The sequence below is a fragment of the Bos javanicus genome, chromosome 29, assembly GCF_032452875.1.
Source record: "Bos javanicus breed banteng chromosome 29, ARS-OSU_banteng_1.0, whole genome shotgun sequence".
NCBI classification, from domain to species: Eukaryota; Metazoa; Chordata; class Mammalia; order Artiodactyla; family Bovidae; genus Bos; species Bos javanicus.
The window spans coordinates 47217295-47358678 of NC_083896.1; the positions used below are offsets into that span (position 1 = coordinate 47217295).

General features: G+C 52.3%; 3 protein-coding genes across 5 annotated transcripts; 1 reads left to right on the top strand and 2 right to left on the bottom strand.

The window, feature by feature from the left end:
- Window positions 1-27284: 27284 nt before the first annotated feature.
- LTO1 (LTO1 maturation factor of ABCE1) lies at window positions 27285-94625 on the bottom strand. 3 transcript variants are annotated; one of them, XM_061407290.1, is made up of 5 exons: window positions 94434-94625; window positions 93003-93108; window positions 91878-91948; window positions 31415-31526; window positions 27285-27621 (listed from the first exon to the last, which is right to left on the bottom strand). In XM_061407290.1, the coding sequence occupies exons 1-5, from the start codon at window positions 94481-94483 to the stop codon at window positions 27568-27570; spliced, it is 393 nt and encodes a 130-aa protein (XP_061263274.1). In that variant the 5' UTR covers window positions 94484-94625; the 3' UTR covers window positions 27285-27567. The 3 variants fall into 3 exon arrangements, with proteins under 3 accessions (XP_061263274.1, XP_061263275.1, XP_061263273.1); XM_061407289.1 differs by lacking the exons at window positions 27285-27621; window positions 31415-31526 and adding exons at window positions 87398-88754; window positions 89011-89128 and having other exon boundaries at window positions 94434-94615; XM_061407291.1 differs by lacking the exon at window positions 31415-31526 and having other exon boundaries at window positions 27286-27621; window positions 94434-94624.
- Window positions 66433-78946, top strand: CCND1 (cyclin D1). The gene is made up of 5 exons (XM_061407288.1): window positions 66433-66861; window positions 68438-68653; window positions 69161-69320; window positions 73118-73266; window positions 75661-78946. The coding sequence occupies exons 1-5, from the start codon at window positions 66664-66666 to the stop codon at window positions 75823-75825; spliced, it is 888 nt and encodes a 295-aa protein (XP_061263272.1). The 5' UTR covers window positions 66433-66663; the 3' UTR covers window positions 75826-78946.
- A 20266-nt stretch (window positions 94626-114891) lies between the features above and the next one.
- Window positions 114892-120519, bottom strand: FGF19 (fibroblast growth factor 19). Its single transcript, XM_061407292.1, has 3 exons — window positions 119794-120519; window positions 119292-119395; window positions 114892-116542 (listed from the first exon to the last, which is right to left on the bottom strand). The coding sequence occupies exons 1-3, from the start codon at window positions 120032-120034 to the stop codon at window positions 116231-116233; spliced, it is 657 nt and encodes a 218-aa protein (XP_061263276.1). The 5' UTR covers window positions 120035-120519; the 3' UTR covers window positions 114892-116230.
- Between the last annotated feature and the right edge of the window lie 20865 nt (window positions 120520-141384).

The following is a 141384-nucleotide window of genomic DNA, read 5'->3' on the forward strand; positions in this document are numbered from 1 at the left end:
TGGAGCTTCAGCTTCAGCATCAGTCCTTCCAATGAATATTCAGGACTGATTTCCTTTAGGATTGACTAGCTTGATCTCCTTGCTGTCCAAGGAACTCTCAAGAGTCTTCTCCAACACCACAGTTCAAAAGCATCAATTCTTCGGTGTTCAGCCTTCTTCATGGTCCAAGTCTCACATCCGTACAAGAAGGAGGAAATTTGGACACACACAGAGGGAAGTCAGGGAGGTGAGGACAGAGGTAGAAATCAGAGGAAGGTATCTACAAGCCAAGGATTGTTGGCAACACTGGAGGCCAGAGAAACAAGGAAGGACCCTCTCCTGGGGCCTCAGAGTGGGACGAGACCCTGTGACACCTTGAGCTCAACCTCTGTTCTTCAAAACTGTGAGAGAATCCACTTCTGACGGTTGAAGCCACCTGGTTAGGGGCCAGAGGACTGTACCCCACCTAACTAGCATGCGGTACAGAAACCCACATCTCTAGCAAGCTTTCTGTACAATTTTTTAATAATAAGTTTCATTTTCTCATGTTGCCATGATAAATGGTGATTATGTCCGGAAATGTTGCAAAGTATTTCCAACATTAAGTTAAGATTATAGCTACTCTGATAGTCTGCATAATACAAGGCACTTTGAGAAAGATGCAGTATTTTAAATTTCCCTAGTGAGACCAGTTGGCAGAAAACATACTAAACAAAAGAAAGCAACAAAAAATTAAATAATAACCAATAAAACTGAAAATGATAACCAATAAAACGCCAATAAAACCAAAATGCCCACAGATGTTTTTAAAAAGAGAACAGGTGAGAACACAGAAGAACATAAGCAGCCTGCTTTTGAAAATACCATCCTTTTCTGCATATATGGGACTGTTAAAAATTTTCTGGGGTATAGCTGCTTTACAATGTTCTGTTATCGTCTGCTGTACGATGAGGGTGGGGAGGATGGAAAGGCCAGAGAAACAAGGAAGGACCCTCTCCTGGGGCCTCAGAGTGGGACGAGACCCTGTGACACCTTGAGCTCAACCTCTGTTGAGCTGACATAGCACGCTGGTGCCTGTTCAGTGCGTGATACGTTGCTGGCCAGAGCCCAGCACAGGGCTGCCTCTTTGATGACCTGTCATCCCCCTTAGCCTGTGGGGTCAGGGTGACAGGAACCATGTGTCCTCTGCATTCCTCCTTTCCTTCTGGGTTAGCACTCCTGGCCTGGCTAGAGGCCCCGGGCCCCTGGAGCCCACCCACTCTGGTGTCCAGCAGACAGTTCCTCCAGGGTCTTCTGAAATAGCATCTGTCTGTCCCTGCAAAGCATCTGACTTGTGATACTTTCCATCACACACACCGAGAGAGGGCTTGCAAAATATTTTCCATGGGTGGGTGTTCCTTGGATAACGAACTCACTCTTTCAGTGAACACATGGACGGTGGAGGGTCAGTCCCACACTCAGCCTCCCCAGGTTTATTTTGCAAGATGAGGCCAAAGGTTTGTGCGACCTGGGTATCCCATGGCTGTGGTCAGTGCTGTCAGACTTCAGCGAGCCCCCAGGGAGCTACGGAAATGCAGATTCTGGGGCCAGCTCAGTGGTTCCCATTCACCAGGTCCGGGTCGGGAAGGGGGGAATCTACATTTCTAACAAGCTTTCCATATGATTTTCATACTGGTGGTCTGAGGAACACTGTGCTGGAGAAATAAATACTGAGTGTGATCATCTTTTAAAGAAACAAAAAACAAAAACATGTTCTCACCAGGATCTGTCCTCATGGGTAGAATGTGGTTGTGTCTAAAGTCAGGGCCATGGACCTGAACCAAAGAAACAGCCAGTAATGAGGACCTTTTATTTCGCATATGTAATTTCCCAAACCTCGTAATGCTTTTGCAAACCAGTTATTCATTGCCAGGGATTTTACCTGCTCTTACTGAAGAAAATGAAAATATGGGGACATTGGTGGTCTGGTCCAAAGACTCACATCCAGAAAATCCTACATCCATTGAGAAGGGTGGAAACAACTTTATTGGGGTATATTTTATCTAAAAACAGAAAGTGAGAGTGTTAGTTGCTCAGTTGTGTCCGACTCTTTGTGACCCTATGGACTGTAGCCCACCAGGCTCCCCTGTCCATGGGATTCTAGGCAAGAATACTGGAGTGGGTAGCCATGCCCTCCTCCAGGGGATCTTCCTGACTCAGGGATCAAACCCAGGTCTCCTACACTGCAAGCGGATTCTTTACCGTCTGAGTCACCAGGGAAGCCCACATTTTATCTATGTATTATCCAATTCACTGATTTCAAGTGTACAATTCAAAGATAGTTAATATGAAGTGAACATACCCAGTTGCACAATCATCCCCATAAATCAGCTTCAGGACGTTTCTGTTGCTCCCACCAGATTTCCCATGCCCAGTTATGGTTAATTCCTTTCATTCTCCTCCCCCAGCACCTGCCCAGCTAATCTACTGTCTGTACAGATCTATCTTTTCTGTAGATTTCATATGAATAGAATCACAGGACTATGGTCTCTTGCAACTGGCTTCTCTCACGTACCACCATGTTCATCCATGTGGCCGCACCTTTCCATAGCTACTGGACAGCCCTTCCCTGTGTGGAGCACTACACACCGTCCATCCATTCTTTAGCTGATGGACATGGAGGTTGTGCCCATTTTGAAAACGTTCCTTATTTTAAATGCCGCAGCCTGGGTGCCCTTGGGGCTATCCGGGTGGGAGGTTGGCAGTGAGCTGGTTGAAGTGCCGTGAGGACTCCATCAGCTGAGTCTCCTCCTGGCAGCACAAGGCACACATGGCCCGCGTGAGGCTGGTCCTCTGGACACGGAGCCTGGTGCAGGTGCTTTTTTGAGGGACAAGCCTGAGAGGGAGGGAGAGGGGGAGCTGGGATGAACAGGGAAGGGCTGAGGGAGAAGGTGGTTTCAGCCAGTCTCGCTGTGGCCCAGGGCCTGGGGATGGTCTGCGCCAACCACATCACCAAGGTGTCTTTTTCTGAGGCTGGGGCCTGCCTTTGGAACCCCCGTGCATCAGTCACTGGCATGCACTGCTTCTTGACTGGGGGCCTCCCAGATGGCGCTCATGGTAAAGAATCCGCCTGCCAGTGCAGGAGACATGAGATGTGGGTTGCATCCCTGGGTCGGGAAGATCCCCTGGAGGAGGAAGTGGCAACCCACTCCAGTGTTCTTGCCTGGAGAGTCCCATGGGCAGAGGAGCCTGGTGGGCTACAGTCCATGGGGTCACAAGGAGTCTGACCCGACTGAAGCCACTTAGCACACACACACGCTCTTTGATTGGAGGGGGTCATGTGGGTTCCTGGGCGAGGTGGATTCCAGCAGTACGGATGGCAGGTAGCCACAAACCACTGGCAGGCAAGACTCTCAGCCACTGGGGTGAGTCTCTCCACCCTTAAAGGGCACCCGGGGGGCACCCAGAGTGTCTGCCACAGCCCCACCTCATCCGCACATTCTCCAAGTCTGGGTCCATCGACCAGCTCGTCCCACCTGAGTCCAGCCTGTTCTCCAACTGCCTCCCTGCTGGCCAGGCCCCCCAGGATGCCAAGCCTGGCTCTACCTCAGGGCCCTCATGCCTGCTCTTCTCTGTCCCCCCAGTGCATGGCCTGATAGCCTCTCCTCCTGAAACTGCATAGAGTGCACGTGTGTGTATATGCGTGTGTGCATGTGTGTGTACACGCATGTAGCTCCAGGCACAGGAACAATGGCCAAGTCCATACCAGGAAACCTCAAGGGGCTCTGACGACACGGATCATCTCAAAAAAACTGCTCAGGGACTTCCCTAGTGGCGCACTGGTTAAGAATCTGGTTAAGCACTGGTTAAGACTTGCCTGGTGGAGCAGTGGATAGGAGTCCACCTGCCCATGCAGGAGACCCAAGTTCCATCCCTGGTCCAGGAAGACTCCACATGCTGAGATACAACTAGGCCTGTGCGCCACAACACCCTGGGGCCTGTGCTCCCCAGCGAGAGAAGCCAGAGCACTGCAACTAAAGAGTAGCCCCCGCTCATCAAAACTAGAGAAAGTCTGTGCACAGCAATGAAGACCCAGCATGATCAAATTTAATTAATCAATTTTTTAAAAATAGCTGAGTATAGGTCAGCCATGCCCATGGTGCCCAGTTCTCTGTTCCACTGCAATCAGGTCACGTGGGCAAGGCCGAGGAGGGAAGACGAGCACAGGGCAGTGTGGGAAGTCTAATCAGGGAGATGTTGGAATGCCGCAGCACCAAGAGTGACCCAGACCATGCCCAAGGTGGGTCAGGGTGAGCCTCCTGGAGGAGGCAACAGCTGGGGAGATTCTTTGAAAGTAGGACTCAGTCTAGTCGTAAAGGGAGCAATGGAATTCAAGAGAGGACATGGCGTGAAAGAGACAAGGAAGCAAAGAGGCCTTGCTCCTTCAATTCAGTTCAGTTCAGTCGCTCAGTCATGTCCGACTCTGCGACCCCATGAATTGCAGCATGCCAGGCCTCCCTGTCCATCACCAACCCCCGGCATCTATCCAAACTCATGTCCATTGAGTCGGTGATGCCATCCAACCATCTCATCCTCTGTTGTCCCCTTCTCCTCCTGCCTTCAGTCTTTCCCAGCATCAGGGTCTTTTCCAAGGAGTCAGTTCTTCCCATCAGGTGGCCAAAGTATTGGAGTTTCAGCTTTAGCATCAGTTCTTCCAATGAACATTCAGGACTGATTTCCTTTAGGATTGACTGGTTTGATCTCCTTGCAGTCCAAGGGACTCTCAAGAGTCTTCTCCAACACCACAGTTCAAAAGCACCAATTCTTCGGTGTTCAGCTTTCTTTATACTCCAACTCTCACATCCATACATGACTACTGGAAAAACCATAGCCTTGACTAGACGGACCTTTGTTGGCAAAGTAATGTCTCTGTTTTTTAATATGCTGTCTAGGTTGGTCATAACTTTCCTTCCAAGGAGTAAGCGTCTTTTAATTTCATGGCTAGAATCACCATCTGCAATGATTTTGGAGCCCCCTCCCAAAAATAAAGTCAGCCTCATTGCTCATTCAGGGACTGGAAATTTGCTGGAGCCGGAGTTCAGGGGTGGGAATGGAGCCGGGGGGAGGTTGAAAACCCAGATCACCAAGGGCCTTTGGAGTCTGAGTTTGAGCTCAAAGTCAGTGAAGACCAGGACACAATATGAGCACAATTGATTGTTCCATTTGCACTCCAGCCTCTCTGTCCTAACAGAGTGGACATCTGTCACCCCTGTGGCTCTCAGGGGTGACCGGGAATCGGGGAGACCCCAGCCATCAGCACCCAGCTTCGACTGATTTCTTATTTCTCCCACTTCTCGCCCCAAAGTGTGGCCCACTCTGAGGCTCTTGTGGGCTCCACCCCTTACATGGAAAGATTGCTTACTTCTAAAGAACCCAGACCAGAGGGGCTGTGCTTAAACAGCAGATGGCCCCCAAGCCAAGGGAGGACTTGTCCATGGATACCGCGTTTCTCCTGCTTTGGCCCCAGAGCGGTTCTGGGGAGGCTCTGACTTCACGCAGCGGTCGGAGTTGTGTGTTTCCTCTGTGGATACTCTCGTTCTCACCAGGCCGTAAGCCAGCTCTTTGTCACTAGGGCCAGAGAGCAAAGTTCTGGGTCCCCACCCGTGCTGGCATCTGTGCTGGGAGGAAGGCAGAAGATGATCCGAACATTTCCGGTTGGCTTTGGAATTCAGCGACACCTGCTCGAGCTGTGGTGGGGTCGGGGGGAGCTGAGTTCACGGGATGGGTCCCCAGCAGGCCTGGGTGGGGTGATGGATGAGAAGACCTCTGGGCACCCTGGGGAGATCGTAGGCACTGGGAACAAACTCCCTGGACTTTGTTGCTCTTGGCAAGAGGCAAAGCATCTTGGAAATCCGTAGGCTAGGAAAACTGGTCGGAAAGTCTTAGCTGATTGTGACTTTTGAAATTCCATGGACATGAGTCTGGGGGCTTCCCAGCCTAGCAGAGAGGACTCCCTGAGCCGATCTGGGCCCAGCTCAGTTCCCAGGGAGCCTGAGACCTCCACTTCCTGGGTCTCTGGGGGACTAATTTCCTCCCCATCAGCCCAGACCTCCTCAGGGCTTGGGGGGACCACAGAGGCTGCGATGGGCAAGCGTGTTCAGAGGCCGTGAAGCACACGGCCAAAGGGAAGAATCATCCTGACCTGCGCTTCCACCCACGCCTGCCGTGAGCTCAGGGCCCAGCCATCCCGGCTCTGCCCACAGGCCTCCCTGGCCTGGCCACTGCCTCCCTCTGCCCTGCCGAAGTCTGCCTTCTTCCTCCCACCACTTGGCCCCAACGCTTGCTCATCCCTCAGTGCCCACGTGAGTCAGCCTTACCACCTGCATCCACCCCTACTCCAGGCCAATAGCCCCTCGGATCACCACTGAGGCCACCCAGGGTCAGACCCAGGGTCCCCCATGGAGGGGCAAGGATGGCCTCCTTGCCAGCCAGGGCCCTTCCTCTTCCCGAGCTCCTGGCTGTGCTCGTCTGGGGAGTTTCCTTGAGGGTTTGTATGGAAGGTTCACCGCTCTGTGTGTCTTTACCTGATCTCAGCCGGATGGGTAGCCACGTGAGGTCAGGGACCGCCCTTACACCCCGGGGACTTGGAGATGGGGACGGCAGACGTGCCTGGTGGGGACCGGGTTCATGCTTTGTTCTCTGAAGTCACAAGAGCTCCCTCTTCCTTCACTCTCTGTCTCTGTGTCTCTTCCTCTCTGTCTTTTTCCCCACCCACTGAGCTCCGAGGCTCTCCTCCAGGACACTTTCCTCACTGCCCGAGGCTCTCCGAGGTCCGTGGGATGCACTCCAGCATCACTCCGAGTGTTCTCAGGCCAGAGGTAGTGCGGAGAAGGAAAGAATGTATGAGAATGCCCAGGGCATCCGCGGGCGGAAGATGCTGACTCACAGGGCCACAGGGCGGCTCATCCTGGGTTTCAGGCCTTCAGCAGGTGGAAGAGATCGCTGGCATTTGTACAGAAAACCGCTTCACCTCAGCGGGCCACCCCAGGCCAGCTGTGGGGACTGGGAGCCCAGAGGACACTGGAAGGATGGGCTGATGGCTGGCCAGGCGAGGCGGTCCCGTCTCAGCCTCCGTTTCCTGATCAGGAGAGGAGCAGGTGGGCCGAGAGACTTCAGGAGCCCTCCAGTGACTCACTCTCCGGCCCCTCATCTTGGGCTGGTTTCCTGCAGCCTGGGCATCCCGAGCTTGGCCCTTCCTTTGCTCTGCTGGTCCCCACGCTCCAGAGCAAGGAGGATATCGGCGGGGCGGGGGGGGGGGAAGGTTTCCAGTGCCAGACCGAAAGGGTTTCCAGTGGTGGGTGTTGGGCAGCCCTGTGGCTTCTCAGGGTGCTCTGAGTCTGTCCCCTGCTGGGACCTGCTGCCTACCCTGTCTGGCTCACACTTGGTCTCAAAAGGAACTAATTTGTGGAGAGACCAAACTGGGAGCAGCCTGAATCCAACTCAACTTGCAAAGCAGACCCCCACCCACCCTCCCAGTTCAAGACGGTCTCAGAAGGTAGCAGCCATGGAGCCGCAGGAATGACCCAGTCCTGGGTCACCTTCACCAAAACTCCCCTGCAAAGAGGTCCCTTCGGGGTGTCCCGATGCCAGGGTGTGGGGTGTGCCATGGAAGCATCACCCATTGCCCTTCCTGTCCCTGGATATCAACTCAGGTCACTCATGAGTCTTCCACAGGGTGGCCTCCAGGAGAAGCGGCTGCGTACCAGGCTCAGACAACTCAGAGCCGGCCCTCGGGCAATCAAGCCACATCCTTCACCAGGGATTGTGTTAACCACTGTTATTGTAGTGTGCTCACACAGGGCTCTGCGGGTGGGGAAAGAGAGACGGAGAGAAGAGGAAACACAGAGACAGAGACTGACGGAAGAGCGGGCTCTTACGACTTCAGAGAAGGAAGCATGAACCCAGTCCCCACCAGGCACATCCGCGACCTCACCTCCAGCTCCCCGGGGAGTATAGACAGATATAAGCACTGTCTCTCAGCACTGACCCAAAGCCCAGGACGACCTCTGGACCTCCTGAGGAAGGGGTGTCGGGCCGCCCCTAACCAGGGGAAGACCCAGCCCCATTCAGCCTCCCCTGGTTTCTCCCCCCAGGTAGTGAAGAATGAAGTTCCCATTGTTCCTCTAAATCGCTCTCTCCTGGACCACGACCACTGGACATTCGTCTTCACAGTCACGGGATCTCAGGGCCGCTGAAGACCCTACAAGACCGTTTCTACCATTAAAGCCTCTCCAAAGAAAGGCAGAGTGCTTCCCAGGTGGCGTGAGTGGTAAAGAACCGATGCAGGAGCTGTCAGAGATGCGGGTTCCATCCCTGGGTCAGGAAGATCCCCTGGAGGTGGGCAACTCACTCCAGTATTCTGGCCTGGAGAATCCTATGGACAGAGGAGCCTGGAGGGCTATGGTCCATAGGGTCACAAAGAGTCGGACACAGCTGACCGACTAACACTTTCACACTCCATCATATACACTGCTTTATTGACTTAATGTCTGATTAGTTGTGATTCATTCTGATTAGGCTACAGAAGTGATTAATTGCATATTAGTTTTCAATGTAATAATTTAACATAATTTTAGTTGAGCACCTACTGTATCCCAGATGCTGTTCTGGGCAGGGAGAGCCCACATGGCCATTTTTGTCTGCCCTGCCTTTGTGAGGCTCAGCGTCTGCAGGGGAGGCAACAATAATTGTTACAGATTATGCAAATATATTCTCTTAGACTGCCCATGACATGAAAGCTACCACAGACTAAATTGGGGGAACAGATGGTGAAAGCTGGAGCTGAGACAATGGGAAAATAACAACATATCTCTCTCCCAAGTGCCAGACACCATTTTAAGTGTCTTTATATTGTCCCCTCGTGGCTCAGCTGGTAAAGAATGTGCCTGCAATGCGGGACACCTGGGTTCAATCCCTGGGTCGGGAAGATCCCCTGGAGAAGGGAAAGCCTACCCTCTCTAGTATTCTGGCCTGGAGAATTCCATGGATTGTGTAGTCCATGGGGTCGCAAAGAGTCAGACGCGACTGGGTGATTTTCATTTCCTATTGTCAACTAGGAAAGGTGGTCTTACTCCAAGATGCCCTAATTTATTCACCTAGCATTTTCCTGTACAGTTTTCCTGGGTTTGGTTTTTGTCCTTTTTGCTTTGTCATTCAGTGATTTTCAGTCATCTGGTGTTTATTTGGGTGTAGAGCATAAGTATGGATCTAAGGTTATATTTTTTCCATCCACTCTGTTAATTTAAATAAAAACTATATTCTACAGCCTGATACTGAATTTCCTCTTTCATTCCATTAATGTGTAAGTCTGTTCCTATAGGCATCATATACCATTTCTATATCTGCACTGCACTTTCATGGGTATTTTCTTCACTGTTCTTGAACATTTATTCTTCTAGATTACTTTTAAATTCTCTTTGTCAGCTTCTTCCAAATATTCTGCTGCTGCTGCTGCTGCTAAGTCGCTTCAGTCGTGTCCGACTCTGTGCGACCCCATAGACGGTAGCCCACCAGGCTCCCCCGTCCCTGGGGTTCTCCAGGCAAGAACACTGGAGTGGGTTGCCATTTCCTTCTCCAATGCATGAAAGTAAGAAGTGAAAGCGAAGTCGCTCAGTCGTGTCCGACTCTAGCGACCCATGGACTGCAGCCCACCAGGCTCCTCCATCCATGGGATTTTCCAGGCAAGAGTGCTGGAGTGGGGTGCCATTGCCTTCTCCGAATATTCTAGTGGGATTTTATTTGAATTGTGTTAAATATGTAGATTATTTGGGGGAGAGAATTGATATCTTTAAAGCCACAGGCAACCTATTAATAGAAAAGTAGTCTCTGTTACTCAAATCTTCTTTTTCCTCAGTCAAGTTCTAAATTTTTCCTGTTTTATGGTGTTCTTCCTGCAGGTTCCTTGCTTATTACTCAAGATTTTAAAAATTGGGTTGCCTTTGTGAATAAGTCTTTTATATTTCCTACGTGGCTATTGTCTGTATGCAAGATAGCTATTGGTTTTTTGTGGTTTTTTTTTTGTATAATTAGTTTTTAACCAGCCACCTTCCAAATTCTCGTACATTCACTGATCATGAATATTTTAGGATTTGTAGATAGACAATCAGATTACATAAAATGGGTGTATTTTATCTTATTCTTACCAAAACTACACTTCTGCAAGGACTTTTGGAAAACTATTGAAGAGTAGCAGCGATAATGAAACCTTCTGGCCTGTTTAGGACTTAAGTAGAAATGTGTGTAGTGCTTAGTCATTGAGTGTAAAAGTAGGTGTTGGAAATTATCTGGATGATTATGGTGATTTTTCTTCCTTTTTAATTCAATGTAGGGAAATATGTTAGTAGATTTAAAAATCTAAGCTCGTCTTCCTTTCTTTGAATAAACCTGCCTGGTTAGGCTATATGTTTTTAAAAGTCGGCTGGACTTGGGGACTTGCCTGGTGGTCCTGTGGTTAAGAATCCACCTTCCAATGCAGGGGTTATGGGTTCAATACCCGGTCAGGGAACTAAGATTTCACACACCACAAGTAACACACCGCCTCATGACACAGCCACTGAGCCCACATGTTCTACAGCCCACGCTTGCAACGAGAGAAACCTGCAGGCCACCGGCAGAAAAAGGCTTCATGCCGAAATGAAGACCCAGCGAGGCCCAAATTAGAAAAAGAAAAAAAAGCTCAGTTGGACTCGACTTGCCTTTTTTCTCTTCTGGAATCGTACCTGATGAATTTCTGAAACTATGTTGAGAATTTAGGTATGCATGCAGTTTTGTGTAAATAGACTTTTTATGTTTTTTTTTTTTTTAATTAGTAAAAACAGTCTACATTGGATAGGGGTGACCACTGAGGGTTTAATGGAGTACACCCTTTTGGGGAGATGTTTCTTTGATAACTTCTCAATTTCTCTTACGGGTGTTTGTGTTTTCAGGTTGTCGGCCTTTTCTTAGTTCTGCCATGGAGCCATTTGCACTTCTCTGGACAACAGTGAACTCATCACAAGTTCCCAGTAAACCCGACGGACATGTCAGCAGCAAGGGCCACACACCTTCTCTGGAACTGGGTGAATTATCCCCATCTCTGGAGCCACTCCCCATTCTCATTCTTACTTTTCTCCTTATTACAGCTTATTGATAAAAATGTTTAATCTGTCTCTAAAAGCAATCTTGACCACACCCCATAAATGTCAGCATGGCTGTGATTTCAATTTTTACTTCTGTTTTGTCCTAATTTAGAAGAGTGTTTTTTAAAACCCTGTAGCTGGATTATAATTTTCTAGCTTTCTAGCTTTGTAATCACAGCAAATGATTTATGTAAACATGATGAAAGAGTCAGAAAATATTTCTTTTCTCTATTTGTATTTTATATCTACTTATATATATATATCACACATGTATCTAGAAGATTTCATTATATGTAATTATATCATATGCTCTATTTTTTGCCTATTTCATGGATCTTATTATAGCTTCACAAACATTTATCCAAATTCATTAGAGTGGGCAAAGATTCAGAATTCAGAATTTTTTAGTTTTTAGAAAGATGATTCGTGGTGGGAAAAAAGTGACAGTGTTAGTCACTCAGTCCTGTCCAACTCTTTCTAACCCACCAGGTTTCTCTGTCCATGGAATTTTCCAGGCAAGAATATTGGAGTGAGTGGCCATTTCATCCTCTGGGGGAATTTTCCCAACCCAGGGATCAAACCCAGGCCTCCTGCATTGTAGGCAGATTATTTATCATCTGGGCCACTAGAGAATTTTATGCAAAACCCCAAGAGATTGACTCAATAATATTTCTTTAGTGACATACACACATATTCACAGTGAGTGAGATGAAACTCTGCATGAGTTACGTGAGCTCAGGTCCGGTTTTCCTGTCTCTTTGGCCTCAGGTTTATGAAGCAGTTTTTGCCTTTTAGAGTTTTGGAGGGATTCAAGTACGAAAAAAAAAGATGGTGAACCTTGGTGGATTTCTGTCCATTTCCCCTTATAGTTCTAACAATTTCACATTATATATGTTGGGGCATTTCTCCTTATAGTTCTAGCGATTTCGCATTATATATTTTGGGGAATAGTTATCTACCACCAAAAGGCTGGGGTCAGTTTATCTTTATTGTGAGTTATATCATTTCTCAAAAGGTGATTGCCTTCTTCGATCTGCTTATGCTTCTGTTGTTGGATTTTGCTTGGGCCAGTTTTATCGTTGTGACCCACGCTTTCTCTTTTATTTGCGTTCATTTGGTTCATTTACCTACACACTTACTTTCTGCCTTTTGAAAACTATTTTTAAGTGCATTTCATAGAAATGACATGTTTCAATTATTTTATCCAATTTTACAGTCTTATGAATAAAGAATCTATTACATTTACATTTATTTACTATTATAACTAAGCTATTCAGTCTTATATCTGTTGCTGTAATCTATGATCAAGTGCATGGGTTTCTGGTCATTTATTTTGTTTCTGTCTTGGTATATATAATATATGCTAAGTTTAACGCTGTAATTGCCTATAATCAGACATGGGAATTTTATAGGGTTTTGCAAGGTTCGGTCTGATACACAGCCGTTGTATTTTCTTTTGCCATTTTGTCCATGTTAATCTGTCTCTTGACTTTTTTTTTCTTCTAAATCCTGTAGGTCATTTCCACGACACTGCGTCCTGTGGACACTCTCCCATGTTTCCTGGTTTGTCCCGTATCAGTAAGCTTGTTCTTTTCAGCTTGTTTTCTTGCTTTTAAAAACTCCGAGCAAGGCAAGATCTGTTCAGGTGCTATGTTTGTAAATGAACAGGCACATCAGTCACGTTTGTTGGGTTCCTTTTCTGGGATCCCAACAGGAAATCAGATGTTGCTCAGTTCCCATCCTGACTCCCAGGTTCTTTGGCAGATCCTTGCCCAGGACACCATCTCTCTCTCCCACAGGAGTGGATTTTCATCAGTTTCCCCCCAGTTTTGACATGAGGCTTTCCTCTCTCTGTTTTCTGTGGCATCACACATTTTTATGTTACCAGTGTCTTTGGGCACATTTAACTAGAACTTTGAAAAGAATGATCTCTGGTTTCTATCTGTCTGTACCCACTAGCTAACCCATCTCCCAGCAACTCATGCTACCACATCTCATGTAAAGTTTGGCTCTTCTGAGTCATGCACTGAACATCTTGAAAATTTCAGCACAAACATGTAAACACAAAATGATGATGGTGAACAAGACAGACCAAAGTGTGAGACAGATGCCTTCATCTGCTGCTGCCGCGTCGCTTTGGTCGTGTCTGACTCTGTGCGACCCCATAGACGGCAGCCCACCAGGCTTCCCGTCCCTGGGATTCTAACTTCACCTAGACACATATAACATTGGCTTTCTCAACCTCAAACTGACCAGACTTCCTTTGCAACGATCAGGGTAACAGGCCCAGAAAAAACTCTGACAATCACGACATCAGTTGCTGCTGCTGCTGCTGCTGCTGCTGCTGCTGCTAAGTCGCTTCAGTCGTGTCCAACTCTAGCGACCCCGTGGACTGCAGCCCACCAGGCTCCTCCGTCCATGGGATTTTCCAGGCAAAAGTACTGGAGTGGGGTGCCATTGCCTTCTCCGTGCTTAGCCTTAAAAAATAATGCTCCTGAACTTCCCTGGTGGTCCAGTGAATCCACCTGCCAACACAGAGGAGACAAGTTTGATCCCTGGTCCAGGAAGATTCCACATGCCGTGAGGCGACTAAGCCCTGCAGGCTCCGCACTGAGGCCAGCTTCATCATGCCCAGAGGCCTCCTCCCCGCCCCCTGGACATCATGTGTCCTCTCCGTGGCTCTGCTCCATCCCTCAGCATGGCCCACCCACCAGGAAGAGCCCCCCTCCTTCCACCGACCTCCTCTTTCTGGTAAATCCAGCTCACCCTTCAGGACCCACAGTCTTCCCTGACATGCCACAGCAGGCTCAGTCGTTATCTCTGGGTCCCATCAGAACCAGGCCTCATCCCAGCAGGTGCCCTAAGCCATCACCTCGTGTTCTCATGGCATCACAGTCCTGGGACTTTGAAGGACGTGCCCACGGATGGGCCTGGGAGGTGTGCGGCAGAGAACACGGGTTTGGGCTCAGACCTCCCAGACGCACAGCCCCGGGAGGGTCAGTGGTCCTTTCCACCTCACATTCCTCATCCAAACTGGAGTGACCATCCACAGCATCTGCCTCGTCCTTGGGACAAGGTGAGAGTGTTTGTCACAGGCTTCCCCATATAGCCCACAACAGATAATTAATGCTTGCTTTTTGTTGTCACTGTGATTGTATTTCGGTTATCTTCATCACCTTTGTCTCCTGGAGCCTCAGATGTGCCCCTGCCAGGGTCAATGTCTGGAATATAAAGGAACGCCTGTCTGGGAAGCAAAGTCATGCCCTCCCCACATAGCAGTCGGTACCTGACACTTTCCGCTCACCTTTTGACTCACTGTTACACTCCCTCCCACCCGGACTGAAGTTTAAAGCAAAAGAAGTAACTTCCAAAGAGATGAGTCTGGACCAGTGGTGGTCCGGTGGCTTGCTTTGTCTTAAATGCTGTTTGCAAACCACATCTAACTGTTTACAGCAGCTCCCACATCAGATGGTTCCCTGCTCACCCCACCCCGGGTGGTTATCAGCCAGGACCTGGCACCCCTTACGGTTCCTGGCCACACCCTGGGGAGAAAGCCAACAGGCAACGTCATGAACATTCTTTTGCATCTCAATCATGTGTTTATGTTTTCCTCCAGAAAATCCACAGCGCATCCATCGGTAAACAGAACTCGATAGAAAAACCTGCTGAATTTTGACTTTCAAAATTTGCTTGTAGCTCCTTCCCCTTCTTGGAATAAAGAACCCAGGACAGACCCATGCTTCCTCTGACCGTATTCAGGAAATGAATTTTGATGACCAGGATTACGTGTATCTGTGGCATGTTTCTGATCAATGGGAGTTCTCTAGCGGCTGGTGTTTTTGTGTGTTTTTTTGGATTTTTTTCCAGTTCTGTAAGAGCTTGTTGGAACTGGACACAGAAGAGTTGAGTCAAGTTCCTCAAGTTAGTTCTGGATGTTCAATCAACAAGTTCAAGTTCTCTGCATGACCCAAGGCTGAATCACCCGCAGTCTGGCCTCTGCCCAGGAGAATAAACTTAGATGCTGACGAGTCAACTACATAATTTTTATAACAAAGTCCATTCACCAGGAAGACCGATGGCTGACCTAGGATAACATAAGCCCTGGGAGGGTTAAGGATCTCTCATATATAAAGAGCTCTTAAAAATCAATGAGAAAAAGAAGGAAAATCTATTGGAAAATGTAGGAAACACATGAGCAGGCAATGCACAGAAAAAGCCATCCAGTAATCAAGTACAAATACGAAAAGTGTCCAACCTCACTGCTAGTTAAAACAGTGGAGATTGAAATAAGGGCTTTTGCTTTTGTTTTCTACCAAATTGGCAAGGAAGGGCAAGGCTGGCAGTGCCCAGTATCACTGACTGTTGGTGGGAGCATAAATTGGTCAAGGTGGGGACCACGTGGACCTACTGATCAAACCTTAAACTTAATACATTTTTATGGCAATTACACATCTAGGAATCAGTCTAACCTAAAAATATACTTACGTGCACAAAGATAGATATAAAAGGATATTTGCTGTGGCATACCTCTTAAAAGCAAATTTTATAAATACCCCTCCACCTCGAAAAAGGACCAAGCCTGTATGTTGTTCAGCTGTTAAGTCATGTCCAACTCTTTGTGACCCCCATGGACTGCAGCATGCTAGGCTTCCCTGTCCTCTTTCACAATAAAACAGTCCCGAGCCTTTCCTTCCAATACTGTTGAAAACTCTCTCCAGCAGAGAGTAAGACAGAAAACTTTCCAATTATTCTCATAAAGCAAGCGTAACACTGATTCCAAAACTTGATGAAAGCTTTAGATAAGTATCTCTTATAAATACCACAGGGAAAATCCAAAACAAAATAGAAGCAAACAGAATTTAGAAGCACATTAAAGAATACTACATTAAGACCACACCTAAGACAATACTAGGAAATGTGCTAATATACTTACTTGATCATATTAATTGGACTGCAGAAGAATTAAATGATTGTTTCCATAGTTGGAAAAGCGTTTGACAAACTTCAATAAAATAAGAATAGATGGAAATGTCCCCAATATGACATAATGTATCCATCTCAGCCAGGCTCAGTCTCCATAAGGAAACTCAAAAGGCGTCCTGTCCCCACCAATGTAGGCAATAATCATTATCTCTATTGCTATTGATTTGTTCCAGAATTCCTGGCAAATGCAATTGGAAAAGAAATTAAAAGTATAAAAATTGAAAAGGAAAGAAAGTCTTATTATGTGCAGAAAACTTGCTTTGATTCTGGAAAACTCCACATGATTTGTTAAAAAGTGATTACAAGCCATAAAAGAGCAAGAGAACAGAGTTACATTAAAAAAAAAAAAAAACAGTATCTTTCATACACACACATACTCACACACCCAAAGTTGCATTGGAAGAAAAAAAAATGATTTCAGGTACTTTTTTAAAAAGATAAAATACTAGACATAAGCATTATAAGAATTTTTAAGCTCTACATTAAAAAAAAAAAAACTTGTTAAACTGTTGATGCACACGAAAGAAGACAACTGGAAAAGCAAGCCAAGTTCTAGAGGCCAGTGGTCCCTTTGCTCGTTTAAAAGGCTAACTTGATGCCAATGAAAATGCAGTTTCTCTTCCTTTGACAAGACAAGGCAATACTAAAATTCATGTGAAAAAATTAAAAAGACAGCCAGGAAAACTCGGAAAAAGAAGAGGAACAAAGAGAGAGATTCTCCTGGCAGATATTAAAAATATTATAACACATCGGTTATTAAAACAGTGTGAGAGTAGAAATGAAACAGACTGGACTAAGCCACAGCTGCAGACGGTCCAGATAGACTCAGGTCACGTGTAGGACTGTAGTACAGGAGAGAGAAGGCATCTCAAATCAGCCGGAAATAAATGGCCAGCCTATGGGCCGCTTACCCCATGTGGCAAGATAAACTACAAATGGATTAAAAAGTCAAATGAGAAAAGAAAAAAAATCATCCAATATATACACAACTCGGCATTTAAAAGCACAAACTATCTGATTAAAAAATGAGCAGAAATGAATAGACATTTTTCCAAAGAGGACATGCACGTGAAAAGATGCTCAGCATCGCTAATCACTGGGAAGATGCAAACCAACCACAAGCACAGTGAGAAATCACCCCACACCTGTCAGAATGACCCTCGTCAAAAAGAACATGAGTACCAGGTTGGTAAGGATGTGGCGAAAGGGAACGCTCATGCGCTGTTGGTGGGAATGCAAATGCATGAAGCCAGGATGGAAAACAATATGGAGGATTCTCAGAAAACGGAAAACAGAACTGCCCTATGTCCCAGCAATCCCACACTGGGCGCGTATCGAAAACTAGCAAAACTACTAATTCGAAAAAACACATGCCCTCCAATGTTCATACCGGTGCTGTTTACAATAGACAAGATATGGAAGAAACCTAAATGTCCATCGGCGGATGAATGGACGTTCGCTCGTGTCCATGCATGATGTGGTGGACATACATACACACAACACAATCCTCCTCGGCCAGAAAAAGAGAGCAGAGTGTCGCCCTGTGCGGCAACGCGGATGGAGCTGGAGGGCATTCCGTGAAATAAGTCGGACGGAGAAAGACAAATACTGTATGATCTCACGTGCGTGTGGAATCTAAAAAACAGGACAATCTAAAAAAATAAATAAATATAAGAATCTAGTAAGTAAATCCAAAGAGAAACAACTCACAGACGACAGGGAGCAAGCTGGTGGTTACCGGTGGGGAGAGAGTTGGGGAGAAGGGAAAAAGGGAAAAAAAGGTTATTATGGAATTACATGAAATCATGTGTGTGAAACAAATCATCGAAGGGTCAGAAGAAAACATGGAAGGCTATAATGGGGAAGGTCTTTTCATTGTTTTGATTTCTATCAAAAAGTGGATTTTAAAAATTCAGCTGCATTAAATGTGCTACATAAATACAGACGCTCACAAAACAGTGAGTCGGAAGGCGCTGCCATCCTCGTCTTGTCTTGTTCAGACAGAACTCCTTGCTCTGATAGATGAAAGCAAAGTTCACTTACAGTATCTGCCCACCTCCCTCATACAGTAAAACTAGACTTTCGTTTCCTTGTGAGATACAGCACATGGATGTGTATATGTGCGTTTCCTTATTGAAGTAGACTTGATTGACAGTGTTGTGTTAATTACTGCTGTACAGCCAAGTAATCCGGTTATACACATATATACATTCATCTTTACATTCTTTTCCGTCATGGTTTATCATGGGATATGGATCATAGCTCCCTGTGCTCTACAGTAGGCCCTTGTGGTTTATCCATCCTACATCTGCTAACCCCAGCCTCTCACTCTATCCCTCCCCCAACCCCCGCCCCCTGGAGAATCACGTCTCTTCTCTGTGTCCGTAACTGCTTCTGTTTCGGAGATGGTTCTTTTGTGTCATATTTTAGACTCCAGTATAAGTGTTAGGATAATATGGTACTTGTCTTTCTCATTCTGACGCACTTCACTTCGTATGATAAACTCTGGTTGCAGCCACGTCGCTGCTCATGGCACTGATTCATTCTACGTGGTATTCCGTTGCGTATACGCACCACATCTTCATCCCTTCGTCTGCCGGTGGACATGTAGGTTGTTCCTGTGTCTTGGCTATGGTACATAGTGCTGCTATGAGCATAGGGGTGCGTGCATCTTTGAACTACCATTCTGTCTTGATTTATGTCCAGGAGTGGGATTGCTGGTTCGCGTGGTAGCTCTGGTTTTAGTTTTCTGAAGAACCTGCATCCTGTCTTCCACAGCGGCTGCACCAACTTACTGGGCCAGCAGCAGAGGAGGAGGGTTCCCTCTTCTTTGAGATACATTTTTAATGAAGCAGTTAGTTTTCACACGATTGTGACAGGCTCTGAGAATTTTAGAAAGAGAAGAAACGTGAGCGCTCATCTGAGATGACCCCATCAAATCAGGTGGATGGAAAGTCTCATGGGCTGAACTGCACCCACTGAACAAATTTAATATTTTGAGGTGCTGACCCCCAGCGCCTCAGAATGTAGCTGTATTTGGAGATAGGCTCTTTCGAGAGGCGATTAAAGCGAAATGAGGGGGATTCCTTGGTGGCCCAGTGGTGAAGAATCCGCCTGCCAGTGCGGGGATGGTAGGGGTTTAGTCACTCAGTCGTGTCTGACTCTTTGCGACCCCATGGACTGTAGCCTGCCAGGCTCCTCTGTCCATGGGATTTTCCAGGCAAGAATACTGGCGTGGGTTGCCATTTCCTTCTCCAGTCAGTGCAGGAGATGGAACCAATCCCAGGTACAGGAAGATCGCATGTGCCACAGAGAACTAAGCCCACATACAGACCACAAAAAGTGAGCCCGTGCTCGGCAACAAGAGAAGCCACTGTAATGAGAAGCCCCTGCTCACCACAGCTAGAGAAAAGCCCTCGCAGCAACGAAGACCCACCCCAGTTGAAATAAATTGCTGTTGTTGTTTTGGTCGCTAAGTCTTGTGTGACTCTTTGTAATCCCATGGACTGCAGCACACCAGACTCCCCTGTCCTTCACTATCTCCCTGAGTTTGCTCAAGCTCATGTCCATTGAGTCGGTGACACCATCCACCATCTCATCCTCTGTCGCCCCCTTCTCCTCCTGCCTTCAATCTTTCCCAGCATCAGGGTCTTTTCCAAAGAGTTGGCTCTTCACACCAGGTGACCCAAGTATTGGAGCTTCAGCTTCAGCATCAGTGCTTTCAATGAAAATTCAGGGTTGATTTCCTTTAGGATTGACCAGTTTGCTCTCCTTGCAGTCCAAGGGACTTTCAAGAATCTTCTCCAGCACCACAGTTCGAAAGCATCAGTTCTTCTGCGTTCAGTCTTCTGTAAAGTCCAGCTCTCACATCTGTACATGACTATTGGAAAAATCATAGCTATAAATAAATAAATAAAATTATTTTTAAAATGAAGTAAAGTGGGGTCACCAGGTCAGGCCGTAACCCACTAGAGAAGAACAATGCTCCTTGCAAGCACCATCTTTTTCCCCAGACGTTGGTAAGCAACAAGGACCCATTTCCGGGTGCTATAACCAGCTTCATTTCCACCCTGAAAAATTCTCCAAAAGCAGTCATGTTCCTTGCAGCCTGCTGCTTCTTCTCACCCTTTTAGAAGCTCAAGTATTTTGAGAGAAATTTAATCCTTATGCACCAGATTCATTTATACTGAAATCATCAAAATGCTTTGTGTCTGTCTAAGGGGATTGTGGTGTTCCTTTTATAGACCCATCTAAGCCATTTTTGCTTTGAATCACGTTTCGGCAGCTATAAATGAATTCAGACCCTCTCCTGTCCCCTGCATCCCGTTCTGTTTCATTGTGAGAACACTCAAAGTCAAGAAAAGTGCTAAATTTGGCCAAACGAGTTTTGCCCTCGTCCCCTACTGAGATTGACTTGCTGCTTATGGAAGAGGTTGCAGGAGGTTCCGTGGGCTCCTGGGACCTGGGGGGCTTACCTGTCCTGTGGCCATGGAGTCCCCTGGTCTGGATTACGAACAAGGCAGAGACCCCAGCCTTGGGGGTCTCTGGGGGCAGCGGAACCCTTCATTCGGAGGGCACATTCCCCACTCCTAGCCTGAAAAACTGCCTGGTGTCTGGCCCAGCGCTTCTCAAACGTGGCTACGTCTCAGAATCACCTGGAAGCTTTAAACAAACCCAAGTGGATTCAGCTGGTCGGCCAGTGGGTGGCCTGCCCTCTTCTCTCAAAGCTGCCCCCGATGCCCCTGCAGGTGAGAGCTGCCTGCACAGTGCCATGCACGCAAGGAGTGCCTGACAGAGACACAGGCGGGAAGGTTCCGAGGCATGAGGCTCGGACAGCCCTGGGAAAGAGGCCAAGGGCCTGGACCTCTGGAGCATGGCTCTCCCAGCCTCTGCCCGCGGTCCCCACCCACAGGGAAGGCAATGGGGAGCCTCCTCTGGCCACTGGGGTTGCCTCCTTGGCTCCACACTCCTGTCCAGCCTGCGGGGGCCGGGGTGGCCACGGTACCCCTTTAAGTGTCTTCTTGCCTCCTGGACTTTTAACCTGTGTCTCCTCAGCTGGATGTCGATTCCCAAAGGCAGGAACTGTGTCTCTGAGCCACTCGTCCTCCTAGGGGACAGCGTGGGGAAGTGGTCTCCAGGACAAGAATGAAGATGGAGGACTCGGCTGGTCCCAGAGACCTTGGAGAGTCATTAAAAGGCATAAAACGGAGGCTGACATCATGCAGTGGACTGTCAAGGGGGTGAATGGGAGAATGCGGGAAGCACTTAATGTGGAGCCAGGCAAACCCGCCACAGCCCCCTGCAACCCTCAGACCATCGGCATCCACCTGTCCTGGCCGACGGCCAGACCACCAAGGAGACCAAGATCCATCTGCTACCAGAAGAAGCCAGAGGTTCTTCCCTTAGTGGCAGCAGGCTGGCACCTCCACCCCCGGGGAGCGGTGACCAGTGGAGGGGTAACGGGTACCTGCCAAGTCTGCCTAAAATTCGGGGACCCCGGAGTGGTCCTCACGTCTCCCTCCAGCCCTGAGGCCCGGCTAGCTTACAGCACAGCCTGGCCACCACACGGGTCCTCTCGGGACCACTGACTCAGCCCTCCACCAGCTTTATCACAGACGTTTCCCTTCAATGACAAGTGGGCCCTAATGTGTCCCAGATCCGGCGACCACCAGACCCTAGGGAGGCAGGTGGGGGTGGGGCACAGAGCCAGCCTGCCCAGTGACTCTCCGACTTGGGGCCACCAGGTGAGGGGTGCTGTGACCGGCCTGGCCCTCTCCAGCACCTGGTTTTAACCACCATCCCCAGAGGCAAGGGACAGGCCCTGGCTCCACCTGGGGGTCCAGCTTCTGGGTCCCCTCCTCTGGGGCTGCAGTAGGAAGAGGACCTGTCAGGTTGGGCCTGAAACTGGCCCCCCAGGTGAAGATGGAGGGGATGCTACCTGCGGGGCTGCCCACAGTCACCTCAATTCCTGCTGTGGTCTCAGATTCCGGCTGGGAAAGCCCAGCCCAGCCCCAGGCTCCAGCATGTGACTCTGAGTCTCCTCCAGGACTGGGTTCGGCTTGCACACAAATCCAGGTGCGTGGAGGCCACTCCCGCCTCCCAACCGGAAGCCCTGGTGATGGGAGAAGGGATGGGAGGCCCCCCCAGCATTGTGCCTTCTCTGCCTAGGCAGACTGATCACCTTGTCCTCTGTCCCTGGGACAGCATCTCTCCAAAGGGTGGTTCCAGCCCACAGCCTCTGTGAGCAGGATGAAGGCTGATTCACAAGATACATCAGTCTGCTCGGCTGCAGCAACAGTCCCACACACGGTCCCTAATCAACGGCATTTATTTCTCCCAGTCAGAGGCTGGAATCCCAGACCCAGGTGTGGGCACGGCTGGTCCTCCTGAGGCCTCTCTCCTGGGCGTGCAGACAGCCGCCTCCTCCCCCTGTCCTCACAGGGTCGTGCCTCTCTGTGTGTGTTTGTGTCCTGACCTCTTCCTATAAGGACCCCAGTCCTGTGGGATCAGGACCCACCCTAGTGACCTCATCTTAACTTGATCATCTGCAAAGACCTTGTTTCTGACTAAGGCCACACCCAGGTCCTGAGGGTTATGACCCCCACATCTTCTGGGGGACACAGGTCTGTGCAAAGCACAGCCTAAAGTAGATGGACTCTACGGGTCCGTCCCTCCAGGCCAGGAGATGCACTGCCCCGCACCCACCCCGGGGAAGCTGAGCAGGAAGCAGGCCCTGCCCTCGCACTTGCCCGTGCGCTTGTGGGTGAGGGAGCCATGCAGGATTCTTCCTCTCGCCTGCTGGTCGCTCCAGGCAGATGCAACCAGAGGCCAAGTGTGCAGAACTGACCACACCTGGCCAGAATTTTTTCAATTGTTTACTACTGTTGTCCCTGAGTCAGGAAGATCCCCCTGGAGGAGGGCATGACAACCCCGTCCAGTATTCTCGCCTGGAGAATCCCATGGACAGAGGAGCCTGGCGGGCCTCAGTGCCTGGGGCCACACAGAGCCGGACACGACTGAGTGACAGACGCTTGTACTTGTTGTTATCGTGATGCAGCCACCGTTCCTCTGTTCAGAAAAGAAACAGCCTCGAGCCCCTGTCACTTCTGATCTTGGCGTAAGTACAGGTGTCCCCCAGCTGTGAGCACTGGGCCCTGCCCCTGGCACCTGCCCCTGGCACCTGCCCCTGGCACCGTGGGCAAACACCCACTGAGTCCTGGTCTGACAGAGAACTTCCCCAGGAGTCCGACCAGGGAGATGGGACCTTTTCAACAGGTCACCTGAGTCCCACAGCCCTGACCCTCAGCTTGGATGACCATCCCGCCCCGACGAGGAGCTTCAGAAAGGAAGACTGCGACTCTCCTCCCCCGGCAGCACAGCCCTCCTCGTTCCTGCTGGGGGGCCACCAGTGGCCCCCAGTCACAGTCCCAGCGTCAAGTCTGGGAAGCTCTGGTCAGTGGTTACTCATCCCCCTCGCCAGGCCCTGAGGGCCACTGGCTGGACAGTGAGGTGTTCACAGGTGGGGTTTATACCCTGTGGTGCAGCCCCTCCACATGGAGGGGAGAAGTAGGTACTGGAAACCTTGAGGGCGGGGCTTAGGAAGATATCTGTGTCCACCTGGTCAAAGCCTGCAGGGACCTCTGGACCCCTGGACTCTCTTGGGACTCACAGGCAGGCGGAAGTGGGGGGCACCGCCCCTCTGCCCAGAGAAGCACCCTGGACTCCAGGCCCAGGAGCCAGAGGCCTTGGGGACTGGCTGGTCGTGGAGGGGCCCCAAAGCATGCCCACCCCAACCACTGGTCTCCTGCAACCAGAGACGAAGACCCTGGTGGAGAAGCCAGGGCGGCAGGCAGCCTCCGAGCTGGCCCGGGGGTCCGGGGGCTGCCTGGTGTTTGTGCTTTTGTGTAGGTCGCTCCCATGGAGAGCAGGATGTGCTGGAGAGGCCGGGTCCTCCCTGGGATCCTCTCCCCGGGGCAGCCGGCCGCCACATTGTGAGGATGCTTGCGCAGCCTGTGGGGAGGCTCGGGGTGAGGACATGAGGCTCCTGGAGGTGGCTCCCCCGGCCCCGCCAAGCCTTCAGATGAGGACGCTCCAGCCACACCTCAAGTACAATCTCACGACAGACCCGGGGTCAGGGCCACTCACCTGGAGCCCCTCCCCAGTTCCTCCCCCTCAGGAACTGGGAGAACGAAAGTGTACTCCTGCCTTCAGACGCTGCGCTTGAGGGGTCCTTTGTTACGCAGCACTAGGGAACTGACGGGCTTCCCTGGTGACTCAGGGGTAAAGAATCTGCCTGCCAATGCAGGAGATGCTGGTTCGATCCCTGGATCAGGAAGATCCCCTGGAGGAGGAAATGGCAACCCACTCCTGTATTCTGGCCTGGGAAATCCCATGGACGGAGGAGCCTGGCGGGTCACAAAGAGTCAGACAAGACTTAGCGACTAAACAACAGCAACAAAAGGTAACTGATACCCGCATCGAGGTTTACAAGCTCGGGATCAGGGAGTGAAGTCTGGAGGCTTGGAGGCTCTGGTCAATTCAGCTGTACAGCCCTGGGTCCTGGCCCGGAGGCGGGCACCCACAGCCAAGGTTCCCAGAGGAAGCCGCAAGTTATGAAACAGGATTTCAGGCAGGGCAAAATGCTCAGAGAGGACAGAAAGAGCAGTGACTGGGCATCTATGCCCCTCCTTCACTGCCTGCCAGCGTGGACAATTCCAGTGAGGTCGGCCAAGCCAAGACCCAGGTCTTAGACCCCAGGTCTAGTGCTATGACCATCCAAAGTTATATCTGATTATATTTGACAGCTGGTTGTTACCAAGTCACTGGCTCACTCCAGCTAGGCACTGGAGAATAAATCCCATTTTCCAGAGTTGAAAACTGAGAACAGAACAGTTAATTAAGTACCTAGAAGTGAGAGACAGAGACAGGTGTTCCTGGGGGTCTGGGTGCGGTGGAAGTGCAGCAAGGTCGGGGGGACCAAAGTGCCTTCCTCCACCCAAGGCACATCGCTCCCTGCGTGAGAGGACCTCGGCCAACCTGCATGACTTCAGCTTCCCTCAGATGTAGGTCCCAGGAGAGACCGAGCCAGCCTGTCCCAGGTCCCACATCCTCAGCATCTGCCTGCAGGCATCTACGCAAGGCGAAGAGGAGCGGCTGACCACAGGCAAGGAAACAGGTTAAAGAAGCTGGAGATGGATGTGGAGATGCTCATTCAGACTGAAAGAGCAAAACAAATACCGTGTAATAATGCATGTATGTGGAATCTAGAAAATGGTACAGAAGATCTTACTTGCAAAACAGAAATAGAGACACAGATGTAGCGAACAAATGAATGGACACTGAGAAGGGAAAGGGGGGATGGGATTAATTGGAACTGACATATATATGTTATTGATATTGTTGCTGCTGCTGCTGCTGCTAAGTCGCTTCAGTCGTGTCCGACTCGGTGCGACCCCATAGACAGCAGCCCACCAGGCTTCCCCATACCTGGGATTCTCCAGGCAAGAACACTGGAGTGGGTTGCCATTTCCTTCTCCAATGCAGGAAAGTGAAAAGTGAAAGTGAAGTCGCTCAGTCGGGTCCGACTCTAGTGACCCATGGACTGCAGCCTACCAGGCTCCTCCGTCCATGGGATTTTCCAGGCAAAAGTACTGGAGTGGGGTGCCATTGACTTCTCCTGATACTGTTACTAATAGATGACTAATGAGAGTCCACCGCACAGCCCCAGGAACTCTCCCAACGCTCTGTGTGACCTAAATGGGAAGGAAATTAAAGAAGAGGGGATGCACACATACGTACAGCCGATTCACGTGGCTGTGCAGCGGAAACTAACACAGCGTCGTGCAGCAGCTGTACTCAACTAAAAATTAATTTTAAAAAAGGAGAACCTGGAGATGCCAAGAAGGGCTGGGTTCAGCCCACCCTGCAGGGGTGTGAGCAGCCCTGCCGAAGGGGTCCCAGGTGACCGTGATGCGCCGGCTCTCAGTGGCGGTGGACGCCTCCCTCGGAGTTCCCAGTCCTCCACCTTCCACACACCTCTGCCTCTTGAAACGAGATCCCACAGGCCATCTAAGCCTTCAGATGCCTGTAATTCCTTGGCTAATGCTTAGCTTAATTAAGACATTGACTTTAATGGCATTCTCACCGATTACTTTACGAAATGGCAGGTCTGTAAGAGGATATTTCCTGGTGAGCGGGGATATCAGGATGAAATCTCCAAGTCATCATTTCAACACAGGAAGTTATCGGCTACCTGGGGCAGCGCTGGCCCGGCCACACAATTGGCCCGCTGTTCCGAGCGTTATTTAAGAGGCTGAGGCATCTACGTCCCCCAGCAGCCAGTGAGGGGGGAGAAAGGATCAGTTGAGGAGGTTAGCTCTGCCTATGGGCCTTCTCGATGTTTGCTTTGCTTTGATGCAAAGGAAAAGTAAGCGCTATACGTTTGAACCCATGGCTTTATCTTTGCCAGACTTCTGTCGTGCCTTCTGGTCGACTTTAAAAAAAAAGTCGTCTTAGGTTCAACTTGCATTTCTCCCTTTCTTTCTTTGTCTGTCTTTATTCCCTTTAGTTTTAAAAAAAAATAAACAGCATATTTTCATAACATTAAGAGACCAGAATGTTTGAAACTCAGCGGTCCCTCAGGAATGAGGCCACCACGCAATTGCTATTAGAACGCAGGAATCCACTAACATCTACAGGCACACCAGCCATCCACCTGATGGTTAGGACTGGGGGACAGGGGGATGGGAGACTGTTCTGTAAGGAATCAAATGCACGGTTTCTCAAATGACTCTAACAGGAGGGGGGTCTACCGCTTTGTTCAGGATAGAATCCCTTTTATTTTTTTGGCCATGTTACAAGCCGTGTGGGATCTTAGACCCCCGACCAGAGATCGAACCCATGTCCCTGCTGCAATGGAAGCACAGAATCCTAACCACTGGACCTTCAGGGAAGTCCCCACATCATATCCTCTTTTTCAGCCTGCAGCTCCGTTGCCAGAAAGAACAGTCTGATGGGAGCAGAAAGTGAATACGTCCCCAAGCTGACCTATGGGAGTGCGTGAGGGGGCTCTTCCAGGGTCCCTGTCCATCATCAAAACAGGAGCCCTGTCAGAGCTGGGCTAGCAGCCCCCCACCTGCTCTCCATCCCCAGAGTTCCAGATGGATTCAGCAAGAGGACGCATCAGTGGTTCGTGTCCTTTATTAACCAGACAGGCATTGAGCGTCCATAGCAGGAAGAGGCGCTGCTGAGAAGGCTCAGAACACTGCTCGTGAATCTCACAGGATGTCGGCTTTGGAGAGGGTGGTTCCCAAGGCAGATCTCACCACGTGAACCTCTCCCTGCCTGCGCTTGGTGCCAGATTCAGACACAGCACCACTCCTGCATGCTGAAGCACGTGACCATCCTCCAGCAGGCGGTGATGATGGTGACGAAATCAGGAGGGCTTCCCTCAAACCCACAGTGGATGGAGCTGGCCACCGAGGACAGGACCACCTCTGACAAACTGGGGAGGAAGAAAGCCTGCCGTTAGTCATCCTCCTCCTCACTCTGCGTACCCCTGGGCTCCACGCCCCACGAGGAGGAAGGACCTTGCCGCCTCCCCCACAGCTGACGCTGTCCAACTTCTCACTTCCTTGGCCTCTGGGCAGCGGGCTCCTCTGCAAAGATGCACAGTCCACTTATATACCCAGTCCCCTCGGATTTATTCATCAGGTTGAAATCACCTCTTTTTTTCCTTTTCCTTTATAGGATTCAGAGTTATGTTGTTTATTCTAAAGGTTAAAAAGAAATCAAGATCATGAAAAGTTTATAAAAAGCAATCAACTCTGTGATGTTTAACATAATTTCCATAGCTCAAAAGCCACTCAGAAGACCTTTAGAATCCAAAAGCAAAGAATGAGAAATCACCTCTTTTTAATAAAAGCCCAAGGAGAGGCAATGGAAGTAGCTCTCTGAATGCAGAAGTTGGTCCAGGGCTGGCCCACATGGGTTTTCTCATAGCCCCTCTTGCAGATGGCATCATAGACCCAGTTGACATGAGTCTGAGCAAACTCCTAGAGATAGTGAAGGATAGGGAAGCCTGGCATGCTGCAGTCCATGGGATCACAAAGAGTCAGACACAACTTAGCAACTGAACAGCAACTCTCGCAGGGTCCCTGCCACGTGCCAGGCTGGGGGCGGGGGGCAGGCCAGAGAGACCAGGGGCAGCAGTGTAGCTTCATCCTCAATTTGCCCCCTTTCAGTAGCTCTGCCCACACCCCACCCTCACCACTGCAGACCTCCGTGGTCAACCCACAAACGCAGCCACTCTGTCCCCTCAAGCTCACTGCACCTCTGGGAAGCGTGGGCACCCACTCAGGTCCCCCAGGAGCTCGGCTGCCAGGAGCACCTCCAGCCTCTGATGTTGGTTGTTCAGGCAGCTCCTGGTCCAGTTGTTGCTGCTGTTGTTGCTCAGTCGTGTCTGATTCTTTTCGACCCCATGGACTGCAGCACACCAGGCCTCCCTGTCCTTCACTGTCTCCCAGAATTTGCTTAAATTCATATCCTTGAGTCAGTGATGCCATCCAACCATCTTATCCTCTGTCATCCTCTTCTCCTCCTGCCTTCAATCTTTCCCAGCATCATGGTCTTTTCCAGTGAGTCAGCTCTTTGCATCAGGTGGCCAAAGTATTAGAGCTTCAGCTTCAGCCTCAGTCCTTCCAAAGAATACTCACGGTTGATATCCTTTAGGATTGACTGGTTTCATCTCTTTGCAGTCCAAGGGACTCTCGAGAGCCTTCTCTAGCACCACAGTTCGAAAGCACAGATTCATCAGTGCTCGGCCTTCTTTATGGTCTAGCTCTCACATCCGTACTTGACTATGGGGAAAACCTTAGCTTTGACCTGGTCCTCAACCCCATGGGAGCCCTGGCTAAGAACATCACGCTTTGGCCATCCTGGGAAACCACAGCCAGTGTCCGGCTAACCTGGTGGGGGGTGTACAAAAAGCCCCCATGGTGGCCTCAAGAGGCATCGTCTATTGGTGCCACATCTGACACCCCAGAGGTCCATGAGGGCCCAGGCTGAGGCCAGTCTCCGGCTGAGACCACCACCTCACTGAGGCTTGCCCCCTGCCCCATCCTGCCTCCTTCACTTCCTTTAAGAGACCTCCCTCAATAAATCACGTGGATCCCAGCCCTTACCTCAGGCTCTGCATCCGGGAAACCTGACCCAAGACCCTGCCCTTTTGTGTCTCTGGCTTTGCTGTCTGTATAACATCATGAAAGGACCACCTTCCCTTTGTCAGGGGCCAAATTGTCTCCCCCAAAGAGCCCTGTGTTGGGGTCCTGACCCAGCACCTCACGATGTGACTGTATCTGGAGCTGGGCCTTTCAAAAAGTGATTAAGGTAAAAATGAAGTCTTTTGGGCGGGCCCTAGTCTCATAGAGGTCTAGTGGCCCTATAAGAAGAGGCGGTCAGGACACAGACACACTCAGAGGGACGACCCTGTGAGGACACGGGCAGGAGATGGCCGTCTGCACGCCCAGGATGGGGCCTCAGGAGGACCGGCCTCACCCACACCCGGGTCTGGGGTTCCAGCCTGCAGCCCCTCTGGCTGGGGTGCTTTGAGACAGCAGCCTGAATAAACTCACAGAGTCTTCCTCTCACTGAGTTTCCATTTATCCTTCAGAACCCATCTGAAATCTCATCCTAGTTTCTGAGACAGAAGAAATCATTTATCCGAAACGTTTTCGTGCTTCTGTGCGTGTGTCAGTGTGCGCTCAGTTGCTTCAGTTTTGTCTGACTCTTTGCGACCCCAGGGACTGTAGCCCACCAGGCTCCTCTGTCCATGGGATTCTGTAGGCGTGAGTGGGTTGCCCTTTCCTCCTCCAGGGGATCTTCCTGACCCAGGGATCAAACCCGCATCTCCTGTGTCACCTGCATTGCAGGTGGATTCTTTACTACTGAGCCACTGGGGAAGCCCACCTCTCTTTATGTATATATATGCACATATACATATATATACATGCACATATATCTTATCCTCACTTGCGTTACAGTAGTCACATACACTCCTCTCCCTCCCAGTGCAGATTTTGTGATTTAATTTATCCATCCATCCACCCTAGTAAATTCTCCATCCATGTCTGTCGAGCTAAAACGGCCTGGGATTGAGTTTCTCGAGTCCGCAGGCCGGCCACCTCCCTCCTCCCCCGCCGCCCAGCGCAGGGGCGCCCCTGATGGTATCACGGACCTACACGAGGTGCAGGACAGGCTCAAACACCGGCTCCATTCAGACGGCCCTAGGGACACAGGCTGGAAACTTAAATTTCTTCCCATGCGGCCCAAGTCTTCCTGGGAAGTCGCTGACTGAACACACCTCGCCGGATAGATTAGAGATGAAACTGAGCGGCCGGATCGGTCTCGGTTTCCCGGGGGGCCCCTAATCTGCAGGGCCGGCTTCCCTCGACATCGCCCGCAGGAGTGCGGCTGCTGGGCGGCTCACCCAGAGGTCGGCTGTCCGATATGGCCGAGCCAAAGCTATCTGTTAGGCAGACAACCTGTGTGTGTGTCAGGATCCGCAACCATCATCCTTGATGCTGGGTTTTTTCTTCCTCGTTGAAATGGATCTTTTGAGAGCCAGTCAAGGGGAAAGAATGTGGAAGGATGGAGTGCAGTGGGGTACCTCCATGAAAGAGGCGCTTGATTATATGGGAAACATTAAAAACAGGGAGTTTTCCCTTTTACCACTCATTTCCTTCAGTTACCTATAAATTTCACTGTCAGAGAAACTACCCATCTGTTTTCCTGAAGAAGCGGGTAGAAAACATCCAGAGTGCAGCATATTTACCACAAATGTTCCCCATTGTCAGGAGCTGAGTTTTTGAAGTACATGTACATGCCTCTCTCCCTGCCCCCACCCCCCTAAGAATACTAAGAGCTGCTTTGCATAAGCCGCCGGTTGGGCAGACGGGGAAGGCGAATGCAAATATCATAGGATGGATTATGATCGCCCGGCCCTTGCCTTATGGACAATAGATTTCTCGACAGACCCAACATCAGCGACAGCCAGGTTGCATTTTCAAAAGGACTTTTGTGCATTTTTTTTTCTCCTTCTTAGTACTTAGGAGTCCCCGAAAAGACATCAAAACCGTTTAGTGCAGATATTCAGAATAAATGAAACTCTTTTTTTTTTTTTGCCCTTGTCGGTTGCCTTTGTAATAACGGTCTCCTTATGTGTTTGGATACTTATGTAACTTAAGATGAAAAGACATCTTATCGCCTCCAAGCAGAATGATGGGAAATTAGCGGCATACCTGCAACTCCAATTTGCCTGGGACGGAGTCCATTCCAGACCATGGGAAAGGGGCGCATTTGCTCCGTGGGATCAATCTCACGCCTTCCAATATTTCCATACAACGACTTTTCCTAAAAGCATGTAAAAAAAATACCTTGGCTAACTGGTTTTGTTAATGAACATGAGAGGAAGGTGGTCATGGAGAGCCACGGAGGGTTTGCCCAAGAATTTAAGTAACTGGTTTTGGAGTAGATTTGTTGAAATTTTCATGTCCCTCACTGATTTCGCGACATTAAAATGAACCAGGCAAGTCAGGGTGGAAAACAGAAAAGTCGAGATCAAAGTCTCCAAGCAAGTCGGCTCATCTTAAAGGGCCTCAGATGACCCTGCGATGAAATGGGTATAATTATACCCAGTACATCAGGTCGCTGTGAAGCTTAATGACAACCTGAAAGTGTTCTGAGATCCTCAGATGAAAATAGACCACAAACACAGTGTTATTACAGAATTCAAAAGGATGCTTTCCTTTCTGCAATAAAACGCCGTGGGCACCGTCTGAACTTTGTCCCTTCTGGCCCTGACAATTCCCTCCATGTCCGAGTCTTCACCACACCTGCTTCTCAACCCCTTTAAAGTCCTTTGATTTCTGTGGGCCTCTTCACATGCCCCAAGACAATGGTCTTTCATTATGAATACGCTCCTTAGCAACAGTCTCCAGGAAGGAAAAGATATCTCTGCTGCGCCCAGTGGATTCTTACTCATTTCTCCATCATCAACAGCATCATCCTGGGGGTGACTGTGGTACCCACCACACCTGACTTGGATTCTACCAGATCACAACGGCCTTTCTAAAGAGCAGCCAGGGAGAGGTCTTGGGTTTGCCTCTTTTATTTATTCTTTTTTGCTGTAATCAAGGAGAAAGACTTGACTGATCGTAACTAAACTTGGTCTCTAATAAACGGATGCCTGCTACACATATTTTTGTTTCCCCTTTGGATCTGCCATCTTCAAAACACAATTTTCTTGTCCAGATTATGTCCATCGGCAAGAAAAATGGATGGAGGACCCTGTGAAGCCCCTGGGCTCACCAGTACATGAAGCAGTTACATAACCCTGCTAAGCCACTTTCTCAGGGGTATTATGTGAAGTTGAATATTTTTTATTTCTAGACACTGAATGCACTGCAATGGAAAAGACCCTCATCTCCATGAGGTGGTCCCCTGCTATCCCCTCTTAGAGGAGGGAATGGCAATCCCCTCTTGCCTGGAGAATCCCATGGACAGAGAAGCCTGGCGGGCTACAGTCCATGGGGTTACAAAGAGTCAAACACAACTGAGAGACTAACACACGCTATCCCCTCCATCCAGAACACTTCACTCCTGATGGTCACCTGACTCCCTCCTCTTTCTCATCAGAGCTGCACACAATGCCTTCTGGCCTCTCTAGCTTCCCCCAACCCCACTGTCTGTCTCCCTCCACTGGCTCTTGGGATCTCTTGTTGTTCAGTCGCTCAGTTGTGTCCAACTCTTTGCAACTCCACGAACTGCAGCACGCCAGACTTCCCTGACTTTACCATCTCCCAGAGCTTGCTCAAACTCATGTCTATTGAGTCTGTGGATGATGCCATCCAATCATCTCATTCTCTGTCACGCCCCTCTCCTTTCCTCAGTCTTTCCCAGCATCAGGATCTTTTCTGATGAGTCAATTCTTTGTATCAGTGGCCAAAGGATTGGAGCTTCAGCTTCAGCATCAGTCCTTCCAATGAGTATTCAGGGTTGATTTCCTTTAGAATTGAACGGTTTGATCTCCTTGCTGTCCAGGGGATTCTCCAGAGTGTTTTCCAGCACCACAATTCAAAAGCATCAGTTCTTCAGCAGTCAACCTTCTTTATGATCCAGCTCTCATGTCTAACCTTCATCTGTCAGTTTCCCCCCTCCATCGGACAGAGGATCAGCCCACAGAATGTTGACTTCCCAGCACTTCCAGATAGTGTGTGTGAGGGCTAAGCACACACCCATGGCAGTCCTCAGAGGAGCTTAGGGGCAGGAAGCAAGAGGCATGTTCAGCACGTACCTCCAGCGAGGCACCGGGTGTGGGGGGTGGGGGCGGCGGTGACAATGAGAAATGGCTCTCCTACTCCAGCCTTTGTTCTTGAACCCAAGAATTTCAACTTTGGGGGTCACAGCACCATATCTGGCTATTGATTGGGTGCACTGATGGGTAGCTGAGTCGTTCACAGGATGCTCTTGTATTCTCCTAGCCTATCTGCTTCTGACTGATGAGAGTAGGTCCTAAGACCAGTACACCACAAGGCCGTGTGTTCAATGTGGTATCTCCCCAGCTGTAAAATGACTTCTCAATTCAAGGTGTGCAGTCAGACCTCGGGGATGGATTCTATAAGCCCTTTGATGGATGCTGGGAAGCACTGTGAGCAGAGGAAGCAAAACCCATACCAAGAGTAATGGCAGTTCCAGAAAAGACAAACTGCTGTTCTACCCAGATTAGAAGGGCTTCCCTAGTGGATTAGCTGATAAAGAATCTGTCCGCAATGCAGGAAAGATGGGACTAGGGTTCAGTCCCTAGCTCAGAAAGATCCCCTGGAGAAGGGAACGGTTACCTCCTCCAGTATTCTTGCCTGGAGAATTCCAGATTAAAAGAGGGTGATGGACTCAACCTGCCGCTAAGGGGCCCACTGGTGCTCTCAAGGCAGGGTGTCACGTTGAAGGGTCATCATTTGTCTTGGTTGCTGAAAGTTTGGGTGTCCAGCATGGGTATTGGTGTCTATGGGCCACTTAACATGCCCCAAGACCATAGTCATTATTTCTGAACACTCTCGTAGTAACGTAATTTCCAGGAAGAAAGAGGTATTTTGCTGTCTCCTGTGGATTCTTGTTCATTACTCCATCATCAATAGCATCATCTGGGGATGACTGTGGTCATCCAAAGAGAGCAGCCAAAGAGAGATTTGGGGTTCATCATCTTTGATTTATTCTTTTGTGCCATAACCAAGTAGAAAGACTGACCATCATCTCCAGGACAGGTCATCCCACTGACCTGGTCCCTGCGGGCCTGAACTATGGGACAGGCCCCCTGAAGGCCAGTTGGCATCCACACACTTTTACCCACTGCTGTAGGTCCATCTCCAAACTAAGTTGTTCCCGATCTCCTAATATTGTTCCTTTTAGGCTCCTAACCCATAAGACAAGCCGTTTGCCCATGTCCAGGCGTCTGTGGATTTTCCTGCTTCTGGGTACTTTTCTATGTACAGTGGATGGCCAGTGTGCTGCCTGAGGGATGCCCCCACCGCCCCTGCTGTCTTTCAGGGTTACTTCTCAGAGAGGACGTGATGCAAAAAGAGTCAGTCTTCAGCCAGCTCATGAGAGGCACTTCAGCTGCACAGCCACCTGGAGTGCCCCGGCCAGGTGCTCCAGCCCTGTTGGAACCTACTAGCATCTCACAAGCTGTTCTTCAAACCGCCAGTGGCTTCTATATTGTAGAGAGCACATCTTGGGGCTTCCCTGGCAGCCTAGTGGTTAAGACTCTGCACTTCCAACAGAGGGGGGCACAGGCTCAATTTCTGGTCAAGAAACTAAGATCCTGCATGCTGCACAGTATGGCCAAAAAAAAAAAAAGAAAAGAAAAATTTCTAGAAAGAGCATGTCTTCACTCAAGAACCCCACAGGTCTATGCTGAGACGTTCCTGGAGAGGTTTTCTGCACTCTCCACCTGTGCAAGCCTTCATCACCTTATCTGGTGGATCGCAAGCCACTAGGGACAGAGAAACTTACACTCCAGGCTCTGCCTGCCACCGAGCCCTCTAAGACCTGCTCTGGGTCTCACGTGAGATAGAAAGCCTTTCAAACCACTCGATAAGCTGGTTAGAACAGAATTCCTGAGAGTGCTATTGATTTCCACCTCCCCCCAAGCCCAAACAACTTTAAGTTTTGTGCTTCTTTCCTGCTAGCTGTAGAAGATGTAGGATGGGCAGCAAATGGTTCTTTGCTTTAAAGGGAAGCCCCACGGGCCCTGGACACTGGGTCCCTGCTCATTTCATTGGCATGCAGCCCTTTATATTGTCAGAAGTCTCTTTCTCACTTTCTGCATACTCTATGCTCCATGCTCACCACTTCCAATTCACATGGGTTATCAGTACAGAAGACCAGCCTGATCTATAGAATATCAGGATGACTATGGTCCCTATGAGGTGTCTTGTTGTGAGAATAGGAGAGTTAGCTCCAGTCTGGAACCAGAGAGTGAATGTGAACTTCTGTCCTTCTCCTATGATGACAAATTGTTTTTTATCCTCTTCACCAATGGGATTGGAGAAGAACACTTCTAGATCAATAGGTGCATACCACTTAACTTCCATTTCTGACTCCCAGATGGAGAAGTGACTACCAGAGGAAGCTTCCTGCCATAAAGAACCATAAAACTGGGGGGGAAAATATGAAGCAATCTTGTTTGGGCAACAGAAAGCAGGCATTAGAGACTGTGATCCCTGAGAGAAGGGAAACTCATAAGGCAATCCCATTAACTGCCCAGCCTCTCTGCCTGGGGAAATTTCCTGACCACAGTATAGGAGCGAGAGCAGAGGAGAACAATCGTATTGAGCGGCGGGGACTGTGAAAATGATGTGAATCTGTGGTCAGGGTGCCAGAGAGGAGGCAGCTGTGCCCACAGGAACACCTCAGACATTTGCATGAAGATTACCTGCAAGTCTTTGGCTAAGAGTGGGGTTGTGAGTATACAGGGAAAGACTATGTAAGAATTACTTGAGATCAGGTGCTGTGCAGTTGAGAGACCAAAGTTTGCTGAGACACACTGAAGTTGCCAGCCAACCAGAAAGGAGAAGAGACATCAGAAAAGTTGTGCCTTAGGAGTAAAGACCATAACTTACAGCAAAGTCTAGTCTATCTAAGTCTAGAGCCTTAAATCAACTCTCAACAAAGCTTGAAGACAGAATTCAGAAGGAGAGTCAAAGCAACTTAGAGGGGCCCAGGAAAAGCCAGATCCAAGTCTATGCAAGTTCAACTTATCAGCCAGGAATATCCACCACCTACAAGAATAAAACCAGCAGTACTCAGAGACAAATATCAAATTCAAAATCTCTAAAATGTGTCATCTGAAGTTCCAAATAATAGGAAAAAATCTAGACAAGCAAAGCACAAGGAAAATATAACTCATATGCCATAAAATAGGAGTCAATTGCCACTGACTGGAAGATAGCCCAGATGTTGGACTTAGCAGATATATAAAGCCATTATTATAAATATGTTCAAGGATTTAAAGGAAAATATGGCCCTAATGAACAAATCAATAAAGAATCTCAGCAGATAAATTAGAACTGGAAAAGAGAACTAAATGGAAATTTCAGAATTCACAGGCACAATAACAAGTGAAAAAGTAAGTGGATTCAAAGAAGATTAGAAATATCAGTAGAAATTACCTGAAGACAGATCAATAGAAACTATCCAATCAACAGAGAGGCCTTCTCTGGTGATTTAGTGGATAGGAATCTGCCTGCCAGTGCTGGGGACATGGGTTCCACCCCGGTCTGGGAAGGTTCTGCATGCAGTAGAGCAACTAAGCCTGCGCACCACAACTGCTGAGCCCAAGCCGCCTGGAGCCTCACGTGCCTGGAGCCTGTGTTCCACAAAAGAGAAGCCACTGCACGAGAAGTCCGCGCATCGCCGTGAAGAGCAGCCACCCCTCACCACAACCGCACACAGCCACAAAGACCCAGTCCTACCAGAGTAAATACAGACGTTTTTAAACATTTTAAAGAGAGAGAGGGAAATCTAAAGAAAGTTAGCAAATGCTCAGAGACCCTTGGAACAAAGTCACATGGCCTGGAATATGTGTAGTTGCAGTCCCAGAAATAAAACAGAGTGAAAGGAAGCACAAAAAGACTGAGTAAATAAAACAAAAAATTCCCAAAGTTGAAGATCTCCATATAATAGGGAGAAAGCTATTTACAGATTCAAGAAACACAATAAATCCCAAATAGGATAATTACAAAACAAAACCCCAAAAAAGCCTGAAAACCATACCTGCACACATTGTCATACTACTGAAAAATAGAAAATCTTGAAAGCAGCCAGATAAAAGAGCACATTACATATCCAGGAAGAACCCAACACTGATGGCTGATATCTCATCAGAAACAAAAGAGATCAGCAAATAGTGGGAAACAATATTTAAAGTGTTGGAAGGAAAGACTCACCAACTCAGAATGTTATACCCAATGACAATGTCCTTCAAAAACAAGAGAATTGAAATAAAGGCATTTTCAGATCAATAACACACAAGGAGATCAAACCAGTCAATCCTAAAGGAAATCAGCCCTTAATATTCTTTGAAAGGACTGATGCTGAAGCTGAAGCTCCAATACTTTGGTCACCTGATGCAAAGAGCCAACTCATTCCCTGATGCTGGAAAAGATTGAGGGCAGGAAGAGACGAGGAAAGCAGAGGATGAGATGGTTAGATGGTATCACCGACTCAATGAACATGAATCTGAGCAAACTCTGGGAGATAGTGGAGGACAGAGGCGCCTGCCGGGCTGCAGTCCATGGGATCACAAAGAGTTGGACTTGACTTAGCAACTGAACGACAACACAAGCAAAAATTTACTGCCAGCTGATCTATATGGCCAGGACGCTCTTCCGGTGGAAGCTTCACCCAACTGACAACAAGAGTTTACAGGAGGAATGAAAAGTGCCTAAACCAGTAAATGAGTGAGAACACAACCACATACAGCGTCAGGGGCCGTGTCAGTCTCCTCGTTACCATACACCGCCTCTGGCGTGGTTTACAGAATGTCCTGCGGGCTTTGGGGTCAGATGGGTGAGCGGAATGGGAATGCGATGGGGCAGGACCCCCGCATCCTTAAGTGTTTTGTGATGCACCAAGTCTTTGCAGCTCCTCCTGGGGTGGTTTTGCTTCTGCCTCACTGCCTCAGCCAGGAGGGGACAGTTTCAGGTGACTCCACTTGGCTCCTCCCACCGAATGACTCCTTTTCTGCAGGTCACAGAATCAAAGCCAGGGTCCTGCCGACTCTGGATTGCAGCCCCCCGAGTTACACAATAAGGGACCGAGAAAGTGATCGCAGGTGAGCCCCTGGATTCGCTGTGACATGAAATTGGGCCAGGACTCTATTTATCACTGTCATTGGGGTCAGCAACAGAGTTTCAGGTCTCCTGGTGGCAGACCCTGCATCCAACAATCCTGGAAAGTCTTTTCTCAGGACACACATACCATGGTCAGTAGCCATGTATCTATCACTTTGGGGAAGGATCAGGAAAATAATGACAGCATCAACCGGCAGTGACATTTACAGGATCTGTCCTCAAAGAGACTTGACTTCTAGTTAATCGATCAATAGTGTCCGGGTCTGTGAACAGAGCCAGACCAACCATCACGTGTATTTTCCTGGTTCCATTGGCATCCATTACCAGCTCCGGCTCTCTTCATTGCCTGACATATTTCTCCTCTGCAGACATCCTGATGGCCAATCTTAGTTATCAGCCTTACCAGTCGATGTATTGAGGGGCCATGGGTTCCGTTAGGGAGGACAAGTGTCAAGTGTCTTGAGTGAGGCTCTGCGAAATCTCTCTGAGAAAGGGGACACGTCCCCTCTGTCAGAGGTAAGGAGATTGCTTCTGTTGATGGGGTGGGAGCCTGTGTGTAAGTGTGACTGCTAATTTCAGGGTGCAATTCCATACCCAGCCCAGCCTCCATGGCACTGCGAACTCAGAAGTTAACATTGTCAGCCAGAGGACTTCCCTGGTGGCCCAGTGGCTAAGACTTCAAGCTCCCAAAGCAGGGGATCGAAGTTTAATGCCTGGTCAGAGAACTAGACCCCATGTGCCGTAACTAAGAGTTCACACATCGCAACTAAAGATCCTGTGGGCTGCTACGAAGACCTGGCACAGCCAAATAATTCTTTTTAAATGATCAGACAATAGGCTGCCCGGATGATAAACAGAAACCTGCAGATCAAAAGACACTGAAATCCCCTGGATGTTCCAGAATTCATACCAGAGTCTGCCTCATTCCCGGGTGGCTCAGTGGCAAAGAATCTGCCTGCAATTCAGGAGACCCGGGTTCGATCCCTGGGTCATGAAGATGCCCTGGAGGAGGGCATGACAACCTGCTCCAGTGTCCTTGCCTGGAGAATCCCGTTTACGGAGGAGCCTGGCGGGCTACAGTCCATGGGGCCCCAAAGAGTCAGACGCACACGCACTGCCTCATCCCAAACCTGCCTACTAAGACTGCCTACTAGACAGATTTTGTTCTGAGAATTCAGGACCACCAGCCCAAATGGGCCCCCGGTTACCTGAAGAATAATTCGAGTAGGGTGAGTGAGGTTCAAGTTTGCTTAAGGAAGAGGCCCAACAAGCCAGTGGACTCCCGAGGGCTCCCGAGGGCTTCACTCTGGCCTCCACGGGCAGGAAGGTTGCTGTCTCCCCGAGGTTGCTTTCTAAAATGTAAACACAGCTTTTCTCCTCCTCCTTCTTCTTCTTTTTCTTCTCCTCTTCCTCCTCTTCTTCCTCCTCCTCCTTCAGTCTGTGGGATTTTCCTCTTTGACTGTACAATTTGCTAAAAATGAACATTTTGACAAGAAAAATATGTGGGCACCAGGGCCAGGAGGGAAGCTGTGAATTCTCTGCCCGCTGTCCCAGAGGGAGTGGGGGGAGCGGGGGCCGGCCTCGCGTTCCTGCCCCTGGGGGGCAAAGGGACTCCACCTGGGTTCCTCGCACCATCCCATGCGGCCGCTGTCCTCAGTCCTTCCCTGCAGGGTGGCTCCTGGTGTCCCCCACCACCAGCCCAGCGGGGGCCCTCATGGTGATGACCAGGAAAAGGACCAACTCAGCATCCCAAGTCCAGTATTCCCAGTGCCTGGCCTTAAGCCACATGACCTGGGGGTGCGGCCAGTGAGGCTCAGAGATGTGCAGCTCAGAAGGAGCAGGGTTCGAGTTCAAAACCAGTCCTTCGGACCCCAGACCCCTTGCCTTATTTTTGCTCCACTCCGGCCCAGAGGCAACGCTAAGCACCAAGGACGTGGCTGAAGGCAGAAAGAAGTCCTATTTGGTCAGAGAACTCCTCAGCCAGAGGATTCAGGGATGGAAAGGAGCTCCCAGTCAGGCTGCTCCTTACCACCTGCCCAGGTGTGAGCACTCTGGGTCCTCAGGGAGTCTCGAAGGGCCTTAGTGGTCTTGGAGGGCCTCCAGGGGTCTGGGACCTTCAGGGATCTGTGGGGGCCTCTGCGGTCAGGGAGGAACTCAGGAGTGGACCTTGGGAAATCTGGGGGCCAGCGAGGGGATTTGTGATCTCAGAGGCCTAGGGGGCCTTGGTGGTCTGGGGAACCTCGAGGAGTCTGGGGGGACCTCAGGGCATCTGGGGGATCTCAGAGAGTCTGAGGGAACCTCAGGGAGTCTGGGAGGACCTCGGGAAGTCTGGAGAGACCTCGGGGAGTCTGGGGGAAACTTGGGGAGCCTGGGGGGCCTCAGGGAGTCTGGAGATACCTCTGGGAATCTGAGGGGCTTAGGGATCTGGGGGATCACTGTCTTGCTGAGAGAAACCAGTAGGGTTGGGGAACCCCAGGGGTCACGGGGCACAGAGCTTATCCCCAGATTCAGTTCATGGTGGGACGTCTTGCATGCTTGCAGCCATGTGCCACTTCCTACTCAGTAAACCCAGTGTGACCAGCTCCAGGATGGGAAGCCAGGCAGGGGACCAGGGAATATCCCTGAGGAAGAAGAGAAGTGGCAGCCGTGCAGCCAGAAAGCCTTTCAACTTTCAGGGTCAACACAGCCCCTCCAGATGCTCCAAAGTTAGGAAGCGAACGGCAGCGGCGAGGGTGCCTCGGGGCTCTGCCTGCCCTGACCATAGAAGTCACTGTCCGAGTGAGTCACCGACATGTTCCTGCTCCCTGCAGCACAGGGCTGGGCGCCAGGACCCCGAGCAGGCCATCTGCTCCCGGGTTCCATCAGCGAGGCCACCTGGCTTCAAAGGAACCGGAGTGAAGTCACAAACAGAAAATCTGTGTTTAAAAGCTCAGGGCCTTTGGGGTCACCTCATCATGGGAGCCTGGACCTGGGCGGGGCGGGGGAGGGGTGGGCTCCCATAGTGGCAAGGCACACAGCGAGGAGCTCGGAGAGCCTGTCCAGTTCATCCTGAGCAGATGGCCTGGGGCACTTTCTCGGATATGTGGCCCATTCATGACTTTCCTGGAAGGTTTTTAAAATTTTTATTCATTCCTGTGACCACATCCTCCAGGAATCACATCCACAGGGAATCATCCAGAATGCTCTGATTTCAGGGCTCAGGTTTGCATTCTTCGGGGGAGGGGGGGGGTGAAAAGATTACCAGGGAAAGAGGTCTGCGTTATTTCTGCAACGGAAACTTGTTATTGTTGTTTGCTGTTTGGATGGTAATTTGTGTCCAACTCTTTGCAACTCCACGGACTGAGGCATGCCAGGCTTGCCTGTCCTTCACTCTCTCCTGGAGCTTGCTCAGACTCATGTACATCGAGTCGATGATGTCATCCAACCTTCTCATCCTCTGTCATTTCCTTCTCCTGCCTTCAGTTTTCCCCAGCATCAGGGTATTTTGCAATGAGTCAGCTCTTCGCATCAGGTGGCCAAAGTATTAGAGCTTCAGCTTCAACATCAGTCCTTCCAGTGAATATTCAGGGTTGATATCCTTTAGGATTAACTGGTTTGATCTTGCTGTCTAGGGGACTCTCAAGAGTCTTCTCCAGGACCACAGTTCGAAAGCACTCTGCCTTCTTTATGATCCAACTCTCAGATCCATACAAGACTACTGGAAAAACCATAGCTTTGACTATACAGACCTTTGTCGGCAAAGTGATGTCTCTGGTTTGTAATATGCTGTCTGCGTTTGTCATGGCTTTTCTTCCAAGGAGCAAGCGTCTTTTAATTTCACGGCTGCAGTCACCATCCACAGTGATTTTGGAGCCCAAGAAAATAAAGTCTGTCACTGTTTCCATTTTCCCTTTAATTGGCAGCAGCTAACGGAGACCAGCTGGACACAGAGAGAACACTGGCTCCTAGGCAAGGATGCAAGATGAGTGAGATACCGCCCCCTGGAAAAGGCTCTCAGTTTACTGGGACTTCCCTGGTGGGCCAGCGGCTAAGACTCCACACTCCCAATGCAGGGGGCCCAGGTTCAATCCCTGGCTGAGGAACTAGATCCCACATGCCTCCCCTAAAAATGATCCTGCGTGCCACAACAAAGCCTGAAGATCCTGCGTGCTTCAACAGAAGACCGAGCACAGACAAATAAATAAATATTTTAAAAGAAAACAAACCCCCAAAAAAGAAGTTTGCTGGTTAAGGGGTGTGATCGCCTAGGTGGACTAGAGAAGAGGCAGCCCAGCCTGATCTTGTACTGCAGAGTCAGAATCCCACCTCCACCAACACTACTTCCTGCCCTCAGCCCCGTCCACCCCATCAGAACTTTCCTCCACATGAAGACCCTGGGCATCCCCTCTGCATCCCTGAAATAAATTCCAAACTCCCTGGCCTGACTCCCTGCCTCCTCTACTCGGGCCCCGCCCACTCCTTGAAGTTGCCCTTCCCCCATGCCACTCGCCCGCCTTCCCCACCCCTGCTCCCAGGGAACTCCACCCTCCTGTAGGATAACAGCTCTCGCTCCTGGGGACATCCTCACACTTCAAACCTGATAGCCCTCTCCTCTGCGTGTCCTCTCTGTCTCCTGACGGTTGCCCATTGTTTTGTGATGGTTTGTGTAGGAGTCAAGTGTCCACCTGGTTGCCTGCTCCAGGCGGAGCGAGGTGGTACCACTTCCCCAACAAGCAGGCTTCTCTGGTGGCTCCATGGTAAAGAATCCGCCTGCAATGCAGAAGATGCAGGGTCGATCCCTGGGTCAGGAAGATCCCCTGGAGGACGGCGTGACAACCCCGTCCAGTATTCTTGCCTGGAGAATCCCATGGACAGAGGAGCCTGGCGGGCTACAGTCCATGAAGTCACAAAGAGTCGGACGTGACCGAGCGACTTAGCACACACGCACCCCACCCAGCACAGCTCAGGACACAGGAAGAGGCAGGAAGATGCTCAGGAGCCCTCAGGAGAGTCCCTGACCCAGGCTTCGGGGGACCATGGCCACAGCTCAGGACACAGGAAGAGGCAGGAAGATGCTCAGGAGCCCTCAGGTGAGTCCCTGACCCAGGCTGTGGGGGACCATGGCAGAGGGCAGAGAAGAGACTGAAAAGGGGCGGGGACCTCAGAGGGGCTCCCTGAAAGGGTGAGGAGGACTAGCACCTGCCCCTCTGAGCTCTCAGATCTGGGAGTAAGGGGGTCTCTAGAGCTGGTCCTTGGGTAAGCTCTGCGCCCCACCCCCCGCCCCGAAATCTTCAAAACTGTAAAAGCCATAAGATACAACAGAAAAGCCTCCTGCATCCGTGCTCTGCTCCCCCACCGCACACAGCCTCAACCAATTTTCTTAGAAAGTCATATTTGAATCTCTGACTGCACCTTTTCAGGAGGGCAGGGCCGGCAGGGCTGGGCTGCCTGCAAATGGAAACTTTGCCGAGAATGCTGTGGTCTGGTGACCCAAACAAGCCCATTTGCAAATTGGCAGGTGGAATTGACCCCGTGGAGATAAAAGGCTTGATTGAGGAACATTTCAAGAAGTTGTTGAGTTTTTTGTTTTTTGTTTTTCTTTTACTGAGTGCAAAAGCAAGAGAGGGCAAAAAAAAAAATCAAGTTAATAAAAATTGTACTGAATGAAGTTAGACACAATAGTAGTATTTTAAAGCAACAACTTCCACAGAGGCTTTTAAAACAGATTTTTACAAGCTGTTTTTCTCTTTCCTTTTTTCTTGCTTGTTTTAAACCGTGCTCGGTGAAAAGCCTTCTAAATTACTGTTGACCACATTATTTTCAATTCTTGAACCACGATTTTTCCCCTGTGCCTGGGGAGGCTCCATCTCCGAATTTACAGACAGGCCGGTTCCCAAAGGACAGCTGCTATAATTCAGCTCTAAGATTCCTCAGTGTGAGTCTGCAGAAGCGATTTAATGATAACCGTGATCCCAAGGGACCCCAAAGGCCTTTGATGGGAGACTTAACCCTAGGAGCCCTTGTGATTACTCAGCGGCCCATCTCCACGTCTTCCCAAAATGAGAAGATGGGGTGAGGAAAGACCCATTTGTGGCAATAAACCATTTGAGATCAAAAGGAGGGCTGTGGACTGAACGTTTGTGTTGCCCCAAAGTTCATATGTTGAGGGCCTAGGGAGATGGGAGTGAGCTTTATTCACGTCGCAGCAGGGAGAGTTTGGGAGGTTCACACGGTTCTGGGAAAGGAAAGAGGCAGGCTGGTCAGAGGGCTATCTGGGTCGCCAGTGAGCTGCCCTTGTTGGCCATTATGAGAATGGAGCTGCGCCTGCCATGCCAGGGGTGGGCACAGGCATCCTTTGCTGCAAGTCCAGCCCCAAACTCCCCCACCTGCGTCCCCCACGCTGGCATCTGGGTGCCACCCTGCCAGAGGAGCTGCCACTTTTTCGGACACTGTCGGAAACAGGGCAAGGGTGTTTCCCCATCCCTGGAATGCGCCTCCTTTGTATTAATTGGCGTAGAATTGCTTTGCAGTGTTAGGTTAGTTTTTGCTGCACAGCGAAATGAATCAACTACATGGACACATGTCCCCTCCCTCGTGAGCCCCCCCTCTGCCCAACCCCATCCTTCGGTCATCACAGAGCAGCAAGCACCTGCTATGCGGCAGGTCCCCATTGCTTTACACTGTGTGGGGTGTTAACATACATGCCAATCCTGATCTCCCGACCTGCCCCCCCCCGCTCCTTCCCCCCACGTCCGCACGTCCCTTCTCTACATCTGTGCCTCTATTCCTGCCCTGCACAACGGTTCATCTCTACCTTCTTTCTAAATCCCGTGCATGTGCGCTCAGTCATGCCCAACTCTTTGGGACCCCATGGACTATAGCTGGCCAGGCTCCTCTGTCCATGGGATTTCCCAGGCAAAAATACTGGAGTGGGTTGCCATTTCCTTCTCCAGGGGATCTTTTCAACCCAGGGATCAAACCAATGTCTCCTGCATTGCAGGTGGATTCATTACCACTATGCCCCCTGGAAGCCCACCTGCATTAATATAGGAGATTTGTTTTTCTCCTTCTGACTTACTCTACTCTGTATGACAGACTCTAGTCCATCCACCTCTCTACAAGTGACTCAGTTTTGTTCATTTTTATGGCTAATACGGAATGCCCTCCTTTAAATACAGCCCCATCTTGCCTACCAGGTCCAGCTGTCTACACTTCCAGCTGCTGTCTGCAGGCCCTGAGGTCTGCCCTGGCCTCCGCTCCCTTTCGTTTCAACGCTGTCCCCAAACCAGAGCGAGTCAACCCTCCTCTGCGGGCGGAGAAGCCCCAGGCTCCCTGTGTCAAGGATGTGCTTGCCCTCTGGAAGGAGAGGTAGGGGAATGAAAGGAAGCTCTTGTTTTTTTGGATTCTTCTAGAACAGCCTGAACACAGATGCTTATCACCATATGGAACCGCCCCTGTATGTCTGTCCACCTGTCTGAATCGTGGAAAATTCATATCCTTCAAGGAAGAAATAGTTCTTCTTCCATTCAATAGACTCTTATAAATATGTATATGGGTGGGGGACAAATTAGGAGTTTGGGATTAGCGAGTATAAACTTTTGTATATAAAATAAACAAGGTCCTACTGGATAGCACAGGGAGCTCTATTCAAGGCCTTGTAATAAACCATAATGGAAAAGAATATGAAAAAGAATATATATGTGCAACTGAATCACTTTGCCTTACCCTAGAAACGAATACCACACTGTAAATCAACTATATATATATATATATAGAAAGAGAGAGAGTACATTATGTAAGTATAATACAAATAGAGTTTTGAATCAAACTGAAAAGAACAGAGAAAAAGTATAGTCTAGCCTCGATCATAAACATAGACTTAGGGATGCAAACAGTAAGGAAAACTGGAAAAATTCAGTGAAGCCTGGAGTTAACAGCAATGTCCTGATGTCGGTCTCTTGGCTTTGACGCCCCGGCTGTATTTATGTGAGATACTAACAACAGATATGTCATGAGGGATATATAGGAACTTCCTGTGTATCTAAATTATTCTTAAAACAAAAAGGGTATTCTAAAATTCTAAATATGAGCAAAGACTTTCAGCACTTAAAAATATAAGTGTCTACAGCGACCAAATAGGGTCTGTCCCAAAAATATTGGTGGTGATAAAGCAGGAAAATGACGTATCATATCAGCACAAGAAATAATAAAAGGTCATTGAATTATACCAATAGATATCAATGAGACACTTTGGGAAAAAATCATTATTTAAAAATTTGTAACAATTAAACACATTTCTTATTTTAAACATGATGAAGTTGTGGATTTAGAACCAAAAGCCAGTATCACTTAAGTAACAGGTCACGAGCCTTAAAGATCAGTCATCCTGTGATGTGTCCTGTCCAGTGACTGTTCCCATTTTAAAATAAACCTAGAAATACCAGAGAAAGCTGCTTAAGAAGCAAAAGAAATAACATAGAAATGTAGAAAAAGGAGGCATACAAATATTCTTTCTCTTGTGGTCATAAGGGCTTCCCTGGTGGCTCAGAGGTAAAGAATCTGCCTCCCAAAGCAGGAGACGAGACGTAGGTTCAATCCCTGGGTTAGGGAAGGTGCCCTAGGGAAGGAGAGCAACGCATTCCAGTATTCTTGCCTGGAAAATCCCATGGACACAAGATCCTGGAGGGCTACAGTCCATGGAGTTGCAAAGAGTCAGATACGACTTAGCAACTAAACAACAACAATATCACAAGTATAAACCTGGGAAAGCAACCGGTAAATTAACTCTGGACGATACGGCACATACAAAAGCAAACGTTACCAATTGTGTATTATGCAAGTGTCAGGCAATTAGAAAAAATGCTTGTAAAATAAGAGATCCCAAGAGCAGTAAAAAAAATCAGATAATTCATTTTTTAATCATTTTAATTTAATTGTTTAATAATTGCCTTCCCATTTACTAGAGAATATACAACTTAGCAGGCCCTAATAGGAGAGAAAAAAAAAAGGAAGGCAAAAAGCAGAACTGCATTTTGCTCTTGAGGAAGAAGAAACACAAGAAAGATGATGGGCCAGTGGGCAGAACCCAAATGTTACATATTCAGGAAATCCACAAGACATTGGCCACGTCCTGAAGAGCTCGAAATCAGCCATGTTGGCCACGATGGGAGTATTTACACCAAGGGGATCACCAAGCATCTTGAATCGGGTCTTTCCTTCCTGCAGAGCCGTTTTCCTAAACACCGTCACGTCTGGTAAAGACAAAAGACCTTTACTGGTCCTCTCAGCAATGTGATAAATTGACTTTGAAATTCCAGAGGAAGAGTGTACGTGCCCCTGTGCACATGGATAGATCTATGTGCGTGTATGTGCATGGGTGTGACCACTTTAAAAAATTAGAGTTAAAAATGTTTAACTCGTGTATGAACACAAGGGCTTCACAGGTGGCTCAGGGATAAAGAATCTGCCTGCCAATGCGAGAGATGCAGGGGGTTCAATCCTTGAGTCAGAAGATTTCCCTGGAGGAGCAATTGGCAACCCACTCCAGTATTCTTGCCTGGAAAACCCGAGGGACAGAGCAGTCCATGGGGTCGCAAAGAGTCGGACATGACTTAAATAAATAACAATGAACAAACAGAAAAATCCAAAAAGATATATAAAGAATATTACCAATGCTAGCTGGGTGGTAAGATTGTAGGTCCTTATTTATTTTTCTTATTTTTATTTTTCATAACAAACATCTATTGCTTGTATGATTAGGAAACCCTTTTTCATTTTTTTTTCAGGTTTTAACAAGCTAGAAGAAAGTAGAACAGCACTTTTTTCCCCATCCATGTAAAAGAAATTCTGACTAAAGAAATGGAAACATCTCATTGGAGACAAGATGGAGGGGTTTGATTATGTTAAAAAAAAAAATTAACTTCTTTCATAATCATATGCATGATAAAATTTTAAAAGAGCAATGCTATGCTATGCTAAGTCACTTCAGTCGTGTCCGACTCTGTTCGACCCCATAGACGGCAGCCCACCAGGCTCCCCCATCCCTGGGACTCTCCAGGCAAGAACACTGGAGTGGGTTGCCGTTTCCTTCTCCAATGCATGAAAGTGAAAAGTGAAATCGCTGAGTCGTGTCCGACTCTTCGCAACCCCATGGACTGCAGCCCACCAGGCTCTTCCATCCATGGGATTTTCCAGGCAAGAGTACTGGAGTGGGGTGCCATTGCCTTCTCCAAAAGCATTGGGAAAATGTGTAATAAACAAATAAAAGTTATAAGAAGTATCCGTATGAAACATACAAGATCAATATTCAGTTTCAACTTAAGTGATCAGAGAAGGAAAAACAATTAAATTTATACACCAGAAAATTATGGTGACACATTGTCACACAGGAAAATGCAAAGCTTCTTTACTAGCAATTAAAGAAATAAAACTCTAAACAATACGAAAGTATTATTATACCCCTGTGAATCCAGCCAAAAAAAAACAAAACGATAAGATTCGCTTGGAAGAGCTAAGGGAAAACTGTATCTTTGCACACCGCTGATGGTGGGACCTGCTGAAATCTGGTTGGGTCTGGTGAGGATTCTGACTGAGAGGATCTTCGAGGATGTCTGATTGAGAAAAAGAGACAAGCTATTTATATTTTTTTATATCACGTTGGAAAATATGCTGTGAGGCAGGGTTTCCCAGGAAAATTTCTGGAACCCGGCCAAACAAGCACGTTTCTACTCTGCAGGACTCCTCAGTGCCTTTCCATGAATCCCCAAGAGTGTGTGACATAGACCCAGTTAATTGGCCCTCAGAATCTTTTTTATGGTAACTTTATTGGCATCCCACAGCACACTAGGCTACTGGAAATCAGAGAGAAAATAAGAGAAGCATTTTGTCTAAAGATGTCATTTCTTAAAGTGAAATCTTGGAGACAGTCTCAATTTACCTGAACGCGAGAAGGGTTGTCCAATTCCCTTGTACCTGGTAAGAAATCTTTTGCGTGGAAGTTCCCTCTTGTCTGCCAGGTAGATAAGCAGGCTTTTTGACTCCTAACTGAAGTCATTGAGAAAGACCTGAATAGGACGAGAGCCCTGCACTTGTCACTAGAGCTCTGTGTCCTGAGATGTGTTGCTCAGGGGTCCTTGTTTCATTGGGAAAACTAACTGGATTCCATTATCATCTTATCCAGAGATATTATCAAAAATCACATGTCCTACTGCAGGCAGACCGGAAAAGTATTCTCAGCATTAGATGCACGCATATCTCGGTTAACCTTCAGAAAGGGGAAGAAACCGAAGCCTGGTTCCCCATTGATGGTGTCAGCTCAGCCAACTGACCCCTGATTAGATCTTAGTTTGAGTTAGGATCGGAAGGATAGACGCATGCACATCTTATTCAGTCTCGTATTCTGCCGATGTGTTTGCCTTCGGGTTTCCTAGAAAGCATTCCTGTTTGAAAATGTCCAGTCTTCTCCCAGCCACGTGGAGGGAAAGAGGAAATTCACACTGCTTTGGTCACTGGTGGGGGTGGGGAATTGAACCAAAGAAACATAAGTGGAAAACCGGAGCATCAAAGACTCACGCACAGGTTAACATCCGTTTACAAGGGCAGTGGTGATGAATACAGCCCATGCCACCCTGCAGGGACAGAGAGGCTGGGGACCCACAGCTGTGGACAGCATTCCCCCCGCCCCCACCCCTCACCTCATCCAACCACTTGCATCCCATAGCTCCCACAACATTTCACACATACACACACACGCATGCACGCATGCACAGAGTTTGTCTGTTTTCTCAGTAGCCTGATCTTGGTAATTCAGGAAGCAAGAGAAAGTACCAAAGTGGTCACTAGCCAGAGAGAACCCATGTGTTCCCAGCAACATTCAAATGACCTTGGCCATCAGGAAGACCTCTTGGGGCAGACCCCAGCCTGGAATGACCCCTGAAGGCCATCACTCCTCAAGCCAAAGACACATCTGTTCCCATTCATCCCATTCACTTCTCATTCCTTGGCCCAACACATCCGTGCAGAGCCCCTCAAGGTGCACGACCCCAGAACGGGGTGAGTTTTCTGTCTCCCCTCCTGCCGCCAAATGTTCACAGTCTAGGACACGGAGCATCTCAAAGACCCAGGTCCAGCAAAAATGAAGCCGGCCAGCTGCGTGCATTTAGAACGAGATGGCAAATGAGACTTGTATTTCCAGGTTTCCAAAGCAGCCACGGAAAGGGCCGGTCTCCACGGCCCAGAAAGGCCCAGCCTTCCCAGCCTGTTGCGGCTGCAGGAGAAGGGCCTGTGGGCCACTGGCTTTGATGGCTGCCCCTGGGGGCCGTACTCCGTGGCTGGTCACCAGCGGAGGTTTGCGAGTTTATCACATTAACTGTGTCTGATCCCTGAATCCAAATTACAGGCCAAAGCCACAAAATTGTCTCCCAATCAGAGGCCTCTTGCTCAAGTCCCCCACAAACACCAATCCCCCTTAATCAGGAACCGGGGGACGGGCCAGGCACTCTGCAATGGGGAGCACACTCATTTTTTTTTCCAATTTTACAAAGCTCCTCTGCAGCCTCCCTCTAATTTTCCAGCTCAGGTTCTTTTGAGGAGGTTTTGTGCCTTGCAAGCCAGAGTCCTATGGCAAGCAGAACAACGGCAGGAACGGCAAAAGGCCAAGCCAGAGCCCAGAGCGGGCTGCCAGACCAGCCTCCACCCCTCGAGGTCTCCTGCGAGCTTGGCGTTCATGTGGTCTTGATGCTTTAGTCCAGGCATCTGACCACGAGACGCTCGAAAGCTATGAGCTCCGTGCTTCTGCGTGATTTCCAAAGAGCTACCTTTGCAGGCAGAATCCCACCTCCCTGCATCCCAGCCCTGCATTCCAAATTCAGAGGGAAACAGCATCCCTGGAGGACAACCTGGGTTTCTTTTTCCCTTGAGCTCTTTGCAAGGCCAGGATGGTTGTGGGAGGGGTGAGTGGTCACCGATTCTAAAGGAAGCAACCTAGGCTCAGCCATATGGGTGGGCCCCACAGTGTGAGAGGCGGACTGCAGAGCAGCCTTTGCGCACAGCACTGGGGTCTCTCTCGAAGGCCAAGCTGTCATGCACTTAGGGCTGAAGGACCACTGCAAAGGGAGGCTATAGAGGAGTGGTGCACGCGTGGAGGTTTTATAGGAGGAGTGGGAGGGAAGGGAGGAGGCATGGACGTGGGCAAAGAGGGTCTTGGAACGCCAGGCTACTCATTGGAGAAAGTCTTCAGGGGGCCTTGGGGGGCCACTGGGGGGGTACCCAGAGCAGTGGAACAGTCTTAACGTCAAGCCAGGCGATCATTATAGTAACAACACACACCTTACCCTCATGGTGGCTCTGCTTGTCTGCACAGCTTTACATTAAGTCCTAAGGCCAGTAGTATCAGTCCTCAGACTTTGTTCTTTATACCGTGCTGGTTTTCGCCTGCCCATATAAACTTTAGAATCAGTGTGTTGATATCCATAAAACAACTTGCTGGAATTTTGATTAGATAGCATTGACTCTCTAGACCAAGTTGGGAAGAAGAACTGATATCTTGAGAAGCTTTTTTTCCTAAACATGGAATTTATTTTGTTCTCTGATTTTTTTCATCAGAGTGTTGTAGTTCTTCTCAGATAGATCTCACACAAATTTTGTTAGATTTATTACCTGGGGACGGGGTATGCTAATGTAAGGGCTTCCCATGTGGGCACTAGTGGTAAAGAACCCATCTACCAATGCAGCAGCTGTAAGAGATGTGGGTTTGATCCCTGGGTCGGGAAGATGCCCTGGAAGAGGGCATGGCAACCCACTCTAGTAGTCTTGCCTGGAGAGTTCCATGGACAGAGCCTGGTGATCTACAGTCCATAGGGTCACAAAGAGTCAGACATGACTGAAGCGGCTTAGCACAGATACATGCATGCTAATATAAACAATATTGTATTTCTCATCTCAAATTCTACTTGTTCATTGCTGGTACTTGGTAAGCAGGACTGACTTGTATATTAACCTTGTATACTGCAACCTTGCCACATGCCTTTGCCTTTTAATGATTCAACCCAAAAGTTTTACTCGTCACTTTTACTCATAATTTGTTGGCTAGGACAAGTCACACGGCTGTACCAGCAGCAAGGGAGACTGGGAAATGTCATCTTTCCATGAATAACAGGTGCCGAGGAAAAATCCCGTTTTTGTAGGGAATGGATATCAGAGGACGCAGTGATACCCGGCCCCTAGCCTCCTCCCTGGGCAGTCTCTCCTTGCGTGATTCTGTCTATACGATGCCCTTGTTAGGAATCCAGCCTCCTTCCAGGTATCTTTATTTGTCCTAGTAGACATCAGGTAACCACTGGATCAGCACACACGTGCCTCCCAAGTTCAGTTCAGTCGTTCAGTCATGTCCGACTCTTTGCGACCCCGTGGACTGCAGCACGCCAGGCTTCCCTGTCCATCACCAACTCCTAGAGCTTGCTCAAACTCATGTCCGTTGAGTCGGTGATGCCATCACCAGCTCCCAAGGACCACTTGAATTCTTAGAGATGATGCGGCCCACGCCCACATCAAGGAGAGGACAGCTGACCCAACTCTTTCTCATTCGTGCTCTCAGCACCAGCGCAGCCTGGTGAGGGAAGAGCATTTTACACATTGGTCTGTATCTGCAAGCTCCTCTTTGCATTTCCTCCTGCCTTCAGCCAACACCCTGCATCTCAGGGGGCATAGTCTGGACTTCCTCTGCTCTGAAGTGGTCACTGCCCAGCGATGATCATACTGGCTATGTGTTTACAAGTGTCGTCTACCCTGGGGCCCACTAAACTCTGCCTAGGGCACCAGCTTCCCACCCCTTTGTCTGCTGGAGCCATGTGTGAATTCAGGCTCCTCCTGGCCTGGCACCTGGGATGCTCCTTGGTGACAGGGAGAACCCCATGAGGCCACGTCCTGATGAGCCACAGGGAGTCTGGCTCAGGTGTCCCAAGGACAGACAGGGGGCCTGAGGGTCTGCAAAATGCCTGGGTATCCTTTGGAGTTGTTTTGGGTTTGATTCTTTTTTTCTGGTTTTAATACAAATATTTGTTCATAAGAGGATAGAGTGTATGGAAAGGACGTGGTAGAGCATAGAAGGAAGGGGAAAAATCAACCATATCAACCCCTCAAAGCTCAGCTCCTTCCATTTTGTGATATGTCCTTCAAACCAGCTACGTACATCTTACAGTTGAGCTAGTGTGGGACCTGTGCATTTGTATCTCGCTATATATCAACCTCTGGATATGCCATAATCCACCATCCCCTGTGATTGGACATGAGATCATTTCTAGGATGACTCTTGTAAGTTTCTTGTTTGGCAGTGAGGTCACAGGTCTTCGTGCAAGCCGCAAACGTGCTCAATCGTGGCGTCCTTCTCATCCAAGTGTTCGGTTGCAAGCAACTGAAACCAGTGCTGATGGGGTTAAGCAAGAAAGGAAAACCAGATGGCGAAAACGGGCAGGGCCAGGGGAGGTGAGGCAGCATGAACTCCAGCCAGACCAGGCCCCGATCCTGTCTCAGGAGGCGCTTGAACCATCCCCAGCACCGGACCTGCGCTGGCCCAGACCTGGTCAGCAGGCGCTGTGACCTCATCGCTGCGCCTGAATCTGGACGCCCTGCCAGCCCTACAGGAGGGATTTCCTGCCTCTTCTGATCCTGTCCACCACCGGTTCCCATTCAGCACGGTATTACCTCCACTGCGGCTGAGGGGACAAAGCAGAGGGTCCCTGCATGGACACATCCCAGATCTTTCCCCACAAGATCTTTCTTCATAGAGCATGGACCTGTGCGTGGCTAATCAGGACACATGCCCACCCTGTCAAGTTTCTTAATGTCTCACACATGCACACACACACACACAATTTCTGATGCACTCTTATTCATGGTTCTAGACCTTAGGACCTCCCTGAAGATGGAAGAGAAAAGATGAAAGAGAGAGGACAAGAGATAGAAGGACCAGGCAGGAGGTTTGACCAATGAGAAGCCCTCTTTGGATGTGTCTAGATCTCTCCAATCCCAGAGAACAGCCCTCCCCCCAAGACTGACCCTTCACTTGATTGTATAGAAAAGATGACCCTTTATACACAGAGAAATGAACACATGAGTGTTCAGAACAGCATTATGCTCACAGTCCAAACACAGAAGTAACCCAGATGAATCCATAAAATGTGGCACAGCCATCCAGTGGAATATTACTCAGCCATAAAAAGGAATTAAGCACTGAAATGTGCTACGAAACACAGATGAACCTTGGAAACATTATGCTAAAGAAGACACAAAAGCCCGCATATCAGAGGACTCCGTTTACGGGAAACAGTCAAATTAGGTAAATCCATAGCAATAGAGAACAGGTTACTGGTTTCCTGGGGCTTGAGGGGGTGAGGGGCAGAGGAAAAGGGTGTGTCTATTAATGGGTTCATAGTTTCTTTCAGTTCAGTTCAGTCGCTCTGTCGTGTCCAACTCCTTGTGACCCCATGAATCGCAGCATGCCAGGCCTCCCTGTCTATCACCAACTCCCGGAGTTCACTCAGACTCTCATCCATCGAGTCAGTGATGCCATCCAGCCATCTCATCCTCTGTCGTCCCCTTCTCCTCCTGCCCCCAATCCCTCCCAGCATCAGAGTCTTTTCCAATGAGTCAACTCTTAGCATGAGGTGGCCAAAGTAGTGGAGTTTCAGCCTTAGCATCATTCCTTAGCATCATTACTCCCATTCCTGGGAGTTTGAAAATTCAGATTTTCATCATCATTTCCTTCCAAAGAAATCCCAGGGCTGATCTCCTTCAGAATGGACTGGTTGGATCTCCTTGCAGTCCAAGGGACTCTGAAGAGTCTTCTCCAACACCACAGTTCAAAAGCGTCAATTCTTCGGCCCTCAGCTTTCTTCACAGTCCAACTCTCACATCCATACATGACCAATGGAAAAACCATAGCCTTGACTAGACCATGGTTTCTTTAGGAGTAATGAAAATGTTCTAAAATTAAATAGTGACAATGGTTGCACAGCTCTGCAAATATACTGAAAATCACTGACTTACACACTTTAAATGGGTGAACTTTATGGTGTATAAATTATATCTCAATAAAGCTGTTTTTAAAATGGTGAACACTGTAATTTCTAGGGGCTTCAAATTTTGTCATTCCTTCCCCTGGGTTTTAAAGTCCGACAAAGCCAGAGGCATCCCAGCTTTGTCATAGCTAATGACTCTGTGGGCCTCGATTTCCTCATCTGTAAAATGGGGAAGAAGTGACTGTCCTCAGAGGCTGATGTGAAGATGAATTAGCTGCTCTCTGTAAAGCAGCTGTGTGGGTAGAGAGGAAGAGGATTGTGTGTGGGGGGGGGGGGGGCGGGGGGCAGTTCCTAACTTTCCTTCCTGTTCCCACCTTCCTGATCGCTGGATTCCCCTCTCCTCCCGCCCCCCACCTCTAGGCATTGCAGTCACACCTTCCTTGCCACCATCCTTATCTTTCATCTCCTCTTTCCAAAGCCCCTCTTTCTATGACTTTGAAACTTGCACGGGAACTTGCTGGTGGGTGGACTCCGAGTTTGGACTCATCAGCCAGAAAGGGCAGGAAGAAGGGATAGGTGAGGCTTGGGAAGGGGCCAAGAAGAGCCTCCCAGGTCTCCGTCTAGGAAAGCTCAGATTCCTCTCCCCCGAGAGCTACTCTGACGTCACCCCTGTGGCCCCAACCCTGCCCTCTGTGACCCTCAGTGGCTCGCTTCCTGCTGTTGTAATCCCAGCCTGGGAAGCCACAAGTTCTGAGACCTGTTTCCAATCCATCCAAAAGCACAGAGCGAAGAGTGCATTCAGCCAGGGCAAGGCAGCAACACCCAACTCCCGCGTATTTCCCCCAAGTCCGGAAGGCTATCGACTCGCCTAACAGCACTGCTACCGCACTGCGCAGAGCGGGGGCTGCTCTCCAGTTGCGGTGCGTGGGCTGCTCATCGGCGGGCTTCTCTTGTTGCGGAGCAAGGGCTCTAGACGCGCATGTTGACCGATCTTATTGGCAGTTACAGAAGCTTTTGATTGAAAAAATGAGTTGAGTTGGCTGTGACTTAATGAAGGGGCTCTTTTACACGACTACAATTTTCAGATTTATAGTGCGCCTCAGGGCTTCCCTAAAGAATCTGCCTGCAATGCAGGAGACCCAGGTTCCATCTGTGGGTCAGGAAGACCCCCTGGAGAAGGGAAGGGCAACCCACTCCAGTATTCTTGCCTGGGGAATTCCATGGATAGAGAAACCTGGTGCGCTACAGTCCATGAGGTCGCAAAGAGTCAGACACGACTGAGCAACTGCCTTTTCACAGCTAATAATGGCTGCCCTCCCCGTGCCATCTGGATTCACCCGCCCAAACTCATTTAGTCTCTGTGAAAACCCTGTGAGGTCAACACTATCCTTAGCAGTCCCTCACATCCACGGGTTCCCTATCGTGGATTCAAATCAACCACGGGTCAAAAAATACTCCAAGAAAATGAAAATTCCAGAAAGCTCCCAAAAGCAAAGCTTGAATTTGCCGCACAGTGGCAACCACGACCGAGCACCGACAGTGTCGTCGGCGTCACCCGTAACCACGAGACGACTTCAAGTGTACGGGAGAGGGGCTTCCCGGGCAGTCCGGGGCTAAGAACCCGCCTTCCAACCCAGGGGACTCAGGTTTGATCCCTGGTGGGGGAACTAAGATCCCACCTACTGTGGGGCAACTAAGCCCGAGTCTCAACTAGAGAGCCTGCATTTGGCGACTAGAGAAAGCCCGCGTGCTGCAAATCCAACAACAGCAAAAAAAAAAAAAAACAGAAAAAATTTAACAGTGAAGCCTAATGGGAAGCTGTGTGTGGGTTATATGCAGGCCTTTATAAATAAAGGCCACAAGTACCAGCAGATTGGGGCATCTAAGGGGGTTCTGGAATCGGCCCCCTGTGGATAATGTCAACGATTTATCTCCGTTTCCCCCACCCATCTGCTTTAAAGGGTTCAGATTCTGCTTTTCAGCCAAGTGCATACCCTGCAATCTCTCCTTGCGGGGTTTCCTTTATATTGTTCAAACACCTAGAACATTGTCTCCTCTCTCTTAGCCTTCCTCATTCTTGGATAAAGCCTTTCTCTTTACTCCTCCCTAAAATTCTAACTGTGGGACTTCTCTGGTGGTCCAGGGATTAAGAAGCTGCCTTCCAGTGCAGGCGACGTGGATTCGATCTCTGGTCAGGGAATTAAGAGCCCGCATGCTGCAGGGCAATGAAGCCCGCGCACTGCGACTCAAGAGCCTGTGGGCCACAGTCAAGATCAAACCCAGGTCTCCCGCATTGCAGGCAGATTCTTTACTGTCTGAGCCACAAGGGAAGCCTGACTAAGATCCTATGCAGCCAAAAATAAAGAATATTTTTAAAAGAAAATTTTAATCACAACATGCTTTTCATGACTTCTCCTGTCTATCTCTGCAAAGGAGTGAATACGACAGGGATAGTGGTTGCCTATAGAAGGCATCTGCCTATTTTGCCACAAACTTTCTCTTAAAAATAATATTTCCATGTATTATTTCTCAGGCCTCCAGTGGAAAGTCCTGGAAGACACACACCATAACTCAGTTATGCTTGGGCCCTGTCCCTCTGCCCCCTGACATAAACCAAGACCTTATCAAACACAAGGATTTGATGGCAGAGTTTAAACTTTAAGACCCGTCCCATCTTTGCTCTTCTTCCCACCTGTGGTGGGCTGAATGGTGGCCCCCAAGAGTCGTGTTCCCCTCTTGACCACCAGAGCCTGTGCATTCGATGGCTTTTGGAAATAAGGTCTTTGCAGAAGTAATCAAGTTTAGGATCTTCTTGGATTATCCAGGTGGTCCCTAAATCCAACAACAGATGTCCTTATAAGAGACAGAACAGGACAAGACACACAGAAAAGAGAAGGCCCTGTGAAGACGGAGGCAGACACTGGATTGATGTGGCCACAAGTCAAGAGACAGGGGAGCCCCAGAAGCTGGAAGAAGCAAGCACAGGTCTCCCCAGGATCCTGCAGAGGGGACAAAGCCCTGCCAACTTCCTGATTTGGGACTCTAGCCTTCAGAACTAGGAGAGAATCGGTTACTGTTGTCTGAAGCCACTCAGTTTGTGGTCCTCTGTTACAGCTGCTGCTGCTGCTAAGTCACTTCAGTCGTGTCCGACTCTGTGCGACCCCATAGACGGCAGCCCGCCAGGCTCCCCGTCCCTGGGATTCTCCAGGCAAGAACACTGGAGTGGGTTGCCATTTCCTTCTCCAATGCAGGAAAGTGAAAAGTGAAAGTAAAGTCGCTCAGTCGTGTCTGACTCTTCTCGACCCCATGGACTGCAGCCCACCAGGCTCCTCCGTCCATGGGATTTTCCAGGCAAGAGTACTGGAGTGGGGTGCCATTGCCTTCTCCGTCTGTTATAGCAGCAGGGGGAAAGCATACTTGGCCTGACTCACCAGGACCAAAGAAGGGTGGAGGCTCACAGGGGAGGGAGCAGCGTGACCAGCCCTCTCACCTCACAAGAGCTCAAGGAGCATGTATTTGCCTGTTGGCCAAGCTGCCGGCACTAAGCTTGCGTTTTGCTCGGAAATTTCCCAGCTGCTTTTTCCAGTTTCCTCTTTGGGTTAGAAAGGCAATTAAAACTTTCTAATCACCAAGAAAGAAAAGAAAGAAAATGAAGTCGCTTAGTCATGTCCCACTCTTTGCAGCCCCATGGACTGTAACCTATCAGGCTCCTCTGACCATGGGATTTTCCAGGCAAGAATACTGGAGTGGGTTGCCATTTCCTTCTCCAGGGGAATCTTCCTGACCCAGGGATTGAACCCGGGTCTCCTGCCTTGCAGGCAAGCTCCATTCTAAAGGCTATGACAAACCCAGACAGCAGCATATTAAAAAGCAGAGACACTTTGCCAACAAAGGTCCTTATAGTCAAAGCTATGGTTTTTCCAAAAGGCATGTATGGATGTGAGAGTTGACCATAAAGAAGGCTGAGCACCGAAGATCTGATGCTTTTGAACTGTGGTGCTGGAGAAGACTATTGAGAGTCCCTTGGACTACATGGAGAGCAAACCAGTCAATCCTAAAGGAAAAATCAACCCTGAATATTCATTGGAAGGACTGATGCTGAAGCTGAAACTCCAGTTCTTTGGTCACCTGATGTGAAGGGCCAACTCATTGGAAAAGACCCTGATGCTGGGAAAGATTGAAGGCAGGAGAAGGGGGCAACAGAGAATGAGATGGTTGGATGGCATCACTGACTCAATGGACATGAGTTTGAGCAAACTCAGGGAGATAGTGAAGGACAGGGGAGCCTGGCATGCTGCTGTTCACGGGGTTGCAGAGAGTTGGACACAACCGAGCGACTGAACAATAACCACCGAAGGAGAGAAGGGTTGACCAGAGTCCTTTGGGCACCGGGAGGCCCTCAGGACTGGTGGTCCAGGACTCCTCTCTCCCCAGTAGGCCCAAGCCTCAGCGAAATGTTTAAACCAGCCTCCCCTGTCCTTCTTCCCTTCGGGGCCCCTGAGGGCAGCCTGTGCCCTGGCCATGGGCTGACGCTGTCAGCAGCTTCCAGTCCGATGGCTTCTTGACACTTCTGCCTCTTTGCTTCCGCCAGTGTCAGTGACCTGCACGTTTGGTCAGTTTCACTTCTGATCACCTCTCCCCCCCCCCCTTTTTTTTTAAATGACTCTGGGCCCCACCTATCCAAAGACCTGGGTAGGGCCTCAGGCTGTCCACCCTCTTTGACCACCAGAAATCCCCCTTTTTGTTTCTGACCCTCAGCCTTGCCTTGACACTTTAACCCTTAACTAACATGCTTCCTTTTTTAATCATTGGGGTTTCCCTGATGGCTCAGCAGTAAAGAATCTGCCTGCAATGCAGGAGACAAAGGAGACATGGGTTCGATCCCTGGGTCAGGAAGATCCCCTGGACAAAGAAATAGCAACCCACTCCAGTACTCTTCCTGGAGAATCCCATGGACAGAGGAGCCTGCTGGGATGTAGTTCATGGGGTCACAGAGAGTTGGACATGACAGTGACTGAATGGCAATTTTTAAAATTCACTTTTTTACTTCTTTTGCATGTTGAGAAGTAAGAAGGGAAGATTATCGTGGTTAAACTTTTTTTTTTAATGCGTGCTCTAGGATTTAAATCTCATGAACACAGATAGCTCAGGAGAAGTCAGCAAATAAAAGTGAGTTTATAGACTATAAAGCCATTTTGTAATCCTCTTTCTGAATATAAACTGAAATGTTTAATTAATTCCACATACAGCCTGCATCACATGGCCTTCATTCTGCACAAGAACAAATACATGAATGAATAAATCCAACAGGCCTTGACATATGCCAGGCCCCAGGCTAACGCCCCACACGCGTTACCATAATTACTCGTCTCCACAGCCTTCCAGACACACAGTCATGCTCCCTTTTACAGACGGAGAGAGATTTGCCGGATGCACACCTACTGGCTGATACAGGTCTGTGTGTGATACTCTTCTGCAAGCTCACAGATATGCTTGCAAATTTCCTGGCACCCTGAAAAAGTGGTTTGGTTTTGCATGAATTTTTGAAAAGTAGATCATTATTCTGGTTCTCAGAAAAAGACCCCTCAGGATTTTTTTTTTTTTTTTTTAAATAATATAGGTAGCAACCCACTCCAGCATTCTTGCCTGGAGAATCCCATGGACAGAGGAGCCTGGCGGGCTACAGTCCATGGGGTCGCACAGAGTCGGGCACGACTGAGACGACTGAGCACGCAGGCTCTGATGGTAAAGAATCAGCCTGCAGTGCAGGAGATAAGGGAAATGAGGGCTTGATCCCTGGGTCGGGAAGATCCCCTGGAAGAGGAAATGGCAACCCACTCCAGCATTCTTGCCTGGAGAATCCCATGGACCCAGGAGCCTGACAGGCTACGGTCCATGGGGTCACAAAGAGTCGGACACGACTGAGCAGCTAAGTACAGGCAGCTTTATGGACGTTCCCTATGCTCTAAAAAGGCTTACCTGGTGGCTCAGAGGTTAAAGTGTCTGCCTGCAATGCAGGAGACCTGGGTTCGATCCCTGGGTCGGGAAGATCCCCTGCAGAAGGAAATGGCAACCCACTCCAGTATTCTTGCCTGGAGAATCCCATGGACGGAGGATCCTGGTGGGCTACAGTCCATGGGTTTGCAAAGAGTCGGACACGACTGAGTGACTACTTCACTTACTTCACTATGCTCTAAGGACGTCATAGGTTCTGTTTCCCAGTCTCACGGATACTGGGTTGAGCCACCGACTGATTTGGAATAGTCAGAAAAAGAAGAAAGTCCTCCTCCGCCTGCTGCAAGTCCTCCACTAAGCTCTCACCGCTGTGAAGGCAGAATGGTCATCGGTCCGGTTCCGTGACGTTCCTGAGATGGAAGTCATCCTCCTGACATACCAGTGGGACCTACCAATGGATGTGTCACAACTTCAGCTGTAGGCTCCTTGTTACGTAAAAAGGAGCAACTTCTGGCTATTCACCCGGACAGAGTAGGCAGGTCGGGATTCACCCTGGGAGGTCCGCAGGCGAGCCCAAGCTGGGTTGTGCGCCTCTCTTCTGAACCTTACGGTAAGCACGGCGCGCGCCGCGACCACGTGGCGGCGGAGCCGAGGCCGGGCGGGAATGTGCGGAATGCTCGGCGCGGCCCTGGAGCCCCGGCCCGGGTTCCCGCGGCGCGCGCTCTTCCCTCCTCTCTCTCTCCCCGGCCGGGCCGCACCCCAGTCCCCAACTTCGTTTCCCCGGACTCCCAGGGCAGGCGATTCTAGCGCAAGCAGGCGGGTGGGGCGTGGGGACAGGGCGCGGCCTTTCGAGCCCCTAGAACCCCGAACCCCAGAATTCCCCAAAGCCGTGTCCCGCCCTAGCCCCGACGTCGCGAAGCCAAGGGACCCTAGGAAACGCGTGCAGCGCGCTAAGTACGCAACCCCTCTCTCCGCACTTGGAACTCTGCCCCCGCCCCCATCCCCGAAGCAAGTGTTGGGAGCCCTGGAATGTCTAGACGGCCCTTAACTAAGACCCCCCGGCCCTTCCCCAGGGCCAATTCAAAGGATGGGAACGTTTTCAGGGCGTTTCCACGGCAGAAAGAAGCAGGCTGGAAGGCTCTAGTACAGGGGGTCCTCCCCGCGGACACTCTCCGGGAAAAGGCGAGGACGGGGGCGCAAGTGACAAGTCCTGAAGGAGGCGGAAGGTGTGCCGCGGGAGCCCACGGGGGTCTTAGAGAGGCTCCTTCCAGCGGAAGTTTTCCGACGCCTCGCCGGTCTCTGCAGTGGCGCCCTGCTCTCTGGGCGGAGGTTGGGCGTCGGGGACGCGGGGCGAAGGAGGGGGCGTGGGGTGGTGTCCTGGTCAGCCGCGGGTAGGCTTGTTCGAGGGAGACGCGGGAGGGGTATGGCCTCCTAGGTCGTTATCCCCACCCGCCGCCCAATTCCTTCGCCTTGGCTGGAGGTGGTTATCTATATCAGCCGGGGCACCCGCCCCGCGGTCATTGGTTAGAGACCGGCCAGGGGGCCTGAGCCAAGGGGCCAGGCAATTCCTGGTGAACTTTGGGGGTTCGTATTGCTCAGGGAAGCAGGCGGTACGTTTTGAGGGGCAGAGGTCAAGGAGTTCGAATCTCCTTTCATCTCCGAGCGTGCACCTTCTCCCTTGGGATCCCAGAGGCTTTGAGGGAACCGGGCCCCGCCCCCCAACCTGTTGGGGTTTGTTTTTAGCTCCCGCGCGCACTTCGCCCACGGCCTTAAGGGCTGAGGGACTGTGGTCCCGTCCCCCGCTACCTGCCCGATAGCTTGGGGCGGTGGGAGGCGAGGTTGCCCCAGTTCCCAGCCTGTGAGTGTCCGGGTGGGCCCTGGGGCCGGAGTTGGCTCCGGCTTGTTCCGCAACTTTGGGGCGCAGGGGATCCGCACCGCGTATCCCTGGCGGAGCTATCTCAGCACGTGGACCGCCGTACGCGCCCCGCCAAAAGCGAGCACTTTGTGGGGGAAGTGAAGCCCCCGGAACCCCGCGGCCCGCACTCGGAAGCGTTTTCCAGAACGACTTAAGGGCTTAACAATGGAAAACTCGCAGAGCTGGAGCCAAGTCCTTTCAAGTCGCCGCCAGGTATGCGGCTGCAGGTGACCCCACCTGCACGCGCCCGCCCGCCGCCCAGTCCTCTCCGGGGAGGGCAGGGGCCGGAGTTCTACGGCCGGAGGAAGGTCTCCGCTGGGCCCTGCACCCCCTCCCCAGAGCCCCCCGGCCCAGCGGCGCGCAGCCGCGGTGCGTCCGGGAGTCGGCGCCGCGGCGCGCTGGCTCCTGAATGAACGCGCTCCCTTCCCCCGCCGTGAATGAAGGTTCCCACAGCCAGGGACGGTGGCAAAGGCGCCCGCCGCGGAATTGGCCCTCTCGGGACTGGCGTCCCTCCCAGCTTGAGGTCACTTCGGCGAGGGGACCAGGGGGCGAGGAAAGGTGATCTAAGTGACTTTTGCATTTTCTTCCCAACCAACTTGGTTTCCCGTTGAGCCACTGGCCCTTTGTTTCAAAGGGTCATCAAGAAATAGCACAGAGCACTCTAAATGAGCCCAGAACTTGTAGTTCCTGCTTCGTGGTGGGTTTTATCAAGGCCGTGCAAAATTAAACCTTAAGCCGTGAAGTGTTTAAAAGTTGCTTTTTCTCTCAAAAAAAAATACGTAAATAAAACGCGTCCCCTGCTCTCCTATAAGCAGCCTTTATTAAAGGCCCGAAGCTGTTGCCACCACCACCACCCCCTCCCCACCCCGGTTCTCCAGGGAATGCGGATCTGGGCTCCTCAGGGTGGGGGCTGGGCGGCGGGCTCTCCCCACCCGGCACCAAATTCCAGCGCCTCCCCCCGCGGGTTCCTGGACGGCTCTTCACGCTCGGCAGCCGGGCTTGCACTTTTGCGCCCGTCCCTGAGCGGGGAAATCAACGAAGTTCCTCGTCTAGATCTGCCCGGCCCGCCTAGTAACAGCGCCGCTCCCCCATTGGCTCATGCTAATTCCAGTTTCCTCCGTCTTTCTCCGGGGTTAGGGGGAAGCTCCCTCCTGGATCTGGAGTCCGTCCCGCCGGAGTGGGCGATCCTCTTTACGACCCGCTGCACCTCGCCGTGGCCAGCCTGCCTCGGGCCCGGGTGCGGGCACACGCGGGGCTCGGGCCCCTTCGCCTCCCGCCCTCGGGGACAGAAGCAACCCGGTGGTAGCGCGCAACCCCATAAATCATCCCGGCGGCCGCCGGGTCGGGATTTTATGAATGAAAAGCAACCCCGCCGCCCTCGTGCACGGGCTGATGCTCCGAGGCTCCCGCGTGCCGGGGCCCAATGCGAGCCTGGGTGCCCAGGGAGGGGGACACGGCGGTGGGCGCGCCCATGTCGGGCCATCCGCTCCTCCCGAGGCGTGAGCCCAGGGTAATTACCCTCCTGGACCCGGAATATTAGTAACCCTGATCCTCGGCGGGGGAGGGGCGCGGGAATCAGCTCTGAAAAGTGAGGGGGTCTTGTCCTGTTGTGTGCGCCCTTGCGAAGGGGAGGGGGGGCTTTTTAATCCGTTTTCTTTGAGCCTTTAACGTTAGGGTATCAGATGGTTTGATGACACTGGACTACATTCAGAGGGAAGTTAATGAACAGTGTTCTTAATTTGGGGCAGGTAGAGTAAAAACTAAAAAAAAATGTTAAGACTGGGTAAGATGTCCTTTTATTTTAAAAATAAGCACCAAAGAGACTGAATCTTTTCATTTTAAAAAACTATATTCTTTTATATTCTTAGAAGTTGGCGATTAATATTGGGGACTCGCGTATAGCCACAAATATATATAGGTTTTGTTTAAAATCATCAGATCAATACACCTATTTCTTTAACTTGTAATTGTTCTGATTGTTACCAGACCCCCGCCAACCACCTCAGGCTCACGAATGCAGCCCCCGGGCAAATTCTAAAGGTGAAGAGAGGTCCACACCCCCAACAAAGCCAATTAGGAAGTTTCCGGTGGTCTTCTCCCAGGCGGGGAGGCGACTAGTATTTCCAGCGATTTAGCTTAATTTTTAATTTAAAAAATGAGACAGGACAGAGACCACTATTTTGCAGCCTTCCTTTCAGAGTGTTTTTCTAGCTGTTAAATTGCCGGCACAGGGCGGGGACGCGGGGGGAGGGTTGCGGGCCCCCCGCAAGAATGGACTAGCTAAGGTAGGAAGACAGCGCGCAGATCCCCCAGGCGAGGAGGACAGGGCGAAGGAAATGCTGGCCACCATCTTGGGCTGCTGCTGGAATTTTCGGGCATTTATTTTATTTTATTTTTTGAGCGAGCGCATGTTAGGCTGAAAGCCCTTTAACTTTGGGGGTTACCCCTCCGGCATTTGCACAGACCCCCCTCGGTGCGGGAATGAAACCTCCACCGGGGTTGTCGGCTCTGCCCTGAGTCCCTGAATGGTAAATGGTTCCTGAAATTTACACGTGTTAATGAAAATGAAAGAAGACAGACGCTAAGATTCCTTGGCTGCCTCCGCCCGTGGGTGCCCTCGTGGCGTTCTCGGAAATGCGCCCATTCTCCCGGCTCAGAGTGTCACCGAACCCCAGCGTCCCCCCTCCATGCGGTCTCCCCCAGCTGCGTGTGGCCTGCCCGCCCTCCTAGTTGTCCCCCTCTGCAGAGCCACCTTCACCCAACCCCCCAAATCCTGCGGGACCCAGTCGGGGAGGACAGACCCCCCCCCAACCCCCGCTCCTGCACCCCTCTTCCCCGGCGGGGAGAAAGGCTGCCTTAGGACGGTTTGCATTTCTATGAAAACCCGGCTTCGGGGGCAACACCGCGCGGTGCAGGCGCGGCGCCTCCGGGATGGCTTTTGGGCTCTGCCCCTCGCCGCTCCCCGGCGCTCGGCGCCCGCGCCCCCTCCCCCTGCGCCCGGCCCCCCTCCTTCCCGCTCCCATTCTCTGCCCGGCTTTGATCTCTGCTTAACAACAGTAACGTCACACGGACTACAGGGGAGTTTTGTTGGAAGTTGCAAAGTCCTAGAGCCTCCAGAGGGCTGTCGGCGCAGTAGCAGCGAGCAGCAGCGTCCGCGCGCTCCGGCTAGGGGCAGACGAGCTCGAGGGAGCGCGGGGCAGCAGGAGCCCGAGCCGAGCGCCGACCCAGCCCCGGACCCACCGCCACCCCCCGGCCACCTAGCCGAGCCCCCAACCATGGCACACCAGCTCCTGTGCTGCGAGATGGAGACCATCCGCCGGGCGTACCCCGATGCCAACCTCCTCAACGACCGAGTGCTGCGGGCCATGCTCAAGGCGGAGGAGACCTGCGCGCCCTCGGTGTCCTACTTCAAGTGTGTGCAGAAGGAGATCCTGCCGTCCATGCGGAAGATCGTGGCCACCTGGATGCTGGAGGTGCGGGGCTCCGGGCGGCTGTCTTAGCACTTTCCTGCGACTTGTTGCGCAAGCCCACTTTTCTTTGCCACTCATCTCCTTCCCTTCTCTCCCACCCGAACTTTGAAGTTTGCCAGAGTGTTGCTAGGAATCGTAGTTCCAAAATATATAGATATTCAGGGTATTTTTTTGAACAGGGAGGGGGTGGGGTGGGGTCGTTAGATAATTCTTTTCGTGGGGGGGGGGGGGCGGCTGTCGAAGAGGGGTGCCCTGGGGGAAGCCACTGCCCGGGCCCCCCAGGTGGCTTCGGGGTGCGGGCCCGTAGGCTGGGCGTCCTTTGTGGCCCCCGCCGGGACCTCCGCCGCGCAGCCCCGCTGCGCCTCCTCTTGCCGCCGCGCGGCTGCTGAGCCGCCAGCTCCAGGGGGAGGGGGCATAGATTTGATTTTTAAATTAATATCCATGGACACGTATGCAAGGGCAGCTCGTGCCAGTATTATGCGCCATCTTTGTTCTTTTATTGCAAAGCAAAAGTGTTTATTAATAATTGGGGGCAGGGTGGGGGCGGGGAGCGGCCGGCCAGGCGCTTGGGGCCGCCGCGAGGGGCCGTGCCGCCGCCGGGAACCAGCGGGAGGGGCGCGGGGACAGAGCTCGGGTAGTTGTGGGGGGACCCCTCTCGGGAAAGGGGGCCCCTTTGTTCAAGCAGTGGGTCCCGGGGCGTCCCGCAAGGCCAGCTTGGGCCGGAGAGCACGCCGGGCTGCAAGGTCGCGTGGCCCCCAAGACGCTAGGAATGGACCCTCATCTGCCAGGATCTCAGCTTGGGGGACCTGTCTGGAGCGAGCTGGGGGCCAGGGGCACGTTTGCAGGCTTTCAGAGGGCTCCCCGGGGCACCGCAAGTATTTTAAAATAATTTTTGAAAGTGCGGCGTGGTGCCCTTGCGAGAGGGAAACGGCGCCCGCGCCCAGGGGGAAGGGGGGCCCCCGAATTTGAATTCCTGGGGCTCTCCCCTGAGCCCGCAACGAGCTCCCGACTCCCGGCCTGGGTAAAGGACAGTCTGAGGGTCATTTTCAGGGGATTTTTATGTACCCACTTAATTTTTTTATATTTTTAAATATTTTTTGAAAAGATGACGTCTGGGGAAATGCGGCGCGGCGGCCTGGGACGCCACCTTTGTGTCTCGCAGGCGCTGCGAGCGCGGCGCCCAGCCCCGCGGCCCTCCCCGCTGCCCTGCGCCCCATTTTTTGCCGACCCCAGGTCTGGCAGCTCCCGAAGCACCCACGCGGGCCGGGGTCCCCGGGGCCCACAGCCCGCGCACGGCACACGCCGCCCAGCCGTGCCCGCTCCCGCCCCCACTGTGCCAGCTTAGCTGGGACTTTCCCTTTCAGTTTCGGGGTGGGTGGGTATTGGGGAGTCCCGGGGAAGGGGGGCGCGGCAGCGGCGGCTTCTGCCGCCCCCAGCCCCGACCCTCCGCGCGCTCGGGGACCCCGCAGTCCAGTCGCCCTGGCGCGAGCCGGGTCGGGGGGCGCGAGGTCTCCGCAGAGGGGGCCGGGCGCTCCCGGCGGCGGCGGCGGCGGTCACGGCCCCCGGTGCCCCCCGGCAGGTCTGCGAGGAGCAGAAGTGCGAGGAAGAGGTCTTTCCGCTGGCCATGAACTACCTGGACCGCTTCCTGTCGCTGGAGCCCGTGAAAAAGAGCCGCCTGCAGCTGCTGGGGGCCACCTGCATGTTCGTGGCCTCGAAGATGAAGGAGACCATCCCCCTGACGGCCGAGAAGCTGTGCATTTACACTGACAACTCCATCCGGCCCGACGAGCTGCTGGTAACCCTGGGACCCCCGCCACGGTCCCCGAACGCCCCGTTAGCCGCGGGACCCCGGGGTGGGGGAGGCGCGGGGGTCCCGGGCGGGCCGCCGAGAGACCCTCGGCCCCCAAGGAAGGCGGCCGCACGGGCGGGGCCCCGCGCCGCCCCGCAGCCGCGCCGCCTCCCCCCTGGCTTTCTCTCCGACTCCCACCGCCTCTGCGCCCCCAGCATTGCGAAAAGTGGGGGGCGCGCGCCCTCCAGCGGCGGCGGCGGGGCGGCGCCCGCGCGGTAGACCCGGCCCCGCGTTCCAGGTGTGGGCGGACCCCTGGTCTCCGCGGGCCCAGGGTAGGCTGAGTTTAGGGCAGGACCCTTGGCGAGCAGCACCGTCCCTGCTCGGAATGTGGGGTCGCGCGCTGTCCCCCTCACTTCCCGGACCCTCCAGCGACCCCCATCCCCTCTCCCCGTCCCCTGCTCCACTGGGGTCCTCGCCTGCGCCTCTCGACACGCGTTTCCCCCGGGTCCGCAGCACATGGAGCTGGTCCTGGTGAACAAACTCAAGTGGAACCTGGCGGCCATGACCCCGCACGACTTCATCGAGCACTTCCTCTCCAAGATGCCGGTGGCCGAGGAGAACAAGCAGATCATCCGCAAACACGCGCAGACCTTCGTTGCCCTCTGTGCCACAGGTAGGGTGCTGGCCCCGCCGCTGGTGCCCGGGAGGAGCTGCTTGGCCCCCGCCTCGGTTACCCCGTCGGGTGGAGATGGTCCCCGGGCCCCTCCCGTTCTTGGAAGCGCTCCTCTGTCCCCTGTTCTGGGGAGCAGAGAGGGCTGGGCTGCTTTTAAGGGCTCCAGGGAGGGGGGCGTTGCCTCCTGGGCGGGGGCAGCAGAGGCTGGTCTGTTACCACCCAATGCCTGGGGGCTGCGGGGGCGGGTGGCCCGCCTGCCTGTGTCCAGCTGCTGTAGCTTCTGCTCCCCACTGCAGGCAGGGGTCACTCTGTGCTGAAAGGGGTCTACCTTGGCCGTCCAGCCCCCACTGTCCCCCTCCCCACCCGTTCTTCCCATGTCCTCAAGGAGCCTGAGCTGCGGGGTCCCCCTCCTAGCCTCTCCCAGGCTGGGCCACCTGCCAGGGGCGCCTCCAAGGGTGGGGAGCGCCGGCCGGCAGTGCCTGGACCACGTGCTCTGGGCCGCCGGCCGCGGCCCTCACGCGGGGGTGGCCAGCAGAGGCGCTTGTCTGCCTGAGGCCCTGCCAGGGGCGCCGGCTCTGCTCCCTGCTCTTCCTGGGAGCAGCTTCAGAGCGCCTGGGCTCAGGCCGCTGCGGTTGGCAGCAGGAGCCCCACCCACCCACCCCCTGCAACTCCCCTGGCACCATTCTGGACCATCCCTGGGGGACCCTCCCTGGCAGGGCCCTCTCCCCAGCCCCCAGGCGGCCAGTCACTCAGAACCCAGGGAGACACAGATGCCACCTCCTGCTTCTCCCAGCCCTGCCCCCTGAGCCCTTTGACCCCTTCCTCCCTTGGATCCCATGCTCTGGGCCCAGGACCCCTGGGGACCCTGACCAGGGACCCAAGCCCCGTCCTGCCCAGCTCTTCTCTGGGCCGTCTCTCCCCCTCACCAGGCCTCAGCAGTCAGATCTGTTGGGGGCTCCCTCTTGGCGACCTGAGGACCACGTTCCACCAAAGAGGGGTTGGGGTGGGGTCCCCCACCCACCATCTTGTGTCACCCTCTCCATGTCCAGAGGCTCTAGTAGCTGAGGTTTCCAGGTTAGGGGAGGTGGAGAGATTATGCTACCTGCTTCTTCTGCCTGCTCAAGGCGTGAACCCCTCTAAGAAGGACCCCTCAGAAGTCCTGCCAAGTGAGCCGTGGGGTGGGGGCAGACAAGAGGCCAAAAACATCTCAGCTTGGATGGATCTGAGGGGTGAGGGTGCCCCCTCCCCTGGCTCTCCTGCCCCACAGCACCCGCCCTTGGGCAGGGACAGTGTGGTGGTGGTGGGGCTCTCACATGTGTCTCCCCGGCCTCCAGGGGCCAGCCCAGCAAGCGGGCAGGGAGGCATTCTCTGGCTGAGATGCCTCCGAGAAGAGAAGCCTCCAGAGATTTGCAGGCAGCCTTTTATGGAGCTGAAAGTGGTTCAGAGAAACGACCAAGTTTCCCGCAGATAATGCAAGGAACGGTTCCTGCACGCGCTCCCCGGAGGATGGCTGGGACAGCCCGGAGGCCCCCCCGCCAACTCCAGGGACCCCTGGGAAGTGGGGTGTGTGGCCTGGGTGGGGTGCAGACAGCACAGAAGCTGGGCACAGAGGCCATGCCTGCGCTCTGGCGGCTGTCTTGAGAACTGGCCCAGCCAGTGCCCCTGGCCCGGAGTTACACAGATACCTTCTCACACCTGGGGTGAAAGAGGGGGGATGGCCCGGGGTGACTCAGCATTTCATCTGCAGCAGCATTTGGGGGGGCCTAGGGAGCAGCACCCCTCAACCGGGTCCTGGGCTGTTGAACTTAAGCGGCACAGCTGTGTGCTTTAGTCACAAGTGGGGGTGGGAGGTAGTTTCTTGGATGAGAAGGGCATGTTACAGCCTCAAACAGGTTTTGTGAAGTGGAGGCATGAGTACGTGTCCCAGGAGATGCTGTGTCCTCCACATGGCAGGGGTCCCTTTAGAAGGTGCTGGAGAGGGGGGTGGTTGTCTGCTCCTCCTGGTCCATGTGCCTGGCAGACCTAGGTTCTTGATTAGGTGCCCAGGGGTGGTGGGGCACATCACCCACACACCGGGTAGGGTTTTGCTCTGCTTCTAATGTGTGTGTCCACGTGTGCACGCTCTGTGCTCAAGTTTTGCTCAGTTGTGTCCGACTCTTTGCGACCCCATGGACCATAGCCCACCGGGCTCCTCTGTCCGTGGGCTTCTCCAGGCAAGAATACTGCAGAGGGTGGCCGCTTCCTCCTCCAGGGGAATCTTCCCAGCCCGGGGATCGAGCCTGGGTCTCTTGTATCACCTGTTCCGGCAGGCAGATTCTTTACCAGGAGTGCCACCTGGCCTGTGGGTGTACGCAGTAGAGCGTTTCTTGTGAGGAGCGCCTCTTTGAGGCTGGCACAGTACCAGGCTGAGAGAACAGGCCCGAGGGGGGTCAGCTCCAATGCCCACTGGCGTTGGCCCACTGGACTCTTGGCCGCTCAGTCGTGTCTGACTCTTGGCGACCCCATGGAGTGGGCAGCAAATAGGAACGGCGCACACGGACGCACGCTTATGCTTGTGCATGCCGTCCAAGCATGTCATCCCTCCCTGCTGGACGGGGCTCTCAAGGTGCAGCCAGTCAGAAGCCATGCTCTGGCCACAGCCATGTCTGGGATTCTGATGGGCCCTGATGAAATGCTCCCAGGCTGGGTGGACCTGCTCCTGTTTAGAGGGAAGTGGGGGGCACACCTCACGGGGGCATTTCTTTTTTAAGTGGTTAGAGCGTGCAGCCCCAACTTTGTCTCCCCTTCAGGGCTGGCTGTCTTTCTCCCCTCCCAGCCCTTCTGCGGGCTCCCACTCCCTGAAAGGAGGCCCTGGCTGTTCGCTCTTACAATGAAATCTCAAGCCAGGCCGTGGGGCGGGGGCGTGCTCCCCCGTCCCCCGGGGGCCGCACTGCCTTTGTGCCCTGTCCCCTCCCACGCAGCTCAGTGGTGCAGGGTGAGGCGGTGGGGACTGACCTCCTAGAGCCCAACTCCAGGCCGAGAGGACCCCCCCTCCGCCCCCCCATTCAGATGCTGAGATTAGCGGCCTCCCGCCAGTCATTCCTCGTTGAAAACGACAGAGGTAGCCTGCAGGCCCTGGGTCACTTCAGTATCCCTTGTGGCTTTTCCACCTTCCATGACACTGTTCCTCCTGAAGGGAAGCCAGGTGTGCGTACAGCAGGGAGTGGCTGACGGGTGACCTTGGCTGGGTGCCACCCAGGGAGCCAGCCTCCCCCCACCGCCCCGCCGCCTGGGTGGACACTTGCCCAGCAGCGTGGGGAGAGCTGCTGAGGACACGCAGATGCAGTGATGAAGTCACGCTGCACCCCTCCCAAGTCCCTGGGGGCAGGTAAATGGAGTGAACATCTGGGCACGCTCCCACGTGGAGGATGGCTGCCCCGGTGCTTGGGGTTCGCGTTGTAGAGGGACACCGCCTTCCTTGTGGGCGCTCCCCACCTTCTTACGACTCTTCTATGTACTGTGTGAATAAGCGATCCGTTCATAGGCTTACATGCCAAGAGGCCTCCGCCAGCGGTTTTCCTGGTCTGCTTTCCTGGCGTCTGTAAATGAGCGTCACGGGCCGTGTTCGGGGAGCCTGAGCTGACTTGCTCTCTCTGCCGCCCAGGGTGATGACCAAGGCTGGGGCGTGGGGAGCCTCGCCGACTTCCTGACCATCCCTTTGAAATTTGCAGGACAGGCCAGGGGTGGGGGGCCCTGAACACAGGGTCCCGGGGCGCCCTCACTCAACCCCCTTGCCTCTCTGTCTCCCCCTGCCACAGACGTGAAGTTCATTTCCAACCCGCCCTCCATGGTGGCCGCCGGGAGCGTGGCGGCCGCGGCTCAAGGCCTGCATCTGGGAAGCGCCAACGGCTTCCTCTCCTATCACCGCCTGACGCGGTTCCTCTCCAAGGTGATCAGATGTGACCCGGTGAGTCTCCCGCTCCCGTGTGGGCAGGGGGCCTGCCCGGCTCTGGGCACTAGAAGATATCAAGGGCCTGGGAAGCAGGGGCCATGTGGAGGATGGATGGACCGGCGGCTGTCTGCATCCGGCAGCACGGGCCAGGCTGCAGCCTTGGCAGAGTGCCTGGGGGCACTCCACGCCCTTTCCCGGGGGGTGGGGCTCCTTTGGGGAGAAAAGACTCCAGGAACTTGTCAGTGGGTAGGAGGGTGGTCCCTGGGGGCCCCTGGAGCCTAAACCCCTCCCGGGGTGGGGGAGCCATCCAGGAAGAGGGGCCACAAGGCAGGCGGGGTCAACGGTCCATGCCCTAATGCCGTGTGGGGTGGGGACCCGTCGAGCTTTGTCCGGGCGACAATGTGGATGCCCGATAAATGGAAGCTTTACAAGGGCTCCTGTGAGGTCTCCCTCCACGGCGAGCCCGCTCCAGACAACTTGTTTTTATGGCCCCTTTTGAGAGGCTGCTTCTGTGAAAGCCAGAGTCCATTGTCTCTTTCTCCTTAAAGATGCCATTGTCTTATCCCCCATTCTTTTCCTAAACAAAGTGACAATTACAAGGGTCGGGGGCATTTACCAAATTAGACCAGCAAGGTTTGGTGGCGGGGGAGTCACACCGGCCCTGCCAGGGTCCCGTGGGGGAGACAGTGACCGCCTTGACCCCCGTCCAGGTCTGGCTCGGGCTGCTGGTGGTCCCCCCTCGAGCAGGCGGGAGGCAGAGGAAGGCGGGGTGTGGGGTGGACGCCCGCCTGTCCTCTGCCAACGGCGCTTGGCCGCAGCCTGCGTGACCCCCAGAGGAGGAAGCTTTCCTGTCTGGAGGTGTGGGCATCTCGGAGAGGGAGTCCCGTGGAAGGAGTGGGCATCTCAGCCTCACTGCCAGGGGTCAGCCTCAGCCAAAAACGCCAACGATGGTGCTGTCCCCAGACAGTTGTAGGAAATGGCTGCGTAACCCCTCATTTGAATAGAGATTGTTTTCATTAGACCTGAGACAAAGGCTTCCCGGCTGAAGGATGGAGTGGTGGGGGAATCGTTAGTCTGGTGACCAGGTGACAAACAGCACTGAGTTCAGACAGAAAGTTCTCGGTGGTGGAGGCGTGGCCCCGTCTGCCTTCCATGGGATGAGGCTGAGGGGGCTGTGGGGTGCGGGGCTCCGCAGAGAGGGGGCCCTTCCTGTACCCCTCTGCTGTAGCTCCACCACACAGCCCCCCGAGTTACAGGGGCAAGTGAGCTGTCCCCGGGAGGGGAGAGGGGGCCTTCCTGCTATGGTGGTGGTGGGGCTTTCCGGAGGCAGTGGTGGGTGTTTGAATGGGAGCCTGAAGAGGGTGTCGGCAGTCTTGGGTCCCCCGCCACACCTTCCGGGCCTCAGTTTCCGCTTCTGTAAAATGGGGCCATGTGCACATACATGCCTTCTTCCTTCGCCATGATGAATATTGAAAAGGCGTCTCGGGAAGCCTCCCCAGGCCGTAATCCCTGTACCCGTGGGAGATCCCCAGGGGTTCACTCAAGCCCTCCTGGTCCAGCTTCACTTTTCTGGGGTGATGTTCACCATAGCCAGCCCCATCTAGGTGGATGCTGGGGGTGCCTTCTCATGCCAAACCTTGCTCCTCTAGTGGGAAAGGCATGGGTCTGGGCTCCGGACTGCCCTGAAGCCTTCTCCTGGTTCCAGAAGAGAAGGCCTGTGTGGCCTCTGTTTAGCCCAGGAGCCATGGCCACCCGACTACCAGCGGCGCCTTTGAGCTACTGGGAGATTTGCCCCCGGGTGGGACCAGCAGAGGCCCACAGCCTCCATGGTTCCTCCTCCCCCTTGAACTCGTGGGGTGGTCGCTGCGGGAGGAGGTCTGTGGCAGGCGGGAGCCATGCCCAGCCGGAGCATCTTCCGGGATGCAGGCCCGAGTAGGAGAGGACGGCGGTAAAGGACCCAGGTCCCCCGGGGCCGCCTGGCGTTCATCCTCTGTCAGGCGTGGCCTAACGCTTCTGACGGCCGTTCATCACAGGAGGCTGGGTTCACCACCAGGGCTGACACGACAGAGGTTAAGTCCAAGAAGTGGGGGCTCAGAGGGCTTCCTGTCCGGGCTCAGATGATGCTGCTGAATGTGCTGAGGGGGCCGCAGTGGGGCCAGTGGGAACCTGGGGGCTGGGCTCTGCTGGGGGCTCCGGACAGGTGGACAGGGTCAGCTGTGTCCACCGGAGCCCCTGGGTCCTGAGTGGGCTTGCCACCGCTTGGGTGATCTGCGGGCTCCTTGGGCCAGGGCAGGGGAGCAGCTGGTAGCCAGACAGGGTCGGCACTGTGGATCCTGGAGTCTGAGGGAAGCAGCATTTGAGGTTAGTGGAGCCTCTTCTGAGAGCCCGGTGCCCACCCCCCTCGCCCAGGACTGCCTCCGCGCCTGCCAGGAGCAGATCGAAGCCCTCCTGGAGTCCAGCCTGCGCCAGGCCCAGCAGCAGAACTTGGACCCCAAAGCCGCGGAGGAGGAAGAGGAGGAGGAGGAGGTGGACCTGGCCTGCACGCCCACCGACGTGCGTGACGTGAACATCTGAGGGCACCGTGGCAAGGGAGGGGCCGCCCCGGCCTGGCCCCCTCGGGGGGACAGCGGCCCCCTCCTCACTGTCCTGGTGTTTTCCTTTGCTCTTTTTCCCTTCCGTCTCTGACTTAAGCAAAAGAAAAAAGTACCCAAAAAGCTGTCTTTAAAAAAAAAGAGAGGAAAAAAAAATAGTATTTACATAACCCTAAGCTGGAGAGAGGGAAGAGGGTTGTGCTACAAAAATAGAGGATTTTAAGCCCCGTAATCAACTAGTTTTGATATTCATGTGTTTGTGTCTCCGTGTTGTAAGAATAGACATTAACACAAGGAGCGAGTCTGCGGGAGAGGATTAGATTTGATTCTTTATGTGTTTAAAACAAACAAAAAAAAGCATAAAAATGTTTCTTAAAAAAAAAAAATAGAAAAAAGTCCACATCCCATTTTTAAAGTAGAAGAGGATTTTAGATAGGGGAGCATACTCGTGTGCTTTTCTTAAGGACACGGCTTTAAAGCAGTTCTAGGCATCCTGTATCTTGCTTATGCATGTAGTCACTTTATAAGTCATTTGTTTATTTTATTTTGTAGGTAGGCGTGTAACCTTCACCTTGTCAATGGCTGATGTAATGTAACCTCTCGGCTAGGGTAGCATTAGAGTTTGGCATCTTGGAAAGGCTAATCCTCTTTCTCCCTGTGGACTGACCACCAGGGGGTCTGTCAGGCGCCGGCCTGCATCACGGTGACGGAAGGCCGCCACCAACTCCTCGTCCACTACAGGAAAGAGAAACCGCAATAGTGACCTAATATATTCTATTTTTATAATCTTCATATTTTTGTAGTTAACCTGTTTATGAGATGCTGGTTTTTTTTTTCACTCAACAGACCTGCAGCCTGCTTATATCCAGGTGAAATCTACAGCTGTTCTGTTCTGTTTTGTTGGGTTTCTTTTTTTTTTTCTTCTCTATATTCCAAAACCATTCCATTTCAAAGCACTTTCAGTCTCTAGGTGACATCTCTGCTTCTGTGGTGTGTGGAGGGCGGGGAACAGTTTCCAAATGGAATGGTTTGGGGATATTCCAGTACTAGGGTGCAGACAGGACGCAAGGCAGGTGCTTGTCACTGTGGTGTTAGCGGAAGGGGGTGGTGATACTTTGGAGGACTAGGTTCTGGTCGAGGAGAAGAAAGTGTGCATTCATTCTTCACGTTGCCAGGATGGTGTGTTCCTTTCCTTTTCTGTAGAGAAGCTGAAGTTTAGGAATCCTTCAGTGCCAACTGGTGTTTGAAAGTAGAGGCCTTAAAGGTTTGCCTAGAGAACCAGCAGTTTCAGAGTTAACTTTAGATGTTTTGCAACGGAAGGTTTTTAAACACTAAAATATATAATTTATAGTTAAGGCTAAAAAAGAATATTTATTGCAGAGGGTGTTTGTAAGGCCAGTATGATTTATAAAGTAATGCAATCTCCCCTTGATTTACACACACACACACACACACACACACACACACACACTTTTCTGCCTTAGATGTCGCAAGTGTAGGACAGTTTATTAAAGTTAGATCCTTTTATAGGAGAGGGGGGGAAATCCCGAGAGAAAAACACAAAGACGTGAATTCAGCTGATCTGGCCTGTTTGGTGTTTCCCAGAGTGATCCAGTTGGAGAGGCATCAGTTTCGAGGACAAGTAGGATGCTTGGAGACAAGTTCAGTTCTAACACGATCTCTGACCCCTCCTTTCATAAAAGAAACTTAGCAACCGATAGGTAATTTGCACATCTTGGCTGTGTACCTTTTTGTAATTATCCTGTAGGGAGAGTGTGAAGGGAGCAAGGAGGTGAGAGTGGAAGTGTGCGGAGGGGAGGCGGGCGGGGACCACGCGAGGGACAGGCTGCGGTTCCGTTTTCTTTGTTCGCTGCTACCGATGACTTCCCAGAACAGTCTGGAAACATCCACGTTGCTTCTCTTTATCTTTCACATTGTTTTGCTGCTATTGGAGGATCAGATTTTTTTTGGTTTGTTTTACAATGTCATATACTAGCCATGTTCTAGTTTGAATTTTCTCATAGAAAAAAAAAATGTATTACGGATGCCTTTTTTTTGTAGGTTTTTTTTTTTTTATGTGATCAATTTTGACTTAATGTGATTACTGCTCTATTCCAAAAAGGTTCCTGTTTCACAATACCTCAAGCTTCACTTAGCCATTTGCAGACCAGGCGGTCAGGCCGTCTGACCCACGGCCTCCTGCTTCGGCAGACAGACACGTGGACGAGAACCCAAAAAAAGGGGCCCGGTGGGGATCCCCGACCCCCGGCCACGTTCACGAGGACCCCTGGGCGTCTCTGGAGACAGGCCATGTCCGTTTCCTCTGCCCTGCGCCTGTTGTGCTGGACTCTCCACCTGACCTGAGATTGACCATCCAGTAGGTTTTTACAGCTGTGTCGTTCTTTGCGTTTAGCTATGAAAACTGCATTATTGTTGTTGATGTTGTTGTAACAAGTGTGTCTCCATGTGCCACCGTGGTGCTGTGCTGTAGGACTTGGTCATTTGGCATGATTGCAATCGCTCCCGGACCATGTCTCGGTTTGGGGTGTGTTGTATGTGTTATATTAGTGTTCTGTTTGTGGTTCTGGTCATTATAGCAAAAAAGAAAAAAAAAAATGCTCATTTAAAGAGACTTCAGATCTCAACGATAAGCCAGCTAACGGGGCTGTATGCCCAAGAGCCGCCAAGCACGCTGCCGAACCAAAAGGACTTGCGCCGTCCACCGCAACCCCAGACGGGGCAGCCGCGACCCCCAGGCCCCTGGCGGGTGCAGCCCCACCTCACCCACCCTGCAGCCAGACCCCCGCTTGCGCTTACCTCAACCCTCCTGGCTGCGGCACCTCTGTCTGAACCAAAAGGGGTCCGAGCGGGACGATCTGTCCATGGCCAAGGGTGGGGGAACGTGTGTGCTCAGAGGCCAAAGGCGGGGGCGGGTCTGGGGGCAGTCTGTCCCGGGGCGGCGAGCGGGCGGGCGCTCGGGGGGGTCTGTGTGTGTTTATGGTCGCACACCGCGGTGTTTCCCAGCACAGACATGTAACCGGCACGTTTCCAGCAGGAAACAAGACAAACGTGAAAAGTCTAGAAATAAAATTGGTAAAACCCCAGTGCAGCGCCTGCTTGTCTGTCTCCTGGGGCGGGCCGCCCCGGGCGCCGTGGGGTGTCGCAGGGTGTCTGCCCGCCTCCCTGGCCTCCACCCGCTAGGTGGCAGGACGTCCAGTCGTGACAACCAAGAACACCTCGACATATCAGCGGTCCCCTGGCGAGCAGCAGGGGGAAATCCAGCCCAGAGGTCTGCGGTGGGGTGGGCCACGTGGGGCCCCCAGAGATGGGGGACATGCTTGCAGGTGGCCCTGACCGCTTCAGACAGCGGCTCGGGGCCCAGTCATGCGACCGTACTGTCCCCCAGTGGATCAGCCCACGTCTGACCGGTTTGCCCTCCCCGGTTATTTGCAGATAGTCAAGTAAAGTTGGCATTCCTTACTCTTCTGGCGCAAAATGCTGTTTGCTCTAGGTGAATTGTGGCCCCAAGGGGCCCTGAGCCCGGGGGAGTGACGTGAGTGTCCAGTCTGCAGTCCAGTGGCCTCTACCTGGACCTGGCGGCCTGGGAGGCCTGCTGGACACCTGCGAGGCATCCTCTGGGCTTCAGAAGCCTGTGAACTGCCCACATTCCCAGCTCCAGGAGGAAGTAGTATGTGAACCTTGGTCCCAGCCCTGCAGGGGCCGCGGCCTCTTCTCAAAACCTGGGGGTCCCCGAGGTGCCCTCCCCCCGCCCCCCACAAGTGTTCACTGAGCTAGGAGCTCAGGAGCCAGGAGCAGGCCTGGGTCACGTGGCCAGTCCGCCACTATGCACCAGGTCAGCTCACTGCAGCCCTTAGGAAACGCCTGCTGTGTACCAGACTGCAGGGAGAGGGGTGGGGGACCCATGAGTCCGTGGAACCTGTAGCTTCTGGGAGAGGGTGGGGTGGAGGGGCTTGAATTGCAGCCTCCTCGCACCAGCACTGCCAGCTGGATGTGGGGAAGAAGGCAAGGTCCCTGCCCCGGGAGCCTGCCGGGCGCTCCAAAAGGGGGTCCCATATGGCAGGGCGGAGGGATGGAGCTGCGGGGCTGGGGGGGCACCTGAAGGCCAGGGCCCAGTCTGCATCTCTGCAGTGGCTCAGCCCAGGACGTGCCAGGGCCCAGAGACGTTGACGGTCTGTCCCCGCGGACTGCAGGCCTAGAGGGGCCCAAGTGAGGCTCTGATGCCACCAGGGCCTCGGGGTATCTTGAGAGGCAGTTTCAGGGGGGAGTGGGGGCTTCCCTGTTGGCTCTGTGGGTAAAGAACCCGCCTGCAGTGTGGGAGACACAGGAGGCACAGGTTCAATTCCTGGGTCGGGAAGATCCCCTGGAGAAGGAAATGGTGACCCACTCCAGTCTTCTTGGAGAATCCCATGGACAGAGGAGCCTGACGGGCTGCAGTCCATGGGGTCACAGAGAGTCGGACATGACTGAACACACCTGTGTTCATCACACAGTGATTGTGTTAAGTTCCAGTGAGAATCGACAGAGGAAGCTGTGGGGGCAGGGGGTCGGGGGAGGTGGATGCTGGGGCAGCCGGGGCTGCAGGCTGTTTTATGGAGTCTAGGGTTTCAGGTGGAAGATCTGTTCGTGGGTTGACAGGTCGGACAGTGGAAGGAACAGGGCGTGACGGGGAGGTGGCCCTTGTGTGTGGAGCATGGGAGGCGGGGAGCCAAAGCGGGGGACCCCGTGTGGACGAGATGCATGACCCCCAGCACACAGAGGGTCTGGGCTGAGGGTCCTCTGGGGCCCATCTTTCCAGCACCGAAGCCCCAGGGAGGAGCGGGGTGGGCTCCCCTCAGTTGTGCTGCATGCCCAGAGCTCTCCAACTGCCACGGTCCCCTTGGGGTCCCCTCCTGGGATGGCAGGGAAGGCCCCGTCCCCTGGCGGTCTGGCTGCCCCTTGCCTGTCATGAAAACAAACCTGGGCCTTTGCGGGGCTTCAGAGACAAAGCTGTCCCATGTCAGTCCACCGTCCCCTTCTGGAAGCCTGGTCTCAGTTGGACCCATGGCCACTCACCTGGGGCCTCCCTGCCTCCCAGCCGGTCTCTCTGCCTCTGGCAGCCCCTCCACCCTCCGCCAGACCTCCCTGGGGCTTCTAGCTCCTTCCAGCTCCGTCCGAGGTCCTGGGGCCTGGGCCCGTCTCTGGGGCCTCGCCCCCATCTCCCTCAGCGTCACCCCCCTCTATACCCGAAGTTCCCGCCCTCAGGACTGCAGGACACGCCGGAGGACTAGACCCCTTGAGTTTTGTGTCTGGAGTCCCCTCCCCCCGCCCTCCCCCAGGCGACCTAAGACCCTCTGCCTGCATTCTCCACCCCACCCAGACGGGCGGCTCTGGGTGGTCCGGGAACCATCGCACACGGTGCTTCCCTGCTCCGGACTGTGAGCCCTGGAGGACAGCCGTCTGGCTGGTGGGGTGCGCCCCTGGCCTGCACACAGTGGGGCCGCGTGGAGCTGCAGAGGCCCTTCGGGACCCGGGTGTGGTGGGCAGGCCCCTCGTGTTGTGAGGAATCCGGGGCTGGGGGCTCCCCTGGAGCTGAGGAGGCCCAGTAAGCCCCAGGACACAGCCTGTGTGCTAAGGCCAGGGCGGGGGGTGGTCCCTGGGCAGGCATGTTTGCAGAGGAGGTCACAGTCAGGCCCTGGGTGACCACGGCCGCGGGCCAGGCTCCCACCTCCCGCCTACCCCGACCCTGTCCCCCTGGAAGCAGGCAGCTGTATCTCTGGGCCCTGCAGGTGGCAGGGGTCGGCTGTCCCACCATGAACCCAGCCCCAGCTCCGGGGGGGGGGGGCGCCTGTGTGGGGGGTGTGTCCCGCATGCTGGGCCGCCTCCGAGTGCACAGGGCTTTGTCATCCCAGGAATGCCTTTGATCAGGAGTTGGTGCAGGGGGGACGCAAGCCGGCCCCTGGCCTCTAATCCGTTCCCACAGTCCCCCTGCCCGCCGGCCCCTGCCCTGAGCCACACCGGGGCCCAGGAGACAATAGCCTCGGCCGGTGGGCGGGCAGCTCAGCGACAGGGCTGGAGGCCCACATCCGGGGGCATTGTCACTGCCAGCCCAGGGTGCACGGGGGGACGCGGGAGCCCTCACCGAAGGGCTGCCACCAGCCGGGGCAGCTCAGCTCGTCCTTATGAGCTGCAGCTAATGGCAGCCGAGATGGCCTCTCCAGGGCGGTCCTCCAGAGCAAGACCCGTTTAGCTGGAAGGTGAGCCCACAGCCTGGAGCTCGCAAGGCAGTGGTCCTCCCGGTCCCATCAAGGGAGGTCAGTAGCTCAAGTTCACCAGTCACGCCCTGGGGACCAGATATCGTGCTATGGGCCAAACACGTCACTTCTCCCTAAATCTTGAATCAGCCTCCAGGGGTTCTGACAGGCAGGGGGCATGCCGGGGATGGGTCCCGCGGAGCCCACGTTCACTCTGGGAGGGACAGTTACCCCATCTTCCAGGTCAAGGGTTGGCAGGCTTTCCACAAAGGGCCAGGCCAGGCAGTGGGCACTTGGGACTTCACAGGCTCTGTTCTCCATGCAGCTCCTTGAACCTGCTGCATGGAGCCCCGGGCACAGCCAGCCTCCGTCTGGGTGAGGGCGGGACTGAGCCGACCTCTGCGGCAGGTGTGGAAACAGGCCCAGGGAGGTGAAGTCACTGAGCCAGGACCACATGGCGGGGAAGTGACGGAGCCAGGCCAGTGGCCGGGTTTGTGTCTCTGGGGCCTGCACTGCACCCCCCGCCCCATCAGTCAGCCTGGCTGCCTGCTGAGAAGGGCACAAGGGCTTCAAAAACGCACTTGAAGAAAACGCACGCAGTCTTCATTTGAGCGTCTTCACCCTGTGCCAGTGCTAGAGGAAGTCAACCCTGAATATTCACGGGAAGGACTGGTGCTGAGTGAGGCTGAAGCTCCAATACTTTGGCCACCTGATGAGAAGAGCCGACTCATTGGAAAAGACCCTGATGCTGGGGAAGACTGAAGGCAGGAGGAGAAGGGGACGACAGAGGATGAGATGGTTGGATGGCATCACCGACTCAATGGGCATGAGTTTGGGCAAACTCTGGGAGGTGGTGAAGAATAGGGAAGCCTGGCATGCTGCATCCATGGGGTCACAAAGAGTCGGACGTGACTGAGCGACTGAACAACAACCACCCTACGCTTAGCGCTTCCACTCGGGGCCCTGATGTGCCCGGAGGCCCAGGGGTTGGGGTCAGGTCCACCCAAGGCGTCTAGTCAGCGGTCCCTGTGGTCAGCGCAGCATCCTGGTCAGCCGGTCAGAATGGAGGCCAGGCGCGCTAGCAGCAGCATCTGATGTGGTCAGTGGTTGTCTGAAAGACACACCTCTCCCCCATGAGCACATTCAGAGGAAAAGATCCAGGAGGTGGATCTCAGCTCTGCAACTTTCAGGCTGCGTGGCTTCTCCTTCTGGGCCTGGACTTTCTTACCCAGAAGATGGGGATCGTCGTGGGACTTCCCTGGGGGTCCAGTAGTTAAGAATCTTCCTTCCAATGCAGGACGCACGGGTTCGATCCCTGATCAGGGAACTAAAATCCCACATGCCTTGGAGCAACTAAACCCACGTGCTGCAACTGCTGAGCCCTCGACGCACAGCTATTAATAGAAGCCCATACAAGGCGATGAAGGTCCAGCGAAGCCAAAATTAAAAAAAGAAAACTGGCAACAGCCCTGTCTGTGAGAATGGAGGCTCCAGGAGCGCGTGCTAACGTCTGTGACACGCCCAGCAGGAAGCGAGATGGGCTCTGTCCAGTGCCCGCCTCCAGGGGTGATGCGAGGACAGATGACTCGAGGTCCGTGAGGCCCTGAGCACACACCAGCTGCACGGGCGTCACTGAGTAAGGGCCCCCGTCCCGCCAGGGCCATCGCCGTCACCCCGTGCAGTGTCCAGCTGAGCAAGGAGGCCCCACTGGTCCCCGAGGGCGGTTCCCTCCCCTGGCAGTTCCTGGTCTTCATGCCTCTCTCCTGGTGTTGCCAGCCCCCAGATTTCGCTCGGTGGGAAGCACCATTCTCAGCTCCGTGGCTTTGGGGGGACTGACCCCCTCCCTGGCTCCAGGACAGGTGCTGAGGCGCTCAGAGCCAGCAGCACATCTGCCCCCTGGGAAGAGTGGCAGGTTCAAGGGTAGCTGTGAAATTTAACAGCCAGCGAGACTTGGGGAGAGATTTTTCTGGAGCTTCTGGCCAAGAGAGTCCTCCACCCTGATCCTTAGGACTCCGGGGGTTGGCACAGCCCTTCCGCCGCCTCGCGAGGGGTACCTGGGGAGCTTCGGCCACTGAATGGAGCCTGAGAGCAAGCTTGGTCGGGCAGGAGAGCAGGAAAGGGGACCAGGCCTCCAGGAAAGCTGCTGGATCGAGCCAGCCCCCTTGTTCCAGGAGCCCAGGACTGCTCCTTACTGTTGGAGTTCGTCTGATGTGGCCTTCCCGGCATTTTCAGAGCTTAACGGCCCCACGGTCTGCATGTTTTCGACCTATTTCCAAAGAAGGTCCATTCCCAGGTGCCAGAGGCTGGAATGTTCTCATGTCTTTTAGGGGACATGGCTCAATCCAACAGGTGTGTTTGAGCTCTCAGAGCTAGAGAGCACATTCGTGGAGCACCCCGTGATCTCAGGGGTGCATGTCCACCGGGAAAAATGGAAGTTCAGTAAATCCTGGCTGAAAGGATGGCGACACCTGCCACGAAGTCTTCAGTTTCGTGGCTGTTTACCTGAGCGAGGGGTTCCCCGCTCCGTCCCACTCTTTAGTCAGCAGAGACAGGACCACATTCAGGTTTCACTACGACCCCGGCGACCCACAGCCCAGCCGATGTGATCACGGGGCACCCAGGAGCTGGGGCTGAAGCGCTGGCTCCACGGGGCCCCCCAGGGACAGACCAGCCAGGGCCTGGATGTCAGGTGAGGAGTGTAGTCACCATCAGGGCTGTGGGCAAGAAGCAACTGTCCTTGGAACCGTGACGTCCGTACTGAGCCCCAGAGTACTGATGGCGCGGACAGGACCCTGCTGCCCTCAGGTCCTGGCCCGGCATCTGCATGACGCTCATGTCCTGGGGGAACTGAACAGAGCACTCACTTTTCTCTGCCTGATCAGACTCACTTGGGGACTCGTCTCCTGGGCTGCAGACCAGTTCCTCACTTCACTCCCTAAGGACTGAAATATCTGTGGGGTTGGGACCACCTTGCCTGTTAACTTGCAGCTTTTGATCTCTCCAGACTACACAGTGTTCTCAGGCAGGGTAGAACAGACATTCTCCGGCATGCTGAACACAAACGAAAGTGCCCAGTGAGTCGTGCCAAGGTCACCTCCTCCAGGAAGCCTTCCTGCCCTCCTTCCCACTCCCTTATTCCCCAGGCAGAGCTGAACACACCCCCCACGCACATTTCCAGACTCCCCACCCATACTTCAGTGAGCCCTGCTCACAGGGTTGGGGGCAGGTGCTGGTCCGTTCTGTTCCCGCCTCTACTACCGCAGCCAGCACGGGTCCCGACCCATAAATCCGTCCACCTCCACTCCAATCAGCTAGATGCAAGACTGGTCACACAGACAGGCTGTGAGTTATCAGAAAAATGAGGCTCTGTCCTGGCTAAGGATAATTCATGCAAACCGCTCGACCCCCGCTGTGCTTAGTGAGGCCTGAGGTCGGCCACTTACTGCAGCCGTCGGGTTCATCACTCAGCTCAACTGGGTGCCCCATGCCTCCATCTGCAGCGGGGGTGGGGGGTCGGACGGGGGTGGGGAACAATGGCCCCACCTCGCAGGCTTTGTGGACGCTTCAGGGACCTGAGGAAGGTCAAGGCGGCCCCGGACAGCCACTTGGCAAGTTAAGACTTCTTATCCGTCCCCCAGATCACTCCATTCTCTCCTCACCGCTGGTGGAGAAATACAACAGGCTGAAGGTGAAATAACTCAGTGTGGCGGCTGCCATCCAGCCCCGGGTGGGTGTAAAGCCCTTCAACCATCACGGTGCCTGAGAGCGTAGTCCTGAAGGGTAAGTTTGGCTGGAAGGTGGATTAGTCCGCTTATTCCCAATTATAATATTCAAGAAAAACAAAATGGAGTTACTTCAACTTTTAAGTGGAATGGCGTTCTTCTCTCCCAAGTCAAGTCTGTCCAGGCAGCCAGACGGGGTGGCTCTTATGGGCTGAATGATGTCCCTACCAAAATTCATAGTGAAGAATGGATCCCCAGGACCTCAGAATGTAAAGCCGTCATCAAGGCAGACCCCGATCCAACAGGACTGCGGTCCTTAAGAACACAGGATGCCCATGTGAGCACATGGGGAGGAGATGGCCATCTATCACGCCCAGGAGAGAGGCCTCAGGACGGACCAGCCCTGCCCACACCTGGGTCTCGGATTCCAGCCTCGACTGGGAGACAGCAAACACCTGCTGTTTAAGGCCCTCGGTGTGGGGAATCTGCTGTGGCAGTCCGGGCTGACTGATAACGTGGCAAGAATATGCTGGGGGGTTTCCGATGGGGGAAGAGTGAGCAGGCCTTGGGAAACCTGAGCCCCCCAGAGAGGGGGTGAATCCTTGGTGAAATCCAAGGGTTAGGTGGACAGGAAGAGATGGGACAGGATGTGGGAGGTGAGCAAGGCATGGAAACCCCTGCAAGAAAGACAGGAGCAGGGCGCCATTTCCTTCTCAAGGGGAGCCTTCCCGACCCAGGGATCAAACCCATGTCTCTTGCATCTCCTGTATTGCCAGGCAGGTTCTTTATACCATTAGCGCCACCTGGGAAGCCCAGAACCAGGGCATGCACCAGGCTCCTGTAACTCGAAGTCGGCCAGTGGGCGCCTCAGGGGCTGGTTGGCACAGCTGCTAGGGGACGACATCAGGGGGTTCCCCTGGCTTGGCCCTGCCAGGCGCAGGGGTGGCTCCATCAGTAGCTGCCTGTCAAAATTCCGGTATCACAGCCCCAAGGGACAACTTCCAAAAGAGATCCCGTCTCCTCCTTCCCCCGAAGCCCTGCAGCATCCTCCACCATTCCATCAGCCAGAAGAGCAAGCTCTCCAGACCCCGTGGCTGGAGGCAGCATCGTGGGGTCAGGGTGTGAGCAACGGAGCGGGGACTCTGTACTACAATCCAGGACATCTCTCCGGTAAGCAAGGTTTCCCGGCCATGGGGTCTCACCCTCCAAGAAGGAGCTGGGTGGGCACAGGGCAAGCCCAGGGTCCAGAGGCCCTGAAGACCACCAACAAGGCAGCTGAGCCCCACGGGATGGGGGAGAGGAAGGGGCTGCTGGGGGGCTGGCTGACACCGGCACAGGAGAGGCCGAGACGGGGCAAGAGGGAAGGGGGGAAGGGGGGCAGGGGGACGCGCGAGGAGCTGGGAACAGGGGTTAGGGGGCAGCAGGACCGCCCTCCCACAGAAGCCGCCTCCACGTGTGTTAGTTGAAGCCGGACACAAACGCAAGAGGGGGCCGCCGGTGCGACCCTGGTTTCTGAACCCCAAATACCATGGAGGAAGGAACGAATTCACCAGAAGTCGCATCAAAAAGGTCCCAGACAGCCTTTGGCTTTAAAATATGCTGTTTATTTTTTTTCTCCAATTATAAAAATAATACATTATCCAAACAGCTAGCTTAGGAAACACAAAATTCCGCCCAGGAAAACGATGACGAGAGCCCTCCACCCCGCTGGACGGAGATGAGCTGGTGGTCTCTGTGACGACGGCGCAGCCGAGGCCCGGCCCGCCCAGAGCTGAGAAGGGGCTTCAGGCCAGAAACACACAGCGAGATGCACGGGACGGAGCCACAGCGCGTCCATCAGCCTCAAGACACCAACCCGCCCTCCTCGGCACCCAGGACCCCAACATCCAGGCCCCGCAGGGACCCTCAGCAGCTGCCAGGGGAGCAGAGCACACCCAGATGCTCTGGGAGGATTTTAAAAGCTGGACTAGACTCACAGTGACCCCAAGGTGCCTGCATGCGGAGCGACGGCCTTCAGATCTCCCCTGGGACCATTTTTAACGACGAGTACCGCCCCGCACCCGGGGATGCGGAAGAGCACGTTCCGGCTCCTCGGGCACAGGGCCGGCCTCTCCTCCTCTCAGCCAGATGCCCACGTCCACGGCACAGGAGGCGACGAGCACAGCGCTGTTCATGGGCGGGGACCCCGGGCCTGTGGGTGCGAGCGTGCGTCCCAGGGCACCAGGAGACAGGGCGAGCACCAGGGCCGGAGTCCCAGCTCTGCCACCCGCAGCCCTTGGACCGGGTGGTCTCTCAGGCCTCGGGTTCCTCTATAAACCACGAGTAACGCCTGCCTCGTGGGCTCCCGAAGGGAATAAATAAGACACCAGGGGCAGGTCACAAGGCGCTGGCGCATCTCTAGGGCCAGTATACGCCACAGTACCTGTCACTCCTGCCGTGCCAACCCTGTCCCCTCATCTCTGAAAAAACAGCCCTCTGAGCACTGAGCAAAGCCCGAGGAGTAATGGGTGTTGCTTCCGTCCGGAGCCAGGTCTGGATCCAGCCAGGCCTGCCAGGGGGCAGGCACCCACGTGCCCGCGGCCGGACCCCGGAGCAGAGACGGGCAGCCCTCGAGGGCTCTGCCAGGGCTGCACCCAGAGTGTGGGGCAGACAGGACCCGACCCAGGACGGGCTTGTGTGGAGCGGCCCCCGGCGGGGGAGGACGCAGGCCACACGGGGGGACCTCGGGGAAGGGGGCCCTTTCACCGGCCAAACTGGACCCGACCCTGCAAAACGATGGATCCTCCCCACTGTCTTGCTTTTAATCACGTTTTTCAACACTTAACACGTGAACCTCTGCTCCTTGATGTCCCGTCTTTGTTCATCTGTCCTCAGAATGAAAGTCCAGAACCTTCTGTGCTGATTTTAAAGTCGGGCTGAACGTTCAGTAATGAACAAAGCTGGAAACACAAGAGGAAAAAGGTGGCTTTTTAAATGAGCGCAGACCTCTCTCTAGGCCACCACCCTCCGTGAGGTCCTCGCATCTGCTCCCCGGAGGGCCCCGGTTTCCTCACATCGAGGTACACGAGGACTTGCTTTATGGACCAAAGACACGGCTCTGGTGGCCCTAAAACCGTTAGCAGAGGCAGCCCCCAGGGCACCCAGCTACGCCTGAGACAGGCATCCTGATCAAAGAGAAACATGCGGGACACAAACCTGCTTAAACTTCCCTCTAATTCTGTCTAAGTCTTCGTGAAGTTTATCGTAAGTAGGGTCGTCATAAGGGAACTTCTGAATCATCCCAATCAATGCCTCTAAGACCTTCATCTTTTTGCTGTAAAACACAGAAAGAAAGACCTTCAGTCCCCGGCACGGCAGGCTCGGCCCATGCAGCAAGGTGCCGGGTGCGCTCCTTAAAGCAGTGGTGCTGAGCACACCGGGGTTCAGGAGCTGGCGGCTAACGTAGTCATCACTGAACAACCTTCCCCCGCCTGGCGATGGGCACCCACCCACCCCTGCGCTCGACATCAAGCGAGAACCGACCTCGCCAGGCAGGCTGCGGCCTGGACCAGCGGCTGAGGAGACTCGACAAGCACCCAGACCACCGGTCCCAGGCCTGAGTCGGGAGCAGACACAACCAGAAGGAAAGAGTGCTGGGCATGGCCACGCCTGCTCCCATCTGTGGGGTTTCTCGGATCCAGAACCTTCACACTCAGGGCCTCAGGGAGTTTAACAGCAGGTAAACACCAAGCCTGCTCCGTCCACAGTGTCTGCTGCCTGAGTTCAGCCACTTCCCCAGGAAGACAAGGGGCTCAGGCTGGAGCAGGACTGCCCCCAGGCACTCAGGGACTTCACGGTTCTGGGACTCGGCATCCTCATCTGTAAAATGGGGCCCTGATGGCCACCTCCCAGGCTCAGGAGGATCAGTAATCCAGAGAAAGCCCAGGACATGCCACAGAACAGCGCTGAGTAACCGTCAGTCTCCACCAGACCCTGGAGGCCAGGGCTCCCATTGGGGAGGGCAGGCACCCTTCTGGGTCATGGACAAGTGACCCTGCCCATCTCCAATCACCGGGTGTCAGGAGCATACTAGGTATCTGTTCCCAGGGAATTTCGAAGGACTTGTCCTTAGGATGAAGCTACAGCCATTCAAAGCGACCAGGACCCGCTCACGTTTGCTGTTCTTAAACCAGTTTACAAGAATTACAACAGCTGCCTCTCGGGGAAAACACAAAACCGCGAAGCGTCACAGAGAGTGAAGGAAAGCAACCAGGCGCTGGGTTTCCAGCAGATGGAAGGCAGATGCCACACGGGGAACGGCTGTGCGTGCCGGACGCGGGGACCACCGCCCACTCTCAAGGCCGCAAGCAGCCCCGCCCGACGGCCGGTCACCCCAGCTGCTCCAGATGCACTCAGCCCGGCGCACGGTCAAGGCCGGTGCACGCCGGGGGCTGTGGCCCGCTCACAGCTCCAGTAAGGAAAACGGGGCTCCACCATCCTGCGGGAGGGCAGGGCAGCTCGGGGAGGGTCAGAAAGCCATGGTCACCCGCTGGACACCCCATCCTGCAGGCTGAGACGGGTTCCCACACGCCTTCTCCGGGTGAGAAGCCCCCGGCGTCACTGAGTGAGGCCGCTTCTCCTCTAACATCCTCACTTGGAACATAAGGCAGCGGGAGATCCTCTGTGTGCCTTCTACCATTTTTCTTTTAAACTGTAGAGACTTAGAAAATCCAAAAATCACTCCTCTAAGATGAAAGGGTTTAGGCTGCAGTTCAGAGACCACCAGGCTCTGCTGCTGGGGTGGGGGCAGCGGGGCTCCCACCAGCCCTGACACAACCCACGTGACCCTCCCCCTGATGGAGCCTGGGGGCACGGCTTTAGGACGGCGGGGGTGGGGGGTGGGGCGAACCCTGCCCTGGGGTGTGAGTTGGCAGCCCCCAGGTACAGGAACCTTCACACCCTCCGTGCGCTGCAGACACCAGCAGAGGGACAAGGGGAGGCTGCTGGAGAATGACCGGGCGCGCCACCCCCAGCTTCGCGGGCCGGGAGTGCAGAGGCACCTTCAGCCCTGACCGCCACCCAGTGCTGCCACGTGCTGCCACCCACCGTCCCAACCAGATCACCAGCTACTCCGCCGCCCCGCTGGGCCTTTAGAGGAAAACCTCCTCGAGGTGGCCCTGCATGGTGGATGAGTCTGTTCAGCTCCCACTTGATCAGTGATGGGACAGGTCAGAGAGCAGCGACCCCAGAATCACCCAGACCCTGTCTCGAGCATCCCTGCTCTGACACATGAATACGGCAGTGGCACAAACTCTAGAAATTCAAAACATTCCAAATAAGACGACAAGTCACGTGGACGGGGGAATGCCGCTTCTGCCTCTGTCACTCACACTCCTGGAGCCCCTCCCTGGCCAGGCAAGGCCACCAGGCATCCGAATGACGCAGAGCAGCCGCCGAAGCCCTGTGTCGGCTCCCCTGAGCGGCAGCACAGCCTTTCACAGACGGCTGAAGAGTGAAGACCGCGGGTGGGGACAGGGTCCCAGGGCTTCGGGAAGCGGCACCCGTAAGAGCAGGTTCAGAAGGCTGCAAACGCTACAGAGGACGGCTGACGGCGCCTTAGCGCTTCCCGACCCGGCAAAACACACGGACCTGGCACCTCGTTAGACCTTCCGGCTACGTCACAAGTCCCAGTGCCGGTGGAGCCACCATTTCTGAGCCTGGGTCACACCCAGACTACCGTGCTCTGTTTATCAGAAGCTCAGGGGAAACGAGAAGATAAAATTGTTTTCAATCTGCCTTGACTGGCAGGGAGTGCCTGAAGGCCTCCAGGGAAAAGGCAGGGGGGGGATCAGAGGACTCTTGAGAAAACAGTAGGTGTTCATCCAACACCCAAAACAGGCCCAGCACCTTCTAGGTACTATTTCCTGTAAACCTTGTAACAATTTCATGAGGTTACTTCAACCCGATTATTTTCTCCGTTTTACAGATGAGAAGACTGAGACTCTAAGCACCCGCGATCAGGGTGCACCACAGAACCGCAACTCTGGTCCAGACACCAAAGAAGAAAGGAGGTTCGGCCTTACCTGTCTCTCTCAGTGGCGCAACTGTGCAGGAGACCTCTCCAAGCAAACGCGAAGCCTTGGTAGCACCCGATCTGTGAATTGATGACACATTTAAGAGTACAATGAATAACCGAGCGCTGTATTTGATCTAATTACCAAGCTCTCAAAACTAAAGTGGGGGAGGGCGAGAGGGGGTGCTCCTTCTCGTGCTGTCCTGGAGCAGGAAATGGAAGTCGGAGGTCGAGTTATCAGCGGGACAGCCAGCCTCCAAGGCAGCCCACTGGGCCCCACCTCCCCCCTGCACTGGTACTCACGCCTGCTGGTCTCCCGACTGTGTTGGGTGGCCGTGATGAGCAGGACACAAAAGAGGTGGCACGTGGCCTCCCGATTAATGGGCAATGTCACTTCTGCCCTGCCCACCTGGGCCACCCACACAGGGTCAGGAGGACACTCAGGCGGCCCTAAGAAGAAGTCCACGTGCTGAAGACCCCGAGGGGGCGAGCCATCTGACAAGTACCTCCTCTGGCCCCAGGCAAGCCTTCGAGTGGCTGACTCAACTCCAGCACCAAGGGGCCCTGAGCCAGAACCACCCGGCTCAGCTGCTCCTGGACCACGGACCACCAGGACCTCTGTGACATAAGAAACACTGGTTGTCTTAAAGCCATGGGCGTGGAATGATTTCACTTTGAAGCCACAGACGCCTAATACAGTTCCAGTGGCCTCAGACTTCACTGTTCATGGCTGGTCACCTGTAAGTAAGGGCCCATCCAGGACAAAAGGCAGGAGAAAAGGAAAATCGGGCATTTTATGGAATTCCTAGGTAAATATCAACAGCATGCTTTCACAGGACACAGGGGTGCTCACTCTGCAGGAGGACTCGGCACCACGATACTCAACATCCACTGAGGTGGCGAGGGACCTGTTTTTTCCTCCAGCCCACCCGACTACGTCATCGCCACACAGCCACACGCTCTGCAGGCTCTGTCCTAGGAATATGCCTCCATCAGTGTTCTATCTGGCCTACTGCCGCTTTAAGAGACCTGAAATTGTGGCTTCATCATACTGACCGTCAGGGTAAACTGTCAACAGTAAAAGAACAGGACTCCTTTCTAAGTGACGGTGGGGCAGGGGGAGGTCCCCACTCACTTCAGATCCGATTTTAGCTCCATGGAGGGTGCCGTGCTGTCTCCCTTCGATCATACCCAAACTGCTTCCTTCTTCATAGCCTTCCCGGTACCCTTCCCCGTGAAACCTGCGACGGAGAAGCAGCAAGTCTGAGTAAATAAACAGGAGAAAGAGGATTCTCCCTGGAAAAACTCGTCTCCTTCACGTGACCCAGACCTCGACCCAGACTGCAAGCCCAGACCTAGTATCACAGAAAAACAACAGAACCTGAGCCTGAAACAGGCCCATGTCAGCTCCACCCCTCCCCGAGCCTGTGCTGTGGCAAGGCGCTATACTCCTTGAAGCCAAATTCAGCTCTTTTACAATGAGGAAGCTAGGATAAATCAGGGATTCCCAAACCGGGGAGAACACTGGAAACACACAGGAAAATCCCAAAGATACAAATTCAGGAGCCTCGCCCCTCATCTCAGTAAAGCTCAGGAATCTGCTTTTTGAAATCTCCCCAGTGACTTAGTCAGCAGCCCCAGTTCTGTAAGTCTGTAAGTTGGACTGTTTGGGCAAGTGCTTCAAAACAAACAAACGAAACTCTGCCATCTGCACCAGGCTTTCCATCACACGTCAGGAGCCAGGCAGGGAGAAGGGCCATCAGGTCACCGCAGTGTACCATGACAGCCGGGCCACAGGGGCCGGCAGTGGAACTGTACCAGCACAACCCACGGGCCACCAAAGTTAAAAGGGCTGGCTGGAGCCCCCGGGGAGGCCAAGTGTGCCATTCCCACTTATACTGGCTCCCGCCCCCGCCCCGGGAGTGACCCTGCCTCCCATCCCAAAGACGGGATCTAGTTCACAAGTAGGGATAAAATAGATAACGGGGGTACAAGGCTTAGTTCAGCGTGCGGCTCACAGCAAGTTCCAAAGGAACTGTCAGCGACTGATCGCTTCCTGCTCCCTCTTTCTCAGGGACGTCTATCGATGTCTCAAGCGGGCTGGGCACTGGAAGACAGCCATCAAAGCGGCCAAGAGCTCCCCCCCACCCCACCCTCCAACCCCGCCTTGTCACAGCCCCTAGGCGCTGCCCAGGGGCTCAGGAGGGAAAAGGATGATGCCTGACACCTTGATGAGCCTGTCCGTGAATGCGGCCGTCTGTCCTACTACTGAGGAACAAGAAAGAGGTGGGCAGCGCCCAGATGGCAGAGGTCCGCCCCACCCGAGGACGGGGCGTCCCTGGAGGGAGGCAGTCACCAGGCCGAGCAGATGCATGGGGGCAGCCCCGGAGGAGGGAGGCGGGTCTCGAGGAGCAGCTGGGCGCCTGGCGCTCGCCCGAGAAGTGGAAGTAACAGCATCCTGGGCCCTCCCGCGCCGGCCACCCCAGGGGCCCCAGGGCGCTCCCCCAGGGCCGCAGCCCAAAGCTGAGAGCCGGCACGCCAGGGCTGGGGGCCCCGACCCACCCACCTCTCATCTGCCATCACGACAGCGTCGAACATGTCCTGATCCCCGGCCATGGCGGCCGCCGACCAGCCCCCGTTCGTCGGGCTCCGCCGCCCCACGATGGAGCCGCGGACACGCGAGGCCACAATTCGCGGAAACCCCGGCCACTCGCGATGCCAAGTTCACTTCCGGGGGCGACCGCGCGGGGCAGGCCGGGTAACGACGGCACGCCGGAGGGCTCAGCACGCGCCCGGGCGGGCCCAGGGCGCGTGCGCGGCGGCGGCGGCGGCGCTGGGCGGGGCTAGGCCGGGACGCGGCTCCGCCCCGAGGCCCCTTGCCCCGCCCCCCGGCAGGGCCGCGAGCCGGTTGGTCGGTCCCCACCTGGAGCATCCACCTGGCCAAGCGGGGCTGACCCATGATCTCACTTTCCCCAAATCAGGCAGAGGCCACCGAACTGCCAACAGCGGCTCAGAAAGGACCACGGAAAGAAACTTGGAAAATTTATCAAAGAACCAAACGCCTCCCCCGGAGCTCTGGCCAACAGGCTCTGGGCCCGTGGGATTTGAGGGAAAGAAGTTCCAGGAAAGGCAATTCGCGGAGTGGAGACAGTACCCAGAGAAGAGTGGCCCAGTCCCCCGCCGATCCCGATCCACAGCCAAGGGCCACCCGCCAGGACCAAGTCAGACTTGAGACCCCCCGCCTAAAAGGCCACTGAATCCACGATAACAGTATTCCAGGGCATTTGGGCTTTTGTTCGAGAAACAACGCAGGGCTGACCCGACCCCCCGGGAATCTGAAACAGCAGTAGGTGACAGGAACAGCCTAGGTCCTCTTAACACTCAATGAATAACTGACCATAGACTGCCAGGCTCCTCTGTCCATGGAATTCTCCAGGCAAGCATGTTGGAGTGGGTTGGTATTCCCTTCTCCAGGGGAATCTTCCCAATCCAGGGACTGAACCCAGGTCTCCTGCATTGCAGGCAGATTCTTGACCATCTGAGCCATGAGGGAAGCCCCAGTAAAAGTAGTGAGTGGAAGTGGCTCCTTCATGTCTGACTCTTTGCAACCCCATGGACTATACCGACCATGGAGTTCTTCAGGCCAGAATACTGGAGAAGATCTTCCCAACTCAGGGATCGAACCCCGATCTCCCACTTTGCAGGTGGACTCTTTACCAGCTGAGCCACAAGTAAAAGTAGACCTATTCAAAATGCAGGCAGAGAGTCAAGAATCAGCACAAAAGGATTTGTAATTAACACCCCCCAGAGCCCTCTGTTCAGCTGAAGGCATCCCCCCTTAAAAAAATAAATAAATAATAGCTTCTGCTGTTAGTCCTCCCGTTTGTCATTTCCACGGCAGGTACTTCCTGGACACGATTTTTAAAGGTATGTCAAACTATCAGCCACAGTGGAACATAGATATGAATTACCAAAAGCTTTCCCGTTAAAATCAGGAGTAAAGCAAGAATGCTTTGAACACATCCAGTAAACCTAATCAGTGCAATAAAATCGAGCAAGAAGTCTTAACTATCTTTGGGAAAAAAAGACAACAAAGTGCCATTATATGTAGGTGTGGTGGTCCATCTAGAAATTTCAAAATAAGCATTTATACCCTCTCAGAATTCATAATACAGTTCAGTAAGTAGCTATGCAGTTGAATTGCCAAAAAAAAAAAATCACTTGCTTTTTGTTATTCTAACAATAATTAATACTGGTCTGAGCAGGGATAGTCAGAGAAATCCACTTTACCATGGTCACAATAAGATCTGAGCAGAACCTATACAAGAATAACTACCCCACCACCCAAGATAGGAAGAAATGCAACCCCACATAATCCACATAATCTGGGGGAAATGTGTTAAACTCTAAATTCTATCTGGGAACTCCCCTGGTGATCCAGTGGTTAAGAATCCACCTTCCAATGCAGAGGATGCAGGTTCAATCGGTGGTCAGGAACGTAAAATCCCATATGCATATGGAGCAACTAAACCCTTGAGCCACGACAAAGACCCACGGCAGCCAAAGCAATAAAAAAGTAAAATAATAAATCAATAAATTTCATCTGGATGAATAAGTTGATAAGAATAACTAAGATGCTTTTGAAAGAGAGAATGATATGGAAGACTTGCTATACCAGATGTGTAAAAAGAAAGTCTCCATAAAAGTATGGCTTCCCGTGTGGCTCGGTGGTAAAGAACGCATCTGGCAATGCAGGAGACATGGGTTCTGTCCCTGAGTCAGGAAGATCCCCTGGAGAAGGAAATGGCAACTCACTCCAGTATTCTTGCCTGGGAAATCAACCCCATGGGCAGAGGGGCCTGAAGGGCTACAGTCCATAGGGTTGCAAAGAGTCAGGCACAACTTAGAGACCAAACAACAGTATCCATAAGAATACTGTAGCATGTTTGTTCAAGAACAGACGAATGAAATAGGGATGGAAGGGCCTGGAAGGGGACTCAGGAAACGTAAAGCCTTCCCACAGGATAAAAAGCACCACAAATTAATGGGGGGAAGGGATATTCATCCATCACTAAAATGGGAAAACTTGTTGTCTGGGAAAAGTCAAGTTCCATGTATATCTCACGTACTCAATCACTCAGCCCTGTCTGATTCTTTGTGACTCCATAGACTAGAGCCTGCTAGGCTCCTCTGTCCATGAATTTCCCAAGCAAGACTATTGGAATGGGTTGCCATTTCCTTCTCCAGAGAATCTTCCCAACCCAGGGATCAAACTGGTATCTCTTGTGTCTCCTGTGTCTTCTGTGTTGGCAGGTGGATTCTTTACCACTATGCCATCCGGAAAGGCTTTATATCTCATACCATTCATCAAAATAGTTCTAAATGCATTAAAGACTTTTTTTTAGAGAAAAAAGCAAGACATTTAAAAATTTAGGTAGAACATTCAGGTGAGTATGGAGATTCGTTTTTAACACATGAAAAGCCACGGGGGAAATCACAAAGGGAAAATCAATGCAAATTTATGCAAGTCCAAGCGTGGTAATAGGACTTCCCAGGTGGCTCATGGGTAAAGAATCTACCTGCCATGCAGAAGGCGCAGGAGACATGGGTTTGATCACTGGGTGGGGAAGGTCCCCTGGAGAAGGGCATGGCAACCACTCCAGTATTCTTGCCTGGAGAATCCCAGGGACAGAGCAGCCTGGTGGGCTACAGTCTGTGGGGTTGCAGAGAGTTGGACACGACTGAGCGACTGAGCACACACACGTGCAACGTGGTAATGAACAGAATTAAAAACCAGAGGATAATCTTGGGATGTATTGGTCATAAATATTATAACTAAAGGAATAGTATTTCTGGTTTATGAAGATTCTCTTAAAATGGATAAGAAGTTAATGCATCTTAACAGGCAAAAGCATGGTCCAAGGACTTGAATATCCAATTCACAGAAAAGAAAAATATAGTTCTCTGGCAAACAAAAGTATAGCAAAGACAGGCTCACTAGTAGTAAAAAAAAACAAATAAAAGAAAGAAAATGTGGATCAAAAGAACGAGCCTCATTTTTTACCTTTTCAAAATGGAAAAAAAATCATCATCTTTAGAAGGAAAATACTGTCAGTGACCACAGATGCCCAAGTTAAAGCTACCTTTTGGCCTAGCAGTTCAAAAAGATAAGAAGGACAAAGGACATTTTAAATGTTTTTACCCTTCTGCCTAGCAATTTCCTTTCTAGGACTTCAGCTCAAGGAAATAAACAGAGAAAAGTGAAAATTCTTTGTACAATGATGTCCAATGCAGTATTATAGCACAAGCTACAAAAGCCAGAAAGAGAAAGCAGCTTACGACGGCAAAGTGAGGATGAAGCTACATATGGTAGGGTACTCTCAGTGAAGACTTTTGAGCTCCCACCAAAAATAATATTTGAAATAAGAGTAATGTCACAGAGAAGGCTCCTGATGTTTAAAGAAAAAGAGAAAAAAAATTCCAGTACACCTAAAACGTGATATGGCAAATCAATGACATTTAAATAAAAAATACAAATAAAAAAATAGAAACGAAGGGTAAAAAATAAAGAAAAAGCTCTACATATACTCTGATACCAATGACATTAAATAATTATGCTTTTAAAAAACTAAAGTAAGTACACCCAAATGTTAACAGTGATTATATCTAGATTTTGGAATTACAGTAATTTTAAATTTCCTCTTTTATATTTTTTTCTGAATATTCCATGTTCACACAGCGAACATGAGTCACTTAAATAAAAAGTCCAACAAAAATATATTTGTGAAGATGAAGTGAAGTAGACTTTGTATTATTTTGTTACCTTCTCTTTGTTAGTTTTTTTGTCCATTTTTCATAAATCACAAAACATTTGGGATGTAAGAAAAAGGGCAAAACACACAGCAAACAAATCCACTCTTGTCACCAATTCATTTCTGCTAATTTTGTCACATTTTCCCCTTTGAATTTCCACAGAAAAATAATCTTCATATATGTACAACTTTACATCCACCCCCACCCCCAAACACTTCACATCGCATTGCAAACACGTCCCATGTAAGGGAACTGTTCTCTTATTATTACATACATAAAATACATGTCATGAGCATAGCCTGTTATCTGCTGAAAGAAAGTAAAAGCTCTATCTTTTGGCACAGGGAAACTGATATATGATGAGAGAAAAAGAGACCGATTATACTGTACTGGGAAGATTCCCTGGAGTAGGAAACGGCATCCCACTCCAGTATGCTTGCCTGGAAAATTCCATGGGCAGAGGAGCCTGGTGGGCTACAGTCCACGGAGCCACAAAGAGCCGGACACAACTGAGCACTCCCACATAGCTATACGGTAAAACTCACGGGTACAAAGACTTGTACAGAAGAGCACAAGTTAATTTCAAGCTTTAAAGAAGTGTGCAAGAGCTTTGAAAGATTATATGTGCTACAAAAATCAACATTACTGACTCAAGCTATTAGTCTGAAAATTAAAGCTTTACAGGGACTCCCCGCAACCACTGCATTTATTTCTCTGACTGTGTTCCTAAAATATTATTTTGAACACAGATTGTCTTAATGTTGACGGCCAGGAGTTTGATTACGTTATTTTGGCTTTTTAATATTGTTTTCACAAATTGCTTCCTTTTCTAACAAGGGCCAGACTTTAAAGCTAGGGCCTTGAAGGTAGAAAAAGGCTAAGTTTTAAGTTCAAATATAATTTGTTGCAAAATTTTTAGCTAAATTTCAAATTTGATGCCCGAGTTAGCAACTGAACCCATAAGAAGCAAGCAGGAAAAATCGAAATTGGTCTCTCTCCTTGTTAAATCAGTTTCTGAGAAAACGCTGTGATGTTTGCTTGTATTTATCTCAGGAACTAAAATTTCTCCATCTAATTGAATGGAATAAAAAATGGTTTGGGGAATCCTCTGGTGGTCCAGTGGTTAATGCAGGGGACATGGGTTCGATCCCTGGTTGAGGAACTAAGATCCCACATGCCACAGGGCAACTAAACCCAAGCCCCACAACAGCTGAGCCTGTGCTCTAGAGCCCGTGGTCTGCAACAGGAGAAGCCCCCACGGTGAGAAGCCCGTGCACCCCAACTAGAGAAAGCCTGTGTGCAGCAGCGAAGACCCAACATAGCCAAAAATAACTAATTTAATTTTAAAAACAAGAGATGGTTTATATGGGTACAACAGAAACTATCTAAAAAGGTTTTCAAGGGTATAGAACTTTCTAAGCTTCCAATTTTAGTTTCCTCTGAGAGCTGCCTTAATTGCACTTATTCCAATGGTTTCAAAACATTAATATTAAATAATTTATAACAAAAATATAAAGGAGCTGGTATAATCAACTCCCAGTGAAGTGAAAGTCTCTCAGTTGTGTCTGACTCTTTGTGACCCCATGGAGTATACAGTCCATGGAATTCTTCAGGCCAGAATACTGGAGTGGGTAGTCTTTCCCTTCTCCAGGGGATCTTCCCAACTTACGGATCGAACCCAGTTCTCCCACATTGCAGGCGGATTCTTTCCCAGCTGAGCCACAAGAGAAGCCAGGGATCTACAATATTAACAAATAAAACACAGTTTTAAAAACAGAAATGTTTTCCATATTCTTCTTTCAAAGAGAACCAGGTAGATATAACTGAAATGAAAAACTTCATCAAAGTTGATTGGAAAGTGTTGTCTTATTGGAAATGATTTTTTTTTTAATTTTTATATTCACAGTGAAATACTAGGCAACCTCCAGAATGAACCAAACCAAATGTGATCTGAGCTCTATAGTGGCTGACCTGGAAACATGACCATTTTATCAGAATGAAAAAGCAAACCAAATTAAAAACAAAATGTGTCATTTGCTCCTGTGGTGGTTGAAGAAGGAACCTGTAGGCATACTGACTGTTTTTAATATATGTTCAAAACTATATTGCAGAGTTGGGGTCCCTTTCCTAGTGTAGATTAATCCTATCCAAGTCCTTGAGTTACAGAGCTTCCTCTCTGGGGGATAGGACTGATGAGATCGTGAATAATATTTATTTTCTATGTTTTTATGAGTTTGATTTTTTTTTTTAAATCACAAAGTAACACAGCCTTTCATAATCAGGGAAAAAAACAGATTTCAGTGTCTTAAACGGAAGTCATTAAATGACAACTCACTTCTAGGAAACAAATCTCCGTCTTGTACTATATGCATCATGAAGTGAAAGTGTCAGTCGCTCAGTCGTGTCCGACTCTTGAGACTCCATAGGCTGTATCCTCCGTCCATGAAATTCTCCAGGCAAGAATACTGGAGTGGGTAGTATTCTTCTTCTCCAGGGGCTCTTCCTAACCCAGGGATCAAACATGGGTCTCCTGCATTGCAGGCAGTTTCTTTACCAACTGAGCCGCCCATAAGTGAAAAGGATTGGAAAAAGGTATTCTTCAGGCTTTCATCCAAGTTTGACCCACTGGGGCAGGGGACCGAGAATCCAAGGGTTGAGTCCCTTCCAGCCTTTCTGGTGGAGTCTCTTCGGCTCCTTGCCTGCCAGAGGCTCTCTGGAGCCTGCCTTCAAGGGCCATTTTCCACCTGCCTCCACAGGAATCCCCTGCAGCCACAAAGCAGGAGACCTGGGGTGCGGGTGGGAGCCTGAGTTGTGACCCGTGACCACCACCAGGGGTCCCCTGAGCACCTTGAAGCATGGGTCCCCAGTCTGAGACCTGTTAGGAAGGCGGTGCACAGCAGGAGGTGAGCGGTGGCGACTGAGCCTTCCAAGCTTCACCTGCAGCTCCCCATTGGTCTCTCCCGAACCCCCACCCCCCAACCCAGTGGAAAAATTATCTTCCACGAAAGTGGTCCCTGCTTCCAAAAAGCTTGGGGATCACTGCCCTAGAGAAGGGCCCTGGCCAGCAGAGGTCAGTCTCTGCCCCCGAGGCAGCAGGGACCCCTGGGTGGTTGAACAGCACAGGCCAGTGCTGTGCAGGACAAGCCCTGAGACGCGGACCAGACTGTGTGAGCCCAGCCCCCCAGCTCCTGGCCATTCGCCTTTCTGCCTCTGCTCCAGGATCCACAGGGGCAGAGCCTTCGATTCCAAGTGCTGGAAGGAGAAGCAGGGTTGACTACCACTTTCTTTCTTGAAGGAAGCAAAGGCCAGACTCCTTGCTTCCTTAAACCCAGGCTGATCCCCGGGAGTAATGTGCTGACTGAGAAGCAGAGAGGACTTGGGGAGAGTAGCCCAAAGACAGGGCAACAAGCCCTGCAGTGCGGGGGGGGGCGGGGGGGGGTGCGGGGGGCGGAGTCAGAGGGGCGACTGCTCACCTTGTGTTAGGCTTAGCTAGGCTGGGCTGCAGGAACAAAGAAACACTGCTGTCTCAGGGGCTTAACCCGGGAAGGGCTATTTCCCATTTACACAGAATCCATTATGGGCTCAACAGTGGTTTCTCCAAACCCAGGGGTTTCCCAGATGGTGCAGTGGTAAAGAACCTGCCCCTCAGGCCAATGCAGGAGATATAAGAGATGCGAGTTCAATCCCTGGGTCAGAAGACCCCGTCTGGAGCAGGAAATGGCTACCCACTCCAGTATTCTTGCCTGGGAAATCCCACAGACAGAGGAGCCTGGTGGGCTGCAATCCATTGGGTTGCAGAGTCAGGCACGACAGCATCTGAGCACAGCACAAAGGTGGAAAAGACAAGATGAACATCTTTGAGTGTTAGTATCAATAGATACCAAAACTGCAGAGCTCATTTTGTGCAGGATCAAGCACCGTGCCGATGCCCAATAGATGGCTGTCGAACGAGTAAGTGAGAGGCTATTGAATGAATAAGTGAGGGGACCCAGGGGCTGAGAAGCAGACCCCCTTGGAGGGAGGAGGGGCCAGAGGCCACCATGGCTGTGTTTGCCCACAGCGCCTTCCTGAAAGAGAAGGTGATCACAGAAAGGGTTTTCTTTCTAGAGCTCAAAGATCTTTCACCAGGAGGGGAGGCAGCCCTCTAGGAGTGTACTGCACCTGGAGAGGCAGAGCCCCAGACCAGGCAATGACCGGTCCAGCCAGGCATGGTGTTTCAGAGATGGAAGGGGCCTGCCGAGGTCAGATGATGGGCGAAGGCACAACCCGTCCGTCCTGCAGGGCACACATGACTCATGACCCCAGAGCGGGTGCCCTCCAGTGTCTCCACATGGCTGACACCCCTTCTTTTCCTCAGAGGGGCCTCAGCTCTGGGCCTCCAGTGTCTGCCTCCCAGCTCTGTAGCCCCTCTGGCCTGGGACCCCTCTATGGGTTTTCCCGGCGCTGCAGCCCTTCCCCCTCCAGGCAGCCCCTACCTCTTCCCCGTTCTTCACCAGCTGGAGGGTGGCATCCGGAAGGCCCCAAGTCAGGCCCAGAGTGGAGTCTCCAGCAATAACAGTGGGGTGGCGGGGAAATGGTCCTCAACAGCCTGCCCTTCCCTCCTCTGCTCTGCAGCAGGAAACCAGCTTTGGCATCATCTGAAATGGAGTCTCACCCACTGGCGTTAGTAGAATTCCCCTGATGGTGCCTCAGTTTGCCCATCTGTAAAATGGGAGGGGGGGGATATTGATACCCTGATAAAAGGATGAGTACCTGGCACGTGGGAAATAGGATGAATTCATAAATATTATAAATGCATTTTTAATGTCAGGTTGCAGAAGGGATGAAGCGTTCCTCTCCTTTCACACTCTCCCGGAGTCCATGATAGGAGACTCTCCCGCCTCCCGGGAGAGGGTCGTCTGCGAAAGAGGACGGGTGGGCTGCCGCGGATCAACCCCAGGATGAAATCTGAGCTCAAGGATGGAGATGGCGCGGGAGCTGGCAACGTGAGCCTCCGGATCCGGAGCCGCCACTTGGGGGCACCATTGTGCTTCGGCTGTGCTTCCGCCGCACCCCAGCTGCCGCCGGCCAGGGCCAGGGCTCCCGTACTCCCTAATCGTTCCTACGGGTGCTGGAACATTCTACTCCCCAGCTTCCACTTCTCCAGTCCGGAACCATAACCACGATAAGGACCCACTGTGTGTCAGACCCTCTTCTCAGGTTATCACTGTCATCTTGAAAGCAGACGTGGAGACGGACTTTATCAGCATTACTCACAGAAGCTCCGGACAGCTACCGGGCTTTGCAGAGGCAAATGTCCAAGCCGGGAGGCCGGGGGTAGCCACCTCTGCTGCAACTCGACTCAGCCCCCTGACTGCCCAGCCCCGGCTTGGGACTGATCACCGAGCCCTGGCCCACTGCCCCGGTCGGCTCAGGGCCCTCAGATCACACATGGGGAGAAGAAACCGTGGGCCAGGGGACAGCTCACCTGGTTCTGATGGAAGAAGCCGGATTATGGAGCCCCGCCTTCCAAGTCTCCCAGGGGTGTCCTGGAGCCTGGTCCAGCCAGGTGGCTTGAATCTGAGTCCCGCTTCAATCCAAGGTCTCAGACTCCTCATTGTGGGCTGGCGTTGGGATCCAGGCTTCAGCCTCAGTCACTCCACCTGGGACCCCGGGACCTGGATAGAAGAGCTGACAAGGAAGGAGGTGACCCCCACAGCCCCCAGCCTGCCTCAGGCCCCGCCAGCCCTGACTATGCGGAAGGCAGGGCTCCCAGCCCGGGATGGAGTGGGTGGTGGGTGAAACTGGATGAGGCATCATCACCACCTGTTCTCAGTCTCCCCAAAGTAAATGGAGGTCGGAGCTTCTGATAAGTCTGTCTCGTGTGCCCAAGCACGTGGTAACGTTGCCCCTGGATAAACTGAGGATGCAGTCTGACAGCCTCTGGCAATGTTTTAAACGTGCATGTCCTTTCCAACACAAGGGCTTCCCTGGTGGCTCACGTGGTTAAGAATCTGCGGGCAATGCAGGAGACCTGGGTTCGATCCCTGGGTCGGAAAGAGCCCTTGGAGAAGGGAATGGCTACCCACTCCAGTAATCTTGCCTAGAGAATGCTATGGACAGAGGAGCCTGGCGGGTTGCAGTCCATGGGTCCCAAAGAGTCGGATACAACTGAGTGACTAACGGTTTCCAACATAGCAATTTTACTAATGTCTGTCCATCTGTTGTGGGTTGGATGGCCCCCAAAAGATATGATTAAGTCCTAACCCCAGAACCTATGGATGTGACCTTAGCTAGAAAAGTGTTTTTGCAGGAATAAGGCTCTGATGGTGAGAACACCCTGTTTATTACCCACAAGGCCCTAAATCCAAGGTCCAGTGTTCTATTGTGACACAGAGAGCAGACACACAGGGAAGAAAATCAGGGCACGTGAAGATGGAAGCAGAGGCTAGAGGGACGCGGCCACAAGCCCAGGGATTCCTGGAGCCCCCAGAAGCTGGAGCAGAGCTCTGCCCACACCTCCATCTCAGACTGCTGGCCTCCAGAGCTGGTTGTTCAGTTACTCAGTCATGTCCGTCTCTGCGACCCCATAGACTGCAGCACGCCAGGCTTCCCTGTCCTTCGCCATCTCCCAGAGCTTGCTCAAACTCATGTCCATTGAGTTGGTGATGCCATCCATCCACCTCATCCTCTGTCGTGCCCTTCTCCTCCCACCTTCAACCTTTCCCAGCATCAGGGTCTTTTCCAATGAGTCAGCTCTTCACATCAGGTGGCCAAAGGATTGGAGCTTCAGCTTCAGCATCAGAACTGGCCCCCAGAACTGGGAAGGACAAATCTGTGCTGTTCCAGTCTCCTGGTGTGCGGTCCTTTGTTACGGCAGCTCTAAGAAATGACACCATCACCCTGGAGAAGCGCTTGCAGCCGAGCGTGGAGATGTGTTCCGGGACATCTCTGCTGATAAGGGTGAGGCATCACAGCATCTGTGGGCCTCCACGGTACCAAGAGCGGTCCGTGCGTGGGACGGAATCCAGTGTAGACAAAAGGCAGGCTGGGTTAGTCAGTGTGGTCTGGAAGGTCTGCATTGAAGTGCGGGGGTGAGATGGCTCCAGACAGAGTCTAAGGGTGAAGGGTCACGGGGGAGGAGCCGTGCAGAGGCCAGAGAGGCTGGCAGAGAGGTGGGGGGCCGGGAGGGGGAGGTGGGGCAGGAGAGGAGAGGAATGAGGCAGGGGTGATGGGCTTGGGACGACAGTGGTGCCAACCATGGATGTAACCACTCACTCAGCGGTCCAGAATGGTGAGAGGGTGGGCAGCAGTGGGTGAGGTGGGGACAGGCCTTTTCTTTGCTCATAGAATTTGCTCTTTCACAAAAATAACTCATGCATCGTTGTTAGTGTAATTAAATGCACACCTTTCTAAAAGGAAAATCACATTGAATCCAAAGACCCAGGTTCGAGCCCCCATTTTACAGGTGGGAAGATGGAGGCCCAGAAAGAACCCAGCTCTGCAGCTGATGTCCGAGCTGTGACTGGTAAGGACTCTTCACCAGGCTCCTCACTCCCCCTGGTTGTCCATCAGCCTCCCCCCAGAAAAGAAACTACCCCCTCCGGGCCTGGAGTGGGCACAGGTTCCACGGACTCTCATGCAGGGAGCCTTCAGGTGTCCAGGGGCTGGGGGTACAACAGGGAGTGAACGTTAAAACCTGCCTCAAGGAGCTTACGTGCTAGGAAAGACGTGCCACCTGCAAGTTAAATCCTCTCATCTGGACTGCATTCTCGGCAAAACTAGGTGGGGATATTTATTAATTTGCCGAGTGTGTCATGGGCTTCCCTGGTGGCTCCGTGGTAAAGAATCCACCTCCAATGCAGGAGACATGGGTTCGATCCCCAGGTCAGGAAGATCCTCTAGAGAAGGAAATGGCAACCCACTCCAGTATTCTTGCCTGGGAAATCCCATGGACAGAGGACCCTGGTAGCTACGGTCCATGGAGTTGCAGAGAGTCAGACATGACTTAGCAACTGAATAACAACAAGTGTGCCATAGAAAATTATCCTGGAGTCCCACTCCTGGGCATGCATCTGGAGACGACTCGAATTCAAAAAGACACATGTACCCCAGTGTTCACAGTAGCACTGTTTACAAGACATGGAAGCAACCTGAATGTCCACTGACAGAGGCGTGGATAAAGAATGGAATACTCCATTATATACATTAAGAATGGCATTTGTGTATAGAGTGGAGAGCTAGCATATTCAGCCATAAAAATGAAATAACGCGATTTGCAGCAACATGAACGGACCTAGAGATTTTCATGCTGAGCGAGGTAAGTTAGAAAGAGAAGGACAAATACCACATGGTGCCACTTATATGTGGGGTCTAAACCATGATACAAGTGACCTTTACAAACCAGAAACAGTCTCACACAGAAAATGAACTTATGGTTACCAAAGGGAAAAGGGGAGAGGAATTAATTAGGAGCTTGGGATTAAAATATATACGTCACTGTATCTAAAACAGATAAACAGCAAGAACTTACTGTATAGCACAGGAAACCATATTCAGTATCTTAGAATAGCCACTCATAGAAAAGAATCCATTAAAAGGTGTATATATATATATAGCAATTCTCCAAGCAAGAACACTGGAGTGGGTTGCCATTTCCTTCTCCGGGCGGTTCTCTGCTGCTGCTGCTGCTAAGTCGCTTCAGTCGTGTGTGACTCTGTGCGACCCCATTGACAGCAGCCCACCAGGCTCCCCGTCCCTGGGATTCTCCAAGCAAGAACACCGGAGTGGGTTGCCATTTCCTTCTCCAATGCAGGAAAGTGAAAAGTGAAAGTGAAGTCGCTCAGTCGTGTCCGACTCTTAGCGACCCCATGGACTGCAGCCCACCAGGCTCCTCCATCCATGGGATTTCCCAGGCACGAGTACTGGAGTGGTGTGCCATTGCCTTCTCCGAGATATATATATACACACATATATGTGTATGTATGTACGTATAACTGAATCGCCTTGCTGTACACCTGAGACTAATACAACGTAACTCAACTATTTCAATAAAACTTATAAAACCACAGACGAGGGCCTTAAACAGCAGAAACGTATTGTCTCTGTTCCTGAGGCTGGAGGCTGGAGGTTCCGCTCCTCCTGAGGCCTCTTTCCGTGGCTGGCAGCCCGCCTTGTCCCGTATCCTCCTGTGATTTTTCTCTGTGTGTGCGTCTGGTGTCTATTCTTCTTCTTATAAGGACACCAATCATGTTGGATGGGCAGCCCACCCTAATGACCTCCTTTTAGCCTCTTTAAAGACCTTATCCCCTCATACAGTCACACCCAGAAATATACTGGGGGTTACGGTGTCAACATATGAATTTGGGGGAATGCAATTCAGTCCATAATACAGATATATATATATACAGACTATATCCATGCTCTCTGTACTTCCTTCCGGAGAGGTCCCCTGCACACAGAAGCCTCTAGGAAGGACGGCAGTTGGTGACATTTACCTTAAATCCTAGATGGGAGGAAGAGAAAGCAAGCAGGAAGTTTAAAGTTATTAAGGAAGTTAAAAGAGAGGATGGAAGGAAGGAAGCTTAGATAGATGCTATGGGTGAGGGGATGGCTGGAGGGGTGACGGATGGATAGATGGATGGATGGATGGATGGAGGATAGATGGTTGGTTGGACAGATGGATGGATGGAAGGACAGATGGATGGATGGCTGGATGGCTGGATGGAGGATGGATGGGAGAGGAAGAGGGAAAAGGTTGAGTTCTATCTTCATCCAGCAAGGCCGCCCCAATCTCAGACAAAGGAAAACCAGAAGGATTTGTTGCCAGCAACCCTACCAGTAAAGAATGGCTAGAGGAGGTTCTCTGAAGATTCAAAGAATTTAGAAGAAGGCTTGGAACTTCAGAGAGGAAAGAAAAGCATCAAACTGAGCAGTTACTTGTCACACCAGGGGGTAAATACTAAGACTTGAGACTGTCCTTCTCAGGTGTTTCTTAACATCCCGTTAGATAGGTGAATCAAAAATGATAACCTCTGATGCGGGACTCAACGCTTACAGAGGAAATACCAAAGGCAACTGTACTTAGAAGGTGGGTCAGGGAGCAGAAGATCTAAATAAAAAGACGCTTCCTCCCCTCCACTCATATCACGGAAAGCCTGGAATCTCCTTTCTCCATGATGAGGCCGTCCCCAGCCAGCAGGGACCCCTGCAGTGAGGGGGTGATGTGTGTCCTGTGATACCCAGGGTCTCTTTCTGTCCTTCTCTGTCTTTCCCCCTCGTTGCAAAACACACTCCTCCTCTCTACATCCCCATAGTTGAGCCTGCTTTCTGGTGCCCCGATAGCGCGGGAGTGGAATTTAAGAGTGGGGCTGGGAGGTTGTCCTGCCCTCTGCGACTGGGTGAGCAGTTTCTGCATCCTGGCATGGGGCAGGATGCAGAAACTGCACCCTTTAGATCTCCCAGTCTTCTGGATCCTTTGTAGATGGCATGTCCTGACCCAGAAGCGAGACGCCCAGCCAATCAAGCACTAAGTGGAGTGTGTGTTTAGGTGTTGAATTGTGTCCGATTCTTTGGGACCCCATGGACTATAGCCCTCCGGGCTCCTCTGTCCATGGAAACTTCCAGACAAGAATACTGGAGTGGGTGCCCATTCCCTTCTCCAAGGGATCTTCCTGACCCAGGGATGGAACCCTGGTCTGCTGCATTGCAGGCAGATTCTTTACCATCTGAGCCTCCAGGGAAGACTCAGCCCTAGATGGTGGATGTAGGCATTTAGAGGGAATTTCTACCCCCCTGGGTTTTCCCCTAGGCAACCAACCCCCCCTCCAGCCCAGAGCTTCATGGGGACAACTCCTCCGGGGGCTAGAGGAAGTGACACAGCCCTGGCCAGGCAGAGCATCATGACTCCTGGCTGTGGAGATCTGGTGCGGAAAGAAGATGGGACATGATAAGAGTCCACCAGACCTGGGACTCCTGCAGGAGCCGTTGATAGGAGAGACTTGTGCTTCACCCCTGCTGACGAGGCAGGAGGATGGAAGAGAAGCCGGAACCACTGGGGACGGCCTCGTCATCACAGAGGATGGAGATGCCTGGAAGCAGAGACGAGACCCTGACCCCGGATGCCGTCTGGGCCCAGACCCAGCATGCACAGGCCTTGCCGGGGTATCAAGACTCTCACTTTACAGATAGGAGCCGGCCCAAACAAAGAATGGAATTCTACAAGGGTGCCCTGCCCATGGGGTCTTCCGGATTCTGCTTCTGGGCTCTGATCCCTGGCCAGGCTTGTCCAAATGAGCAACTTTCTGCCCCTGGCCCTCCCTCATCACTTCACCCCATGTCAGTGGTGAGGAGCTAAAGCTAGGATGGCCAGATGAAACCCTGGACATCAGTTTTACGTGAATTTCAGATGAACAATCAATAATTTGTTACTGTTGTTCAGTCGCTAAGTCGTGTCTGACTCTGTGATCCCATGGACTGAAGCATGCCAGGCTTCCCTGTTCCTCACCATCTGGAGTTCACTCAGACTTAGGTCCATTGAGTCAACGATGCCATCCAACCATCTCATCCTCTGTCATCCCCTTCTCCTCCTGTCCTCAATCTTTCCCAGCATCAGGGTCTTTTCTAATGAGTTGGCTCTTCACATCAGGTGGCCAAAGTATTGGAGCTTCAGCTTCAGCATCGGTTCTTCCAATGAATATTCAGGGTTGATTTCCTTTAGGACTGGTACTGGTTTGATCGCCTTGCAGTCCAAGGGACTCTCAAGAGTCTTCAGCACCACAATCCAAAAGCGTCAATACTTCAGTGCTCAGCCTTCTAAAATAAATTTTTAGTATGTCTCAAATATTGTATGGGACATACTTATACTGAAAAAAAGAGAGACAAAGCTTTGCTTATCTGAGATTCAAATTTAACTAGGCATGCTGAACTTTCTTTGCTAAATTTGACAGCACTATCTAAGCAGGGAGGGGAAAGACAGCAAGAAAGCAATCCACCTTTCTAGGAGGAGGCAGGGCAGGGGGGGTGGGTGGTGAGTGAAAATCAAAAGTGAAAGTCACTCAGGTATGTCTGACTCTTTGCGACCCCATGGACTGTAGCCTGCCAGGCTCCTCTGCCCATAGAACTCTCCAGGCCAAAATACTGGAGTGGGTAGCCGTTCCCTTGGATACACAACAAGGTTCTGCCGTATAGCACAAGGAGCTGTGTTCCACATCCTGTGATAAACCATAATGGGAAAGAACATTAAAAAGCAATGTACATGCTTTTAAATATATGTGTGTGTGCATGACTGAATTACTGCTGGGGACCTTCCCAGCCCAGGGATTGAGCCTAGGTCTCCCGCATTGCAGGGCAGGGGGCTGGGTGTTGAGAGACAGTCTCAAAAAATGAATCTTCCCCATTTCCTGCCAGACTACCCACATCATCCATAGAGACAGTCATCATGACTCTTTGGCCTCTGGGTCAAGTGACGATGTGACCTGAAGAGAAGGCACATCAACCACCAACACTTTAGTATAAGTTAGTTAATGAAGTTGTGCGTTTACTCATCGTCAGCTATGCTGCAGGGAAGAGGCTCCAGGGTGGGAGGCACTTCATTTTTCTCCTAGAGTGTCTGTCTCTAGAGTAAAAAGGATGGGGTGTAAACTGTTTCTCTGGCTCTTAACCTAGGCTGCAGAGGACAACCAAGGGGGAAGATTTAAAAAGTCCCTCTGGCCTTGAAAAGAGCTTTGTGGTTGCTAAGGGGGAGGGGTTTGGGAGAGGAGTGCGGCGGGAGGTTGGGGTTAGCAGATGTAAGCTATTATATATGGGATGGATAAACAAGAAGGGCCTACCGTCTAGCACAGAGAACTATGTTCCATACCCTATTATAAACCATAATGGGAAAGAACATTAAAGAGTGATGTACATATAAATACACATATGTGTGCGCGTGTGCACAACTGAATTACTGCTGTACAGCAGAAATTAACACAATGCAGTAAGCCAACTATACTTCAATTTTTTTTAAATCCCTGTGTCCAGACCAGACTTATTCCAATTAAATCAGGATCTCCAGGGATGGGGCTAATCATCCCACCCCAGGGAATTCCAGTGTGCAACCTGTCGACTGAAAAGATACACCGCCCAGAAGTTGAGAATTATGTTCTACTCCACAGACTTTTTGAGGACTTGAGCCTCTCAGACAGGTCTGAGGGACTGCTTTAAGAAGAACCCAAAGATAAACAAAACCATGTACTCGCATCAAAACCTTAGACATCAGAAGATTACTGTTACAGAAAAGCCAGACATCTCAAGTTAATGAATTTAGCAGTTTTCTCTGTACGGGCAGATGCAGGAGTCTGGGCTCATTGAAATCACTCCTTTGATTGAATCTCAGCTCTCTGGGGCCAGCAACCTGCTTTTCTCCATCCTGAAAGCCCTTGGGGTGCACAGTCTTGGGTGGCCGCCGTGACTGGGGGCTTGATGGCTGCAACACCCTTTGTTGACTGATGTTACAGGTAACGTTTTTTATCCATAGCCAAATCTGAGAACCAGTGGAAGTAATGGTTCAGGGTGGAGTGTTCTAGCCTCGGCGAGGGCTGCTGTTGCTGGCAGCCTACGCTGTATCAGGATCTTTCACACAAATGATACTCAACTGCAGGGGCTTCCCTGGTGTCTCAGAGGTAAAGAATCTACCTGCCAATGCAGGAGACATGGGTTTGATCTCTGGGTCAGGAAGATCCCTTGGAGGAGGAAATGACAACCTCTCCAGTATTCTTGCCTGGGAAATCCCATGGACAAATGAGCCTGGTGGGCTACCATCGGTGGGGTCACAAAGAGTCAGACCAAACAACTAGGTTTAAAAAAAAAATACTCAATTTCCTCCAACAGCCCTGCAAGGCAGACATTGTTCATCTCACCCTTCTCACAAGGCGCAGACTCAGAAAGGGGCCGGCACTGACTCAAAGTCACACAGCAGGTCAAGAGCCTGGGGATTCCTTGCCAGGCTGGCCCGACCCCAGAGCCCTTCCGTCATCCTGCCTCTGGGCTGCGCAACTTTGCATGTGTGCCTTCCCCTCTCTGGTCCCACACTCCCTCGTCTATAACGCAGGGCTAGAGGATGATGCATCAGTAAGCATTGTTACGCGGTTCTGTCTACCTAGGATGACGGGGCATTAAGGAGGGAAAGGCCCTCCTGACATGCAAATGAAAGTGAAAGTCGCTCAGGCGTGTCCGACTCTTTGCAGCTCCATGGACTACACAGTCCATGGAATTCTCCTGGCCACGATACTGGAGTGGGTAGCTGTTCCCTTCTCCAGGGGATCTTCCCAACCCAGGGATTGAACCCAGGTCTCCCGCATTGCAGGCGGATTCTTTACCAACTGAGCCACCAGGGAAGCCCTGATGTGCAAATGGCAGGATTCGATTCTGAGCGCCTTGGGGGTGTCATCAGTGTGAAAGATGGTTTAGAAGGTGGGGACCACTTGCTGGTGCAGTGAGAAGAGCCCAGTGAAATAGCCTTCATAGACTTTAACAAGGCTTCCCTGGTGGCTCAGATTGTAAAGGATCTGCCTACAATGCAGGAGACACGGGTTCAATCCTTGGGATGGGAAAATCCCCTGGAGAAGGGAACGACCCAGTTCAGTTCAGTTCAGTCACTCAGTCATGTCCAACTCTTTGCAACTCCATGGACTGCAGCACACCAGGCTTCCCTGTCCATTACCAACTCCCAGAGCTTGCTCAAACTCATGTCTATCGAGTCGGTGATGCCATCGAACCATCTCATCCTCCATCATCCTCTTCTCTCCTGCCTTCAATCTTTCCCAGCATCAGGGTCTTTTCCAGTGAGTCAGTTCTTTGCACCAGGTGGCCACCCACTCCATGGAGAATTCCATGGACAAAGCAAGCCGGCAGGCTACAGTCCATGGGGTCACAGAGTCAGACACAACTGAGCAACTAACACTTCAAATATCGTAAGAGGCCCACCTAAGCACCCAGTCACCCTGTGCTGAGTGAGTGAAGCCGACATTTGTCCACACCAGGTGCTACTCTGCCCATTTTACAGATGAGGAAGTTGAGGCTCAGCTAAACATGAACAGCCAGTAGGTGGAGGAGGATCTGCTGAGCCTCCCGCAGTCCATTTTCCAGGCTTCACTCTTAGCCTCACTGCATTTGTGACCTGGATGGCTTGAGGAGCAAACATTTGAGGTTTTTATGAAGTCAGAGAACAGGTTCATTTTGTTTGGGGGTCTTGAAGGAGCCTTATTTTTAATTTAGAATTATTCTAGAAAAATTCTAGATTCACAGTAAGTGGCAAAGTTAGCATAAAGAGGTCCTGTATCCCCTTTGCCCAGCTCCCTGCAGTGTTTACATCTTAAGTGATCCTGGGGCCACATCAAAACCAGGGAATCCAGGTCAGTCAAAGGCGTGTGCAATTCTGGCGTTTTATCACAAGTGTGGAGCTGATGCCACCACCACCAGAGACATGCAAAACTGTCTCAGCACCACCTTTACAGTCACCCCACCGCCGGGCCCTGGCAGCCTGGTACCGACTTTCACGTTTTGCAGCTGAATCCACGCACCTGTACTTGCATTTAGGAGGTAGGTCCTGAACTGGTCACTCCATGGGTACCGACCACCGCCTCCTTTCTCACGAGCAGACGCCCGGCCCCCATCCCCTTCCATCAGAGCAGCACTGTGCCGCACCTGCCACCTGCTTTCCCAGCCGGCCCTGCAGAGGTGGTGGGGTGAGCCCTGCGACCTGGCTCGCTGGATGCAGATGGCATCTGTGGGAAAGGTGTAAGAAAGCTTCGGCTTTGCAGATGAGAGGCCAAGGCAGCTGCGAGTCCATGTCCCTGGCTTGAGAAGACAGAAGTTTCTACTGAAGGCTCAGTACCCACGCTGAGACCACAAAGCCACACCATGGAAATGCCACGAGAGTCACAGCACAGCCTGGGTGTCACTGGGCCCGTGACCCAGCATTGCCACTTGCTTTGTTACTGGGCACGAGAAACCCTGTACGTTTAGGCCAGACGTTCTCAGTCAAATGAGAGGGCGCTTTTGTCCCCCAGAGAAAGGTAGCGACTTCTGGACATTTTTGATTACCATGACTGGGGTGAGGGGGTGTTACTGGTGCATTGTCAGTAGCGGCTGGGGACACTGTTCATCATCCTAGAACATTCAGGAACATGTGCCCCCAACAGAGAATCACGTGGCCCCAGTGATCAAAGTCTCAGACACAGCGGACACAGGCTCCTTCCCTCCCCTCTCCTCCTGCACAAATATTCCAGATAATTTTTGATACAAATTCCCCTTTAATGTAGAAAAAAAAACAAAAAACAAAACTCGTGTACATACATAAATACCATTTGGGGGTATAAATAAAGTAAGAAAATAAAGAGATGTACATATCAAACACAATAAATTACTCATAAATATCACAGTGGAAACCAAGTGCTGGAAAACGGACTCGATCTCCATGCGGCTTTGACAAGTTACTGGTGAGATTCGGGGTTTTCAGATCTTCTTTTTCGGGGCTTTGGAATGAAAGGGTCAGGACCCCAGGCGGAGGACTTGCTCTGACCTTTTCAGGTCAACATCCCAGCGGGTAGAAAGGAGGTGGGGGTCAGACCCCGGAGTGAGGTGAGTGAACTGCGGGGAGGAAGCCTGTAGGGTTCCTTCTCTAAGGGCCCTCAAGTGACAACCCGAGATCGATTGCCTGGAAACCCCGGCCACCATGGCAAGGAAGATGCTGCCGGGACTGGCCACGCCTCTGAGCAGGCGGCAGTGCGGCCATTCACCTTAGGGGACCAGCATGACCCCGGGTAAGTGTTGACCACGTGCAGAGCAATGGTGAAGGGGGGGGAAGAGGAGGGATGGATAGGCCGCCTTATCTGCCCCGGGTGGGTTGCCAAGGGGTCCCGTGAGGCTGTCCAACCCAGAGCCAGCCATAACAGGGAGTTCTCAAGATTGACCCCGGCTGGAGGGGCCTCTGGGCTCCCCCTGCTCTTGGAGCTTGGTGGTGCCTGCAAGTGGTTACTTCTGTGCTGGAGGAGCTTGGGGAGGCCCAGTGGTCCTTTCTTGGAGTTGAGAGCTGGAAGAATTTTCCCAGGCAGTAGAGTCAGATTTACCTGAGGTTTCACAAAGTTGATTACCTGCCCATGAGTTTAAAAAAAATAACTGCTTTTCCTCTGGCCATGCGTGCTGCAAAAGAATAGGAGGAGAGAACTGCTGAGAAGTTCAGCTTGGCATAAGAACCTTGCCGGAGGCAGTGAGCTCTCCGCCAGTGGAGGTACTCAGGCAGAACTAGGGCAGCACACACTCGTCCAGCAGGGTTGAGGGGCTGGGGTAGGTAGAAGCTGGGTGGGTGGGGTGGAAGGCTTACCATTTTATGATCGTACAAGTCTATCCGCTAGAAACCGGCACAGCCCATGTAAAACTTTGTCTATGTACAAGTTCTAAATATTTCCTCCTAAAGCTACATAGAACCTGGACTCAGGATCATACAGGAGTAGAAAACCCACTCCGCAAGCACCTCAGGCCTGGGGTCCTGGTCTCCAGGGCCAGGGTGGAGGGGAGAGGACAGAGCCTCCATTAATTATAGAAGCTGGGACTCTTCACCGATCCCAGTTTGGTGGCGAGCCCGAAAGGGTCCATGCTATCTGTTTTCAGGGGCAGAAAGAAATCAGGCTTCAGGGGTTCCTGGAGGTCTTCAGGTTCGGCTGGGATGGTGGACAGCATGGGCAGGAAGTGAGACAGCGGCAGGAAGCCCCTGCTTTTGAATAGCTGCCTCTGCCTGGAGCTGCTCAGGGAGACCGGGAGATGGTGCTTCCTGGACCAGTACACGTTGTAGCCGTCAGGACGGATCTCCTCCTCGAAAGCACAGTCCTCGGCTGAGTACTGGGTCTGCGAAGCAAAGAGACAGCCTCAATCGGGGCCCACCGGGCTGGGTGACCAGCAGAGACAGCCGGACAACCAGTTGCAGGTGAGTAGGTGTCCACGCCGTTGGCTAACGGCCCATGCCATTAGCCAAGGATGTGTGCAAGTTTATAAAGCACGGAGGTGTATAAAGAACATATATAAACACATGTATATTTAGTATAATGTTATATATGCACACATATAAAATGCAAAGCATGTGTTATATTAATATACCCATTAGATATTACATCATATTAACATATAAATGTTATAAGTAATATATATGTTATAAATAAAACATAAATTATATAACATTAAATATGTGTTAGACATTAAACATATATACTAAACACATACGTTAGCATTGCAGGCGGATTCTTTACTGGCTGAGCCACAAGGGAAGCCCAAAAATATATATAGGTACTTATATATTTAGTATGAAAGCTTTTTGTTATATATTAATATGCTCATTAAATACACATCACGTTGAATTCACATGTAAATAGTAATGTCACAGAAAATACATGTGTAACATTAAACATATATACTCAACATATTAGACATATATGTAGTTTGTAGTTATACTTTATAACCTTCAACTATATACACATACTTCAGGTATATTTCATGTGTTCAGTGTATATTCTCAGTATCTATATATAACTCACATAGATCCGTTGTATTTTTTCACTAAGTCACATCACTTTTTAAACTTGGTCTTGTTCTGAGCAACATCTATAAAGTCACAGCCTTGACAGGCATGCAATGCTTCCCTCCCCGACGTTAAATATATAATTATTGCCATGAAAAAGTCCCTTGTATTCCACAGGCGGTTTGGGAAACACTGCTAACTAGGTTATCCTTTTAGGATCAGTCTTTTAATTAAGAATCACGAGTAATCCAATCTGGAGCCCAGATGAAAGCATCTATTTCCCATTTAGACCCAAATGACTGTGGTCCTGAGCCTTTTTGTCTGGAGCTCTGGTAAGAGAAACCTCAGTCCCTCTGGCTCCTTTATTCAGTAGCTGCCCTCCAGGCAGCCTGCCAGGATCCTGGAGATAAAGGCAGCCCCCTCCCCCCAGGCCAGGAGGAAGCCTGCACCCCGTGGGTGGCCAGAAAGTCAGAAGGCAGAAGTTTGAGAGTGAGCCGGTGGAGTCCCAAATGCAGAGGGTCAGTTTGTCTTTAGGACACAAGAGCACAGCCAAAGGCGGGGAGCCAGGAGGGCTCAGCCATAAAATGCCCTGGGAGGCACCCAGTCTCATTTCTGCCCAAGCCTACAAAGGTCGCTTCACTGCAGGTGAGGGAGCGCTGTGCTCAGATAAGGCCCTGATAAGGCCTGCATCCAATGGAGCGATATGCCCAGCTCCCGTGCGGGGGAATAAGGCCACCAGATGGAGGGGAGAAATGCAAATTGATAAACAAGGGAATTAAAATCAAATAGAGTGACTATTTCACCCTGCTGGTTCTTTGGGAGAAACTGACATCTCATTTGCCAAAGAGAGAGTGAAACGACTTCGAGTTTCTGGGAGGATGTGGAATTGTTTATTTTTTTTAATCTTCAAGTTTTGCTAAACTGTGACCGCAGGACCTAGAGGCAGAACAGGATTTTAGTTGAGGCACCCTCAGTTTGGATTAGAATGATGATGGGTTAGACCCAGCCGCCCCTGTGGGGGCTCTGCCCCTGAAGCCCCCACCACCCCTAAGTAAACCTCACATGGGTTGCAACTGCGGGGGCTCGGAGTGGCTTTGGGTATCAGCTTTCTTGCCTCCTTTCTTGTCCTTTCACGCGGGATGCCATAAAACCTGAGCCAGGTTTATTTATCTCTGGATAAACAGAATAAAGGGGCACCAGAGCCACAAAACACTGAGACACTAAAGAGATCTGAGCCGCGGACAGGAGGGCATCCCTGGAGGGCCGGTGCCCTCCCCTGCCCCTGCTGCCCCCTGGCCCTCCAGCGGAGCCCCTGCCCAGCAGGGCTGCATTGAGGCCCTGCGCCAGGCCGGGACCTCACACAGCCTCCGCTGCGCGCCCGGGGGGCTCAGGTTCCCTTTGAACTCTCAGCCTTTGTTCCGGCGACCAGAGAGCCGGCATCTGCACACTTCCTGCCCCCAGACTTCTCTGGCTACCTGGGCCTGCCCTCCCACCGCCACCCAAAGAGGCCTCTGCCATACAGGTGAGCCCGACAGGGGGATGAGTGCGGCCACGAAAATAGGACCCCAACGCGGCTACAAAATAATCTATTTTTTAGCGGGTAAAAATTAATTTTAAAAAGCCTCTTCAATCCCAAATGTAATTTTTCTTCTGACTTAAAAAAAAAATCCAAGTTGTGGATACACCCTTTTTCTTTTTTTCCTCCCCAGCCACCCCCCCACCCACCACTTAAAAAAAAAAAAACTACCTCAAGGAGGGAGGGGAAGGCGAGCGCCACACGCGCACAGGGCAAAGCCGAAAACGCCCACGGTGGGCTCCCCGTTTAACATCGAAGCGCCGACTTCCTCCGTCCGACTGATCTGCCTCTAGTTCAGGGGGAATGCAAAGGCGGGGCCTCACCCGTTCTCCATAAACTTACAAATTAGAAAGTGGGACAGAAGAGTAATCCGGGCCTCGCCGCCTTCCCCTCCGAGTTCCACACCGGCCCGGACAGAGCAAACAAGGAAACTGAACCTGACCCTGCGCGCCCTCCTGCCCCGCAGGCCCGCGCCCCCGCGCGTCCGGCCGGACCGAGACACCTACCAGTCCTTGCATCTTGCCGTCGGCGTCCATGCAGAGGTACAGCACGCTGCGCTCGCCCTTGATGGCTACGGTGCTCAGAGCGACCGCCCTGATCTCCATCAAACCTGGGCGGGAAAACAGCAGAAAACTGCAGCCGGAACCCGCGGGGCCCACAACTCGTGAAAGTGGTTGGTGGGTGTACAGGCCCGTCCTCCCCAACCCCCCAGCCCCTCTCCATGTCTGGAGGCTCGGGATGGGAGTGGAACGCCCAGGTGCCAAGACCTGGAGTTCCCCGGAATGGTGGGGGGGGGGGGGTCCGCAGAAGCCGAAGTGGGGGAAGCGGAGGGGAGCCCATCGGTGCAGTAGGTCCACGCACCCGTTGCCCCCTCCCCCAGCTCCTCCCGCAGTCGGGGGGTCGGGGAGGGAGAGATCGCTAAGTGCCAAGAGCCGGGGTTCCGGGAGCGAGAAGGAGGCAAACGGAAGAAGGGGCGCTGTGACGGGTGGGGGCCCGGCGGGCACTCACTGTGCGCGCTCTGGACCTGCGCGCAGTCCACGGCGCCGTCGGAGTGGATGCGCAGAAAGCAGCTGTAGAGGCCCTGCGGGCCCGCGGTATACAGGTGCCGCAAGCGAACCGACTCGCCCCAGCCGTAGTGCACGTGCGGCCCCGCATCCGAGAAGGCCAGGGGGCGCCCGGCTGCGGCCAGCCAGAGGCCAGCCAGGACCAGGGCGCGGGCCACGGCGCACCGGCTCGGAGCGCTCCGCATGGCACCTCCCTCGGGCTCGGAGCTCTGCGCGCAGATCTGGCGGTGAGGGTGCGGGAGGCTGGGCGGCGGCCCCGAGGCCCTGCGGGACAGAGCGTGCGGAGGAGGGGTGGCCGTGCCCTTGAGCCAGGAGACCGCTGCACGCTCCGGGGACCTGGGCACCTCTCCAGCTCCGACGGCGCGGCGGCTGGCGGCCGGAGACCTTATATAGCGCGTCTGCCCGCGATGCGAAGCCCTTATCGGGATTGCATCAGCCCTCCGCCCCTCGCACACACCCACTCACACCCCGCCCCCCGACCCAGCCTCTCCCTGGGCCCCGCCCGGGTGACCCCGCCCATATCTGGAAGTGAAGGAGGCCCTCTTTCGCTGGAAACTTGAGGGGAGCTCCTCCTGGCGGCGCTGGGGCGACGCCAGGTCGCTTCCGTCTGGGCGAGTTTGATTTTGTAAAGAAATGAAGCGGACGGCGGAGCCCACTCCCACCCCCCCGCCCAGGCCATTGGTTTCAACCCCCCACCCCCCGGGAATGCTCTCGTCGCCGGGCGCTGGCCGGGGCTGCGCGGAGCCGGGGTCCCGACATCAAAGACGGGGGCGGGGGACACTGAGCTTTGCATCCTTCACTCCCGGTGGGAAAAACCCCGCCTCGGCTTTGGGGCCCCCTCCCCTACAATCCACATCCACTCGCTCACGCCACGATTCCAGCCCTTAAAGCCCCGGGGGTAGAGCGGTCCACTGGAATTTATTTTCCCCCTGCAGCTCAGAGCCTCTCACGTTATCCGGCTTTATGTTCTTCAGATTCCTGCCCGGCCCCCCTTTCCACGCCAGTACTTTGTCCCCCGGCTTGGGGCCAGGCGCGACCTGGGCTCTCGGAGGAACAATAGGGTCGCGCGGGCGAGCGCTAGATGGCGCTTCAGCCCGGGTATCGGCCGGGCCCGGCCCGCGGCGGTCCCTGGACCCGGAGCCTGGGAGGAGGGCGCCTGGAGTGGGGCAGGGTGGGCTTGCAAGCTGCAGACTGGGAAACTGACTTTCCAGGGCGCGTAGCGCAGGGAGGCTCCTCTGTTTTTGCTGTGTCTTTCGTCGTCGGTGCTGTCCTTGGGTCCCTGAGAGCTTCTCCAGGGGCTGGGCGTGCAGTTCGCGGGGCGCGCGGCGGGCAGGAACAGGGGAGCACCTTACCTGGTGGGGAGGGGCAGGGCTGCAGTGGTGGGCGCTGCTTGCGGGGAGGAGGGGAGGCGTGGGGCGGGGAGAGGCACCAGTTGGGGAAACTGGGGCCACCTAGTGAAGTGGCCACCCCCCTCCCCCCGCCACCCCCCCGCCCCGCAAACCGGATGGCTTTTCTGATGAGGCTCAGAAAAAGTCCACATCTGGAGAATGCCCCTGCGGGAAAGAGAGGGGTCCTTCTAGGGACGAATGTTGGCTCAACACTGGTTCTTTCTCATTATTCCTCCAACCACCTGCCCCCCAACTCCGGGATGTGGGGCTCCAAGGAGGCTGGTTTTGGGGAAAAGCCACACTGGCTGAGCCCAGGAGCGCGGGGGAGGGCCCACAGTGGAGACAGGGAGAGAGAGCCACGCCAGGCCTGATGAATTTCAATGAGTAAAGACCACGTTCATACCCCAGCCGGTGACTGGCGTTAATGACGGAGCGCACAGAAAATGTCACCAGGAAAGTCTTTACAAAAAAAGACATCATCTTGAAAGCTTTATGGGCCAGGGACCCCCACGCTGAGTGTCTTGGTTCAGAAAGCCGGGGCTTCTGTTAAATCTAATTACTTCCCCCCTGTGGCTTTAAATCGACAGCGGCTCCTATTAAACTTAATTACCCTCCCCTGCAGCTTTCCTTGTAAAGACCCTGGATAAATGCAGGGCATTGAAGAGGATGGCAGAGGGTGAGCTGGGGGCCGTGCCCCAAATCTGGCTGGGGGAGGAGGGGAGGCGGCCTCTGGTTCCACCCACAACGGCTCTGCTGCCCCTCCTAAGGCCAAGTGGGCGGAGAGAGGCCTGCCCCAACCCCCTCGGCCCCCATGCAGGAGTTCAGGAAGCTGGGGGAGGCCTGGGCAGCTCCCTGCACCCAGGCCCTACTCTGAGCATCTTCTGCCCTCCCCCAGTGAACAGGTCTCAGTTCAGTGCAGTTGCTCAGTCGTGTCCGATTCTTTGCCACCCCATGGACTGCAGCACGCCAGGCCTCCCTGTCCATCACCAGCTCCCGGAGTTTACTCAAACTCGTGTCCATAGAGTTGGTAATGCCAATGAACAGATAGGGGGCCCCAGAGTGACCTGGGGCTGCCCGGGTCAGAGTGCCAGAGTGACCCAAGTTTGCACAGTATGTAAGTGGTGAACCCAGGCTGTCAGGCTTGTAAATCTAGGTCAAGCTGCATTTCAGGGAGGCTGTGTGGCCTCCTAAAAGGGGCAAGGGTCCCAGGGTCAGACCCTCGGCAGCATGGATCACGCCCGGCCACTCCCCGGGCAGGTCATGAACCCGCTGGGGCTTCTTGCCTCCTTATGCCTCCAGCCTTGTCTGGAGTCGCACTGGAGAGTGGACAGACAGTGCCTCAGATACAGTTCACAGAGAAGGACAACCATCTGCTCAGGGGCTGCCGCGTACGTGGAATGTCGTGGTCAGAGCAGTGTTCTGCAAGTTTCGGTGATTTATCTGTGCTACACGTGAGGAAGCTGAGGCTTACAGACTTGGCCAGGCAGCCAGCGAGGGTTGACACCCCGGGTGGTCGGGCCCAGCGCCTGTGCTGGCTTGCTGGTACCCCTGGTCTGTGTCAGTCCTGAAGGAAATCAACCCTGAATTCTCCCTGGAAGGACTGATACTGAAACTGAAGCTCCAACACTTTGGAGCCTTTTTCATTAGAAAAGACCCTGATGCTGGGAAAGATTGAAGGCAAAAGGAGAAGGGGGCGACAAAGGATGAGATGGTTAGCCAGCATCACCGACTCAGTGGACATGAATCTAAGCAAACTCCACGAGAGAGTGAAGGACAGAGAGCCTGGCGTGCTGCAGCCCACGGGGTCGCCAAGCATCTGAAACGACTTAGCGGCTGAACAACTGGTGTGTGCGGTTGGAGGAAGCGGGGAAGCGCAGAGGAAAGGCGGCGCTGGTCAGCGGGGGGCGCTGTTGCCCACTGTGGGGCTCTCCAGGTGAGAGCCTGATGGAGGTGAGGACCAACCGGCTGCCGAGCTGCTCACTGCAGACCCCGCCCCCTGCAGCCCCCGGTGCGCTGGTTGGAGCCGGTTTTCAGTGTTCAGGCTGCGTTTGATTTGGTCCAGGTGGCTGAGCCATCTGACTCACCCCGGTGAGTGGAGTGGACAATGCAAGCCAGGTCCAATCCCCACCATGTCCTGTCATCCCCATGCAGGGCCCCAGGGGTCTCAGGCCCAGATGGCCAGAAAAGCTTGGCTTGGCGGCTTTGTTCTGGATCTGATGTTAGCTGCCCTTTTTAACCGCCCTAAACCCTTCTCCTGGGGTCTCCCCGCTTCATCTGGGTTTGTTGGTTTTGTTCTTCTGATGGTGGTCAATTTCCATTGTTTCTAAACCCACATCCCAACAGCTACAAAGATCTCCTCTTTTAGCTTGACTTCCAGGCTTTGCATTGTAAAAGTAATCCCTCTTCTTTTCACTTTTCAGTTAGAAATTTACGTTACAATGTCCGACATGCCTTCTTAAATACACAAGTACTTCTCTGTACTCATCCCAAACCCCCTGCTCCCACCGCTTGGCGGAGAAGTACTTTGTAATTACAGAAACTTCTGGGTGTTGGTAAAAAAAGGAAAGAAAGAAAATCTTCATCAGTAAAAAATAAGAACTTAGGGGCAGAAAAATGGTGAAGTCTTGGATGGGTTGGAGGGGGACAAGCCACACAGTGAGTTCTGGACCTCCCTGAGACTGGAACTCTGGGTAGGGTAGGGGACATCTGAGTCTTAGCCTGTGATATTTTTGCTAGAATCTATTCCCTGGTGGCTCAGACGGTAAAGCGTCTGCCTGCAATGAGGGAGACCTGGGTTCGATTCCTGGGTCGGGAAGATCCCCTGGAGAAGGAAATGGCATCTACTCCAGCACTCTTGCCTGGAAAATCCCACAGATGGAGGAGCCTAATAGGCTACGGGTCCATGGGGTGGCAAAGAGTTGGACACGACTGAGAGACTTCACTTCACTTCACCCAGGTGGCGCTAGTGGTAAAGAATCCCCCTGCCAATGGAGGAGACATAAGAGACTTAGGTTCAGTCCCTGGGTTGGGAAGATTCCCTGAAGGAGGGTGTGGCAACCCACTCCAGTATTCTTGCCTAGAAAATCCCCTTGGAAACAGGAGCCTGGTGGGCTACAGTTCATAGGGTTGCAAAGAGTCAGACACGACTGACTGAGCGACTTAGCATGCACACACTGGGACATGCACTCTTTTCCCCAAAGTGTTCATTAAAGTTTCATTAAAGCCCATTTTCCCCCCCATTAGGATCATTATTCTAAAAAGAGGGCTCCCCGCTAGGCCAGAAAAGGGAGGTCTTCCGTGAGCCTCAGTTTCCTTATCTGTGAAACAGAAAAAGGAATGCTGCATATTTACAGAGCATCCACCTGGCGAATGAAGGTGTGTGACAGATGGCTTATCTTCGCCATGCTTATTATTTATTTTAAGATGTAACAGTAACACTAAAGAGACCCATCTAACCTACAGTGGCAAACCGGGCTGTGGTTGCCCGAGGCCGGAGAGGAGGTGAATCTGCTGGAAAGGATGCCTTCTGGAATGACAGGACAGGCAATGACGTTTGTCCAAACTAGGCGACATCTTATTTTAAATTAAGCCTCAATATAGTTGATATTTAACATTTTCATTGCAAAAATAGGCCTTGTTCCTGGTAGAAAATTTGGAAAACACAGCAAAGCACAAAGGAAAATTTTGAAACCTGGAATATCATGACCCCATTCTGAGTCACCATTTCTAACTGGGTGAATTTCTTCCTCAGACTTTTGAAAGTGTATACGTATCTTTTTCTTTTTACTTTAAAGTATTTGAATTGTATCCTCCTGTTACCAACTTGTGATCCAGCTGTGTGGAACACAACAAACTGTGGAAAATTTTTCAAGTGATGGGAATACCAGACCACCTGACCTGCCTCCTGAGAAATCTGTATGCAGGTCAAAAAGCAACAGTTAGAACTGGACATGGAACAACAGACTGGTTCCAAACCAGAAAGAAGTACATCCAGGCTGTATATTGTCACCCTGCTAATTTAACTTATATGCAGAGTACATCATGTGAAATACTGGGCTGGATGAAGCACAAGCTGGAATTAAGATTGCCGGGAGAAATATCAGTAACCTCAGATATGCAGATGATACCACTCTAATGGCAGAAAGGAAAGAGGAACTAAACAGCCTCTTGTTGAAAGTGAAAGAGGAAAGTGAAAAAGCTGGCTTAAAACTCAACATTCAAAAAACTAAGATCATGGCATCTGATCCCATCGCTTCATGGCAAATAGATGGGGAAACAATGGAAAAAGTGAGTGTCTTTATTTTCTTGGCTCCAAAATCACTGCGGATGGTGACTGCAGCCATGAAATTAAAAGATGCTTGCTCCTTGGAAGGAAAGTTATGACAAACCTAGACAGCATATTTAAAAAGCAGAGACATTACTTTGCCAGCAAAGGTCCATGTAGTCAAAGCTATGGTTTTTCCAGTAGTCATGTATGGATGTGAGAGTTGGACTATAAAGAAAGCTGAGCACCGAAGAATTGATGCTTTTGAACTATGGTGTTGGAGAAGACTCTTGAGAGACCCTTAGACTGCAAGGAGATCCAACGAGTCAATCCTAAAGGAAATCAGTCCTGAATATTCGTTGGAAGCTGAAACTGAACTGAATCTGAAAATCCAATACTTTGGCCACCTGATGTGAAGAACTGACTCATTGGAAAAGACCCTGATGCTGGGAAAGTGAAGGCAGGAGGAGAAGGGGGCGACAGAGGATGAGATGGTTGGATGATATCACCGACTCGATGGACATGAGTTTGAGCTAGCTCCGGGAGTTGGTGATGGACAGGGAGGCCTGGCGTGCTGCAGTCCACGGGGTTGCAAAGAGTAGGACACGACTGAGCAACTGAACTGAACCGTTACCCACTTGGGCTTCTAGATGGCGCTAGTGGTAAAGAATCCCCCTGCCAATGCAGGGGACCCAAGAGACTTGGGTTTGATCCCTGGATCAGGAAGGTCTGCCTGGAGGAAGGCACGGCAACCCATGCCCTATTCTTGCCTGGAGAATCCCATGGACAAAAAGCCTGGTGGGCTACAGTCCACAGGGTGGAAAAGAGTCAGACAGGACTGAAGCAACTTAGCATGCACGCACGCACATTACCGGCTTACTGTAAACGTCTCCCATGGCATTAGATGGCCTTCTGCATGTGGCATCTCTCGGTGCCTGTAAACCCGAGTGGGATACCCCGGGGCGTGCAGTCCGTCCCCTGTTGCTGTCTGTCTAGCTTGTTTCCAATTTCCTCGCCCACATCACAGAGGGGAGGACATCCATGGAGGCATATCTCACATCTGTCCACTCTCGGAAGGGGAATCACTGGACTCTGTTCCCAGTGGATCCCATCAGCATGAGGCCACTAGGTCAGCGCAGGCTGTGGGGACTTTCTCCTGGACTTAGGGAACTACCCTGCTCTGTCCACGCTGAGGGAGGTACACCTTCCTCCAGACATCATCGGGGCCAATCTGTTCTTTGCTTTTTTAAATATATATATATATATTTGTTGTTGTTGTTGAGGTATAGTCGACTTACAATGTTTCAGGTGGCCAGAAAGGTGATTCAGTTGTACATGTACACATACGTTATTTTTAAAATCATTTTCCATGATAGGTTATTATAAGATATTGACTGTAGTTCTCTGTGCTATACAGTAAACCTTTGCTGCTCATTGCATATCTATTTTTTACATTGAAATCTAGCATTCTATTCATACTAAGTCAAACAAGTGCAATCAAAACGTCATCATTTTTTTAGTTGGGTAAAAATTCATCAGTTCAGTTCAGTCGCTCAGTTGTGTCCGATTCTTTGTGACCTCATGGACTGCAGCACGCCAGGCTTCCCTGTCCATCACCAACTCCCAGAGTTTACTTAAACTCATGTCCATCAAGTCGGTGATGCCATCCAACCATCTCATCCTCTGTCGTCCCCTTCTCCTCCTGCCTTCAGTCCTTCCCAGCATCAGGGTCTTTTCCAGTGAGTCAGTTCTTCGCATCAAGTGGCCAAAGTATTGGAGTTTCAGCTTCAGCTGAAAATTCATAAGTGTTCTATTTTTGGCCATACCACACAGCGTGTGGGTTCTTAGTTCCCCAACCAGGGATGGAACCTGTGCCCGCTGTATTAGGCGCACGGAGTCTTAACCACTGAACCGCCAGGGGGTTCCCCACTGGGTGAGTCTGACACTGTGTTTAAGTCATGGCCACCACCAGTGGTCACCAAGGGGGCAGAGTTGCTGGGACTGGCAGCCTCTCTTGCTGCTGCTTCAGACGCTCACTCTCTCATGCTCACCACCAGGGCTTGAGACCCGCCAGCCAAGCAGCTCCACCCCCCACCCCACGTCAGGCGGGGCCTGGGTGTGGCTGCGCCTTACTTGTGTCGTTTGCAAGAACAGGAGGGGGCAGGTTTTCCGGGGATGGATGGATTCCTGCCTTTTTGGCCACAGAGGCGATTTCTGCCTGAGAATTCTATTTTCTCACTGCCTCTGTCATCAAAACGGAAAGGTGTCCCGATGGAAAAGATTTGGACCCGTCGGCGTAGTGACGTGAAAATGCAGCCGCACCCGAAACGTGACCCAGGGAAGGAAAAAGTCGATTGATGAGGAAACAGTAACCGTGCTAGTTCTGACGGCCTTACGATAAAGTTGAAATACTGAAATTGGAAAGTACCGGGACCCCAGGCTGCCAACCCAGCGTCCACCAACTGACTGTTCCTCAGACTTGATACACAAAATAGTTTGTTTGTTTTTTTGGCCTTTCTCCAAAACTGCAACAACAGATGCATTTTCTCTCCCTGCGTTCAAAGGTGATGGGAAATGCTGAGAGATGCACAGCCAGCCCAGTTTGTTGAATGCCTGTCATATACCGTAGCCTTGACTAGACAGACCTTTGTCAAGACATTACTTTGCCAACAAAGGTCCGTCTAGTCAAGGCTATGGTTTTTCCAGTGGTTATGTATGGATGTGAGAGTTGGACTATAAAGAAAGCTGAGCACCGAAGAATTGATGCTTCTGAACTGTGGTGTTGGAGAAGACTCGAGAGTCCCTTGGACTGCAAGGAGATCCAACCAGTCCATCCTAAAGGAGATCAGTCCTGGGTGTTCATTGGAGGGACTGATGCTGAAGCTGAAACTCCAATATTTTGACCACCTGATGCGAAGAGCTGACTCATTGGAAAGGACCCTGATGCTGGGAAAGATTGAGGGCAGAAGGAGAAGGGGACGACAGAGGATGAGATGGTTGGATGGCATCACCGACTCAATGGACATGAGTTTGGGTGAACTCTGGGAGTTAGTGATGGACAGGGAGGCCTGGCATGCTGCGGTTCGTGGCGTCACAAAGAGTCGGACACGACTGAGCGACTGAACTGAACTGAACTGAGCGGCTGGTTTTGGTGATGCTGGTGATGGTGATCCTGGTGATGGGATGAGGACGGGTTTGGGAGTGGCCGGCACTTCGTAAACGCTTAGTACATGCCAGCAGGTGTGCTGGGCACTTTATGTTCTCACCTTTAATTTTCACAGTGCCCATTATATTTTTATTGGAGTCTAGTTGCTTTACAATGTGTTTACTTCAAATATATGGCAAAGTGATTCAGTTCTACGTATACATGTAACTATGCTTCTTCAGATTCTTTTCCCGTATAGGTCATCACAGAGTACTGAGTGCCCTGTGTTATACTGTGGGTCCTTGCTGATTATTTCAGGACAGTGGTATGTACTTGTTAATCCCAAACTGCTAATGCATCCTCCCAGCCTCTTCCCCTTCGATAGCCATGCATTTGTTTTCCGTGTCTGCAAGTCTGTTTCGGATTTGTAAACCAGTTCATTTGTATCATTTTTTTTAGATTCCGCATATAAGAGATCTCATATGATACTTGTCTTCCTCTGTCTGACTCCCTTTACTTAATGTGATCATTTCTAGGTGCATGCATGTTGCAGCAAATGACATTATTTCATTCTTCTTTATGGCTAAGTAATATTCTTTTCTATACACACACACACACATATATCACATCTTTTTTATCCATTCATTTGCCACTGGACACTTAGGTTGCTTCCATGTCTTGCCACTTGTGAATACAAAGGACCCATTTTAAAGATGTGGAAAGTGGGACTTAGAAAGTCGTTTGCCGAGAGACACAAATAATAAACAGCAGAATTTGGACTTGAATCCAGTGCTGTCTGAACTCAAGTTATAAAACTCTTTATTGTTTCACTATATTTTTGAAGAACAGAAAGAAGGGAAAACCAGAAGCAGAGTCTCAGAAAGTTGAGAGGCCTGCCCAAATTCAGAGGCTAGGCCAGGGCCAGGACCCTGCCTGGCGATTCCTTAGCCCATCACTTGTCTGGCTATTTTCCAAGAGTGGTCATCTGAGCCCCTGGGTTGATTCCGGGCAGGAGAGCAAGAGAGACCCACCCCTCAACCCTTCAGAGTGGCCCCAGCTCAGTCACACCTGGGACTTGGGGTCATTATGGCTCTGTCTCTGCCCCCTCCTGGACACGGCTCCTTGGACCTCGTGCAGATTCCAACACGAAGTTGGTGGTCACGAAATATTGCTCAAATCATTTAAAGGAGCCACGACGTGTTCACATGGGCCGTGAATTCACTGGATTGGACTGTTTGTCTGTCCTTTCCTTGTTCATTCTGTCCATCCTTCCACCCTTCCCTGGATTTCATCACCGTGTCGGTTTTTCATTCATCTGCCAGCCCTTCTGAGCATTTCTGATGGGTCAGACCTCCTGTGTCAGACCCTCTTCCTGCCCTACGGCTCCCTGGAGTCGGGGCTTCCCCCACAGCTGGGGTGTGCTTGGGGCATCCAGAGATGCAGGCAGGGAGGCCCTGCACGGATGTGGTTGGCATTTCAGTCACAGCGTGGTTTGGGCCCGCCGGGTAGCGTAAATGGGAACCTTCTCAGAAGTCCGAAGCAGGATAGCCCCCTGTACCGTAATTACACTTCGGAGAGCACTGCTGGACTCTGAGATGTCTTCTGTCGCGTTCATCGTGACCCCAGGAATGCTGGAATTCCTCTTGGAGACAAATTGATAAGGAGAGAAACCCACCAGTGTTGCGGGGAGGAGGAATGGTGACTTTACCCGCGACCAGACCCAGTTCCTGTGCCTCAGAGACCTCATCTCTGGGGGACGGTCTGCAGTTTCCGCCTTCGTTGCACAGAATTCCTGCAGCAGTGAGCCGGCTGTTAACCCATTTGGCAGATGAGAGGTGGAGCCTCAAAGCCAGGCTGAAAGACCCACCGACGTGTGAGGGAGCCACGAGCGGGTTCTGGGAAAGGAACTGAACGAGGTCACCTGGGGGTGAGGGATGGTCTCCTCCTTCCTGGCCCAACTGCCCCCCAGGCCTGGCCAGAGACCTTGAGTCAGGACGGATACTCCCTGATGCTAAGCTTATGCGTGCTAAGTCGCTCAGTCGTGTCTGACTCTTTGCAACCCTATGGGTTCTGTCCGCGGGGATTCTCCAAGCGAGGACACTGGAGTGTCATTTCCTCCTCCAGGGGATCTCCCTGACACAGGGATTGAATCCAAGTCTCTGTATCCCTGGCATTGGCAGGTGCGTTCTTTACCAGGGAGCCACCTGGGAAGCACCCAGGGCGTTGAATGTGCTAGCCTATGCTATGCTAAGTCACTTCAGTCGTGTCCGACTCTGTGCGACCCCAGAGATGGCAGCCCACCAGGCTCCCCCGTCCCTGGGATTCTCCAGGCAAGAACACTGGAGTGGGCTGCCATTTCCTTCTCTAATGCGTGAAAGTGAAGTCACTCAGTCATGTCCGACTCTTAGCAACCCCATGGATTGCAGCCTAACAGGCTCCTCCATCCATGGGATTTTCCAGGCAACAGTACTGGAGTGGGGTGCCATTGCCTTCTCCGTGTGCTATCCTAGCTCATTTGAAATGGATGAGCTCAGAATTCTGAGGCTGGACAGGACCAGCAAGACAGTTTCCTGGAAACTCCTCATCCCTAAATGAACAAAATAAAAACTAAGGAGGGGAAAGGATGGGCCCAGAGACCTCCAGCCTGTGGACAGAAGAGAGGGGACAGTAACTTAATCCATGCTTTTATTTTTAAATTAAAAAGTTTATTTATTTATTTGGCTGCACTGGGTCTTAGGTGCATCATGTGGGATCTTTATTTTCAGCATGTGGGATCTATTTCCAGGGGTCAAATTGGAGCCCCCTGCATTGGGGGTGCAGAGTCTCAGCCCCTGGACTGCCAGGGAAGTCCCCAGGAACATATTCTATTGTAGTGACATTCCTTCTGCTCCTCCCGCAAAAGCATACACAGTCTAGTGTGACATTGGATTTGAATAAGTCTTGAAAAAAAGAACCCCCCCACACACACACTCTGAACACCCCTGCCCAGGGACTTCACCTGGTGGTCCAGCGGTTAAGACCCTGAGCATACAGGGCCGAGGGGCTGGGTTTGATACTTGACTGGAGAACTAAGATCCTGCATGCCATCAGCAAATTAAATTTTTTTTAATTAAAATAAAGAGGGAAGAGTACTGCCAAAATAAAAGAATTAAACAAACAAAAAACACCTGCTCAGTCGTATTTCAAGAGGACGCCATACTGGAAAAGATCCCTGCACCTCAGTGTTCATAGCAGCAGTATTCACAACAGCCAGGACACGGAAGCAACCGAAGTGGCTATTGACAGAGGAATAAATAAAGAAGATGTGGTACATATGTTATGGAATACTACTCAGCCATAAAGAATGAAATCGAGCCGTTTGCAGCATCCTGGATGGACCTAGAGATGATTGTACTAAGTAAATCAAAAAGAAAAAGACAAATATCATATGGTATCATTTATATACGGAATCTAAAAAATGATGCAACTGAGGGAATTCCCTGGCAGTCCAGGGCTTAGGACTCAGTGTTTTCACGTCTGTGGCCTGGGTTCAGTCCCTCATCAGGGAACGAAGTTCCTGAAAGCTGGGAAGCAAGGCAAAAAAAAACAAGATACAAATGAGCTTATTTACAAAAGAGAAACAGACTCACACACTTAGAAAATAAATTTACACTTACCAAAGGGGAAAGGTGGGGGAAAGGATAAATGATAAGTTTGGGATTCACATACACACACCACTATACATAAAATAGCTAATCATCAAGGACCTACTATATAGCAAAGGAGACTCTATTCAGTAACCGGTATGGGAAAAGGGTCTGTGAAAGAACAGATGTATGCGTGCGTGTGTGCTAAGCCACTTCAGTCGAGTCTGACTTTTTGCGGACCTGTGGACTGTGGCCCACCAAGCTCCTCCGTCCATGGGATTCTCCAGGCAAGAGTACTGGAGTGGGCTGCTGTGCCTTCCTGCATGGGATCTTCCCGACCCAGGGATGGAACCCAAATCTCTTACGCCTCCTGCCTTGGCTGACAGGTTCTTCAGTGCTAGTGTTACCTGAGAAGCCAGGTGTGTGCATACGTGTAACCGATCATTTTGTTGTACTGGAAACTAACATCACCTTGTGACTCAACTATACTTCAATATAAAATAAAAATGCTTTTCATTAAAAAGTCTTAAACCCATCAAAAGAAAGTAAACTGCTGTGAAGAACACTCCTGAGACCAGTGGGGAATGCGAATGTGGGCCGTCTGTTGGCTAACTGTCTGTGATGGTTCAGTTTCCCGAGTTTGCTCCTCGTCTTGAGGTTCTGTAGGAAATGTCTTTGCTTGCAAAGTATTTAGAAATAAAAGTGTCACATCCACAGCTAACTTTCAAATGATTCAGAAAAACGTGTGTGCAGCAGAGTAAGGAGGTACTTGCCAGGTGGCTCAGTGCTAAAGAATCGGCCTGCAAGGCAGGAGATGTGGGTTCGATCCCTGGGTGGGAAGATCCCCTGGAGGAGGGCATGGCAACCCACTCCAGTGTTCTCGCCTGGGAAAGCCTATGGACAGCGGAGCCTGGCGGGCTGCAGTCCATGGAGTCACAGAGAGTCGGACGTGACTGAGCTCACACACACAGGAGAGTAAGGACGCAAACATGGCAGACACCAGTAACTGTGGAGGAAGCGGGGAATGGGGGTTTCTGACGCTGTTTGGGAAACTGCTCTGGAGGTTTGGAATTTTTCAAAAGTAAACATAGAGGGGGAAGCCCCACCCACCTGCCTGGAACCCACTCATGGCTTCTTGTTCAGCCAGTGACTGACCCACTGAGGAGGGCTTTCCAGCCCCCAACCAGGTTCCCAGACTGCAGCAAGAGTGCTGTGATTCCCCACAGTTGCTGTCATCACACCATTTTCCAGAGTAGGAAACTGAGGTCCAGGAGGCCACGTGGCTGACCCACGGCACCACGCACGGCACAGCGCCAAGAGGGGGTGGAGAAGTCGGGCTATTTTGGGTCCTCCAGGGGCGTATCTCCTGGATGGATGGGAGTCACGTTCCTCCCTGATGTCACAGGACATATTTTCCGAGGCAGCCGTCCCCTGGGCACTGACCCCAAAGGCTCTCCAGTCCTCAGAGGCTCTTCCCCACCCCTCCCTGCCAGCAGAGAGTGGCTCAGTCTGGCTTCCATCAGGAGCTTCTTTTTGCTCATAAGCAATGCTGGTTTCTTTGTTTGCTTGTTTGCTTGGCTGCACTGAGTCTTAGCTGCTGCACTCGGGATCTCTGATCTTCATTTCGGCCTGTGGGATCTTGTTCCCTGACCAGAGATGGGGCCTCGGCCTCCTACATTGGGAGTGTGGAGTGTTAGCCCCTAGACCACGAGGGAAGTCCCTGCGATGCTGTTTGTAAAAGTGGGAAGCCATGTTTGCAGACTTGGGGGCTGGGTCTCATTCCATAGTGGGGAGTCAGCTCCCTCTTTGAAGGGGTTACCTAAGAGGCAATCCCAAGCCTAGAAAACAGGGAACAGCCATTTTGGGAATCGGAAGGTGGTGAGAAGTCCAGCTTCAACCCAATGTTCCAGAGCATTCTGCACTGTTTATACTGATGGTCGTCACTGTGGAGCTGAGTCCAGGCTCTGGGCCAGACCTGTGTGCACATGTGTGTGTACCCGTGAATGTGCATGAAGGCGTGTACTCGAGTGTGCGTGCGCGTGTACCTACATATGTGTGTGTGCTTGTGTGCATATGCCCTGGGACCTGTGGTTCAGGCCGTGGCCCCCCCGAGGGTACCGTCCTCATTTCACAGCTGAGGAAATGGAGGTCAGAAAGGACCCTCGCCTGCTTTACAGAACTCACAGTACTTCTCATCAAAGGATGGTTTTGGCTGTTGGTTCCGTATCTCCCTCTGCCCAGTGTCTGAGAGCTCTGTGGGGGCGCTGGAGGTGTTGGCAGGTATGAAGCCCCGGGTCCCCGCCTGGCCCTGGCGTGCACCTGACCTCATAAACATCCACGGAGGGAAGCGGGGGAGCCTATGAGAGTGGCGTCCTGAGCCGCCCAAGTCTCCGGCCCTGCCTTTCTGGAAGGTCAGCGGAGACCAGAGGTATTTCTGTTTTGAGGCGTTTAAACAGATGCTCCGACCTCAGCTCCAGCTAGGGTTTCTGGCTGCACATACCACAGACCAAGGGCTTGGAGATTCCTTCCAGAGGCTCCCGTGGCGGGCCGGGGACCAGCCCTGGACCCAGCTTCCCCATCTAGGAAATGGGACGAGACTTGCCTGCAGAGGGTGGGCCCCCAGGGTGGACCAGGGCCCGGGCCTGTCTGGAGGGCTGGTCCCCGCCCCCAGCACCGCTGCCGAGTGGCTCCCAGGCCGGCTGGCCTGCACCCCACCGCTCGGTCCACAGGAGCTGGTCGCAGCCTGCCCTCCAGCCCAAGATGGCCCGTGAGCTCCCAGGCGACCCGACCCCTTGTGTCTGGTCTGAGTCTCATTTCCCCACCGTCTACAGGACGCAGCCCCTTTCTGCAGACGGGGAGACTGAGGCAGGGAGCAGCTGGCCAGCTGACCTTCACCAGTGGAGGTAGAAGGATGCTCCCAATGCCTTCGCCCTCTTTCCCACACACTGCCCGGCCCCGAGTCCTGGTTCAGGTTTTGATGTCCCTACAGAACAGCATCAGCTCATTCCTGGTCCCTGGATCCAGACCTATGAGCCCCCGAATCTCTATCCTGTCTTCCAGGAAGGGGTCAACAGCTTCAGCACCTTCTGCAAGCTGTTCCTGATCCCAGAACGCCAGGAATCCATCCCATGGATGGGCCAGGTCCTCCCCGTCCAAGGCTGGCCTTGGAGGAGACCTGACTAGGGCCCGCCACATACAGGCCACTCTTCCCCGCCAACCTGACCCCACTCCGAGCAGTTCTTTGACTGGATTCGAAGGCCTGAGTCTGGCAGCGGCCCTGTGGTCACTCCAGAAGGCTGTGTAAGCATCCCCCGAGGGTGTGTGGTCGTGGGGGTGTCCCTTGCAGAGCTGCTGGCCCCCGGGCAGTGGAGGGGACCCCTTCCCAGCGCAGAACGCCTGGCCTGTAGTGGGTAGAGCTTCCTCTTCCATCTTCAGTGTCTAGTTCCCATGAGTCCTCTCGGTTCCTTCTAGAAGCTTCCTCAGAAGCGTTGGAGAGATGGGATGTGTTCCCCTTGATCTCGGAACCAGTGACCCAGATGAGGAGCTGGGTTGAGCTCCGGTTCCTCTGCCCTTTCTGACGTGAGGTCGGCAGCTGCACTGGCCACAGGCCCCTCCGGCAGCCCTGAGACCCCCCACCAGGCATCACAGCCACCTGCCTCCCACCAGGCCACAGGAGATACTCCTGAGGGGTGGCCCTTGGCTTCCCGTCCTCTCTGACTGCAAATTGCCTGATGGCCTTTCCAGGCACCTCCGACGAGTTAGGCTCTACTACTACCCAGGTCCTCACCCCTGCGCGAGGGCATGGCTGCCCTTTTGGGGGGGCCAGAGTGCTTCCAGGCAGCAGTGCAGGGCTCCACATCGCTGTCCAGGGGCGACCGTACACATGACCCCAGCTGGGGCGGCTGGCACCCGCCAGCCTGTCTCTCACCGTCCGGAGCCTGGAAGCCCAAGATGTCTATGTGAGCAGGGCTGGTTCTTGCCCGAGAGTCTGAGGGAGGGTCCTTTCTGCCTTTTCCGGCTCAGGGGCCTCCAAGTGTCCCCCGGCCTATGGCCGCCTCTCTCCAGCCTCTGCCTTCATCATCACATGGCTGCTCTCTGCCCTCGTCTCTGTCTCAGATGTCCCTCTGCCTCTCCCCTATAAAGACACTTATCACTGGATTCGGGACTCACCTGGGTAAACCAGGATGATCTCATTTCAAATTCCTTGATTCGATTACACCTGGGAAGAAAGAAAGTCACTCAGTCATGTCCGACTCTTTGCGGCCCCAGGGACTGTAGCCCACCAGGCTCCTCTGCTCATGGAATTCTCCAGGCAAGAATTCTGGAGTGGGTTGCCATTTCCTTGCAAGGACCTTTTGCCTAAATAAGGTCACACTCACAGGTTCCGGGTAGACCTCCTTGGGGGACACAGGTCAGCCACCCGTCAGCAGGCCGAGGTCAATGCTGTCCCACTCTGTCCACTGCAGCACAGTGGACCCCACCCTAGATGGCTCCTCCTTTGCCCAGAGAGAGGCTGGTGGGTGGCCGGGCTCAGAGCGTCCTGGAGCAGAGGCAGGGGATGTACCTGTGTGTGTGTACCAGGGGGCGGGCACGGGGTCCTCTGGAAGGGACATGGAGAGAGCAGGGGGGACGCCCAAGACTGGCAGAGAGGATAACCCAGGGAGAGGGCCGGGCGGCCTCTCGACACTAGCTCACTAAGGGGCTCCCCTCCCGGCACCCTGGGGGCCGAAGGGCCCATTGGCCTGGCTTCCCTCTGGCCTGCCATGTTCCCAATGTGCCCTCCCCAGGCCCCCTGCGCTCTGGAACACCCTGGCATAGTCCCAGCAGGCCAAACCCAACGATTGGAAGCTGGGCCTCCGCATCCCATATCGGGCGAGGCCTGGGGAGAAAACCTGTGAATCTGAAACAGAAGGGAAGGCTGCGTGCTCAGTGCTTAACAAGCGGTCAGGTGAGCGGGGGAGCAACCAAACTCGCGGGTCCCCGATTGGAATCGTTTCCTCGGGAGGCTGAGCGCGCAGAGCAGGACACCAGCTGGGCGCACAGCGGCTTCTGACTCTGAAAACAAGAGGGAAAAAAAGAACCAAAACATGCACCGAGCTACAGGAGAAAGATAACTCCCCTGTTTCGTTCCTTTTTGCCTGTCTGTGCTTTCTCTGTCTTTGCTACGCTGAAAACAGATCATCTTTAAAATCGCAACACAGAAGCTCTGGCTAGAATCGACTGTTTCCGAGACGTTGACTCGGGGCAGCAGACAAAGGATTCCCGAGGAACGCTTGAGTGATTCTGATCTGTCAACACTGCATGACCACACGCAGGGATGTCCGTGCGGCTTCAGTGGTCAAAGGTGTGCGGACAGCCCAGCCTTACACATCCCCAGGTGTCACCTTCCTCCCAAACATTCCCCGGCCCTGGGCACAATGGCCTGGCTGCTCCGGCCCTGCCAGCCGGAACCTTCCTGCCGCTTCCTTGGAGGGTCAGGGGAGCTGCCCTCTCGGGTGGAATCTGTGCCTGGCCGAGGCTGTGACCTCCTCCCGGGGGCCAGCCTCTCGTGGCCACTTTGTGCTCACAAAGCAGGCTTTTAACTCTGTGAAATGCTTTCGTGGTTCATGACCATGCCTCCTCCCAGGGGCTCCGTGAAATTCTCAGAGACCTGTCACACCCAGTGAATCGGGAGGGCTTTGATTTAGCAGACAGATGCTTGCCAGCTGACACTCGGAGAGACTGAAGGAGGCGGGGAGAATTAAATAAGAAGTGGGGTGTCAGCTCCCAAAAGGTGGCATATCTCTGCCCTAATTCCTTGACGCCCAGTGTGCCTCAGAGGTCGGGGCTGTTAATGGGCAGGGAACAAATTGGGCGATGCCACCTGTGGCTTTTCCAAGGCGGGAGGGGGCTCCCCTTTACAATTCAGGGGCCGGTTTACTTTGAGCAAAGCCCAGGTGCTCCAGGGTCTGACACTCACCTGCTTTGTGGTGCTCGCCAGCCTCTCTGAGCTTCTTCCATGATGCTGATACTTATAAGAAAGGTGGATCAGAATACCTAGGCCTTAGGAGGCTTTGTCTGTCAGCTTCCTGGTCTCTGTGAGCCGGGGGGCCCTGGCACAAGGCCGCCATGCACAGTGGCCCGGGCTGTGCACTGCACAACGCCACAGATCCTGGGGTGATGCAATATGGCAGTGCAGCCCGGATAACTGTGGGGTGGGGTTAGGGAGAGAAGAGACTCAGGAAAACCTTCTACCCCAACACGACACGACATACGTGACTATTTCATTTGTACCTTCATTCACTTTCACGCTTCCCCTGCTGACGGCTCTTGAGGGCTTGTCCACCTGAATGGCGCTGTTTCTCCAGCACCTAGCACCTGCCCAGCGTGATGTAGCTGCTTGGGAAATATTTCTGGCATGAACAAAGTCAAGGTTCGTGTGCGGGGTGAAGATGGGCAAAGGGAAATTTACGAGCTACCGGCTAGCCCAGAGCTCCAGGCAGCCACGGGCGGACCAGCTTCACTCTGCATACTGACCACCCTGGTTTCCCCACAGGAGGGTTAAAGAAGTCGGGGGCTCGGGGTGTGGGTCAGGTGGGCTCTCAGAGACAACACAGCTGCTGACCTGTGTCTGGTGGGGAGGGAGGCAGTAAAATGATGGCCTTGCTTCCCATCTGCAGCTAAAGGAAGACCGTGTGACCCCAAACTCAGGCCTTCAGTGCAGAAGTCTATGTACAGTTTGTCCAATTCAGGACAAACAGAAACCCAACATGGCAGGGAAGAAAAAAAGCAGAGGAAATAGACCAGGAGACAGCGGCTCCAGGCAGGGGACTGCGGCGGGCTCTGTCTGCCCTCTTTTTTTTTCTTCCAACTCCCAAATTTTCTCTAAAGACCACGAACTATATTTATAATGATTTAAAAAAAAAAACCTGGTTAGAAGCGGGGGAACGATCACAGAAATGGGTAGAAATGTATATATGGGTAAATTCGGTCTAGTCTTACTCACTGGAATAAGAAATGGAAACCAACCTCAATGTCCAGCTCCTGGACAAGGTTTGATTCTCACACCATGGGCGGCTGTGCCGGTTTGGGAGCGAGGTAGATTTGCCGGAGCTCAAGGTGCTTAATAAACCCAGGCTTCTAAACAATACCCACGTACAAGCCCGTTCTGATTATAAAGCAAATGTGCCTGTGGTGATAAAATTACACAATCAGGAGGGCAGAAAATGAAGTGTGAACTTAGCTCCGTGCTCAGCAGCCCACTTGCTAACAGGTTTTGGCTGGGACTTCTCCTCTCTGAAGCGTCCTCTGCACACACAAGCACTTACTGGGGAGCGTTTGGTTTTGTGTGGGCACATACTGACCCCACTGCCATTTCAAAGTTGGCTTTAAGAAACAGTTGGCATCGTTCTGCCACGTAGAAGCTCCGAGTGCCATGACCCACAATCCCCCTGCCCAGCAGGATCGGCCTGCCCCACCAGCCCTTCTGAGCAGCTACACCTCTATAGCTAAAGCCTGAAACGGTCCAGCCATCCCTCTACAGGGGAATGAATAAATGAAGCATAGCATGGTCACACTGTGGGATATCACACAGCAAAGGAAGGTGAATGAATTCCGAGTCCATGGGGCCGCAGAAGCAAAACTCACAAACGTAAGACAGAAGGAGAAGGCGAAGCATGGAGCAGCTAACATCAAGAGGTGTGTCCAGATTCAAAGAAGGAAATTATTTTCACAAAAGTCAGAAGGGTGATTATGTTGGGGAAAGGGGGCTGGCCTGGGGCTGCAGCAGGGCCGGAGGAAGGGTTCATCGTGCCAAGGTTCTCCTTCCCGTCTGGGTGTTGCTTCTGTGGGTCCTTGCCTTATGCTTGTTAGTGAGTCTGTTTCATAGATAAGCTCATTTGTGTCATATTGTAGATTCCACATATAAGTGATGTCATATGAAATTTGTCTTGCTCTGACTGACTCCACTTAATACGATAATCTCTAGGTACATTCATGTTGCTGCAGATGACATCAGTTATTCTTTTTTATGGCTAAGCAATATTCCACTGTATATATGCACCACCTCTTCTTTATCGATTCCTCTGTAGATGGACATTTAGGTTCTTTCCAGGTTTCGGCTATTGTAAATAGTGCTGCAGTCCATGGAGTCGCAAAGAGTCGGACAAAACTTAGCAACTGAATAATAACAACCATGAACAATAGGGTATATGGTGAGGGAGGGCTAAATCAGAAGTTTGGGATTAGCGGATACAAACTGCTATATATAAAATAGATACACAGCAAGGCCCTACTGGATAGCACTGGGAACTACATTCAATATCCTGCAATAAACCATGTTTTTCAGTTGCTAAGCCCTGTCTGACTCTTTGTGACCCCCTGGGCTAAAGCACCCCAGGTTTCCCTGGCCTTCACTAGCTCCTGGAGTTTGCTCAAACTCATGTCCATTGAGTCGATGATGCCATCCAACCATCTCATCCTCAGTCATCGCCTTCTCCTCCTGCCCTCAATCTTTCCCAGCATCAGGGTCTTTTCCAGTGAGTCGGTTCTTCACATCAGGTGGTCAAAGTATTGGAGCTTCAGCTTCAGCATCAGTCTTTCTAATGAATATTCAGGGTTGATTTCCTTTAGGATTGATTAGTTGGATCTCCTCGCAGTCCAGGGGACTCTCAAGAGTCTTCTCCAGAACCACAGTTCAAAAACATCAATTCTTTGGTGCTCAACCTTCTTTATAGTCCAACTCTCATGTCATAATAAACCATAAGGGAAAATAATATGAAAAAAGAATATATATAAATACATACACACACACACATGTATATGTAGGACTGAACCACTTTGCCGTACATCTGAAACTAACAGCATTGTAATCAACTGCTCGTCAGTTTTAAGAGGGCACTAGTGACCTGCATTGTGTCTTTTATGCACTTTCTAGCATAGATGCTATTTTCCACAAAAACAAGAAGAAGAAAGCAAAAGGTCCCAAAGAGAGACCCCAGATAGTAGCAGGCTGACCTTTGGGAGGTGAAATGCTGGGTAATTTCCACTTTCATGTTAATAAAATCATAACCATCCCCTGAGCGCTTGACATCTGTCATCTAATTTAATCCTCACAACAATTTTGAAACTAGCT

Coding starts and splice junctions, on each gene's coding strand:
- CCND1 (XM_061407288.1), top strand. CDS start 66,664: ATGGCACACCAGCTCCTGTGCTGCGAGATGGAGACCATCCGCCGGGCG. Junction 68,654..69,160: donor TCCGGCCCGACGAGCTGCTG/GTAACCCTGGGA, acceptor CCGGGTCCGCAG/CACATGGAGCTGGTCCTGGT. Junction 69,321..73,117: donor CGTTGCCCTCTGTGCCACAG/GTAGGGTGCTGG, acceptor CCCCTGCCACAG/ACGTGAAGTTCATTTCCAAC.
- LTO1 (XM_061407289.1), bottom strand. CDS start 94,483: ATGGCCGGGGATCAGGACATGTTCGACGCTGTCGTGATGGCAGATGAG. Junction 93,109..94,433: donor GTCGTGATGGCAGATGAGAG/GTGGGTGGGTCG, acceptor TCTCCGTCGCAG/GTTTCACGGGGAAGGGTACC. Junction 88,755..89,010: donor TTAGAGGGAAGTTTAAGCAG/GTTTGTGTCCCG, acceptor TTGTGTTTCCAG/CTTTGTTCATTACTGAACGT.
- FGF19 (XM_061407292.1), bottom strand. CDS start 120,034: ATGCGGAGCGCTCCGAGCCGGTGCGCCGTGGCCCGCGCCCTGGTCCTG. Junction 119,396..119,793: donor GCAGGTCCAGAGCGCGCACA/GTGAGTGCCCGC, acceptor TTTCCCGCCCAG/GTTTGATGGAGATCAGGGCG. Junction 116,543..119,291: donor ACGGCAAGATGCAAGGACTG/GTAGGTGTCTCG, acceptor TTTGCTTCGCAG/ACCCAGTACTCAGCCGAGGA.